The 121,606-nt window shown below is 42.0% G+C and overlaps 2 protein-coding genes and 1 pseudogene across 5 annotated transcripts; 1 reads left to right on the top strand and 2 right to left on the bottom strand.

Moving 5' to 3' along the window:
* The first annotated feature begins 23,723 nt into the window (after positions 1-23,723).
* Positions 23,724-40,714, top strand: LOC129853833 (rho GTPase-activating protein 22-like; annotated as a pseudogene).
* A 40-nt stretch (positions 40,715-40,754) lies between these two features.
* Positions 40,755-72,503, bottom strand: LOC129853839 (mitogen-activated protein kinase 8-like). 4 transcript variants are annotated; one of them, XM_055920302.1, is made up of 12 exons: positions 72,302-72,503; positions 60,458-60,636; positions 58,837-58,966; positions 58,363-58,421; positions 57,816-57,954; positions 56,681-56,846; positions 55,388-55,459; positions 54,490-54,672; positions 54,265-54,389; positions 54,002-54,065; positions 50,191-50,268; positions 40,755-46,232 (listed from the first exon to the last, which is right to left on the bottom strand). In XM_055920302.1, the coding sequence occupies exons 2-12, from the start codon at positions 60,583-60,585 to the stop codon at positions 46,066-46,068; spliced, it is 1,311 nt and encodes a 436-aa protein (XP_055776277.1). In that variant the 5' UTR covers positions 60,586-60,636; positions 72,302-72,503; the 3' UTR covers positions 40,755-46,065. The 4 variants fall into 4 exon arrangements, with proteins under 4 accessions (XP_055776277.1, XP_055776260.1, XP_055776251.1 ...); XM_055920285.1 differs by lacking the exons at positions 55,388-55,459; positions 72,302-72,503 and adding exons at positions 54,931-55,002; positions 61,563-63,960; XM_055920276.1 differs by lacking the exon at positions 72,302-72,503 and adding an exon at positions 61,563-63,950.
* Positions 72,504-89,075: 16,572 nt separating this feature from the next.
* On the bottom strand, positions 89,076-111,355 carry LOC129853828 (NLR family CARD domain-containing protein 3-like). The gene is made up of 11 exons (XM_055920254.1): positions 111,296-111,355; positions 110,332-110,430; positions 100,092-100,208; positions 99,683-99,767; positions 99,325-99,553; positions 97,129-98,920; positions 96,671-96,844; positions 93,199-93,372; positions 91,555-91,728; positions 91,335-91,381; positions 89,076-90,596 (listed from the first exon to the last, which is right to left on the bottom strand). The coding sequence occupies exons 2-11, from the start codon at positions 110,412-110,414 to the stop codon at positions 90,058-90,060; spliced, it is 3,414 nt and encodes a 1,137-aa protein (XP_055776229.1). The 5' UTR covers positions 110,415-110,430; positions 111,296-111,355; the 3' UTR covers positions 89,076-90,057.
* Between the last annotated feature and the right edge of the window lie 10,251 nt (positions 111,356-121,606).

Genomic DNA, 121,606 nt, shown 5'->3' with positions numbered 1-121,606 from the left:
ACCTCTCTGACCTGCTCCTTTATAGCAGAACCACATCTAGTCATCTTCCATTACTATCACTGATTTCCTCAATATCCCACAGGGACATACCATATTACTACTAGATTACAGAGGATGATGATTCAGTAGTCATCTAAGCCTGGTATGGTTGGGTAATGTATGTATCTGAGCGGTTTAGCCTTTTATGTCACATCATGTTATTGAATGTCCTCTATGGCCTGCTCTATATACAGGGTGTTTACGGTGGGAGAAAGCAGTCTGTACAGGTTGAGGAGGCCAGAAGACCTCTAACTCTCCATAACATCCATCCTGCCTCTGACAAGACATGTCCCTTTCTATTGCTGTATCGATCTCTCTCCCTCTTTATTTCTCATGCTCTCTTTTTTTCTCTTTTTTTATTTATTTATTTCACCTTTATTTAACTAGGTAGGCTAGTTGAGAACTAGTTCTCATTTGCAACTGCGACCTGGCCAAGATAAAGCAAAGCAGTGCGACACAAACAACAACACAGCGTTACACATGGAATAAACAAACATACAGTCAATAATACAATCGAGAGAGTTAATATACAGTGTGTGCAAATGAGGTAGGATAAGGGGGTGAGGCAATAAATAGGCCATAGTGGTGAAATTACTACAGTATGGCAAATTAAACATTGGGGTGATAGATGTGCAGAAGATGAGTGTGCAAATAGCGGTACTGGGGTGCAAAGGATCAAAATAAAATAAATAACAATATGGTGATGAGGTAGTTGGATGGGCTATTTACAGATTGGCTATGTACAGGTGCAATGATATGTGTGCTTAAAGCTAGTGAGGGAAATATGAGTCTCTTACACCCACTCTCTATCATTGTCGACCGCATTATCTACCAAGGGAATTCTCTTCGATCATAATCACAGCCGTATATATTCCCCCCCAAGCAGACACATCGATGGCCCTGAACGAACTTTATCTGACTCTTTGTAAACTGGAAACCACACACCCTGAGGCTGCATTCATCGTAGCTGGGGATTTTAACAAGGCTAATCTAAAAACAAAACTCCCTAAATTCTATCAGCATATCGATTGTGCTACCAGGGCTGGAAAAACCCTAGATCATTGTTATACTAATTTCCGCGACGCATATAAGGCCCTCCCCCGCCCCCCTTTCGGAAAAGCTGACCACGACTCCATTTTGTTGATTCCAGCCTACAAACAGAAACTAAAACAACAAGCTCCCGCGCTCAGGTCTGTTCAACGCTGGTCCGACCAATCTGATTCCACGCTTCAAGACTGCTTCGATCACGCGGATTGGAATATGTTCCGCATTGCGTCCAACAACAATATTGACGAATATGCTGATTCGGTGAGCGAGTTCATTAGGAAGTGCATTGACGATGTCGTACCCACAGCAACGATTAAAACATTCCCAAACCAGAAACCGTGGATTGACGGCAGCATTCGCGTGAAACTGAAAGCGCGAACCACAGCTTTTAACCAGGGCAAGGTGACCGGAAGCATGACCGAATACAAACAGTGTAGCTATTCTCTCCGCAAGGCAATCAAACAGGCTAAGTCCCAGTACAGAGACAAAATCGAGTCGCAATTCAACAGCTCAGACACAAGAGGTATGTGGCAGGGTCTACAGTCAATCACGGATTACAAAAAGAAAACCAGCCCCGTCGCGGACCAGGATGTCTTGCTCCCAGACAGGCTAAACAACTTTTTTGCCTGCTTTGAGGACAATACAGTGCCACTGACACGGCCCCCTACCAAAACCTGCGGGCTCTCCTTCACTGCAGCCGAGGTGAGTAAAACATTTAAACGTGTTAACCCTCGCAAGGCTGCAGGCCCAGACGGCATTCCCAGCCGCGTCCTCAGAGCATGCGCAGACCAGCTGGCTGGTGTGTTTACGGACATATTCAATCAATCCTTATCCCAGTCTGCTGTTCCCACATGCTTCAAGAGGGCCACCATTGTTCCTGTTCCCAAGAAAGCTAAGGTAACTGAGCTAAACGACTACCGCCTCGTAGCACTCACTTCCGTCATCATGAAGTGCTTTGAGAGACTAGTCAAGGACCATATCACCTCCACCCTACCGGACACCCTAGACCCACTCCAATTTGCTTACCGACCCAATAGGTCCACAGACGACGCAATCGCAACCACACTGCACACTGCCCTAACCCATCTGGACAAGAGGAATACCCATGTGAGAATGCTGTTCATCGATTACAGCTCAGCATTTAACACCATAGTACCCTCCAAACTCGTCATCAAGCTCGAGACCCTGGGTCTCGACCCCGCCCTGTGCAACTGGGTCCTGGACTTCCTGACGGGCCGCCCCCAGGTGGTGAGGGTAGGTAACAACATCTCCACCCCGCTGATCCTCAACACTGGGGCCCCACAAGGGTGCGTTCTGAGCCCTCTCCTGTACTCCCTGTTCACCCACGACTGCGTGGCCATGCACGCCTCCAACTCAATCATCAAGTTTGCGGATGACACTACAGTGGTAGGCTTGATTACCAACAACGACGAGACGACCTACAGGGAGGAGGTGAGGGCCCTCGGAGTGTGGTGTCAGGAAAATAACCTCACACTCAACGTCAACAAAACAAAGGAGATGATTGTGGACTTCAGGAAACAGCAGACGGAGCACCCCCCTATCCACATCGACGGGTCAGTAGTGGAGAAGGTGGAAAGTTTTAAGTTCCTCGGTGTACACATCACGGACAAACTGAATTGGTCCACCCACACAGACAGCGTCGTGAAGAAGGCGCAGCAGCGCCTCTTCAACCTCAGGAGGCTGAAGAAATTCGGCTTGTCACCAAAAGCACTCACAAACTTCTACAGATGCACAATCGAGAGCATCCTGTCGGGCTGTATCACCGCCTGGTACGGCAACTGCTCCGCCCACAACCGTAAGGCTCTCCAGAGGGTAGTGAGGTCTGCAGAACGCATCACCGGGGGCAAACTACCTGCCCTCCAGGACACCTACACCACCCGATGTCACAGGAAGGCCATAAAGATCATCAAGGACAACAACCACCCAAGCCACTGCCTGTTCACCCCGCTATCATCCAGAAGGCGAGGTCAGTACAGGTGCATCAAAGCAGGGACCGAGAGACTGAAAAACAGCTTCTATCTCAAGGCCATCAGACTGTTAAACAGCCACCACTAACATTTAGCAGCCGCTGCCAACATACTGACTCAACTCCAGCCACTTTAAAAATGGGAATTGATGGAAATTATGTAAAAATGTACCACTAGCCACTTTAAACAATGCCACTTAATATAATGTTTACATACCCTACATTACCCATCTCATATGTATATACTGTACTCTATATCATCTACTGCATCTTGCCATCTTTATGTAATACATGTACCACTAGCCACTTTAAACTATGCCACTTTATGTTTGCATACCCTACAGTACTCATCTCATATGTATATACCGTACTCTATACCATCTACTGCATCTTGCCTATGCCGTTCTGTACCACCACTCATTCATATATCTTTATGTACATATTCTTTATCCCTTTACACTTGTGTGTGTATAAGGTAGTAGTTGTGGAATTGTTAGGTTAGATTACTTGTTGGTTATTACTGCATTGTCGGAACTAGAAGCAGAAGCATTTCGCTACACTCGCATTAACATCTGCTAACCATGTGTATGTGACTAATAAAATTTGATTTGATTTGATTTATCTCCTCTCTCTGTCCCTCTCTTGCATACACACACAGTCCCTTCGTGTTCCTAGCATTCCATTCCAGCTGGTCCTTGTCCATTAGCAAATCAAATCATGTAATGTTAATTACCTCTGTGTTAATTGGTGAGCTGGTCTGGGAGTGTGTTGCCTGGAAAACAACCTCTCACTCATCGTCAACAAAACAAAGGAGATGATCGTGGACTTCAGAAAACAGCAGAGGGTGGACACCCATATCTACATCGACGGGACCGCAGTGGAGAAGGTGGAAAGCTTCAAGTTCCTTGGCATACACATAACTGACAAACTGAAATGGACCACCCACACAGACATTGTGTCAAAGAAGGCGCAACAGAGCCTCTTCAACCTCAGGAGGCGAAAGACATTTTGCTTGTCACCTAAAACCCTCACAAACGTTTATAGTTGCACAATTGAATGCATCCTGTCGGGCTGTATCACTGCCTGTTACAGCAACTGCACCGCCCGTAAGGACACCTACAGCACCCGATATCACAGTCAGACCTAAAAGATCATCAAGGATATCTATTCTATACTATTCTACGATATCTTAGTCATTTATTGTTTACATATCTGGCATTACTCATCTCATATTTATATACTGTATTCTACACTATTCTACTATATCTTAGTCCGCGTGTAACGTTCCTGACCTGTTTTATGTTGTTTTTGTATGTGTTTATGGTCAGGGCGTGTGTTTTGGGTGGGCAGTCTATGTTTTCTGTTTCTATGTTGGTTTTGGGTTGCCTGGTATGGCTCTTAATTAGAGGCAGGTGGTTTGCGTTTTCCTCTAATTAAGAGTCATATTTAGGTAGGGTGTTCTCACTGTTTGTTTGTGGGTGATTGTCTTCCGTATCTGTGTTATGTTTTGCACCATATGGGACTGTTTGGTTGTTCGTTCGTTTTCGATGTAGTCTGTTCCTGTCCGTGAGTTTTACGTTAGTTAGTTAACCTGTCTAGGATCAGCGTGGCGCTAGCGGCACACCCCCCCCCCCCCCCCCCACTGAAAAACCAGTGCCGCGAAATTCAAAAAAAATATTTTTTTTAAATATTTAACTTTCACACATTAAAGTCCAATACAGCTAATGAAAGACACAGATCTTGTAACAGTCCTGACCTGTTTTATGTTGTTTTTTATGTGTTTATGGTCAGGGCATGTGTTTTGGGTGGGCAGTCTATGTTATCTGTTTCTATGTTGGTTTCGGTTTGCCTGGTATGGCTCTTGATTAGAGGCAGGTGGTTTGCATTTTCCTCTAATCAAGAGTCATATTTAGGTAGGGCATTTTCACTGCTGGTTGGTGGGTGATTGTCTCCTGTGATGTTTTCGTGTTGTCGATGTATTCACTTTTGGAGCTGTTTGGCTGTTCGTTCTGTTTCGATGTACGTTCCTGTTCGTGAGTTTACGTTTGTCATGTGAGTTTATGTTCAGGTTCCGTTTTACGTCGTTTTGTTATTTTGTAGTTTTGAAAGTGTTTTGTTTAGTTTTCGTGTTGCCATCTGCATCGTTGTCAAACATATAATAAAGATGGCATATTTCCCTGAACCCGCATTTTGGTTAGAAGATCCTTCTCTCCTCACCTCTTCCGAGGATGAGGAGAGCGACAGCTATGACAGAATCACCCACCAAAATACAGAGACCAAGCGGTATGGGAATGCTCGACGGAGCAATAAGGATTTCTGGACTTGGGAGGAGATCTTGGACGGTAGAGGACCTTGGGCTCAACCAGGGGAATATCGCCGTCCTAAGGAGGAGAAGAGGGCAGCCACAGCCCAGGAGCGCTGGTATGAGGAGGCAGCGCGACGACGCGGTTGGGAGCCCGTGAGTAAGACCCAAAAATTTCTTGGGGGGGGCACACGAGGAGTGTGGCAAAGCCGGGTAGGATACCCGAGCCAACTCCCCGTGCTTACCGTGGAGGTAGAAGGCGTCGTACTGGTAAGACACCGTGTTATGCGGTAAAGCGCACGGTGTCCCCAGTACGCGTGCTTAGCCCAGTGCGGGCTATTCCACCTTGCCGCACTGGGAGGGCTAGGTTGGGCATCGAGCCGGGTGCCATGAAGCCGGCCCAACGTAGCTGGTCTCCAGTACGTCTCCTCGGGCCGGTGTACATGGCACCAGCCTTACAGGTGGTGTCCCCGGTTCGCCTGCATAGCCTAGTGCGGGCTATTCCACCTCGCCGCACTGGCAGGGCTACGGGGTTCATTCAACCTGGTAGGGTTGGGGAGGCTCGGTGCTCAAGAGCACGTGTCCTCCTTCACGGTCCGGTATATCCGGTGCCACCTCCATGTACCAGTCCTCCGGTGGCAGCCCCCCGTACCAGGCTGTCTCTCCGGGTTCTCTCTCCTGCTGTTTCCTCCTCTCCAGCGCAGCCGGTGCCTAGACCACGCACCAGGCTGTCTCTCCTTCTCCTCCCTACAGAGCTATCTGTCTCCCCAGCGCCATCTGAGCCATCCGTCTCCCCAGCGCCATCTGAGCCATCCGTCTCCCCAGCGCCATCTGAGCCATCCGTCTCCCCAGCGCCATCTGAGCCATCCGTCTCCCCAGCGCCATCTGAGCCATCCGTCTCCCCAGCGCCATCTGAGCCATCCGTCTCTCCAGCGCCGTCTGAGCCATCCGTCTGCCATGAGCCTGCAAAGCCGCCCGTCTGCCATGAGCCTGCAAAGCCGCCCGTCTGCCATGAGCCTACAGAGCCATCCGCCAGACAGGAGCCGCTAGAGCCGTCAGCCAGACAGGAGCCGCTAGAGCCGTCAGCCAGACAGGAGCCGCTAGAGCCGTCAGCCAGACAGGATCTGCCAGAGCCGCCAACCAGACAGGATCTGCCAGAGCCGCCAACCAGACAGGATCTGCCAGAGCCGCCAACCAGACAGGATCTGCCAGAGCCGCCAACCAGACAGGATCTGCCAGAGCCGCCAGCGAGCCATGAGCAGCCAGAGCCGTCAGAGAGCCATGAGCAGCCAGAGCCGTCAGAGAGCCATGAGCAGCCAGAGCCGTCAGAGAGCCATGAGCAGCCAGAGCCGTCAGAGAGCCATGAGCAGCCAGAGCCGTCAAAGAGCCATGAGCAGCCAGAGCCGTCAGTGAGCCATGAGCAGCCAGAGCCGTCAGTGAGCCATGAGCAGCCAGAGCCGTCAGAGAGCCATGAGCAGCCAGAGCCGTCAGAGCGCCATGAGCGTCGAGAGCCGTCAGCCTGCCATGAGCGTCGAGAGCCGTCAGCCTGCCATGAGCGTCGAGAGCCGTCAGCCTGCCATGAGCGTCGAGAGCCGTCAGCCTGCCATGAGCGTCGAGAGCCGTCAGCCTGCCATGAGCGTCGAGAGCCGTCAGCCTGCCATGAGCGTCGAGAGCCGTCAGCCTGCCATGAGCGTCGAGAGCCGTCAGCCTGCCATGAGCGTCGAGAGCCGTCAGCCTGCCATGAGCGTAGAGAGCCGTCAGTCTGCCATGAGCGTCGAGAGCCGTCAGCCTGCATGGACCTGCCAGAGCCGTCCAACCAGGACCTGCCAGAGTCCTTCAGCTGGGATCTGCCCCTTGTCCCGGTGTTGCCCCTTGTCCCGGTGTTGCCCCTTGTCCCGGTGCTGACCCTTGTCCCGGTGCTGACCCTTGTCCCGGTGCTGCCCCTTGTCCCGGTGCTGCCCCTTGTCCCGGTGCTGCCCCTTGTCCCGGTGCTGCCCCTTGTCCCGGTGCTGCCCCTTGTCCCGGTGCTGCCCCTTATTCCGGTGCTGCCCCTTATCCAGGTGCTGCCCCTTGTTCTAGTGCTGCCCCTTGTCCCGGTGCTACCCCTTGTCCCGGTGCTGCCCCTTGTCCCGGTGCTAGCTGTTTATTTAGGGGAGGGTAGTGTTAGGGTGGTCATTAGAGGGGGTAGACAGAAGAGGGGAGTGACTATGGTGGTATGGGGACAGCGTCCTGAGCCGGAACCACCACCGTGGTCAACTGCCCACCCGGACCCTCCCCTGGACTTTGTGCTTGTGCGCCCGGCGTGCGCATCTTGAGGGGGGGGTACTGTAACAGTCCTGACCTGTTTTATGTTGTTTTTTATGTGTTTATGGTCAGGGCATGTGTTTTGGGTGGGCAGTCTATGTTATCTGTTTCTATGTTGGTTTCGGTTTGCCTGGTATGGCTCTTGATTAGAGGCAGGTGGTTTGCATTTTCCTCTAATCAAGAGTCATATTTAGGTAGGGCATTTTCACTGCTGGTTGGTGGGTGATTGTCTCCTGTGATGTTTTCGTGTTGTCGATGTATTCACTTTTGGAGCTGTTTGGCTGTTCGTTCTGTTTCGATGTACGTTCCTGTTCGTGAGTTTACGTTTGTCATGTGAGTTTATGTTCAGGTTCCGTTTTACGTCGTTTTGTTATTTTGTAGTTTTGAAAGTGTTTTGTTTAGTTTTCGTGTTGCCATCTGCATCGTTGTCAAACATATAATAAAGATGGCATATTTCCCTGAACCCGCATTTTGGTTAGAAGATCCTTCTCTCCTCACCTCGTCCGAGGATGAGGAGAGCGACAGCTCTTACAGATCTTGTGAATCCAGTCAACATTTCCGATTTTTAAAATGTTTTACAGGGAAGACACAATATGTAAAGATGTACATCTATTACCTAAAAACACATTAGCATAATCCACCATCTTTTATTTGTCCACCAACACCAGTAGCCATCACCAATTCGGCTAAACTAAGATATTTATAGCCCCTAACCAACAAAAAAACTCATTAGATGACAGTCTGATAACATATTTATGGTATGGGATAGGTTTTGTTAGAAAAAAGTGCATATTTCAGGTAGATGGCATAGTTTACAATTGCACCCACCATCACAAATGGACTAGAATAATTACAATGAGCAACGTGTTTACCTAACTACTAATCATCAAACATTTCGTAAAAATACACAGCATACACGAATCGAAAGACACAGATCCTGTGAATACAGACAATATTTCAGATTTTCTAAGTGTCTTACAGCGAAAACACAATAAATCGTTATATTAGCTTAGCACATAGCAATTAGCAGCCCAGCATTGATTCTAGCCAAAGTGAGCGATAAAAGTCAACATCGCCAAAAGATATTAATTTTTTCACTAACCTTCTCAGAATTCTTCCGATGACACTCCTGTAACATCACATTACAACATGCATATACAGTTTGATCGAAAATGTTTATATTTAGCCACCAAAATCATGGTTAGACAATGTGAAATGTAGACAAGCTGGTAAAGAAAAAGTCCTTGCGCCACTTAGACAGTGATCTACTCTTATACATAAATACTCATAAACGTGACTAAAAAATATAGGGTGGACAGGGATTGATAGACAATTTAATTCTTAATACAATTGCGTTATTACATTTTTTAATTTATCCTTACTTTTCAATACAGTTTGCGCCAAGCGAAGCTACGTCAAAAAACATGGCGTCCTAAGCCACTAAAATGTTTCGACAGAAACACGATTTATCATAATAAAAATGTCCTACCTTGAGCTGTTCTTCCATCAGTATCTTGGGCAAAGGATCCTTTCTTGGGAGCAATCGTCTTTTGGTGGAAAGCTGTCCTCTTGCCATGTGGAAATGTCAACTGCGTTCGGGATGAACTGAAAAGCGTGCCCAACTTTTCACATCGTTGCAAAAATAAATGTCCCAAAATCGCACTAAACGGATATAAATTGCTATAAAACACTTTAAATTAACTACCTTATGATGTTTTTAACTCCTATAACGAGTGAAAAGATGACCGGAGAAATATAACAGGCTAAACTAACGCTTGGAACAGGTGCGCGCCGGTGTCCTCTAGGCTCATGACGCAGCTCCCAAAGAATGACTAGCTTCAGGGTTTTTTCATTTGTAGGGCCTGTGAACGTGCAATCGACCCCGTTGGAATCGTCATCACGTAAAGGCATCCAGGGGAAGACGTAAGAAGTGTCCGTATAGTCATAGCAACGACAGTGCCCTTTTAACTGACTTCAGAAGAGTGGCCAACATTTCTCAAATCTGACTCCATGTCAGGGAAATTGCTGTAGAATGGGCTCTGTTCCACTTAGAGACAAAATTTCAACTCCTATAGAAACTATAGACTGTTTTCTATCCAATAATAATAATAATATGCATATTGTACGATCAAGGATTTTGTGGGAAGCCGTTTAAAAAATTAGCCAAATTAGCATAAATAGTCTAAACAGCGCCCCCATCCCCAATTAAGTTCATGTTCAGGTTTCGTCTACGTCGTTTTCTTGTTTTGTAATTTTGTAAGTGTTTGTTTTCGTGTGCCGTCGTGTTAAATAAAAGATGGCTTATTTCCCTAATGCTGCATTTTGGTCTACTGATCCTTCTCTCCTCTCCTCATCCGAGGATGAGGAGAACGACAGCCCTTACAGAATCACCCACCACGCTAGGACCAAGCGGCAAGGGAAAACTCAACGGAGTAAGGAACAGGGCAACAAGGACTCTTGGACTTGGGACGAAATATTGGACGGGAGAGGTCCATGGGCTCAGCCGGGAGAATATCGCCGTCCCAAAGCTGAGCTGGAGGCACTGAGGAGAGCAGAGGCTACCGGAGAGAGGAACCGGAGTTATGAGGGAACGCGTCTGGCACGGAAGCCCAAAAAGCCCGTAAGTAACACCCAAAAATTTCTTGGGGGGGGCTAAGAGGTAGTGGGCCAAGGGCAGGTAGGAGACCTGCGCCCACTTCCCAGGCTTACCGTGGAGAGCGGGAGTACGGGCAGGCGCCGTGTTACGCAGTAGAGCGCACGGTGTCTCCTGTACGAGTGCATAGCCCAGTGCGGGTTATTCCACCTCCCCGCACTGGCAGGGCTAGATTGGGTATTGAGCCAGGTGTCATGAGGCCGGCTCAACGCGTCTGGTCTCCAGTGCGTCTCCTCGGGCCGGCATACATGGCACCTGCCTTACGCATGGTTTCCCCGGTTCGCCTACATAGGCCGGTGCGGGTTATTCCACCTCCCCGCACTGGTCGGGCGACCGGGAGCATTCAACCAGGTAAGGTTGGGCAGGCTCAATGCTCAAGAGTGCCAGTACGCCTCCACGGTCCGGTATTTCCGGCGCCACCTCCCCGCCCCAGCCTAGTACCTACAGTGCCTACACTACGCACTAGGCTACCAGTGCTTCTCCTGAGCCCAGTTCCTCCTCCACGCACTCTCTCTGTAGTGCGTGTATCCAGTTCGGTGCCTCCAGTTCCGGCACCACGCACTAAGCCTCCTGTGCGTCTCCAGAGCCCTGTACACACTGTATCTTCTCCCCCTACTAATCCTGATGTGCTTGTCCTCAGCCCGGTGTCACCAGTGCCGGTACCTCGCATCAGTTATAGAGTGGGCTTTGAGAGTACAGTGTGCCCTGTCCCTGCTCCCCGCACTAGTAGGAAGGTGCTTATCCTTAGCCCGGTGCCTCCAGTTCCGGCACCACGCACCAGGTCTACAGTGCGCCGTATCCGGCCAGAGCCATCCGTCTCACCAGCGCCATCTGAGCCATCCGTCTCCCCAGCGCCATCTGAGCCATCCGTCTCCCCAGCGCCATCTGAGCCATCCGTCTCCCCAGCGCCGTCTGAGCCGCCCGTCTGCCATGAGCCTACAGAGCCGTCTGCCAGACAGGAGCCGCTAGAGCCACACGCCAGACAGGAGCCGCTAGAGCCGCCCGCCAGACAGGATCTGCCAGAGCCGCCAACCAGACAGGATCTGCCAGAGCCGCCAACCAGACAGGATCTGCCAGAGCCGCCAACCAGACAGGATCTGCCAGAGCCGCCAACCAGACAGGATCTGCCAGAGCCGCCAACCAGACAGGATCTGCCAGAGCCGCCAGCGAGCCATGAGCAGCCAGAGCCGTCAGCCTGCCATGAGCGTCGAGAGCCGTCATCCTGCCATGAGCGTCGAGAGCCGTCAGCCTGCCATGAGCGTCGAGAGCCGTCAGCCAGCCATGAGCGTCGAGAGCCGTCAGCCAGCCATGAGCGTCGAGAGCCGTCAGCCAGCCATGAGCGTCGAGAGCCGTTCAGTCAGGATCTGCCTGAGTATATCAGCCGGGACCTGCCCTTTGTCCCGGTGCTGCCCCTTGTCCCGGTGCTGCCCCTTATCCCGGTGCTGCCCCTTGTACCGGTGCTGCCCCTTGTCCCGGTGCTGCCCCTTATCCCGGTGCTGCCCCTTATCCCGGTGCTGGTCCTTATCCCGGTGCTGGTCCTTATCCTGGTGCTGCCCCTTGTCCCGGTGCTGCCCCTTGTCCCGGTGCTACCCCTTGGCCCGGTGCTGCCCCTTGTCCCGGTGCTGCCCCTTCTCCCGGTGCTGGCCGTTCATTTAGGGGATGTTAGTTTTAGGGTGGTCATTGGGAGGGGAAGACAGAAGCGGGGAGTGACTATGGTGGTGTGGGGACAGCGTCCAGAGCCTGAGCCACCACCGTGGTCAACTGCCCACCCAGACCCTCCCCTGGACTTTGTGCTGGTGCGCCCGGCGTTCGCACCTTGAGGGGGGGGTTCTGTAACGTTCCTGACCTGTTTTATGTTGTTTTTGTATGTGTTTATGGTCAGGGCGTGTGTTTTGGGTGGGCAGTCTATGTTTTCTGTTTCTATGTTGGTTTTGGGTTGCCTGGTATGGCTCTTAATTAGAGGCAGGTGGTTTGCGTTTTCCTCTAATTAAGAGTCATATTTAGGTAGGGTGTTCTCACTGTTTGTTTGTGGGTGATTGTCTTCCGTATCTGTGTTATGTTTTGCACCATACGGGACTGTTTGGTTGTTCGTTCGTTTTCGATGTAGTCTGTTCCTGTCCGTGAGTTTTACGTTAGTTAGTTAAGTTCATGTTCAGGTTTCGTCTACGTCGTTTTCTTGTTTTGTAATTTTGTAAGTGTTTGTTTTCGTGTGCCGTCGTGTTAAATAAAAGATGGCTTATTTCCCTAATGCTGCATTTTGGTCTACTGATCCTTCTCTCCTCTCCTCATCCGAGGATGAGGAGAACGACAGCCCTTACACCGCGTTCCACTCTGACATCGCTCGTCCATATCGCTCCGTGTATATAGTCTCAATTTATTCCTACATAGATTTGTGTGTACTGGGTATATGTTGTGTAATTTGTTAGATATTACTGCACTGTCAGAGCAAGAAGCACAAGCATTTCGCTACACCCGCAATAACATCTGCTAATCACGTGCATGTGACCAATAACATTTTATTTTATTTTATTTGAGTTTCCAGGATCAGAGGGGATTAGAAAATTTGATGTGTCATGATGTGAATTTATTGTCTTGAAATAAATAGCCAGCTATTCTACTGTAGGATAAAACGTCTCAAGTTTAGCCTAATCATTATTGAATGTTTGTTTATGATACTTTCGTCCTCTGTAGTCTGTACACAGTGATTTGAATGATAACTTAATGATCTTAATAAAGTCAATCCTCCTCCTGGAGAGTGACGGTGTGTGCAAGTTTTTCTCCAATCCTGCTTTAACACACCTGATTCAGCTCATCCTGATGAGAAGGTGATTCGAATTAGGTGTAAGAGCAGGATTGGGCTCGGATCTAAATCCTGCCAACCCTGTAACTCTCCCAGGGGGAGAGGTTGGCCATCCCTGGCGTAGACTAAAATGTGAAAATGTGCATGTAAATGCTATGAATGTCAGTGTGCAAAGGAGACATTTGCATTCACATTACATTTTTCTGCAAGAATATCGGCAAATCTGTGTACTTGGACTCTGATTTAGCTTTTCCAGTATTAGTAGCCATATTATAAGTTCAACATATGCAAAACACCCAGTTATCTCAACTTCATAACTCTCCATATTCTTATAATTTTTGTCCAAAAGGAAAAGGCATGCTGTCGCACAAGGTTAGCAGCTACATTTTGCAACAGACACGGCGTTGCTGGATACTCCCCTAAAGCCCAGCTCATTGGCTATCTAGCTAGCTTTGTTTGACCCTGATTGGTGTTTATTTGACAAAGATACAGTCGATGAAGGGAAGACCGCCCGCGTCATCGGCGTGCCATGAAGGCGTCGCTCTCTGACCAAATTTGGTGTCCTATAGGATATACTACACCCCTAATGATATAGTGAAGTCTGGTTACCTTCTAGGATCTATGAGGAATAAACACAAACATGATTTGACTGGTTGAAACAACGTTTAGGGTTAGAGTTTCACAGATTCCTTTCTTTGCAAATTGAACGAGTGGAAATACAAAATCGAGCGTGCATGCTATATGGACCTTTTTAGTATATGAAAAAGGACTTTATCTAACAAAACGACACTTCATGTGGGACCCTTTGGATGATAAATCAGAGCAAGATTTCAGAATGTAAGTACACATTTCACCTTCAGAGGTGAATTTATCAAACCTATCATGGTGAAAAAAAGTGTTTTGAGGTTAGGAGCTCTCCTCAATCAATAGCATGGCATTTTTTTCACAGTAATAGCTACTGTAAATTGGACAGGGCAGTCCAGTGGACACAAGGCGGTCCATGATTTACAACTGTCCCGTTGACGGGACGCCTATCCTTAAGTTAAGGGAGACGTAGGAGACCACGTCTCAAACAACTTTTTAATAGATGCCTGGGATCAAATATCACTGATTCTTTACGCTGAGAAATTGACTACATTTGTGACAGAAAAAGTATTACATTTAGAGGGGTAACAGGAATAATCTAAGGTGAAACAGCTATTACCTATGTCGTTGGACATTGGTCCAGTAACAATACCAGGATAATTTTACATGGTTATGGAAAAGAGAGACCAGTCATATAATATAATATGGGAGTGAATCGTTAGACTCTGTGGCGAGATACATGTTGCCATGTCTAAGGGTAGCGCATGCTAAATTAAGGGCACATAAATGTTGGGGAAGATTAAAACAAACGATTCATGATTTGAGGGAGTATAGTGAACTTATCATTATCATGGTTTGTTTGTAGTTAATACCTTTGCATTGCTGATTAAGATATTAGTATAGTGAATGCTAAAGAAATTGACACTAGGGGTTTCATTATCTCCCCTTTGGAATGTTTCCCGAGGCTATGGTGTTTGGAGAGCAGTGAGTGAAATTCTGCAGTGTTGTTAGTATAAGGGTATCCGGACTGGGCCATAAGAGGATCTAGCAAATTAAATAAGGCCTGGACATTTTTGTTTGTTTTTGCCATATGGTTTGCAAATACCCACTCACAACACACTTGTTATGAATATTTGTTAGTGGTGTTAATATAGTTGAAGTCGGAAGTTTACATACACCTTAGCCAAATACATTTAAATTGTTTAACTTGGGTCAAACCTTTCAGGTACCCTTCTACAAGCTTCCCACAATAAATTGGGTGAATTTTGGCCCATTCCTCCTGACAGAGCTGGCGTAACTGAGTCAGGTTTGCAGGCCTCCTTGCTCGCACACGCTTTTTCAGTTCTGCCCACACATTTTATATAGGATTGAGGTCAGGGCTTTGTGATTGCCACTCCAATACCTTGACTTTGTTGTCCTTAAGCCATTTTGCCACAACTTTGGAAGTATGCTTGGGGTCATTGTCCATTTGGAAGACCCATTTGCGACCAAGCTTTAACTTCCTGACTGATATCTTGAGATGTTGCTTCAATATATCCACATAATTTCCCTCCTCATGATGCCATCTATTTTGTGAAGTGCACCAGTCCCTCCTGCAGCAAAGCACCCCCACAACATGATGCTGCCACCCCCTTGCATCATGGTTGGGATGGTGTTCTTCGGCTTGCAAGCCTCCCCCTTCTTTCCTCCAAACATAACGATGGTTATTATGGCCAAACAGTTCTATTTTTGTTTCATCAGACCAGAGGACATTTCTCCAAAAAGTACGATCTTTGTATCCATGTGCAGTTGCAAACTGTAGTCTGGCTTTTCTATGGCGGTTTTGGAGCAGTGGCTTCTTCCTTGCTGAGCGGCCTTTTAGGTTATGTCCATATAGGACTTGTTTTACTGTGGATATAGATACTTTTGTACCCGTTTCCTCCAGCATATTCACAAGGTCCTTTGCTGTTGTTCTGGGATTGATTTGCACTTTTCGCACCAAAGTACATTCATCTCTAGGAGACAGAATGCGTCTACTTCCTGAGCGGTATGACAGCTGCGTGGTCCCATGGTGTTTACACTTGTGTACTATTGTTCGTACAGGTGAACGTGGTACCTTCAGGTGTTCGGAAATTGCTCCCAAGGATGAACCAGACTTGTGGAGGTCTACAATTGTTTTCTGAGGTCTTGGCTGATTTCCTTTGAATTTCCCATGATGTCAAACAAAGAGGCACTGCGTTTGAAGGTAGGCCTTGAAGTACATAGTTAATTAGCCTATCAGAAGCTTCTAAAATCATGACATCATTTTCTGGAATTTTCCAAGCTGTTTCAAGGCACAGTCAACTTAGTGTATGTCAACTTCTCACCCACTGGAATTGTGATACAGTGAATTATAAGTGAAATAATCTGTCTGTAAACAATTGTTGGAAATATAACTTATGTCATGCACAACGTAGATGTCCTAACCGACTTGCCCAAACTATAGTTTGTTAACAAGAAGAAAAGAGAATCAATAGATTATATGAAAGCGATGTCAACAATAGAGCAACAACCGGGAAAAAGGAAACACTAATGAGGAACAAGAAAGAAAAGCAGAAGGGCTTCTTGAATGGCACAATTACGAACCTTTATCAGAATTTTAAGAGGGAATATTTAGAGATTAAAATGTCCTACTATGAATTCTGCAAAATACATTATTTTTGTGTTGTCAAGCCAACAGTCCAGGATAGGGACACATGTCTTTGCAAAACCCACGCCAACCTCCAGTCCATGGCCAGTCCATTAGTCCGTGGGTCAGGCGACACACAGAGGAGACAAGAGGCAGAGGCAGAACTGGTTTGCCAGAGAGTGATGGCCTCCACAGGCCATCAGGGCCTCTGGAGCAGCCTCTAGATTCCCATAAGGGGTGATTATGGGCATCCGCAACCTGGTGTTGGTCCAGATCAGTGATTTCAGGCGTATACGGGGAGGAAAGCATAACAGCATGAGTATGGCAGCGAGAAGCAGCATTCTTAGCAGCAGCATCAGCAGCTGCATTACCTAAACTAACGCTTTCAGTGTTGCCTGTGTGGGCACGGACATTAAGAATAGCCAACTTGGCAGGAAGCAACATAGCTTCAAGCAGGGCTTCTATCTGTAAACAGTGTTTAATACGGGTACCAGATGCGTTAACAAAGTTCCTACCTTTCCAAACCCCTATCCAAGACAGGCAAACGCCAATGCATATGCAGAATCAGAATAAATGTTAACCTTCAAACCACTACCTAATTTACATGCTTCAGTAAGTGCTAGAAGCTCAGTTTGTTGTGCTGAGCAATGTTCAGGCAAGGGCTGTTCAATCAACAATGACCTATGCAGTCAGACTATACCAAACCCGCTGAGGCGCGCTGTGTTAAGAAGCAGTACGGCTGGTTGGGTTGTGCTTCGGAGGACGCATGGCTTTCGACCTTCGTCTCTCCCGAGCCCGTACGGGAGTTGTAGCAATGAGACAAGGTAGTAATTACTAGCGATTGGATACCACGAAAATTGGGGAGAAAATGGGATAAAAAATTAAAAAAAAACAATAAAAAAAAAGAAAAAAAAAAAAAAGAGAGTTCATCATAAAGGTCAGGTCGGGCCTTTGAATCGCGTTGGACTTGGTCAGGAAAATGTCTCTACCCAGTAGGCTAACAGGAGTGGCTGGAGAGTTCAGAAAGGGAACCTTAATAGTATTACCTTATTAGTATTACCCCCAGGTCAATTGTTTTATCTTCAGTCCAGTACAGCTTTTGAGGTATCCCAGCGACTCCCATCATCCTCACTGACTTAGATGTGAGTCCCAGACCAAGGTGTTGGCCTGTGGAACCAATGCAGGAGGTGTGAGCTCCAGTGTATATTAAAAATAGTACCTCTTGATTGTTGACCTTCAGAGTAATGATTGGTTCTTTGGTACCATCCGGAAATATGTACTGGTGACACTGGAGAAGGGGGTCAGGGCATCCCTATTGTTGATAATTCTGCGGTGGGAACCACGCCTGGTTTGTCGCAGGAGGTTGTTGAGGCCATCCATATTGTCAACCATTCATTGGTTGAGTCTGGGCAAAAAAACAGCTTGAGGCTGTCCTGTAAAGGCCGATCTCCCGCCTCGTCCACCTTGGAAGTTCCCTCTGCCAGCATTCCCTCTCCAATGACCTCTCCCTCTCTGCTGCCAGGGTTGCTGCTGCTGCTGTGGTTGGTGAGGTCACATGTTTCTCATATTTCCTGCCACACCGCAGTACCAGCACACCAGCGGTTGTCTCAGTGTTGGTAGGTATGGTTGTGGGTTCCCATATGGTTGAGGAGGGAACTGAGTAGCAGGTGTTTGGGTAAACTGTGGAGAAGGTGGTGGAGGAGGCTGCTGCTGTATAGCAGCTGAGGTTACAGGCACCATTAGATTGTTGGTTTTCCCTTTGTCCAGCTGGGCCAGCTGGGCCTTCTTGAGCTGTGTGTCAAGTCCAGTCTTCCTCTCTTTTTCTTCAGTCTTCATATTTTTCCAGGCTCTGCAGTGGTGTCTAATGTGGTCCTCCTTATTAGGGCCTTCAAACCTGTCCCATCCCACAACAATCATCAGTTTATCTCTGACCCACTTGGGCAGATTTCTGCAGTCTATCATAAAAGAGGTTTTCAGTGGTGAAAGTGGAATCAAACCTCTCATTGGTTTCTCCTTGCCATTCTGTCTTCTTCTTATCCATCCAGTCGAGGATATCATCATCTCCAGTGAAGAGCAGTTCACCCAGTCTTGCAACATCTCTGGTGGTGGGAAACATTTCCCTCAACTGTCGGTAGAGTGCTTGTCTGAAATGGGTGAAGGGCAGTTCCACTCTTGTGTTCAGTGAATTATTCATGTTCTCTCTCCTCTCTCTTCTTCTCCTCCCACTGCCTCCTGTGTTGTTCAGTTTTCATTTTTTAATTAATATTCTGTTCCCAGTCGTATCAGTTCTTTTTCCTCTCTTCTGTTCTCACTGTGTGATTACCACTTAGCTCTTTATCTTCATTATTACGACCTCGTCTAATAACCTCAACAGCATTATCCATTTCTCTGTGCACCTTCATTTATTGAGCTGCCATGAGGTCCTTTGCCGTGGTAATGCTCGGATAGAGTGGTGTTGGTTGTGTGTTGGCATCATTCCATATTTCTCCAAGTTCTTGATACATTCTACCCGGTGCCTGAGGTGGAAAAGAATGATCGATGGAGCTACTAGTTTGTTTGGGAGTAGTGGATCAATTCCTTTAAACCTATCTCAGCAGTAGGGAGGGGGCAGTGGAACATATGGTGGGGCGCTACACTCCAAATGAAGCTTCTCTTTCTTAAGAGAGACAGGGTCTTTAGTCATTGCTAATTCTTAATTCAAACAGGTGGCTTTCTGTTTGGACCAGAATAGATCACCCTCAGTTTTTAGAATTGCCAAAGCAGTGACAGAGAACAGAGTGGATTTCTTCTTTCCCTTTGTCTTATCTTCATGTCTTCTTTTCACAATGTCCTGCATATGTTGATACTTGGTTTTATTAAGTGGCCCGTCCGTAGGCCATCTATATTCAGTGGCTTCCTTCGTCCAATCATGCCATTTCTTGAAAACCCAAGTTAAGTCCTTTTCCATAGTGGGGTATTTCCCAATTAAAAACAGTTTCATTGCAACCGGTCCCTCTGAGCTCCTGTCTGCCATATCTCAAAAATGTTTTTTTTTTCTTCATATATTTTTTCATTTAGGCTCTACCTGTAATGTGAATACAGAAAAATGAATGCAAAATAACCCTATATGTGTATAGTCTATCCCTTAACTCACATACGTTTATTTAAAGCAGGGTGATAAGTAAATGATAACAGAATACCATGTAATGTATGGGTGGTGTAAAATAATCTTCCTCTATGGAGCAACCACGAAATAGTAAAGGGTTCAAGATGATTTATAGCTGGTATAAACGTTGGTGTAACCTCCACAACAATCCTGGTATCTCTGTGATAATCTTCTCCTTCCAAGTGAGAAACGTTTACTTCAAAACTATTTTTTTTTTAAATAACATTGGTCAGTAACACACGGGCAGGTCTATTTCTTAATACAGCAATGGTGTATGCTTTAAGGTTTATACCCCTACAGGCAACTCTTTGAGCATCTGATCCGAATGTCCACACAGTAAATTCAAATACATGGGCATTATAATGTTTATAACTAACTCCTGATTTAATATCCCACCATCCAGTCATACCACACAGAAGACATGATACATAGAACAATGACAAAATACATAGAACAATTACAGACAACCTTATTACAATAATAACAATCAGCGTTTATACTTGGAATTTTGCCCTAAGTCTTATCACCAAGTCACACAATAATCATTACAATCGGCGTTTATACATGGAATTTCGCCCTAAACCTATCACCAAGTCTCACAATAATAAACATTTAACCCAGGAATGTATAACCTATTTCCACCTAGGTGGTCTGTGCTTCCTCCCACGGGTTGTGTAACAATAATTTCACACTTTCAATTATTCCACTATTACAAAGAAATGTAGGTTCATATCAATTTAACAGCGAGGCGCCACTTACTTGCCAGAATGACTCATTGCCCACAGCGTGATATACAAATTACAGACTTTAGATATAACAGGCGTCTGCTTACCCTGTAATTTTGTCGCGCTTGCACGTGGATCAATGGTCAGTCCAGCGAAGTGGTCACTCGCTCCTGGCAAGCTCTCCAAAATGTTGGTCAATTTCTTCAACAAATGTTCGTGTCTATATAATTATCAAACATACATTAGTCATGACAAGGTGAATGAGTGTAAGCATCTTCTGACAGGGGGCTGGTTTCACCAGGTCTGTGGCAGCTTTGTGTTCTCAGAAAACCAGATAACCACGGTGGGATCCAGACAGGAGGAGTCTGAATGTAGCTGCTTCTGATAGTGTCTGAAGGTCACAACACTCAACACAGGTGAGCGTGCAATTGGCATGCTGACTACAGGATTGTCCACCAGAGCTGTTGCCAGATAATCGAATGTTAATTTCTCTACCATAAGCCGCTTCCAACGTCATTTTAACACACACACAGAGGTCTCCTGAAGAGGAGACCTTACAGTTTATCATAACATAATTTATTAACCCTTTAAAAGTATAAGGCCTTGGTTTAACCTTCTTTATAAGAAACAATTACATGACTTACAGCATGGTCAAGCAAATTTACTAAACTACTGATTTAGAAGCACGGAGTTAATGTGAGTCAGCACAAAGACAACAGGAGAACTGCTATTACAGCACAGTTTCAATTTAAACATCATCAAATCACCTAGACTGTATATGTTTACGCAGGTCTGCATACCCACATCCATACCCACACATGCAGTCAAAGGCGGCCCTAGCCTTTTGGGGGCCGTAAACAAAATTCTAATTTTTAGAGTTCATTTTCTGCAAATCTACACATTTTGCCATAGGGTGGAAAGAAATGTTTGCAGTTTTTAATATGGTATCTGACTCCGAGTGACTAACAAAAATTAATGGGGGCCTCTATCTAGTTTAGATAGCTGGCCTCAAGACTAACTTACAATCTAAAACATATTAGCTGACATGGGCTAATTGAGTGACTGTCAGTGACTGACATAACATGAGAAAAACTGCGGCTGCACATCCAAATTTCGAAATTGCACAAATTTTTGTAGACCTACCACTCCTTTTTGGGGTCACAGATCAAAAAGTTTGAAAACCACTGGGATACATGATAGTGGCAACAAATGAAGTTGGGTTGGATATAGTAGGCCTAATCGTAGGCTACAGTATTTCTTACAATCTTCTATTTTGACTGGAATTGTGTTGGCCATTGTTAAAAAGTGTAGCATTTATTCCGGTTCAAAATAATTTTTTTGTGTCCCTGATTTTCCAGATAACTGCTATTTAAATATTATTTTACTTGAAAATGATTATGATCAGTGGTTATTTGTGGCTGGATATAGGTTATATGTGTTAATGTTCATCTCTCTCTCTCTCTCTCTCTCCCTCTCTCTCTCTCTCTCCAGCCTGCTCTATGAGCATGGTGTTGGGCCACCGCAGTCCTCCTCTAGGCCAGGAGTTGGCGCTGATTGCTGGCTGGCTGAAGAGACAGAGGAGCATCATGAGGAACTCGCAGCTACGGTGGTTCGTTCTAAGGACTGAAGCACTGTACTTCTATAAGGACCAGGATGAGACTTAACCTCAGGTATAATACACTAGTTTAATGCACATTTTCAGGTCATTCTACATATATTAGGACTGTATTATACTCTCTAAAAGAGTTAATAATATGTTCTCTAATATCAGAAACAGGACACTGACTCTGTTGTATCTCCATGTAAGTGTCTCCTCGGGCCAGTCGATCTGTTATCCCTCTCTGTATCTCTGGCTCCTCCAGTCTGGATTCTGTGTGCCTAGTTACCACAGTTACCACCGCTAACTTTTAATGTGGTAACTGGCTCCTCCATTCCAGCTCTGCAGGCTTTATAGTTGCTGGCTGTTTGACTGCTTATGTGGTAACTGGTTGGCCTCTGGCTAGGTTGGGCTATAAGTCAGAGACTTTAGTATCTGACCCCAGACCTGCCTATACTGGAGGGCATGGTAATGCAGAAGAGATGGAAGGGATAAATGGACGTAGAGATGTTTTCCTGAGTCATCCATCTCTCTGCCTTCAATACTCCTTCAGTTGGACACCTGCCAAGACTTAAGCAGATAATGGAGTCTGTCATGTTTGGGGAAGTTTCTGTAATGTTTCTCATGCACAACACGTCTCCCTCTGTGCTTTTTCAAACCGAGACATAAGTAATGTTTCTATTTTGTTTTACCAAACCACACAATGCTCCACCATTAATATTTTCTTCTCTCCTTCCTGTCCTCTGTCTTTCTGTCTCTGTCTCTCTCTCAGGGATGCATCCTTCTCCAGGGCAGTCAGGTCAGCAAGCTGTCGGCCAATCAGGATGGAGCTGGTTGCCACCTGTTTGAGATTGTTCCAGGTAAGTCACCATAGTGGTATCTAACCCTTCCCTCTGATGAGGTATTACTTGAACTTATCCATCAAGAAGCACTCATTTTTGTTTGCCGTTTCAAAATATATTGCTACTGTGTGCCCTATGCTGAACAAGACCCATGTAAAGCCTAAATTATGAAATGATAGAGTTTCTCAGGGAACTCTGGGTAGCAAAGCAGTTCATAGACTAGAAAGTTATCGGTCTTGGTTAATATTGTGCAGTGCATAATACACTCAATACTTTGAATGAAACATAACTTGCATAACATAAACAAGATGTCAGACATTCCAACAAGGGATCTATTTAATTTGGTTCTAAACATGGCAGCGTAGGCATGGTGGTATTTTGGAAATACACACACACACACACACACACACACACACACACACACACACACACACACACACACACACACACACACACACACACACACACACACACACACACACACACACACACACACACACACACACACACACACACACACACACACACACACACACACACACACACACACACACACACACACACACACACACACACACACACACACACACACACTCTCTCTCTCTCTCTCTGTGGTTGTGGTTTGATAAAGATTATTTTGTGCAAGCTATTTTGTCTGTGAGAAAGGAACAACAGTGTAATAGAGAGAAAGAGAGAGGTAGGAGATAGAAAGGGGGAGGAGGGGACATTTGGAAGAAAATAAGGGAAAAAAACAACAACTCCCTTTTTCTGAATGAATCAATGAATGCATGAATTGAATAAATTAAGAATACTTTTTGTATGACTTGTAAGTGTACTTGTAAGGAGATTTGAAACATGACTTGTAAGAGGACACATAAGGACTTTGTGGGCTTGTGTACTGTGCTACACTGGGCTGCTAACTCTCTCTGTCCTGTCATGCCCTGCTGGCACACAGGACCAGCCCTGCTTGGCACACACACCCTGGCTGCGTGTGGACTGTGGACTCTACCCCCTGCAAAGCCAGCCAGCTGATAACTGACATGGCACAGCTGTAGCCCCTCTCCCCTCGTCTTCTCTCCCCGTACAACCTCTCCACTTGCTCTGCTCTCGCTGCTCTGTGACTGTCACCCGGCTGGGTGTGCACTCTCTTGTTGGCTACCCTCGCCCTCTTTCCTTGCTCGTTTGCCCCGTTGTTACACTGTCGCCTGCCTGTCTGGCCCTGCTTCTCCAGAGCTAGTATGGGGCAAGACTGTTGCAAGCTCCACAAACCCCAGATGGTCTACACTGTGGGTAAGGGCACCTTGTGCGTGCGTGTCTGTTTGTCTTTCTGCCTGCCTGCCTGCCTCTGTGTGCTGTGTCTGTGCAGTGTTTAGGTGTAAACACCTTGGTGGTGAACAGGTTATTGAGGGTTATGTATATGTTCAGCGACGATCATGCAATGTGTGGCTATCTCAGTTGTAAATCACTGTGTGAAGCAGCGGGGCAACCAGAAGAGAAGCAACGGAACTCTAAACTGCTCGTATGTGTTCAGACACACACACACACACACACACACACACACACACACACACACACACACACACACACACACACACACACACACACACACACACACACACACACACACACACACACACACACACACACACACACACACACACACACACACACACACACACACACACACACACACTGACAGAACATTCAAGAATGCAGTATCATCACAATTAATACATGACAGAAAATCCAAATCAATCACTTTAATTTGGGCTCTTTCAACCTTCTCTGCTACTGTATTTACACAGACATTTGGCTTTGGTGTATGTATGTACTCTAGCTGACACTCCCTTCTTCCCTCCCTCCCTCCTTCCATCCGTCTGTTTGTCTGTCTGTTCCTCTGACTCAGGTGATAAATCTGAAAGAGAAAGTGTGTGTCTGTCTGTCCCTCTGTTCAGAGAAGGGAAAGTGCTAACCCTGTTGACCGGCATTCATGAACAGCCACTGGCAGCCTATATAAATCACATGAATGTCAATAACGTCAACACCCACTGGTTGCTAGACGACTAAGCTTGTGACTGCGTCATGCTGGAGAGAGAGAGAGAGAGAGAGAGAGAGAGAGAGAGAGAGAGAGAGAGAGAGAGAGCGAGAGAGAGAGAGCGAGAGAGAGAGAGAATCTGAATGATTACAGCATATTGGATGACTGTCATTCAGATTCCATTCACCCAACATTGATAGGTTTAACCTACTACATGATATTGAAATTTGCCTTATACCCATCATGAGGTTGCTATAACCTAGCTACAAATTAAAGTTTATAACGTAGGTGCACAGGTCGAGAGACAAATTGGAATAATCAAGGTGACAGACAGCGACACATTAAATACCGCCTTGCACACTCTTGCTTGCATCAATCTGATCTGGGGTGTAATCATTAGTCCAAGCAGTTGCAAAACGTTCCATTTTTCAACTAAAACAAGAGTTTCTATTGGACAAATTCAGGTAGGTCCCTCGCCATTTCATTTCATCAGTTTAACAAACATTTTGCAACAGAATTGGTGGAATGAATACACCCCTGATCACTCACAGTTCACATTCATAACAGCCACATACAGATTCATCACTTTGCTCATTGTATAATTCCTTCTCACATTTTGTGGACTTCAGTGCACAACACAATTGCTCTCTGTGACCAGTAGCAAAAGCTTCTCCAAGCCAAACCTTCATACCATAACCGCTAACCGCAACACAGCCCAGATCATTGTCAACATATTAACGTTATAGTCAACAAACTACACTGATCAAAAATATAAACGCAACATATAAAGTGTTGGTCCCATATTTCATGAGCTTTAATTAAATATCCCTAATATCCCCTTTCCATATGCACAAAAAGCTTATTTCTCTCAAATTTTGTGCACAAATGTGTTTACATCCCTGTTAATGAGCATTTCTCCTTTGCCAAGATAATCCATCCATCTGACAGGTGTGGCACATCAAGAAGCTGATTAAACAGCATGATCATTACACAGATGCAGTTTTGTCAAATGGTCTCAAATTTTGAGGGTGTGTGCAATAGGCATGCTGACTGTAAGGAATGTCTCCCAGAGCTGTTGCCAGAGAAATTAATGTTAATTTCTCTACCATAACCTGTCTAGGACACACGTCCCGCAAGCGGCACACCCCCCCCACCCCCACTGAAAAGGCAGAGCCGCGAAATTCAAAAAAAATATATTTTTTTAAATATTTAACTTTCACACATTGAAGTCCAATACAGCTAATGAAAGACACAGATCTTGTGAATCCAGCCAACATGTCCGATTTTTTTAATGTTTTACAGGGAAGACACAATATGTAAAGATGTAAATCTATTAGCTAAAAACACATTAGCATAATCCACCATCTTTACTTTGTCCACCAACAACAGTAGCTATCACCAATTCGGCTAAACTAAGATATTGATAGCCCCTAACCAAGAAAAAAACTCATCAGATGACAGTCTGATAACATATTTATGGTATAGGATAGGTTTTGTTAGAAAAATGTGCATATTTCAGGTAGATGGCATAGGTTACAATTGCACCCACCGTCACAAATGGACTAGAATAATTACAATGAGCAACGTGTTTACCTAACTACTAATCATCAAACATTTCGTAAAAATACACAGCATACACTAATCGAAAGACACAGATCCTGTGAATACAGACAATATTTCATATTTTCTAAGTGTCTTACAGCGAAACACAATAAATCGTTATATTAGCATAGCACATGTGCAAACATTACCCCAGCATTGATTCTAGCCAAAGAGAGCGATAACGTAAACATCGCCAAAATATATGAATTTTTTCACTAACCTTCTCAGAATTCTTCATATGACACTCCTGTAACATCACATTACAACATACATATACAGTTTGTTCGAAAATGTGCATATTTAGCCACCAAAATCATGGTTAGACAATGAGAAAAGTAGCCCAGCTGGTGAGAAAATGTTCGTGCGCCATATTAGACAGTGATCTAGTCGTATACATAAATACTCATAAACGTGACTAAAAAATATAGGGTGGACAGCGATTGATAGACAATTTAATTCTTAATACATTCGCGGAATTACATTTTTAAAATTATCCTTACTTTTCAATACAGTTTGCGCCAAGCGAAGCTAAGGCAAAAAAAATGGCGTCCTAAGCCACTAACATTTTTCGACAGAAACACGATTTATCATAATAAATTGTTCCTACTTTGAGCTGTTCTTCCATCAGAATCTTGGGCGAAGCATCCTTTCTTGGGTATAATCGTCTTTTGGTGGAAAGCTGTCCTCTTGCCATGTGGAAATGCCAACTGCGTTCGGCATGAACTGGAAGCGTGCCCAGAGATTCACAGCGTCTCAGAAATAAATGTCCCAAAATCGCACTAAACGGATATAAATTGCTATAAAACGCTTTAAATTAACTACCTTATGATGTTTTTAACTCCTATAACGAGTAGAAATATGACCGGAGAAATATAACTGGCTTCACTAGTGCTTGGAAAAACAGTGGGTCGGTATCCTCCGCGCGCATGACGCACCAAGAAAATAGCTCCTACATACAGGGTTTTTTCATTTATAGTGCCTGTGACTGTGCAATCGACACCATTCAAATCGTCATCACGTAAAGGTATCCAGGGGAAGACGTAAGCAGTGTCCATATACTCATAGGAATAACAGTGGCCTTAAAACTGACTCCAGAACAGAGGCCAAAATTTCTGAAATCTGACTCCATGTCAGGGAAATTGCTGTAGAATGAGTTCTGTTCCACTTAGAGACAAAATTTCAACTCCTATAGAAACTATAGACTGTTTTCTATCCAATAATAATAATAATATGCATATTGTACGATCAAGAATTTTGTAGGAAGCCGTTTCAAAAATTACACGATTACCATAAATAGTGACAACAGCACCCCCTAGCCTCAACAGGATAACGTTGTGTTAGAGGATTTGACAGTACGTCCAACCGGCCTCACTACCGCAGACCATGTTTAACCACACCCGCCCAGGACCTCCACATTCGGCTTCTTCACCTGCGGGATTGGCTGAGACCAGCCACCTGGACAGCTGATGAAACTGTGGGTTTGTACAACCGAAGAATTTCTGCACAAACTGTCAGAAACCATCTCAGACAAGCTCATCTACATGCTCGTCATCCCTACCAGGGTCTTGACCTGACTGCAGTTTGGTGTCGTAACTGACTTGATGGCCACTGGCATGCTGGAGAAGTGTACTAGTGTGCTCTTCATGGATAAATGCCGGTTTCAAATGTACCGGGCAGATGACATGGCATTGTGGGGGGAAGCGGTTTGCTGATGTCAACGTTGTGAATAGAGTGCCCAATTGGGGCTGTGGGTTTATGGTATGGGCAGGCATAAGCTACAGACAACGAACACAATTGTGTTTTATTGATGGCAATTTGAATGCACACAGATACCGTGACGAAATCCTTAGGCCCATTGTCGTGCAATTCATCCACCACCATCATCTCATCTTTCAGCATGATAATGCACAGCCCCATGTCACATGGATCAGTGCACGTGTCCGGGAAACTGAAAATGTCCCAGTTTTTCCATGGCCTGCATACTCACCAGACATGTCACCCATTGAGCAGGTTTCGGATGCACTGGATCGACGTGTACTACAGCGTGTTCCAGGTCCCGCCAATATCCACAAACGTTGCACAGCCATTGAAGAGGAGTGGGACAACATTCTACAGGTCACAATCAACAGCCTGATCAACTCTATGTGAAGGAGATGTGTTACGATCCATGAGGCAAATGCTGACTGGTTTATTAAGGTATCTGTGACCGACAGATGCATATCTTTATTCCCAGTCATGTGAAATCCATAGATTAGGGCCTCACTTGTTTATTTGACAGATTTTATTTTATGAACTATCTCAGTAAAATCTTTGAAATTGTTGCATCACGTTTATATTGTTGTTCAGTGTAGAACTAGTAAACCCACAATTCAATCCACGAGTACAATGACTTAGTACAGTGGACAGCAACAGTTTAGCAGTGTAATGCCCGGGGTGTAGTGGAGGAAGGAGTCAGACGCAGAAGACAGAGAGTTCAGAGTAGCGTAACTTTTATTCACCACAGAGGTGAACACGACGCCACTCCAACCAAATGCCCCAACACACAAGGGGAACAAAATAGTTCCGAAAATACAACGTACACGAACCGTGACATACAAGCATGTACAAACAGTACACAAAACAATCCCGCACACCCAGCAGGCGGGGCTGCTGGGTAATAAAGCCCCACTAATCACCCTAACCACAAACAGGTGTAACCAATAAACAAATAAGGAGGGGGAGGAAAAAGTCAGTGGCAGCTAGTAGGCCGGTGACGACGACCGCCGAGCGCCACCCAAACAGGAAGGGGAGCCACCTTCGGTAGGAGTCGTGACAAGCAGTTACACCGGTGGGCCCCGGTGGCAATAAATTAATAAAACCGACAGCTTACCTTGACTTGGACCAGCTAGCTAACATAAATAGCATTCTTGTCCATTTGAGTCAGGTTGTTGAGTAGACTAAATTAGCTGCATTTATCTCTAAGGTAAACTAAAAGGGGGGAAAAAATACAAAACACATCTATCTCTCTCTGTCTCTGGTGCTTCTCCTTACTTTTTTAAGAAATTGATTTGTTCAAAACTGTTCAACTATTCTTTCTCTCTCTTTGAGTCAACTACTCACCATACTTGATGCACTGCAGTGTCAGATAGCTGTCGCTCATGCTTTCAGTAGTAGATTCATTCTCTAATTCTATGATTGGTTGTACAACATGGAGGACGTCCTCTAGAAGTCGTCAAAGTAATTGTGTAATCTATGGAAGGGAGTGAGAACCATGAGCCTTTTAGGTTTTGTATTGAAATCAATGTACCCAGAGGACATAAAATAGCTATCCTCCGGCTACACCACAGTGCTACCCTAGAGGGTGCTGTTGAGGCTACTGTAGACATTTATTGCAAAACAGTGTGTTTTAATAAGTTATTTGGTGACGTGAATATATTTAGTTTTATCTCAAAAAAAGAATAACTTTTTAATGTTTCACTATTTTTATTTTTGAGTTGGATGGTCCACCCTTTCCTCCTGAGGAGCCTCCACTGATGTGTGTGTGTGTTTGTTTGCAGGAGGCAGTGGAAAGAAGGATCGTTCAGGTCTGAGCGAGTCTTTCCTGTTCATGGCTAACTCTCAGAGAGACATGGAGGAGTGGGTCAGAGCCATACGAAGAGCTATATGGGGCCCGCTAGGAGGAGGTAGCACTCTCTCTCTCTCTCACACACACACACACACACACACACACACACACACACACACACACACACACACACACACACACACACACACACACACACACACACACACACACACACACACACACACACACACACACACACACACACACACACACACACACACACACACACACACACACACACACACACAGACATACACACACACTCATAAATAAGTCATCAAATTTGATCTGATCTTCATAAGTCACAACAAAATACAAGTGCTTAAGCTTAGTGCTTAAACTAATAACACACGTTATTGTATTTTCTTGACTATATTGAATACAAAATTTAAACATTCACATTGTAGGTTGGAAAAAGTATGTGAACCCCTAGGCTAATGACCTCTCCAAAAGTTAATTGGAGTCAGGAGTCAGCTAATCTGGAGTCCAATCAATGAGACGAAATTGGAGATGTTGGTTATACAAAACACTCACAAAATGTGAGTTTGCTATTCACAAGAAGCATTGCCTGATGTGAACCATGCCTCGAACAAAAGAGATCTCAGAATACCTAAGACTAAGAACTATTGACTTACATAAAGCTAGAAAGAGTCTCTAAAAGCCTTGATGTTCATCAGTCCACAGTAAGACAAATTGTTTATAAACTGAGAAAGTTCAGCACTGTTGCTACTCTACCTAGGAGGGGCCATCCTGCAAAGATGGCTGCAAGAGCACAGCGCAGAATGCTCAATGAGTTTAGAAGAATCCTAGTGTGTCAGCTAAAGACTTACAGAAATCTCTGGAACATGCTAACATCTCTGTTGACAAGTCTACGACCCATAAAACACTAAACAAGAATGATGTTCATTGGAGGACACCATGGAAGAAGCCACTGCTGTCCAAAAAAAACATTGCTGCACGCCTGAAGTTTGCAAAAGGGCACCTGGATATTCCACAGTGCTATTGGCAAAATATTCTGGGGACAGACAACAGTTGAGTTGTTTGGAAGGAACACACAACACTATGTTTGGAAAGAAAAAGGCACATCAAAACCTCATCCCAACTGTAAAGTATGGTGGAGGGAGCATCATGGTTTGGGGCTGCTTTGCTGCCTTAGGGCCTGGACAGCTTGCTATCATCGACGGGAAAATTATTTCCCAAGTTTATCAAGACATTTTGCAGGAGAATGTTAGGCTATCTGTCTGCCAATTGAAGCTTGACAGAAGTTGGGTAATGCAACAGGACAACAAGCCAAAACACAGAAGTAAATCAACAACAGAAGGGCTTCAACAGAAGAAAAAACGCCTTCTGGAGTGACCCAGTCAGAGTCCTGACCTCAACCTGATTTAGATGCTGTGGTATGACATCAAGAGAGCAGTTCACACCAGACATCCCAAGATGATTGCTGAACTGAAACAGTTTTGTAAAGAGGAATGGTCCAAAATTCCTCCTGACCTTTGTGCAGGTCTGATCCGCAACTACAGAAAACGTTTGTTTGAGGTTATTGCTGCCAAAGGAGGGTCAACCAGTTATTAAATCCAAGGGTTCACATACTTTTCCCACCCTGCACTGTGAATGTTTACACGGTGTGTTCAATAAAGACATGAAAAGGATTAATTGTTTGTGTGTTATTAGTTTAAGCAGACTGTATTTGTCTATTGTTGTGACCTAGATGAAGATCAGATCAAATTGTATGACCAATTTATGCAGAAATCCAGGTATTTCTAAAGTTTTCACATACTTTGTCTTGCCACTGTACATGCACACATACCCTCACAAAACACACATACACACACACACACCAACATGTAACATACTGTAACAGCCAGTTTATTGTGTGTGTGTGTGTGTGTGTGTGTGTGTGTGTGTGTGTGTGTGTGTGTGTGTGTGTGTGTGTGTGTGTGTGTGTGTGTGTGTGTGTGTGTGTGTGTGTGTGTGTGTGTGTGTGTGTGTGTGTGTGTGTGTGTGTGTGCTTGGAATCTGGTTGCCATTGCTCTAGGTATCTTCGGGCAGCATCTGGAAGAGACAATTCTGTGTGAGAGTGGGTGTGGCAGCAGAAACAAGACTGTGGTGCCTCTGCTGGTGCACCAGTGTGTGTGTTTTATACACCAGCACGGCCTCACAGAGGAGGGGCTGTTTAGAATGCCTGGACAGACCAATCATGTACGAGAGCTGCAGGATGCCTTTGACTGCGGGGAGAAACCACTGTTTGACAGGTAGGAGAAGTACTTTACTTTCACATCAAATGACAGGTAACACAACATTATGTAACACCACACACAACACGGACAGGTAGATGGGCTGAGTTATAATGATGTTTGACAGATTATCTACAGATACGGAATATTTAAATATTATCATGTAAAGAGGAAAACACAATGTATGACCGTGAACTGTACTGACCTCTCACCCTGACCTGTCCTGATTTGAAAGTAACACTGATGTCCACACGGTGGCATCCCTGCTGAAGCTTTACCTCAGAGAGCTGCCGGAGCCTGTGGTGCCTTTCAACAAATACACAGAGTTCCTCTCCACCGCTCAGCTACTGACCAAGGACAAGGAGGAGGTGTGTGTGTGTGTGTGTGTGTGTGTGTGTGTGTGTGTGTGTGTGTGTGTGTGTGTGTGTGTGTGTGTGTGTGTGTGTGTGTGTGTGTGTGTGTGTGTGTTTGTGTGTGTGTGTGTGTGTGTGTGTGTGTGTGTGTGTGTGAGTGACACACGCGCCTCAAGTAGTAATGCTCTCATTTAAACCCTAATGAATAATGATAGTGACATTTGTTCTTTTGAAGGGGATCTTTGAGCTGGGCAGGCAGGTGAGGACTCTTCCTCAGGTCAACTACAACCTCCTGAAATACATCTGCAGGTAAACAGATTATAATTATGTCATCTATGAGAACTGAGTATTGCAGAGTCTCGCCTACAGTATCTCTCTCTAGTCTCCTCCATCTCTGTAAATATTATTAATAGATAATGACATCATCTCTATAGATACTGATGTAAATACATGTCTGGCTTCCATCTCTATGACTACTATCAATACATCTTCAATGACATCATCATTCTAGATATAAATCTTGAATGACATCACCTAATACTATAAATAGGTGTTTAATGACATCAGAAGGCAGCTGAGGCAGCAGAACAAGGCAGATCACACAGACGGTGCAAACAGCATGACTCACCACCACCTCTCATACTAAATCTGTCTCAGTCTGTATCATACTGAACATACAAGAAATGTGATATTCAGACAATCTTGGATGAAATAAAATGTCCTTCATGTTTTTTTTTTCCTATGTGTTTTACGCTTACCAGCCTTTATATATATATGTGTGTGTGTGTGTGTGTGTGTGTGTGTGTGTGTGTGTGTGTGTGTGTGTGTGTGTGTGTGTGTGTGTGTGTGTGTGTGTGTGTGTGTGTGTGTGTGTGTGTGTGTGTGTGTGTGTTTCTGTGTATTTGCACTATAGATTCCTAGATGAGGTCCAGTCTCACTCCAGTCAGAACAAGATGAGTGTTCAGAACCTGGCCACTGTGTTCGGACCCAACATCCTCCGACCCAAGATGGAGGATGCACAAACCATGATGGAGGGTAGATACCAACGCGTTTTCCTCTCGAATGACACACGCGCTATTTTTATTTTTTATTAACCAGGTAGGCTAGTTGAGAAAAAGTTCTCATTTACAACTGCGACCTGGCCAAGATAAAGCAAAGCAGTTCGACACATACAATAACACAAAGTTACACATGGAATAAACAAACATACAGTAGAAAAAAACTCTACATACATTGTGTGCAAATGAGGTAAGATAAGGGAGGTAAGGCAGTAAATAGGCCATGTTGGTGTCATGACGTTGGCCTGTGGGTAAGGTTTATGAACCTCCCATAAATACCTTTCTCCCGTCCCTCTCTCTTGACTCTACAGAGGGACTCTTGAATAGCCTTTGTTAAACAGAGATTCTGGGAACATCAGAAGGTGGGGGGAAATGAATCATATTTTGGTAATCCAACCAGTTGAACATATGCGTTGGTACTTAATGAATATGATGTCAGTTCGGTTGTCATCTGAGACATTCTCATCAATGATAGGATGACATAAACGGTACCGTGGAAAGTCTACACATTATAGTTATCAGATTCACATGGAATTGTTGTGCAATTTAAATGTTTGAATATAAAATTATTTGGGATGGGATGAAATGTAATTTTAGCTTCTAAAATGTGAGAATTGGGTTTTCATGGGTGAATTAGGCCCGACTCAGTGGCCAGCCCACGTGAAAAGACGTTGGTTTGAACTCTTGTTCACTACAGAAGTGATACCTCCTAGCTGTTGAGTTAGCAACAGCAGCTGCAAACGTGGGCTAGGAAAGAACAGACAGAGTATCCCGTCTACCACACAATGACGTTACTACAACGTATCCAATTTATCACCAGAGACATTCTTCAAAGGACTCTGTTGGGCAACATGGCCTTCCATCTACGACCAACCTACCGAAGCGCAGCTCAGAGTAAATATTTATTAAATTTTCCTTTTCCAAATGGCCGGTAATTTAGAATGCATAAGATTCTGTATTTACGATAGAGTAGCTGCCTACGGCCTGATAGAGACATCGCTTCTCCCTTTGTTCTTCAGTCTTCCCACTCTTTCACTCAAACCCAACCACCTTTTCTTTGTGTAACCAGCTGTCATCTTTTCCGTCCGCCAGGGACATTTTCCTTTATGACCTAATTTGTAATCAAGGTATGATTCATTCTGTGTATATGTAATTCTGTGTGATTAGTTAGGTATTTAGTAAATAAATCATTGAACCCAATTTTGTATTGCTGATTCAACTTGTTAGCCAGGGTTCGTGAAGATAACAAAGAATTTACAACTTTCAGATGAGACTGAAATAAGGTGACGATTAATATTGACTGCTATTGATATAAAATATTACTAGGTCTTTAAGAGTTCATTCGGAAGATAACAGCTCTATAAATATTATTTTGTGGGGCCCCGACTTTCTAGTTAATTACATTTACCTGATTAGCTCAATCAGGTAATATTAATTACAGAGAAAGGATTTTATAGAACAGCATGTCATATCACTTAATCCAGCATAGCCAAAGACACGACAGTGGCGAAGTAATTACAAAATAGCAATTAAACACTGGAATGGTAGATGTGCAGAAGATGACTGTGGAAGAAGAGATACTGGGATGCAAAGGAGAAAAAATAAAAAAAATACAGTATGGGGATGAGGTAGTTGGATGGGCTATTTACAGATGGGCTATGTACAGGTGCAGTGATCTGTGAGCTGATCTGACAGCTGGTGCTTAAAGCTAGTGAGGGAGATATGTGTCTCCAGCTTCAGTGATTTTTGCAGTTCGTTCCAGTCATTGGCAGCAGAGAACTGGAAGGAAAGGCGGCCAAAGGAGGAATTGGCTTTGGGGGTGACCAGTGAGATATACCTGTTGGAGCGCGTGCTACGGGTGGGTGCTGCTATGGTGACCAGTGAGCTGAGATAAGGCGGGGGTTTACCTAGCAAAGACTTGTTGATGACCTGGAGCCAGTGGTTTTGGCGACGAGTATGACGTGAGGGCCAGCCAACGAGAGTGTACAGGTCGCAGTGGTGGGTAGTATATGGGGCTTTGGTGACAAAACAGATGGCACTGTGATAGACTGCATCCAATTTGAGTAGAGTGTTGGAGGCTATTTTGTAAATGACATCGCCGAAGTTGAGGATCGGAAGGATGGTCAGTTTTAAGAGGGTATGTTTGGCAGCATGAGTGAAGGATTCTTTGTTGCGAAATAGGAAGCCAATTCTAAATTTCATTTTGGATTGGAGATGTATACAGAATGGTGTCATCTGCGTAGAGGTGGATCAGAGAATCACCAGCAGCAAGAGTGACATCATTGATGTATACAGAGAAAAGAGTCTTCCTGAGAATTGAACCCTGTGGCACCCCCATAGAGACTGCCAGAGGTCCCGACAACAGACCCTCCGATTTGACAGACTGAACTCCATCTGAGAAGTAGTTGGTGAACCAGGCGAGGCCGTCATTTGAGAAACCAAGGCTATTGAGTCTGCCGATATGAATGTGGTGAATCGAAAGCCTTGGCCAGGTCAATGAATACGGCTGCACAGTATTGTCTCTTATTCATGGCGGTTATGATATCGTTTAGGACCTTGAGCGTGGCTGAGGTGCACCCGTGACCAGCTCTGAAACCAGATTGCATAGCGGAGAAGGTACGGTGGGATTCGAAATGGTCGGTAATCTGTTTGTTAATTTGGCTTTCGAAGACCTTAGAAAGGCAGGGTAGGGTAGATATAGGTCTGTGGCAGTTTGGGTCTAGAGTGTCTCCCCCTTTGAAGAGGAGGATGACCGTGGCAGCTTTCCAATCTTTGGAAATATCAGACATACGAAAGGAGGTTGAACAGGCTAGTAATAGGGGTTGCAACAATTTCAGCAGATCATTTTAGAAAGAGAGGGTCCAGATTGTCTAGCCTGGCTGATTTGTAGAGGTCCAGATTTTGCAGCTCTTTCAGAACATCAGCAATCTGGATTTGGGTGAAGGAGAAATGGGGGAGGCTTGGGTGAGTTGCTGTGGGGAGTGCAGGGCTGTTGACCGGGGTAGGGGTAGCCAGGTGGAAAGCATGGCCAGCCGTATAAAAATGCTTATTGAAATTCTCAATTATTCATTGGTGGTGACAGTGTTTCCTAGCCTCAGTGCAGTGGGCAGCTGGGAGGAGGTGCTCTTATTCTCCATGGACTTTACAGTGTCCCAGAACCTTTTTGAGTTTGAGCTACAGGATGCAAATTTCTGATGCAGGCAATGAGGCAGTGGTCGCTGAGATCTTGGTTGATAATTTATGTGAAATTAAGGGCATCAAGCTTAGATTGTAGGATGGCCGGGGTGTTAAGCATGTCCCAGTTTAGGTCACCTAGCAGCACGAGCTAGATGGGGGGCAAAGATAGATGGTTCACATATGGTGTCCAGAGCACAACTGGGGGCAGAGGGTGGTCTATACCAAGCGGCAACGGTGAGAGACTTGTTTCTGGAAAGGTGTATTTTTAAAAGTAGAAGCTCGAATTGTTTAGGTACAGACCTGGTTATTAAGACAGAACTCTGCAGGCTAACTCTGCAGTAGATTGCAACACCGCCCCCCTTGGCATTTCTACCTTGTCGGGAAATGTTATAGTTAGGGATGGAAATTTCAGGGTTTTTGGTAGTCTTTCTAAGCCAGGATTCAGACATGGCTAGGACATCCGGGTTGGCAGAGTGTGCTAAAGCAGTGAATAAAACAAACTTAGGGAGGAGGCTTCTAATGTTAACATGCATGAAACCAAGGCTTTTACGGTTACAGAAGTCAACAAATGAGAGCACCTGGGGAATAGGAGTGGAGCCAGGCACTGCAGGGTCTGGATTAACCTCTACATCACCAGAGGAACAGAGGAGGAGTAGGATAAGGGTACGGCTAAAGGCTAAACGCTATAAGAACTGGTCGTCTAGTACGTCCGGAACAAAGAGTAAAAGGAACAGGTTTCTGGGCACGATTGAATAGATTCAAGGCATAATGTACAGACAAAGGTATGGTAGGATGTGGATACAATGGAGGTAAACCTAGGCATTGAGTGATGAGAGAGATATTGTCTCTAAAAACATAATTTAAACCAGGTGATGTCATCGCATGTGTGGGAGGTGGAACTAAAGGGTTGGATAATGTATATTGAGCAGGGCTAGAGGCTCTACAGTGAAATAAGACAATAATCCCTAACCAGAGCAAACTAACCATAACATTTCATGTGGGGATTTGTAAAATGATAAGAGGAAGCAAAATTTAAGTTCTATCTTTTCTTTTACAATGTCAATGAAAAGGAGGAATTGTTTAACCAGAGTTTAAAGCCAGTATACGTAATTTATTTCTCAGCTAATCGGCAACCCTGTCACTTTTTTTTGGATAATCTGAAGCATGGTGCTGGAGAAAGCATTTTCAGAATCTGTAAAAGCGCTATGTATAAATCCTATCAATAACGATTTTCTTTTTTTCTACCCTGCAGGTAGTTCCCAGGTGCAGCACCTGATAACCATATTGATCAGTGAACACTCTCGTCTGTACCAGGGAAAGGCAGAGACTCCCAGGGAGGACCAATTTGACCCTCCAACTCCCTATCCCCAGGCCCCCTCAATTCACCACTGCATGGTGGAGTGGCTCTCACAGCAGAGCCCCACCAACCCCACCCAGCCCTATCCCTCCCTGGGACAGACCCCTAACACCCCAAGTCAGGAACCACTTCAACCCATCCCAACCTCCAGTGGCTCCTCTCTCGATACTGACCACACTGTATCAACCACCCAGGGAAGAAAAGAGGGGTATTCTGAGGGAAAGAGTGACGGCAGAACAGAAGGAAAGATGAAGAGAAAGAGTGAAGGAAAGAACGAAAGAAAGCTTTCGGGTGGTAGTCGTGCAGCCTTCGGTCCCAGTAAACAGTCCAAAAGCCTGTCTTCATGGAGGTCCTCCTTGAAGGGCGGGTCTGGGTCAATAGGGGTGAGGGGGAAGATAGGAGGGTCAGCGGTTGACATGTCGACTGTCACCGGGGGCAACTGGGGGATGAACGGCTTGTCACCCTTCCACAGTCACCGACGGACCGCTTTGACCGACAAACGACTCAAAGAGTCCTCGCTTTCCCTGTCAGAAACACATAAAGACTCTCTGCCAGACTCCTATACTGGGTCCTCTTTGTCGATAAAATACTCTTCACACTCCCAAAGAAGCTCGCTAAAAGACTCATCTCCTTTACATATAGACTCTTCCAATTTTAGTATAGACTACTCCTTTTCCAATATAAAGCCCTCCATCTCTGTCAAAAACTCCTCCCATTCCAACAGGCTCTCGACCTATGACAACGTTACCATCACTTCCTGCAGTCTGAGCTTGCCCGGTGGAAGCCCCTCCCCCTGGACCTCCTGTGAAATCTCATTGGCTGAATCTACAGGAACTGATCGCACTACACTGAACTCTGGGTTAGGGTCTGGCAAGGCTGTGACGGGGTCCTCGGTGGCTGGGTTCAGTAGCTCTGCTCTGGAGCTGTGTGTGAGCAGTGCTGACTGCAGCAAGGGTGACCCTGGAGATGACATCACAGGTCTGAGGTCAGGGGTCAATGAGGGTCTGTTTAGCCTGGTGACAGATCTAAAGGAGGAGCTGAGGGCGCAGAAGTTCAGATATGAGACACAAATACGCAAGTAAAAACGAACTTCTTGTTGCAATGGTACAGTATGTTGTGTTATGTGTGCATGTGTGCACATAATATAATATATGTCATTTAGCAGACACTTTTATCCAAAGCGACTTACAGTTATGCATGCAAACATTTTACATTTAGGTGGTCCCATGAATCAAACCCACTATCCTAGCGATGCTCTACCAACTGAACTACAGAGGACTTATGTGTGTGTGTACACATCCATGTGTGTCTGCTGTACTCTCTAACCCTCTCCCTCTGCTCTCAGATTGGAGGAGTCATGTTCAGGTCTTCGTCTCCAGTCTGGTCGTTTAGAAGAGGATCTTAACCAGGAGAAGAAGAGGTTTCGCATGCTGGAGATCCAACTGGGGAACTCTAAACGTGCAAGGCAGGATGCAGAGACTTGGAATGTTCTTCTGCAGAAAGAGAAAAAGTTCTGGGAGACCTGACCACTGGCACACAAACCAGCTAGACCTGAGCTGACAGTGTCAGCCCACTGAGCTAAAGCCTAGGCATTCACTATGGGAGCGAACACAGGTCAGGTCTCAGGTGAGGTTAGCCATCAAATGAGTTTAACTCTGCTACACTCAGAAAAAAATGTAAGAAAAATAACACAGGTCTTGAATTAAACAGGAAAGTACTATCTGAGCTTTTTCATCAAGAAATGCTATATTTTGTGTTCCATTGCAAAATGTTTTGCTACTGTGTGCTCTAATGAACACAACCTAAGTGTCTCTCCGCCTGTGCATTAGGACTAGGCTTAATATGTGTCCATGAAACCGGACCCTGGAGTATTCATTCAGAGGTTGCTCTAGACTATTGTGATACAGAAGGTTTTTATTCTTATCTGAAGTCTACTGCTGTCTATTACTCCTAATGCATTGTCATTCTTGGTAACTGTGGGCCAGTTTCACAGAAACAGATAATGCCTAGTCCTGGAATATTAAGCACTTTCAATGGAGATGGCCCATTGAGTTTATTTCAGGACTAGGCTTACGCCAGGATTCAGTCAGATCGCGCTTTGTTAGCTATGCACCTCTTAAAGGTAATTTTCCTGCGTTTGTGGAGACCGCATTCATGGTAAATGCTACATGTGTTGGCTAAATCGGAAATTACCTTTAAATGTCAAGCGCATTATAAAACGGATCTCCTGCTGATAGGTTTGAATCCCTGACTTAATCTTTGTCTGGGAAACCACCTTTGTGTGTACTAGACTGTTATTGATCTCTTTAAAGATGAACCTCTAAATGGTTAAATGTGATACTTACTGAGCTAACACCGCACTGTTAAAAAAACAACCTCTCAGGTATTTCTAAATATTCTGGTCTGAGAGATGATGGTATCTCTATTCCTGTACTTGAATACTCTTCTGAAATAGACGACTTTTATCACGCCACGGTTTCACCACACTACAGAACATTTTGCTGACTTGTTTCTGATTTAAGGCCTTGTTTATCAGGTCCAGACTTTTGTACAGACTCAAACTGACCAGACTCTAGTGAAAGCCTCTGAGCATTTGTCATTATAAATGAATGTCCTTACGAGAAGTATGCGTTGAGAATAAAAACAATTCAAACAGAATCAAATTCAACCCTTTATTTGCAGAAGTTGAAGGTTGACATTGACCGGCCGTTTCCAGTGTGTACATTACTGTAGGTCTGTAGTAAGGCCTTGTCCAGATCAAAAGGCTAACATTTACACAACCGGCCTTTGTGGAAAACACCACGAAACCTGGGTTGCGTTCAAGAGTGTGAAACGTACTACATTGATTGCATGAATAAGAACTGAGATGCTTCCATATCTATTTGCACGTTCCACAATGTTGTACCCTCCTGGATGCAGCCTTGTTTCTGGTGTGCGATAGGCCTGACCACAGCCAGGGAATGGGTCCAGTTCCAAACATAAACAGGGCCTATAGGGATTGAACGGCGAGAAGCCATCAAATACATTTTAATCTAGAAAAAGGAAAAAATGTCGAGCAGCAAACCTTTTTCAATCCCCTGGAGAGCATCCATCTAACATACATATCAACCACTCATCACCTACAAATCATATTACAAAAAATAGATAAATGAATAGACATAGTACTTTTGAATTACATATACATTACATACAACTCTAGCAGTCTTCTAACATTGACAATGGTACATTTTCAAATAAAAAAAATAATTAAAAAAAATCACATTGTTTTTTTTAGACCATATGCTGTGGACTGTTATGTCATTCAGAAACTCATATCGGTGAGGTAGTTAATAAAAACCAAGTCCTCTGTTATCACAGAGAGAGGAGCTGATGCTAACTAAGCTAACTAAACACTGAGTGCCTCTACTCTAGAGACAAATATAAAGGGGTTGAAAACAGAACTCAGGGATTCTTATGAGATGGGACAATCTCAAATTTCTTTTCACAAATATTTTTCTTAATATTAACAACATTTGAAATATATATTTTCAAATACCGTCCTGACTGGTTGCATCAAGGCCTGGTATGGGAATTGCGCCGTCCACGACTGCAAGGCTCTCCAGCGGGTGGTGAGGGCGACCCAGTACATTACTGGGACCGTGCTGCCACCCATCCAGGACATCTACTCAAAACGGTGCCTGAGGAAGGCCCGCAGCATCATCCTCAAGGACCCCACACACCCCAGCCACGAGCTGTTCACTCCCTTACCGTCGGGCAGATGGTATCGGAGCATGATGTCTAATACCAAAAGGCTCAGAGACAGTTTCTATCTACAAGCCATCTGCTGACTGAACACTTGAACTGGACTGACCACCTTCACTGACTCTCCGCATTTCAGCACACATGCACTCATTCTTGCACACACACACACACACACACACACACACACACACACACACACACACACACACACACACACACACACACACACACACACACACACACACACACACACACACACACACACACACACACACACACACACACACACACACACACACACTGCTACCAGACTTAATATGATTAGTAAATACTTCACAATTTAAACACTTGATCCCGCAAAACAAATGTAAATATTGGACTATAAATTGTGCCATCCTGTTTTATATTTATGCTCAAATGTTTATTGTACTCTACTGAGACATTTACTTTATGTTCGTATTCTAATATTTTATTATTTCTAATTGTTGTTGCATTGTAAAGAAAAAACCTAAGCCTTTCATTGGATGGTGTATACCATGTGTATCCTGTACATATGGCTAATACAACTTTAAAGTATCAGCTATCACACCATGAAAAGGAAAAACCTCATAATTCAACAAAAGCAAAATCATAAAATGCAACTAACTGGATTGTCAACCCCGTCAGACACCATAAAAACCATTTCATTTTTACATGTATTGTCCAACAAGTGTTTAAAAGTATTGATTGTTTAATTCTAACAGTATAGTATAGAAATATGTCATTTAAACTTATTTCTTACTTATTTTATAGCACTATACTGTATAATGCTCCAGGGAAAATTTTGTTAGCATGTTTTTCTAGATTCAGAATATAAAACAACATTTAAAAAGTAAACATTGTCCCTTAGATCTAGCACAACAAATATCTCAATAGTTTAACCATATGTTGCAGAACAGTGATATATACAGTTGAAGTCGGAGGTTTACGTAGACTTAGGTTGGAGTCATTAAAACTCGTTTTACAACCACTCCACAAATTTCAAAGTCGGTTAGGACATCTACTTTGTGCATGACACAAGTTATTTTCCAACAATTATTTACAGACAGATTATTTCAATTATAATTCCCTGTATCACAATCCCAGTGGGTCAGAAGTTTAAATACACTAAGTTGACTGTGCCTTTATACAGCTTGGAAAAATCCAGAAAATTATGTTATGGCTTTAGAAGCTTCTGATAGGCTAATTGACATAATTTGAGTCAATTGGAGGTGTACCTATGGATGTATTTCAAGGCCTACCTTCAAACTCAGTGCCTCTTTGCTTGACATCATGGGAAAATCAAAAGAAATCAGCCAAAACATTTGTAGACCTCCACAAGTCTGATTCATCTTGGGAGCAATTTCCAAATGCCTGAAGGTACCACGTTCATCTGTACAAACAATAGTAAGCAAGTTTAAACACCATGGGACCACGCAGCCGTCATACCGCTCAGGAAGGAGATGTGTTCTGTCTCCTAGAGATGAAGGTACTTTGGTGCGAAAAGTGCAAATCAATCCCAGAGCAACAGCAAAAGACCCTGTGAAGATGCTGGAGGAAAAAAGTATCTCTATCCACAAAAGTATCTATATCCACAGTAAAACGAGTCCTATTTCGACATAACCTGAAAGGCCGCTCAGCAAAGAAGAAGCCACTGCTCCAAAACCGCCATGAAAAAGCCAGACAACGGTTTGGAACTGCACATGGGGACAAAGATCGTACTTTTTGGAGAAATGTCCTCTGGTCTGATGAAACAAAAATAGAACTGTTTGGCCATAATGACCATCGTTATGTTTGGAGGAAAAAGTGGGACGCTTGCAAGTCGAAGAACACCATCCCCCGTGAAGCACGTGGCAGTATCATGTTGTGGGGGTCCCTTTGCTGCAGGAGGGACTGGTGCACTTCACAAAACAGATGACATCATGAGGGAGGAAAATTGTGTGGATATATTGAAGCAACATCTCAAGACATCATTCAGGAAGTTAAAGCTTGTCAGGAGAAATGGGCCAAAATGCACCCAACTTATTATGGGAAGCTTGTGGAAGGCTACCCAAAACGTTTGATCATGTTAAACAATTTAAAAGCAATGCTACCAAATACTAATTGAGTGTATGTAAAACTTCTGACCCACTGGGAATGTGATGAAAGAAATAAAAGCTGAAATAAATAATTCTCTATACTATTATTATTCTGACATTCTTAAAATAAAGTGGTGATCCTAACTGACCTAAGAAAGGGAATTTTTACTAGGAGTAAATGTCAGGAATTGTGAAAAACTGAGTTTAAATGTATTTGGCCAAGGTGTATGTAAACTTCCGACTTCAGCTGTATATATTTTCAGAATATTGACAAAATATTGACCTTAAAAAGGGGTTAGCCATCAGTGACGGAGATGACAAGCCACTGACGGAGTTGACAACAAAACAGACATATTTTTGCTTCTAAAAATAAAACTTCAATACAAACATTTGTAAAATATAGAAAATGATTTATTTGAAAATTCCCAATAAAAATATAACCATTCTATCATATATTTCAGCACTCTGACGGAGTTGACGTTCAATATTGTTTCTTTAAATCTATCAAAAGTAGATCACTTTGCAGACCATGAGTGGTTTTGTTGCACTATATGTAATGAGGACATTAAGAAACGGTCCATGAGGTGTAGCTGACCCGGATCATTCTTGATTAATTTATGATTGTAGACAAATCTGACAGAGTTCATCAAATCTCCTGACTATTTTTTTAGGAATCACAGTTTTGAGAGAAATATTATTTTAAGTCAGAGGTCTAATGCAAGAAACTACCTAAGATCCATTTTCAGTTAATATTCATTATTGCCGTTTTAAGAATTTTAAACACTTTTTTGGAGTTTGAAATTGTCCACCTTGGCTCCGAACAAGGACATTTCCAGGCATAGAGCCAACATGGAAATGTGTAATATTGAAAATATTTAGAAAATTCCAAAAGCAAATCTTTCCCCTTATAAAATTCCCCTAAATGTAATTTTTAGGACCAAATAATGCAACAAAATAAACAATAAAAATAAAGTTTATCTGCCGGTCAAGGATTGTCCCAACTTTCAAGAATCCCTGAACTGTAAGAGCACTTAAATCAAATCAATGGGGCTGGGAGTTTTTCCTGGTCCTGTGACCTGAGGAAAGACTCCTGGCCCCGCCAATAAAACATAAGCAGCCTTCGTCGCCTTCCCCTTGGCCCCAACCCTTTGATGTTTGTAGACCTGCACAGGTGTTTATACCTATCCAAAACCTAAAGATCTGCAAACATTGAAGGGTTAGAGCCAAGATGGATGGGCCACTGGTTGAAGAAATAAAGCAACAAATATGGCTAAGTGACAAAGGTATTTGGGCCAGGTGATTTAATCCTTTAATTTAATGCAAAATAAATGTTTTGTCATACCCGTGGTATACGGTCTCATATACCAAAGCTGTCAGCCAATCAGCATTCAGGGCTCGAACCACCCAATTTATAATAGAAAATAAATATGTGTTTGTAAGAAAACACTTTCTAATAGGGAAAAGGGGAAAAAGTTCCAACCACTGTGAGATTTGAACCACTATCATTTACAGCATAGACATACACAGCTTGGAGGGACAGAAGCTGACAAGAAAATAAATAAATATAGTAATTTACAGCATGTACACAATCGGCAATGCCTGATATAGGGGACATAGCAAATAAAAGAAGCTGTACATTTAAAAAATAAATAATTTTATATAATTATTTTAAATAATAATTTTTATTTTACTACGGACCCTTAAAGGGGCAATCTGCAGTTCAAACGACAATAAAGCAGTCACCCCACCACTGTTTTTGGTAAGCAGCTTAGGGTGGGGCTAGAGAAATGTAATTGCTCTGAAATTCATAGACAAAGCTATGGATGCAAGGACTGACCATCCATGGTACAGTATCAAAAGTATAATTTTAACCATGTTTAGAGGTTATACACAGTGTTTGTTTACAATTACATTGTTTACAAACAATGGAGTAAACACAATGTAATCATGTTTTGAGGCTATACAGTGTTTGTTTACAAACAATGGAGTAAAAGCATTTATATATTATATTCTTCAAGAATCAATTGGTATATATCATTCAATGAAAAGGCAAAAAAGAAAATATGTAGCCATCGCAGATTTCCCCTTTAAGTGTTTTAAACTATATACCGTGACAGGGGTGTGTGTGTGTGTTATCTGCAGCAGGCCAGTGCTCCCAGAGAGGTGTGGCTGTCCAGGCTGCTGTCCGTGTCAGAGGTCATGGTGGGTTCACTAGGGTCACTGGGGTCAGTCGACATGGAGGATACGTCATTGGCTGAGGGCGAGGGGTGCTGAGGGGAGCTGTCAATCATTGCTGCACCTGTGCTGCGAAAAACACACAGGATGACTGATACACCTGTACTAGGACCTAGCATGCACATGCGCAAACAAACAAACACACACAGTCCTGCGACATACACACATAATAACTCACACACACCCTAGGGAGCTGGAAGAACACCTCTGAGTCTGAGGGGTGCAACGACCCCCCCAATAGAGCAACCTACTACATTATTCACCTCCCTCCTATGAGTCAGCTGTGCATGCTCTCTTTCAGCAACAGCAACTTTAGAAACTGTTCATTCTTATGATTATTCCACTGGAACCTCTTTAATCTAGAAACACCACTCAAACTATAAAACGTGTTTATGTGCTTCTACACCTGCATTGCTTGCTGTTTGGGGTTTTAGGCTTGGTTTCTGTACAGCACTTTGAGATATCAGCTGATGTACGAAGGGCTATATAAATAAATTTGATTTGAAATTTGAATTGAATAGTGTGCTTGCCTTGCATACCGATTTTTTATATATTTTTTGAACTATAAACGTTTTAATTGTGCATAAAATCTCCTTAGGCTTGAATGGGAAGTATTTGGATTCGCCACTGCTCTTGACCTGTTAAAGCTACCAACTATATAACAACTTTAAAACATGCAGACTGGGACTTGTACTGTCGCGTGATTTTGGTTTTATATACACTACTTATGCTTTTCACACTACAACCATATTTGCATAAATACCTATGCATTTCTGGGGCCATAGATTTGAATGGGAAAATTTCTGGTCGCTACGAGTCTTCAACTGTTTAAGCTTGAAATGCCATTCAAACTAAATTGTGCAGACCAGTCTGGAATAATGTGCTTGTATACAACTTTTTGATATCATTTATACTTTTTGAACTAGACCAACATTGAAATGTACAGACGGACTCAACTTCGATTGATTGTCAAAAGATTGTTGATGCTATTTGAACTATAACGGTTTAAAATTTGCATAAAAGCTTAACCTTTTACACTCGTGGTAATTGAGCTATATGGATAGGGATAAATTGAAATGAACCATGGTTACAATGGGAACCGTTTGGAGATTATGGGAAAATGATTAGACCAAAGGTAAGTACACAACAGTACACCTGACACAGACTAAATCCAAACATTTCACTTTTGATTTCATGTGGATTATGTATTTACTGTACTTTCACCACATTCTGTTGATAACGAAATCTGAAAATACTCTGGATGAATTCAGTAACATGATAAACATATTTTTAGAACATTTGGAGTAGGTGCAACGTAAGACAAAAAAATGACAATGGTTTGAGTGAAAGGTCTAATTGGCGTCTTCAAAGTGTGACTTGAATTTACTTCAGAATTAACTTCAATGCACTTTTATGACTCAAAGAAGAGTCTGTGCCGTCGAGGAACTAGAGCAAGCACACTTGTAGTTGTTTTGTTTGGAACACAGCCCTGCATCCGCGCCATCACACAATTATTGTTGTTGTTTAACGCAATCCAAAAACGGTCCATTATAAATCTAAATCTGGGTCAGGTCGTCATCATTTGAAAGCTTGTTATATTGCCAACATTACTAGCTAAATGATAAAATATGATCTTTCAGTGTTAGGCTTTTCACAAGGCAATTCAGAAAAGCAGAACGTAATATTGGTGCGCATAGAATGGCGTCATGTTCGCATTCAGATGCGTGTTCCATGGCAAATTTTCCTCACAATACAACAAACTCTGTTCAGGACAACCCAGGGTATGACGCAATGTCATCTTGTAACTGTACATCAAACATAATGATCATAAACACTGACACTGTATATGACATGAGTTTTATGATATGGAAATGTGAAGTGCACATTTGGACTCAAGGGTGTGTGGCTGCTTGTATGACATCAAAGCGGTATTTATTGTAATCCGCAACGTCTCATCTTTCAAAATACTATGAGTCCTCTTAATTCACAGTATTTGCCTCGCTCAGACAACAGAACATTTGCTAAAGTTGCCCAATTTCTGGGAGGAATGGGGGTAACTTCTTGTCGCGTGCAGTGCTCAAGTTCAGAACGTCTCTCAGTCAAAACCCATACAGACCTGTGAAGGAGAGACATTGAGCTCTGACATCATGTATAGCATGTTACTGTACAGTCACTCTGTTCCAATTTAGGTGCTTATCAGTGTCCAAATCTGCCATTTTCAACCTGTATATGGATACGACGGTGAAGGGCTACATAAAGAAAGTTTTGATTCACCAATGCTCTTGGTCAGTTTCAGCTACAAACACCACCCCAACATTGGCATGTGCAGAAGGACTCAACTTAAATGGCTTCAACACAGCTTTTTGCTATCATTCTTAAACTATAAACTATACAGCTTGTTGTATCCCCATTAATTTGGCTCCCGAGTGGCGCAGCTGTCTAAGGCACTGCATCTCAGTGCTAGAGGCGTCACTACAGACCCTGATTCGATTCCAGGCTGTATCACAACCGGCCGTGATTGGGAGTTCCATAGAGTGGCGAACAATTTGCCCAGCATCGTCCGGGATAGGGTAGGGCCGGGGTAGGCCGTCATTGTAAATAAGAATTTGTTCTTAACTGACTTGCCTAGTTAAATAAAGGTACAAAAATAAAATAAAAATTCAATGGGGATTGCAGGCTTAACCATTCTAAACAGTGCCACAAATCTTTCAGAATGTTCAAACTACAACATTTTGTGATCTTAAAAATGCATATGGCTTATGATGATATAGTACTGACCTACTATACTAGCCCAGTATAACCCACTATAATTATGCCACACCTACAAACCACCCCAAAATAGGTCAACATAACTAACACATTGTATTTGCAACCGCAGCATTCAAACGAGGCTGCAATGAAAACTAATGGGACTGTAGCGTTCTGTGTTGGCATCACAATCCGGGCTGTGAAATACGTTTTGATTCAGCGTTGACTGACATGGTAATGGTCCAATAGTATTCGAGAAAATATCTAAATATGGATTCCCTCTGATGCGGTACGTTACATCGCGACGTGTCACTACGTAACATACGGCACGCATTTGCAACTAATTTTGTGCCGTACAGCCTCTTTCCACCACGGGTAGCCCTTCTCTCGAAGATTAAAAACAAGAAAGGGACAGGGTAAGGGGTAAGAGGTATACCTAGTCAATTGTCCAACTGAATGCATACATTTTTTGCGTCAATACTGCAAGTTATCAAGACTCTCAAAAGCCGCGGCAGCCGCTGTTTACTTCTGAAGATAACTTTAGCGACGCCCTAAAAACCCAATTCAAATTCGACACAAACCTTCAAATAGGTATGTAATGACACATTATATAAACCCTTTATAGTGTTTTATTTACATTTTAGATGTGATAAGTTGGACAGATCGGGTGAAAAAAGCCATTTCCCTACACAACATATCTCCCAGTAGGATTCCCTTCCCCACCCGGCATTTTTAAAAAGACCCGACGGAGCTCATTGCCTTCTTCAATCATGCAGAGACAGGTAACATGAAGGTCTCGTCATTGATTTTGCTGGAAAGGGGAGAAATTGCGCTTTACAATGGTATTCATATTACAGTTGACCTGGAAGTATTACGTTTTTGGGGCACTAAAATAAGGTAAATTGTACAGAATAGCACAATGTACAAAGGGCGTTAGTTACTGTTACTTGTCATTTTCTTTGCTTTCTGGGGGGGTTGCATGGTTTTTTATTGGGCACAGGGGACAGTAGTGTGTTTTTTCCCTGGCTTGCTATCGGCCCGGCGGGCCATGGCATAAATATATATATTTCCCCCCTTAGCACACGGGATGGGTAATCAATAAACTCAGCACAGACCAGTCTGCGAGCCTGTCGCGCATCTCTGACTCCCTGAAGCATCTTTGTAAAAAATTTGATTAAAAAAAATCACACCCACAACACGAGCTGATTCGATGGACTTGACGTGAATATTCTGACAGTAGCCTCCTAAAACTAACATAAGCAAAATAAACTAACCTAAAAGAGGTTGTCCTTTGATCACGCCATTCTGCTTGGTCCACTCGTCCCACTCATACACCTCCTTCCAGATCAGGTCTACAACAGGGTGAATACAGGGAGCGAGAGAGAGAGAGAGAGAGAGAGAGAGAGAGAGAGAGAGAGAGAGAGAGAGAGAGAGAGAGAGAGAGAGAGAGAGAGAGAGAGACAGAGAGAGAGAGAGAGAGAGCGAGAGAGACAGAGACGGAGACACAGAAACACAAAGACAGAGACACAGAGAGAGCAAGAGGGAAAGAGGGGGAGATAAAGGGTGAAATGAGAGAAAAGACAAGGACAAGGAGAGAAAAGAAGAAAGGTGGAGAAAGGAGGGGAAAGAGACAGTTCAGAGAGGAGGGAAAGAAGGAGAGAGAAAAAATATGACATGTTTTAAGGACATTATCAACATACATATTTAACTTATTAATTGTCGTTTCAACATTATAATGGAATAATATGCATTTTAGCTAAGAAAATGTAGCCTATTTCTGAACCAAGTAGCAATTTTCATTCACTATAGAAATAAAAATGTAAATGCTCAATCCTAAAATGTGCGCATTCATTAACAAACATAACAAACATCTGGTAGCAGAGAGAACAGTCTGACTTGGGTAGCTGGAGACAATTAATTTTTAGGGCCTTCCTCTGACACCGCCTGAAACAGAGGTCATGTATGGCAGGGAGCTCGGCCGCAGTGATGTACAGGGCCGTACACACTACCCTCTGTAGAACCTTGTGGTCGGATGCCAAGCAGTTGCCATATCAAGCGGCGATGCAGCCAGTCAACAGGCTCTCAATGGTGCAGCTGTAGAACCTTTTGAGGATCTGAGGGCCCATGCCAAATCTTTTCAGCCTCCTGAGGGGGAAGAGATGTTATCATGCCCTCTTCACGGCTGTGTTGGTGTGTGTGGACCATGATAGATCCTCAGTCTTGATGACGTTGAGGGAGTGGTTGTTGTCCTGGCACCACACTGCCAGGTCTCTGACCTCCTCCCTTTATACTGTCTCATCGTCATCTTTCCTCAGGCCTACCACCGTCGTGTCGTCAGCAAACCTAATGATGATGTAGGAGTCATATGCGGCCACGCAGTTATGAGTGTACAGCGAGTGCAGGAGGGAACTAAGCACGCACCCCTGAGGGGCCCCCGTATTGAGGGTACGCGTGGCAGATTGTTGCCTACCTTCACCATCTCGGGGTGGCCCGTCGGGATGTGCAAGATCCAGTTGCAGAGGCAGGTGTTCAGTCCCAGGGTCCTTCGCTTAGTGATGAGCTTGGAGGGCACTATGGTATTGAATACTGAGCTGTAGTCAATGAACAGCATTCTCACATAGGTGTTCATTTTGTCTAGGTGGGAGAGGGCAGTGTGGAGTGTAATGGATATTGTGTCATCTGTGGATCTGTTGGGGTGGTATGTGAATTGGAGTGGGTCCAGGGTGTCTGGGATGATGGTTGTGCTGGGAGCCAGGACAAACCTTTCTAAGCATTTCATGGCTACAGATGTGAGGGCTACAGGGCGATAATCAATCAAACAGGTTACGTTGGCATTGTTGGGGACAGGGACTATGGTGGTCTGCTTGAAACATGTAGGTATTACAGACATGGTCAGGGAGGTTAAAATGCCAGCTGGTCAGCACATGCTCTGTACGCATTCTGGTAATCCGTCTGTGAATGTTAACCTGTTTAAAGGTCTTACTCATATCAGCTATGGAGAGCATGATCACACAGTCATCCGGAACAGCTGGTGCTCTCATGCATGGTTCAGTGTTGCTTGCCTCGAAGCGAGCATATAAGGCATTTAGCTCGTCTGGAGGCTTGCGTCACAGGGCAACTCACGACTGGGTCTCCCTTTGTAATCCGTGATAGTTCGCAAGCCACGCCACATCCGACGAGCATCAGAGCCGGCATAGTAGGATTCAATCTTAGTCCTGTATTGACGCTTTTCCTGTTTGATGGCTTGTCAGAGGTCGTAGCAGGATTTCTTATAAGCGTCCTGATTAGTGTCCTGCTCCTTGAAAGCGTCAGCTCCAGCCTTTAGCTCAGTGCGGATGTTGCCTGTAATCCATGGCTTCTGGTTGGGATATGTACATGCGGTTACTCCTCAATGCCATTGGATAAATTCCGGAACATATTCCAGTCTATGTTACCAAAACAGTCCTGTAGCTTAGCATCCACTTTGTCAGACCTTCCTGTTTTGAGTTTTTCCTGTTTTGAGTACTTCACTGGTACTTCCTGTTTGAGTTTTTACTTGTAACCAGGAATCAGGAGGATGGCGTTGTAGTCAGATTTGCCAAATAGAGGGCGAGGGAGAACTTTGTATGCATTTCTGTGTGTGGAATAAAGGTGATCTAGTTTTGTCTCTAGGTTGTACAGTTGACATGCTGGTAGAAATGATGTAAAACAGATTTCAGTTTCCTTGCATTAAAATCACCGGCTACTAGGAACCCCACCGCTGGATGCTTTTCTACACATTTTGCCATGAGGCTGAGAGAAAATGTTGCATTTTTAAAGCTAATTAATGCAAACAACTATAGGTGTGTTGACTGTTATAAAGGCACTGGATTATGAGCTGTTTTGTTTGCTAAATGAACAAATTAAGTATGCAGTGACATGGTGCATACAGCAATAGAAGCACAGGGACATATGCCTCAATGCGACCATATTTGTGGCTTATTGGCGTTGTGGCTTTTAGTTTGTTATTTTTGGCCAACCATCCCATGAAAGTGAATGTTATTCCAGTTCATCTGAATGTCATTCCAGTGCACTGCTTGCTAAGAATTCTAGCTGATGGTGTTTGGAAGTTTAGGTAAAAATACAAATAATACCCCTTTTGGAACACTGACGAGTAGAGAGCATAATACAGTGCATTCGGAAAGTATTCAGACCCCTTGACTTTTTCCACATTTTGTTACGTTACAGCCTTATTCTAAAATTGATTAAATAAAATCCTCATCAATCTACTCACAATACCCCATATGACGAAGCGCAAACAGGTTTATATTTTTTTTTTGCAAATGTATACAAAAACAAAAAACAGAAATGCCTTATTTACATATGTATTCAGACCCTTCGCTATGAGACTCGAAATTGAGCACATCTGTATCCTGTTTCAATTGATCAACCTTGAGATGTTTCTACAACTTGATTGGAGTCCACCTGTGGTAAATTCAATTGATTGGACATGATTTGGAAAGGCACACACCTGTCTATATTAGGTCCCACAGTTGACAGTGCATATCAAAGCAAAAACCAAGCCATGAGGTGGAATATACACACACACACACACACACACACACACACACACACACACACACACACACACACACACACACACACACACACACACACACACACACACACACACACACACACACACAATTATGCTCTCTACTGGTCAGTGTTCCAAACGTGACATTATTTGTATTTTTACCTAAACATGCAAACACCATCAGATATAATTCATAGCAAGCAATGCACTGGAATGACATTCAGATCAACTGGAATGACATTCACTTTCATGGGTTGGTTGGCCAAAAACTAAAAATGTATATATATATATATATAAATTGCACCATTTGATTGGGTGGGCCTGTAGGTGTACACATAGTGCTGTAATTTCTAAACGGTTCACCCGATATGGACCCTAAAATGAAAGCTGACAGTCTGCACTTCAACCTCATAGTCATTGTATTTCAAATCCAAAGTGCAGAGCCAAAACAACAAAACATATGTCACTGTGCCAATACTTTTGTAGCTCACTGCTCACTGAAAAGTGATAGCTGTAGTAACATCTTTAACCTTTCCACTCCTCCACCGTATGCTCTCGCTCATCCAGCTGCTTGTCTGTGATCTTCGGAGGGGGCTGAGACGAGAAAGAAAGCAAAAGAAAGAGAGGAAAAGAGCAGAAGAGAGCACAGGAAAAGGAGAAAAGAGGGAAGAAAGGTTCATCCCTACATCGAACCATCAACCGTAGTTCACTCTTCTGACTAAAAGTGTCAACCGTGTCGGTCCAATTTCCAAGTTCCCCCTCCAATAGATTGTACCATTTGTTAAACACTTACCGCCTCCACTTCTGCTGGGTCGTACCACACGTTGATATAGGGGTGTTTCAGGGCCTCGTCCACAGAGATCCTCTTAGACGAGTCGATCACCAACATCTTAGACAGCAGGTCTCTGGCCTGGCTCGCTGGAAGTGGAAAGTGAATATAATTCATACCAGCATGCACACACGCACACCACACACTCACCCTACCCACATACAAACACACACACTACATTTCCAGTACCTTTCAGTTTGTTGTGCTCTGAGTCTGCAGGGAAGAGGACGTCAGGGAAGAGTTTGTCAAAGCTGTATCCTGCGTAACGCGGCCTGTTCTCTACGTACGTCCTCACTGATTGGTTGAGCTTCATCAGGAACTCCTGGGGCGGAGTCCCAAGCTGCTCTATCACCTTGTTCCACTGGTCAATGTCTGAGCAGGGGGAGTTAGGGAAACACTACACACAGACATAGCCTTCTCCACAGATACACATAACTATGCTAGAGAAGTACTGTTCCAGAACTATTCCTGTTTTCTAGAACTATCTCTGTGTATTGGCAGAAGCTTAAGTGGTTATGGGGAGGGAGGATGGGAGTATGGGTGTACAGTACTTGGATATGGTGGATATGGTGATGGTGGTAAAAACACAGACATGGTGAAATGATAACACAGGAAAATAGGAAAGGATACGGTCAGAGCCTGGGAACAACACACTACCTCTGACCATCTCAGCCACAATACAACCCACTGACCACACGTCCACTGCAGGATGAATGGAGGGATGACATGCAAACACAGAGAGAAAAAAAATGAAGAAAAGATTAAGGAAATGAGAGAGGAATGTGAATGAATTACAAAAAATGTACAACACAAATAAATCAGACACGTGAAACTGAAATTGGAAAGAGGGATAAATCTGGTGAAATGAAGGAGAAAAAGGAAAGCGTGAACGATTAAATTGGGTGAACAAGAGTGAAAATGGATGCAGCATTCAGGGTCTGCCAGTCTCCAGGCACAGGAAGGGAAAGGAAGGAAATCAGGACGTGAAATAAATGGCCATCTCATAAACCGAGAGACTGAAGAGGAAGGATGCAAACTGTTTCATTTCGGGCAGGAGACAATTTACATCCAGAAGCACCAAGGATACAGTCCCTTCCTGGGAACAGGATTTTGTGGCGGATCATTTCTGCCAGAATACACCCCACAGACCATATGTCCACTGTTACAACATGGGCAGGAGAGGGGGGGGGGGGGGGGGGGGGTTAGCTTTTAGTAGTTAGTAAAGAGACCATTGTTTCTCATTGTGAACAACTTTCCCAGAGGCTTGAAGAGAAGTGGATGGCTAATGTACAAGCTGGCAACAAAAAAAAACAGTGTTGTTATTGATTTAATTTCCATGATTTATAAAAACATAAATGTAATGAAAACAGTGCTGTTGGCATTAGGTAGGTTCGAAAATAATCCGCATTAAAACAATATGAGCATTTTCCCACCAGAGATGTGTTTCCATCAAATTGACTTGTTGCGGATAAGAGTGATGACGTAGTGCACATAAAAATAACTTTTACCGGTTAAATTCCCATGTACCAAATAAAACATACAAGCTAATGGTATTCCATATATATGTGTGCATAAAGGCATTTCCACTTCCACTTTGTACGGAATACTCAGGGTGAACAAGTTGTAGAGTCACGTGCAAAGCGCAGCAGATGTTTATTAAGCCATCGCAGAAGGCAGGAATCGTGGTCACAGGCAGGCAATGGTCAAACAATACATCACAACCATACAAACAGAAAGAACTGAATTAAATAGGGAGCTGATGAGACCAGGTGGGAATCGATCACAGGTGAAATCAATTATCAAAAATGAAAGACAGGGCTACGTTCCAGAACCCCTTGGTTGACTAAGAAAATAATAGCAGAACCTTACACACTTCTCACATAATTAATGTTACAGACACAAAAATATCCCACCTTGTCTAGTATATTTTGCTGTGTCAACATTTGGAAAGTTTACTGAAAAATGTGCTGTTTCCAACAGGCCTTTCTTGACATTTTATTTCCGATGTACTTTACTGACATTTTTAAAATATTTTTATTTAACCAGGCAAGTCAGTTAAGAACACATTCTTATTTACAATGACAGCCTAGGAACAGTGGCAGAACTGCAGATTTTTACCTTGCCAGCTCAGGGATATCGATCTAGCAACCTTTCGGTTACTGGCCCAACGCTCTAACCACTAGGCTACCTGCCGCCCCAAAAAGGTTGGATGGAAACTTGATTATAGCTGTGATTTGCAATGTGTCATTATAAACATAATTAATATTTACAAGAGTAAAACAACATTAAAACAATGTCATGAAAGAATCTGCAGTGGTGGTTAAGGCATAAAATCAGTATGGTGAATGAATATTTGCTTGATTGATTGACAGGTACTGACCGTTGGCCTGGTAGCCCATCCCCAGTATGACCTCTGGTGCTCTGTAGTATCTGGTCACTACGTAGGGGGTCATCAGCAGACCTGTAGCCGCCGTCCGAGCTAAGCCAAAGTCCAAGATCTTCAACGTACAGTCTGACTTCACCACAACGTTACTGGGCTTTAGATCCTAGAGAAGGGACAAGGAGAGAACATCATCATTGTCATGATCTTTGTCGTCGTCATCATCGTCATCATCATCAATAGCAGCAGCATATTTTAAAGCCCAGACACAGCGAAAATTGTCTATACCCTGCGCAATGTGTCCCAGAGCATTTTTTACTAAAAGATTATGGCAGACAATCCCGTCAGAGAGCACTATTTGCCGCCTTGGCAGATTGTTTTAGCTATTATAGTAAGTGAACAACATGCTCCCCAAAAAACGAGAGAGGCAGATGGGGGACATCAGTGAAGCTATGTAGGAGTATAGGAATGTTGTCATCATAATATTATAAAACAGGGCAGCATTCATAATCATCACCATCTTAACGACAGTAATGAGTCACTCCATTTTACACTTACTGAGTAGTGAGTCATCTTTCACAGATTTGCATGTAGATAAACGGCATGGTAGGATGACATAGAAACCAGTTACATTATTCTAGAATCTAGATTCATCTCAGAATGATCTCGGTAGTTATTTGTTTTTTCCCATCCTTGAATCAACTTTACATGCTCCATTGGGCCAAGCATGTATCCCAAATGGCCCTCTATCACTCCCTATACATTACATTTATTTGACCAGAGCCCAGGAATAGGGTGACATTTCAGACGCAATACTCTGAATGAGTATTTAGATCATTAGCATGTTCCTCCTGCTCTCCTGTGGATATCGCCAACATCACAGCTCTGACATGGAGGAGTTACTGTAAATCTGGGCTTTTAGCTTAGTATAATCTTTGGAAATACAACAATCCCCCATTATTAGTTTAGTGTTACCCAGTATGAGCCATACCCTGTGTCTACCTGTCAGCTTATTGTTATTGGTGTGAACTATACCCTGTGTCTACCTGTTAGCTTAGAGTTAGCATGCATGAGCCATACCCAGTGTCTACCTGTTAGCTTAGCATTAGTGTGTATGAGCAAGTATGAGCTGTACCCTGTGTATGATGCCGGCAGCGTGGAGGTGTTTGATGCCACACAGCATCTGGTAGAGCAGGTAGGACAACCTCTCATGATCCAGCTCCATCTGAATCACCTGGCACAAGTTGGCATCCATCAGCTCCATCACAATGTATCTACACAGGTGGGAAGTGAGATGAAAATACACACACACACACACACACTTGTGTGTACACATAGGCGTACACACAGACACAGACACACACACAAACCGAGCAGGCGCACACACCCCACATCTGTGGAGCCAGCTCGAAGGCTTAAACTGAGAGGGATACAGTATGCAGAGAGATTTCAGATAGTTATTCTGGTAATAGCTGAGTAATTGTTTAATTGATGACAGACAGGCCCTATTAAAATATAATTCTATGATCCTTCTATGTCTTAATTCCTAACAGCATGTAATCATTTTACACTGTCAAAGGTTTATCATGTTATTATACATCAAATGAAGGTGCATTTCGACGGAGGATTTCCCCCCAGTGTTTTACGCAAAAGGCTCAAGACTTTTCTTATAATGTACTTACACATCTGCAAATTCTTCTAATGATTTTTGTGGGCTGAATACGTTTAATAGGCCAATGATCTGTAACAACATGAACACACATGAGTCATACACAATGCTTGCTAAATTAGTTTCCTCAATATAAGGAAAACAGTCCTTCATCATAACACGTTTGTAATCAAGTAATTTTCAATGGTATTATGCAATATAACAATAAAAAAATATAAAAACGGGTAACTGCAGTTCTGGATGCTGGTTGAATGAATCTGCATTTTAGCTGTGTGTATATTAACTATATGGGCTACCAAAGTAAATGCCTGTTTACTGTTCCTTCTAAAGTACCATTATGCATTCATACAATAATATTCTTAGAGTTTCTCTCTATGTCCAGCCAGGCCATTCATAACCATAATTGAGGATAATTGTCAGAGTCATACCTAAAATATAATAAAACAGCAGGAAGAAGTCATTGACCAGTGTTGGTAGGCAGACTTACATTTTTGTGATTGACACATTTCATTAACACCAGTTCTCTGTACGCTCTCTTGGCATGCGTCTGGTTCTGGAACGGCCGACTTAACTTCTTAATAGCCACATTTCTCTCAAGGTTGTGGTCATACGCTGAACTGAAAAAGCAAGACCAAGAGCATGGCAATACATGAACACATCCCTAACAACAGGGTGATACAGACTGTAGGAAATAGGAATTTAAATGGATATCTGATTTGTGTTTCTTTCCATTGGATGTTTTACGTTTTTCATGTGACCTTGAAACATTCCATGGTCCATTGTGCCATTGATGGACCAGCTTTGGCATCAACCACCCTCCATTGATTAAGCAACACAGTATTTAGACAAATTCAAACTGGGGTACTTTGGTATGTAGCTTTTAATTTAATGTTGCCTTGTAAACTAATTGAATCTGAAAAAAATTTATCTCATGGGGCAACAAAAAAAAGACGAAAACCTCAAGCAAAAAGGATTTGAAAACAATACATGGTGATACTTTGTTTTGTATCCTGTTGTTTACTGGTAATTACCTAGTACAACCTGCTGTTAAAACAGTAATTACCTAGTATATGACAGGCAGAAAAAACTAAAAGGGTATGAAGGACACCACTTAGTTAATGAAAAATGTAGAAACATTTATCGTGGGGTTGACTTTTGCCCATCAAGGCAAACGGAGGGATGAACTTATTTTCTGGGCATTTATTTTCCTGGGCATTTCGTTAGAAATAGTTAAAAACGGCCTCTTGAGTAGCACTATGGTCTAAGGCACTGCATCACAGTGCTTTAGGTGTCACTACAGACCCGGGTTCAATCCCGGGCTGTGTCACAACCGGCCGTGACCGGGAGTCCCATAGGGCGGCGCACAATTGGCCCAGCGTCGTCCGGGTTAGGGGAAGGTTTGGCCGGGGGGGCTTTACTTGGCTCATCGCGTCTTATCGACTCCTTATGTTGGGCCGGGTGCCTGTTGAACGACTTGGTCGGCAGTTGAACAGTGTTTCCTCTGACACATTGGTGTGACTGGCTTAAGGAGCGCGGGTTGGCGGGTCATGTTTCAGAGGACGCATGACTTGACCTTTGGCTTTCCCGCAGCAATAAGACAAGATCATAATTGATTCGCAAATGGATATCACGAAATTGGGGTGAAATTCACAACAGAATCAAAAAATAAATAGTTAAAAACATGACAAACAAACTCCAACGCATTTTGGCATTGTGTCAGCCTTCATCAAGGCATAAAGATTTGAGTGTCCACATGGGAGCTCTATAAATCACCTTTGGATAACCAATAAGAAAACATGTCACATAAACGAAATAACAACATATGAAAATGAAACAGGGATGTGAACCTAGAGTAAATTATTTATGAATAATAAAAGTAGCAACATAAATGTAAAAGATAGCATAAACAATAAAAAATATATAGACAAAAATGACTATGCCAATCCAACAATTTTAATTTACTAAGAGGTGACCTCTTCTGACAGTCATAGACTACCCTTTTCAAAAAGTACCTTGTACCAAGTCTCTATGGCCTTATAGTTTTTTTTTAAACCAGCACATTGTTTTTTCTTCTCAGTAACTAGTAATTGCATAGTGATTACACTTACCAGACGATTCCCTGTGCTCCTGAGCCGATGGGCCTTAGATTCTGGTAGCATTTCAGAACAGTGAAGGTGGAATCTCCGACATCTAAACTGTAGAGCTCCCTCTCTTCTCCTCGCTTGTTTTTATTCATGATGAAACCTTGAGGAGCTGCTTTCTGGGCATCCAAACTATGCTCTCTGGACTATTGACCCGCATGCACACACACACACACACACACACACACACACACACACACACACACACACACACACACACACACACACACACACACACACACACACACACACACACACACACACACACAGAAAGAGAAAGAGAATAACATATTTTTAGGATACAGAACACAGGTAGCTACGGTATGTTCTGAAGTGCATTTGTTTTTAGCTTTGAAGATCAAATCTGCATTAGGGGAAACAGACCCACGGTTCGCCCCAGTGCCTTTGTTTTGTTATGGTAATCATATTGCAGATACTTTGGAAAACAAATGTATGATTACTTGTAGGATTACCTTTACCTTTAAATTCAAAAAGGATTTTTGGGCCTTATCTATATTTTCAAGTCCTATTCTTGAATATCAAGGGGTATTAAATTCATTGGAATGACTGACTGGAAATCTGACAGACTTTGATTTTGTAAAGATATAGCCGAATCATATTATTATCTGTATTAAAGTAGAAAGCAATGGGTTAGAATAAGCCTAGTTAACCAACCCAACTAAACCATTTATGGCCAGCTATGTAAAATCTACCATTGCTTTATCCTGCAATAGAAGTCGTTCAAATGGTAAAATTAATTTATGTATTCTTCTAATGTGAAAGTAATCTAAAAGTAACTGAGTTTGTGTAATCCAAAAGTTCCGTTACTGATAAAAAAAGTTGGACAGATAACTAGTAACTGTAATGGATTATATTTCAAATTTAACCTACCCAACCCTGCTGGTGACATCACCAGGCAGTAAATTAGTTAATAGACCAATAAGAGAGTTCCAAACCTCTATGCCAATAACAGATCATTTCCAGTTTTCTCCTCACCACTCAAACCACTCAGTCCTATCAAAATTACTGCTCACGGGTCATTACACTCCAAAATCAGATGATATTTTCAAACCTCAAAAGCGATCTTCTCTTCAGATAAGTCCACATCCCAGGCATTCTGTTTTGTAGAAGGAGCTACAGTGTAAATGCACAATCCAAAATGAATAGAGAAGATACGCATAATGCAATTTACAGATCTGCAGTGCTAATCTTTACCATTCATTTTTTTGGGTGATGTCACGCCCTGGCCATAGAGAGGCTTTTATTCTCTATTTTGGTTAGGCCAGGGTGTGACTAGGGTGGGCATTCTAGTTTCTTTAATTCTATGTTTTCTATTTCTTTGTTTTTGGCCGAGTGTGGTTCCCAATCAGAGGCAGCTGTCTATCGTTGTCTCTGATTGGGAATCATACTTAGGCAGCCTTTTTCCCACCTGTGTTTGTGGGTAGTTAGTTTCTGTTTAGTGTCTGCACCTGACAGAACTGTTTCAGTTTTTCACTTTGTTATTTTGTATGAGTGTTTTTGAGAAATAAAATATAATGAACACTTACCACGCTGCGCTTTGGTCCATGCCTTCCGACGAGAGACGTTACAGAACTACCCACCACCAAAGGACCAAGCAGCGTGGTAAAAAGGACGAGTGGACATGGGAGGAGATCCTGGACGGAAAAGGACCCTGGACGCAGGTCGGGGAGTATCGCCGTCCGAAGGAGGAGATAGAAGCAGCAAAAGCGTAACGGCGACATTACGAGGAGTTGGAGCAACGAGGCAAGAACGAGAGGCAGCCTATTCAGCCTACTGCGAACAGTCTGAGCACTGATGGAAGGATTGTGCGTTCCTGGTGTAACTCAGGCAGTTGTTGTTGTAATTCTGTACCTGTCCAGCAGGTGGGATGTTCGGATGTACCGATCCTGTGCATCTGTTGTTACACATGGTCTGCCACTGTGAGGACGATCGGCTGTCCGCCCTGTCTCCCTGTAGTGCTGTCTTAGTCATCTCACAGTACGGACATTGCAATTTATTGCCCTGGCCACATCTGCAGTCCTCATGCCTCCTTGCAACATGCCTAAGGCACGTTCACGCAGATGAGCAGGGACCCTGGCTATCTTTCTTTTGGTGTATTTCAGAGTCAGTAGAAAGGCCTCTTTAGTGTCCTAAGTTTTCATAACTGTGAACTTAATTGGCTACCATCTGTCAGCTGTTAGTGTCTTAACGACCGTTCCACAGGTGCATGTTCATTAATTGTTTATGGTTCATTGAATAAGCATGGGAAACAGTGGTTAAACCCTTTACAATGAAGATCTGCGAAGTTCTTAGGATTTTTACGAATTATCTTTGAACGACAGGGTCCTGAAAAAGGGACATTTCTTTTTTTGCTGAGTTTATTTTCAAGAATTGTGGTGTCAGCATATAGGTATGCCTGTCACAGGCAGGGACTGGGGAGTTTTGTCAGGCCCAAAATAAATATGAAAGGGGCAAAGCTCATGTAAAAACTTTGAGGAAAACCTGCCTCAGTCTTTTGAAGACCCAACACGGTGGTAGTTTTATTTATCAGTGGGACGATTACACACATTTTAACACTTAGGACACTTTAGAATGACTTTCTAATAGATGTTGAGTGTTCCTGAGCGGTCCAGTCTTAGTCCTGACATAAATCTGTTTGAAAATCTGAGAAAAGACTTGAATATTGCTGTCCGTCAATGATCCCCAACCAAATTGACCGCTTCAGCAATTTTTCCAAACACAAAAGATATGTATTGCTACAAGATATGTGCAAAGTTAGTGAAATCTTATTCAACATGATTCACAGCTTTAATTATTTCTGCCAAAGGTGACTCAAACAAGTAACTCTGGGGTGTGAAGACATACGCAATCAAGAATTTTAGAAAATCTCACATTTTTCTTTCACTTTGAAAATGTGGAGTAGGTTGTGTAAATCAGGAGGGGGAAAAATCTTTTCATCCCTTTTTAAATTTACAGTTGAAATCAGAAGTTTACATACACTAAGGTTGGAGTCATTAAAACTCGTTTTTCAACCACTCCACAAATTTCTTGTTAACAAACTGTAGTTTTTGCAAGTTGGACAGGACATCTGCTTTGTGCATGACACAAGTAATTTTTCCAACAATTGTTTACAGACAGATTATTTCACTTATTATTCACTATATCAGAATCCCAGTGGGTCAGAAGTTTACATACACTAAGTTGACTGTGCCTTTAAACAGCTTGGAAAAATCCAGAAAATTATGTCATGGCTTTAGAATCTTCTGATAGGCTAATACATAATTTGAGTCAATTGGAGGTGTACCTGTGGATGTATTGCAAGGTCTACCTTCAAGCTCAGTGCCTCTTTGCTTGACATCATGGGAAAATCTAAAGAAATCAGCCAAGACCTCAGAAAGAAAATTGTGGACCTCCACAAGTCTGGTTCATCCTTGGGAGCAATTTAAAAACGTCTGAAGGTACCACGTTCATCTGTACAAACAATAGTACACAAGTATAAACACCATGGGACCACGCAGCTGTCATACCGCTCAGGAAGGACACACGTTCTGTCTCCTAGAGATTCACGTACTTTGGTGCGAAAAGTGCAAATCAATCCCTGAGCAACAGCAAAGGAATTTGTGAAGATACTGGAGGAAACAGGTACAAAAGTATCTATATCCACAGTAAAACGAGTCCTATATCGACATAACCCGAAAGGCAGCAAGGAAGAAGCCACTGCTCCAAACCCGCCATAAAAAAAGCCAGACTACGGTTTGCAACTGTATATGGGGACAAAGATCGTACTTTGTGGAGAAATGTCCTCTGGTCTGATGAAACAAAAATAGAACTGTTGGCCATAATGACCATCGTTATGTTTGGAGCAAAAAGTGGGATGCTTGCAAGCCGAAGAACACCATCCCATCCGTGAAGCACGGGGGTGGCAGCATCATGTTGTAGGGGTGCTTTGCTGCAGGAGGGACTGGTGCACTTCACAAAATACATGGCATCATGAGGGAAGAAAAGTATGTGGATATATTGAAGCAACATCTCAAGACATCAGTCAGGAAGTTAAAGCTTGGTCGCAAACGGGTCTTCCAAATGGACAATGACCCCAAGCATACTTCCAAAGTTGTGGCAAAATGTCTTAAGGACAACAAAGTCAAGGTATTGGAGTGGCCATCACAAAGCCCTGACCTAAATCCCATAGAACACTTGTGAGCAGAACTGAATAAGCGTGTGCGAGCAAGGAGGCCTACAAACCTGACTCAGTTACACCAGCTCTGTCAGGAGGAATGGGCCAAAATTCACCCAACTTATTGTGGGAAGCTTGTGGAAGGCTTCCAAAGTTAAACAATTTAAAGGCAATGCTACCAGATACTAATTGAGTGTATGTAAACTGACCCACTGGGAATGTGATGAAGAAATAAAAGCTGAAAAAAATAATTATCTCTCATATTATTCTGACATTTCACATTCTTAAAACAACGTGGTGATCGTAACTGACCTAAGACAGGGAATTTTTACTTGGATTAAATGTCAGGAATTGTAAAAAACTGAGTTTAAATGTATTTGAAAAACTGAGTTTAAATGTTTAAGGTGTATGTAAACTTCCGACTTCAACTGTAAGTATAATGAGGCAGCAAAATGTGACACCTATGCAAGGGGTGTGAAAACTTACTAGGCACTGTAGCTGGATTTAAACGGATGGCATGGGATGTAGATTCGTCTTGACATAAGAGTACTTTTGTGGTCTGAAACGCCTGACAAAATGTGAATTTTGAGTGTAATGTCCCCTTAACTATACAAACATGAGGTGGGAGAATATAATATAATCAGAAGCTACTGGACTGAGTGTGAACCATACACTCAGAAAAAAAAGTGCTATCTAGAATGTAAAAGGGTTCTTTGGCTGTCCTTTAGGAGAACCCTTTGAATAACCTTTTTTGGTTCCAAGTACAACCCTTTTGGTTGTAGGTAGAACCCGTTTGGGTTCCATGTAAAACCATTTCCACAGAGGGTTGTACATGGAACCCAAAAGGGTTCTTTCTAGCTGGAACCCAAAAGGGTTCTTTCTACCTGAACACAAAAGGGTTCTCCTATAGGGACAGCCAAATAACCCATTTGACACCCTTTTTTCTAAGAGTGTAGGTGGTTTACATCTCTCACCACATTAGTATATGAACCATCAGCCTAGGAATATATTTTTCAGGGCTCAGGGTCCAATCGGATGAGGTCACACTGATACTGACCTCCCAATGGGTGTTTATGATCACCTGTGGTGATTTCTGTATTTTGTTACTTCTCATGGGGGGAATTGTTATGAGATGTCAGACGGGTGACATGCAATCTTCTCTTCTTTCCATCTCCTTGAGTAATTAGAGAGAGATATGCTGTATATTTTCCCTCTGCAGTCTCTTTCTCCTTCTCGCTTATTGTCTTTCTTTCTCTCATTTCCCCCTCTACCGTCCTGTCTCTGATCTAAGTATTCATTCCTGTCTTTAAAGCCCAGTCTGGAGTGGACTAAATCCCAGAAACATTGGCCCGATTTGACTACATTGAAAATACGTATTTCAATGGATAGTTAACAGCAGGGGTCCACTATATATCTTTCACCTATTGTAACATGTCAAATCAGCGATTTCCATCCATTTTGAAATACATCCTTCCTTACCATTGAAGGTAACAGCCATTAAGGATTCCACTAGCTTTCACCTATCTTGTCAAAACTGTGATTTCCCCAAGGAAGGTAAGACGGAAACATGCATTGTGATTAGTCCATCATTAAAAGGGCTAAATATGATTCAGCCCGTTAGGTTTCCTCTGACATCCCGTCTGTCTCACTAAAGTTTCATTTGTGCAAAGTAAACACACTCAAAATGCACACCGACTCAAACATTGGTCTTAAATACATCTAAAACTAAAAGCATTGTATTTGGTTCGAAACATTCTCTAAGACCTAAACCTCAGCTGGAGGATTGTATAAAGGGGGTGACCCTTGAGCAAGTTGAGGAAGCTAAACTCCTAGGTATAACATTGGGTGACGAAGTTGTTGTGAAGATGGGAAGGGGTATGTCTGTTATAAAAACAAAAATCAACTGTACCAGTTGCTCAGGCTCTGGTCTTGTCCCATATTGATTACTGTGTGGTCATATGGTCAAGTGCAGCAAAGGAAGACCTAGAAAAGCTGCAGCTGTCTCAAAACAGAGCAGCAGGCCCTTAACTGCACATACAGAACTAACATCAACAACATGCGTGCCAGTCTTTCCTAGTTGAGGGTTGACGAGAGACTAGCTGTGTGCTTCTCTTCTTGTTTTAATGAGAAGTATTACTGTCATGAAAATGTCCGATTTTCTACGTAATCAAATAACATTAATCTCGGACACCCATACATACCCCACAAGACATACGCATACATACCCCACAAGATATACCACAAGGAGTCTCTTCACAGTCCCCAAGTCCAAAATGAATTCACGGCAACGCACAGTATTATACAGAGCCAAAATCGCATGGAACTCCCTTCCATCTCCAATTACTCAAGCAAACAGCAAAATGACCTTCAAAATTATTAAACAACATTTCATAGAACGGCAGGGACTGTAAGGGTGACACACACAAACACATGCACACAGACACAATAACATACACATTATTTTTGTTGTTGTATTGTATTATTATTATTAAATTGTTTTATTGTCTGTATATTGCGGTATTTTACATGTGTGTGATTGTCCTTGTCTATCAGTGTATCAGTGTTTTTTTATTTGTCATGTTTTGTGTTTTTTGTGGACCCCAGGAAGAATAGCTGCTGCTTTGGCAAAAGCTAACGGGGATCCGAAAAAAAGGATAAACTACACACACACACACACACACACACACACACACACACACACACACACACACACACACACACACACACACACACACACACACACACACACACACACACCGTGTCACAGTATAATCACACCATTCCTCATATCAATCATCAGACAGAAGCCAGGCAGTCATAAGATCATTGTTCAGATGGATTAACTGGGTGGATGGAGTGTGGTGATTAGCTTTACTGCTTTTAGTTGTAGGTTATATGCCTGCATGGGTCAAATACAGTTACTAACATGCATATATAGTGTAAGTCTGAGTGAATAAATGAACAATTGCTGTATAATGATTTACAAACACACAATGGTTAATGAATGAAGCATAACCTTGTGTCGCCAACATTAAGCTAAAGTGCTTAGTTCTTGGGTGTTGTCAGTTACTGTGAGTTGCAGTCACCAGTAAACAGTAACCCCTGCTCATGTTTTACAGTGACTGTTTATTGTGAGTAATCAGTATGAGACAAAAGGATGAATACTGGCTATAACTGCAGTATCTTAGCTTTCCATTTCAGTCAGTGACTGGCTGCACCAAGAACAGCTCTCTTGCGCTCTCCCTCTCTCTCCATCTCCACTCTGCAGTCAGAAGGCTTGGGTAGTCTATCAAGGGGCCTGTGAGTTAGGACAGCTGATACACTTCTACAGCCCTGCAATTACAGTAAGCGACCCTCCATTTCAGCCTCCACTCCATTGTAATGACTGATGAACTGTGTTCATAATGAACATGATAAACAGCTCCTCAACACTGGCAGTCCCACCCATAGGAACTGACTATAGCTTACATCTGGCAAAACATCCACAATCATTAATCTCATCTGAAACTATTAATACAGTATAACTGAGCATTGAATAACAATGGAACTTACACAGTAAGCATCTGATTTAATTCCTAAATAGAAAATTCCTTCTGCATTTAATATAGAATAATACATTGTTTACAAGTGGCATGACCTACAGTTGAAGTCGGAAGTTTACCTTAGCCAAATACATTTAAACTCAGTTTTTCACAATTCCTGACATTTAATCCTAGTAAAAATACCCTGTTTTAGGTCAGTAAGGATCACCACTTTATTTTAAGAATGTGAAATGTCAGAATAATAGTAGAGAGAATTAAATATTTCAGCTTTTATTTCTTTCATCACATTCCCAGTGGGTCAGAAGTTTACATACACTCAATTAATATTTGGTAGCATTGCCTTTAAATTGTTTAACTTGGGTCAAATATTTCAGGTAGCCTTCCAAAAGCTTCCCAAAATAAATTGGGTGATCCTGACAGAGCTGGTGTAACTGAGTCAGGTTTGTAGGCCTCTTGCTCGCACACGCTTTTTCATTTCTGTCCAGAAATGTTCTATGGGATTGAGGTCAGGGCTTTGTGATGGCCACTCCAATACCTTGACATTGTTGTCCTTAAGACATTTTGCCACAACTTTGGAAGTATGCTTGGGGTCATTGACCATTTGGAAGACCCATTTGCGACCAAGCTTTAACTTCCTGACTGATGTCTTGAGATGTTGCTTCAATATATCAACATAATTTTCCCTCATCATGATGCCATGTATTTTGTGAAGTGCACCAGTCCATCCTGCAGCAAAGCACCCCCACAACATGATGCTGCCACCCCCGTACTTCACGGTTGGGATGGTGTTCTTCGGCTTGCAAGCCTCCCCCTTTTTCCTCCTAACATAATAATGGTCATTATGGCCAAACAGTTCTGTTTTTGTTTCATCAGACCAGAAGACATTTCTCCAAAAAAGTACGATCTTCGTCCCCATGTGCAATTGCAAACAGTAGTCTGGCTTTTTTATGGCGGTTTTGGAGCAGTGGCTTCTTCCTTGCTGAGCGGCCTTTCAGGTTATGTCGATATAGGACTCGTTTTAATGTGGATATAGATGCTTTTGTACCCGTTTCCTCTAGCATCTTCACAAGGTCCTTTGCTGTTGTTCTGGGATTGTTTTGCTTTTTTCACACCTAAGTACGTTCATCTCTAGGAGACAGAACGCGTCTCCTTCCTGAGCGGTATGACAGCTGCGTGGTCCCATGGTGTTTATACTTGCGTACTATTGTTTGTACAGATGAACGTGGTACCTTCAGGCGTTAGGACATTTCTCCCAAGGATGAACCAGACTTGTGGAGGTCTAGAATTTTTTTTCTGAGGTCTTGGCTGATTTCTTTTGATTTTCCCATGATGTCAAGCAAAGAGGCACTGCGTTTGAAGGTAGGCCTTGAAATACATCACAGGTACACCTCCAATTGACTAAAATGACTGTCCATTAGCCTATCAGAAGATTCTAAAGCCATTACATAATTTTCTGAAATTTTCCAAGCTGTATAAAGGCACAGTAAACTTAGTGTATGTAAACTTCTGACCCACTGGAATTGTGATACAGTGAATTATAAGTGAAATAATCTGTCTGTAAACAATTGTTGGAAAAATTATGCACAAAGTAGATGTCCTAACCGACTTGCAAAATCTATAGTTTGATCACAAGAGATTTGTGGAGTGGTTGAAAAATGAGTTTTAATGACTCCAACCTATGTATATGTAAAATTCTGACTTTAACTGTACATAGGGCTAAGTATTAAAAATGTTCTTGAAATGTTAATATTATACATGGAATAGATCATAAAATGCTATGTGCCTATTTTGGCTATATTTTGGCTCCAGTTAGTGCTAAACATGGCTGCTAGAATCTTGACTAGAACCAAAACATTTGATCATATTACTCCAGTGCTAGCCTCTCTACACTGGCTTCCTGTTAAGGCAAGGGCTGATTTCAAGGTTTTACTCCTAACCTACAAAACATTACATGGGCTTGCTCCTACCTATCTTTCCGATTTGGTCCTGCTGTACATACCTACACGTACGCTACGGTCACAAGACGCAGGCCTCCTAACAGTCCCTAGAATTTCTAAGCAAACAGCTGGAGGCAGGGCTTTCTCCTATAGAGCTCCATTTTTATGGAAAGGTCTGCCTACCCATGTGAGAGACGCAGACTCGGTCTCAACCTTTAAGTCTTTATGGAAGACTAATCTCTTCAGTAGATCCTATGATTGAGTGTAGTCTAGCCCAGGAGTGTGAAGGTGAACGGAAAGGCACTGGAGCAATGAACCGCCCTTGCTGTCTCTGCCTGGACGGTTCCCCTCTCTCCACGGGGATTCTCTGCCTCTAACCCTATTACAGGGGCTGAGTCACTGGCTTACTGGTGCTCTTCCATGCCGTCCCTAGGAGGGGTACGTCACTTGAGTGGGTTGAGTCACTGACGTGATCTTCCTGTCTGGGTTGGCCCCCCCCCTTGGGTTGTGCCGTGGCGGAGATCTTTGTGGGCTATACTCGGCCTTGTCTCAGGATGGTAAGTTGGTGGTTGAAGGTATCCCTATAGTGGTGTGGGGCTGTGCTTTGGCAAAGTGGGTGGGGTTATATCCTGCCTGTTTGGCCCTGTCCGTGGGTATCGTCGGATGGGGCCACAGTGTCTCCTGGCCCCTCCTGTCTCAGCCGCCAGTATTTATGCTGCAGCACTTTATGTGTCGGGGGGCTAGGGTTAGTCTGTTATATCTGGAGTATTTCTCCTGTGTCTTGTGTGAATTTAAGTATGCTCTCTCTAATTCGCTCTCTCTTTCTCTCTTTCTCTCTCTCAGAGGACCTGAGCCCTAGCACCATGCCTCAGGACTACCGGGCATGATGACTCATTGCTGTCCCCAGTCCACCTGGCCATGCTGCTGCTCCAGTTTCAACTGTTCTGCCTGCGGCTATGGAACCCTGACCTGTTCACCGGACATGCTCCCTGTCCCAGACCTGCTGTTTTCAACTCTCTAAAGACAGCAGGAACGGTAGAGATGCTCTGAATGATCGGCTATGAAAAGCCAACTGACATTTACTTCTGAGGTGCTGACCTGTTGCACCCTTGACAACCAATGTGATTATTATTTTTATTTTTTTACCCTGCTGGTCATCTATGAACATTTGAACATCTTGGCCATGTTCTGTTATAATCTCCACCCGGCACAGCCAGAAGAGGACTCGCCACACCTCATAGCCTGGTTCCTCTCTAGGTTTCTTCCTAGGTTCTGGCCTTTCTAGGAAGTTTTTCCTAGCCACCGTGCTTCTACCCCTGCATTGCTTGCTGTTTGGGGTTTTAGGCTGGGTTTCTGTACAGCACTTTGAGATATCAGCTGATGTAAGAAGGGCTTTATAAATAAATTTGATTTGATATGTAAATACTAGTCCTACACTATGCAACGGTTATTGTACCCTAAATATATCCCAGGCATAGCTGTCTTTATCACCTAATTGACTGTACACTGAATGAACAATGTTGTAGTCATGGTGTTGTCAAGACTTCAAGAGTGGCAGAGGGAAGATTCTAAGGCTTAGGCTATACATTGACCATTCAGATGTTGACCATTCAGATTGTTTAAAACCAATAGTGATCAATTGCTATAAATGGCCCTGACAAGCCACAGTGTTTAAATACCGTCATAATAACCTTGGCCAGCCGACCTTTCACCATTATACGCCCCTTACGGTGGCTGTGGCTGCCAGGTAAAACAAAACACCGGCGCCTTGACAATATGATGATGATATGACGATAACCAACCTCGCTAAAAATGTAGCAAGTATGTCTATAATTCCCAAGCAGGCATTTTGGTAATAGCCTGCTTTTTACAGCCTGTATGTAGTCTATGCGATACGTTATTAACCTACACATAGCGGGATAGCCTATTTTGAGCACTATCCTATGCCAATCCAACAATCGAGTATATTGTGGTAGCCTTCCTTGTTACATTGAATCATGGACAAGTAGGCTATTAGGTGAATATGATAGAATACATTGACCCATTATAATATATTGACAACAAACCGCATCTGTAGTTGCGTGCAATTCGCCGCTAACGACCCTCCCCCACAGCTAAACAATACCATGGACAGCGGCGCAAAAACGTAAGCGCTTACCTCAGTCAACAAAATACAGAATGATCACTCCTCGATTCTCCACAATAGTCCGCGTTCTTGACGATGAATTCAGTTTATTTATAAGGATAATACAAATTTCGCTATTATGTTGTCCAGCTACAAACATGACCTCACCGAATGCACTACGCTCTCTGCATTGCCAGGCTGTGCGCGCACTGCAGAAGACATGCGTACAACGTCACTCAAGCCCTACGCGGCCGTAAAAGCAGAGCTACCAAGAGGAAGAGGTGAAGCGAGAAGTTTCACTCCGACCAAAATCGGTCCACGAAAGAGAAAGTGTCGAATTTGGTCAGCAAAAAATGTAATTGATCATTTGCACATTAGGCTTATTTGATAGAATTTACATTTCGTAATGGTTAGATTGTTAGTTCTGAATGCACTGATATAAGTGGACGTACTGGCATTTCGGCAACTTACCGAAAAACGACTTTATATCGGAGTGCCTGTTGTCATAAAAATAGATAGAGGACTTCTCATGGATATAACGCCTTTTAGTATCGACACTGCCCTTGAGGGCTTCCACCATTTGAAATTAGTTAACTGGGTGGTGAGTCCTATGAGTTGGAAGCAATCAGCCAATGAAGAAGAAAATTGACAAATTTACATTTAAGATAGCATGGGCAGCACCACTGAGGCTGTCAAAGACGCTATAAAGGCACAGATACAAAAATGAGTCCTTTATCTATCTCTATGGCCGGTTGTTCGCACATGTATCTGCCCTTTCATTGACCAGAATGGTTACACTTGATCTCGACTCCTCCCGCCTGCCTTCCATCTTTGAGGACGTGCATTGCCATTGTTAGAATGGCCAGTCGAATATCTTATCAATATAATAGACAACATTTGGAGGTTCTTCTTCTTCTACGTTATAATGGTGGTCCACCAACAAACGTTTAAGGTGCATGCAGCCACCTACTGTGCTGGAGTTTGTGATCAATCATGATTTGCCTAATTCTGTACTATAAAGAAAACGTTTAATAACAATAAACATATAAATCCCTACTAACATCTAACAAACTGTCCCTTATCCCCAAAACCATTCCAACCCCCCCAACCTCTTCAAACGTTCCCTCTTTCATGCTGAATCAATCCATCTTTAGGATTATATTGAGAATAACATCTGTTACCCCTAATAACTCTGTAGCTGTATCCACAAGAATCTTCAACCTGGCATTTCTGCTTTCCATAATCTGAGTTGTATTGATGACCTTTCCAATGAAAGCTATAAAAAGTACATTCCGGTTTTGGTGGCATGCATTGCGTGGCCTTTTCGTTGCTTTCTTTTGCAAATTACTATGAATTAGCAGATGTATTTCCTAAAACTTGTCAAGGCTAAAAATCCGATTGCCCAAGGCAGGTTAATAATGTATTTCATAGACTACATACTATTATTATGTAATTATGTTATTATGTAGTATGTAGAAATCGAAATCGAATAAGCATAATACAAAAATACCAATAAGAATGTGCCAGTTTGAGCTAGAGATATGTTTTTTTGCATTGGATGAGTCTCAATCCGCTGCATCCGCCTATGTTGCACTTCCACATTCCACATTCAGCCCTTTCTGAATCCCTTAACTCAATGCTCTCGGAGTTTGTGCTATTAGTACAAATAAACATAACTGCTAATTTGGACATAGCTAGCTATTTTACTGTAAAAGTGAGGTCAATTATTGGATAAGAAATTAACAACAATCTAGTATTTGATGTATTTCGACCCGCATAATTCTAGACTATTATTTTATCTTAATCAGTTTTGTGTATTGCTTTATCATATTGTATGCTGGAAGGGATTTGTATTCGCTCTGGCCAACGTTGTTGTTGTTGTATACTAACATTAACCTTAGCTTGTTGGTTCCTGTGAGAGTGTAGGCCTTTTAGCTAGCTGTTTAAAAATCTACTCGCTGTTGTTATCATTTATGTAAAAAGACAATCAATGATATCAATCGTGTACGCACATGGAAATACTTTTCAGCAAATGATTGATTTATTTCAGACTCATGACTTAAGTGGCAGGCTGTGATTGATGGACTGTGAATCTCAATCTCCCTTGATTCCGTAGTACCGGAATTGACCGTGTTGTCATTTGTAATATAATTACTCTGCAGATAATGTATAATAATAGAAGTAACAATTGTATTTAGCATTTTATTTAGATCTGTGATAGTGTAGCTAGTTTACTGGTATGTCCTTAAATATTACTGGTATGTCCTGTCTGCATAACCATTAAAGTGATTAGAGAGAAAAAATGAGAATATTTGAGCCTTAGTAGTTGCTCAAGGAAACCTTGCTGACAGTATATTGCGATGTTAGTCACAGTAGACTCAGAAAAAAGAGTGCTTTGGAGCACCATTTGTGCCTGTAGTGGAACCTTCTAAAAATAGGTTCCAGATTGAACCGGTTAAGATCAGATAAAACTCTTTCTGAGAGTGTTGGTTGTTCACTGTCACACAGCTCACTGTCTTTATTGATGGTCAGGTAAAACACAGAATGACTGTTGTAGCCTAACGGTGTGCACTGGGACAGCATCGACGGCAGCATCAGTGGACTAGACTGTGAAGGCTTACTGTCCAAGTCTACAGGGGCAACAGGGATGTGACCAGACAATAGTGCAACCAATAACACTATATGACTTCGGCAAGACTGCCCTACAAAGGCAAAACGCAGTAACTTCAAATTTGGTCAAACATATTTGATCTGTTGTAATGGTTTCCTGACAATAACAAGCCATTTGATCAGAATGTATCATGGATTATCAGATATCGCTGTCTGTCTAGATTTTGCAGTGAAAAGAATTGCGTAGTTCCAGCGTTTTAACTTTTTAGGGTAGACGTGGGAGCCTAATAATCATATCTTACTATGAATATATAGCAACTATACAATAAAATATAGGCCTACAACATTTTACAAACATGGAGGAACCCAGTCTAAGTAGGCTATCCGTCAAGTATAGTCTTTAAATAAAACAGACCTCCTAAATCTTTCTGTTGAGCACTTTGGCATTACAAGCCATTTACTAAAAGTACTCATAGAGTCATTGGAAGTACTATACAGATATTCAGTTTCTGTCTGGTTCTCTGCCAATAACTAACTCCAATAACTGAATCAGCCTTCTTAATCAGTTTATTGATCTTGTTCCTGACGTGGACAACTTAATATCCAAAATAACCCTTTGCGTACTACCTCATTCTGGAATTATGATTCACATAATATGACATGATGGTATGAGTATGATATTAAACTATTAGCCTTTTGTGTTGATATTGATAGATTATAAAGATGCACATTGTCCTCAATTTCAGAAATTCCGTGGTCAACCAAAAAGACGTGTCCAAGCTGTGCCCAAACCCTTGGGTAGGACCCCACAGCACTACAAAATAACAAATAGAGGCTTGAAAAAATACTGAGGGAAAAAATCTAACAACGTTGAATTTGTCAGACTATGTATAATGCATACCTCCATGTGAGTGAAAATATTGTCGTCACAAGCACATCTGTTGATATTTTGTTTGTTGAGGCAGACTGGAAAATATACACTGAGTGTGCAAAACATGATGAACACCTGCTCTTTCCATGACATAGATTGTCCAGGTGAAAGCTATGATCCCTCATTTATGTATACCGGCTATTCCCAAACTGGGGTACGCGCAAAGCTGTCACGCCAAATAAAAATGTGATTCACATATACATTTTAAATGTGCAAAAGTACTATCTCACAACTCGATAAAACCTTCACTCTTGCTCAGACATTTAGAAACGAAACATGCCAATTTGAAAAATAAGCCGCAGAAGATTTTTGATGGGCTAGAAGCTTCTTATATGGTGAGCTGTAGGGGACTTATTTCTTCCAGGATATTTTGTAAGTACTGGACAGCTTTGTGACATCAAATGGACTCAAGATATGTTGGTATCTGTACTGATGGTCAAAAGCCATGACAGGGAGACATAGTGGAGTGATATGCAAGCAAGCAGTTGCTCCCGACGCCACTTGGGTACACTGCAGCATCCACCGAGAGGCTCTAGCTGCCACGATCCTCAAATGCAATTCTTGAGGTGGAGTAATTCTGCAAGATCACAGTCGAACCAGGGGCTGAACCTGTTTTTAATTCTCATTTTCTTTATGGGGGAGTGTTTGTTAACAATACCACTGAAAATATAAAAAAAGAAGGCACAAGCATCTTTGACAGAGGGGATCTGGCCTATGTACTGTTTTACATAGGCCAGTTCATGAAGGAAGGCTTGCTCATTAAAGTTTTTTAGCAAGCATCTATGACAAATCAGGACAGGTTGTTTCATTGAGCAGCCATTACGAACACAGGCTGTAAAACAGTGATCACTAAGGTCATAACAGAAAGCACCAAACTGATACCTATCAGGATTATTTATGAGGATAACATTGAGGAGAGTAGCCTTTTCTGGATGTTTGGGGTCATACCTTGTGTAATTGGTAATAATCTGAGAAAGATTTAGGGAGTCCCATTGCTTTAGGACTTCGTCAGGTGGTTTAAGCATGTCCCAGTTTAGGTCACCTAGCAGGACAACTTCAGACTTAGTGTAAGGGGCCAGGAGAGAGCTTAAGGCAGGTAGGGTACAGGCCGGTGCTGATGGAGGACGATAGCACCCAGCAACAGTCAACAAAGAGCTATTTGAAAGTTTAATACTTAAAACCAGCAAATCAAGTTGTTTGGGGACAGATGGGCCAGGGTGTACATGTACATTTCCAGATATCATCAACAGTAATACAATCACGGCACGGGATAGGACAGAGAGAGCTCTGCAGTGCTGATTTATGACATCTGAATGTGCATCAGATGCAACAAGATCATATTGTACAGCAACTTCATCATGTAACATGAATACAAAGGTGGTTAGAATAGGATGGGAGGCCAAAAGTCAGTGTAACCAATAGAGAGTCAGAGTCCCGAGTGTGGTGGTGTGTGCCTTCTTAAAAGTTAATTTGTGGAATTTCTTTCCTTCTTAATGCATTTGAGTCAATAAGTTGTGTTGTGACAAGGTAGGGGGGTATACAGAAGATAGCCCTATTTGGTAAGACCAAGTCCATATTATGGCAAGAACAGCTCAAATAAGCAAAGAGTAACAACAGTCCATCATTACTTTAAGACATGAAGGCCAGTCAATACGGAAAATTTCAAGAACTTTGAAAGTTTCTTCAAGAGCAGGCACAAAAACCATCAAGCGCTGTGATGAAACTGGCTCTCATGAGGACTGCCACAGGAATGGAAGACCCAGAGTTACATCTGCTGCAAAGGATGAGTTCTTTAGAGTTACTAGCCTCAGAAATTGCAGCCCCCAACATTTTTTCACAGGGTTCAAGTAACAGACACATCTCAACATCAACTGTTCAGAGGAGACTGTGTGAATCAGGCCTTCATGGTCGAATTGCTGCAAAGAAACCACTACTAAAGGACACCATTGATTGGTCCAAGAAACCCGAGTAATGGACATTAGACCGGTGGAAATCTGTCCTTTGGTCTGTCGAGTCCAAATTTTAGATTTTTATTTCCAATCACTGTGTTATTGTGAGACGCAGAGTAAGTGGACAGATGATCTCCACATATGTGTTACCCACTGTGAAGCATGGAGGAGGAGGTGTGATGATGTGGGGGTGCTTTGTTGGTGACACTGTCAGTGATTTATTTAGAATTCAAGGCACACTTAACTTGCATGGCTTCCACAGCATTCTGCAGCAGTACGCCATCCCATCTGGTTCCCGCGTAGTGGGACTATCGTTTGTTTTTCAAAAGGACAATGACCCAACACACATCCAGGCTGTGTAAGGGCTATTTGACCAAGACGGAGAGGGATGGAATGCTTCATCAGATGACCTGGCCTCCATAATCACCCGACCTCAATCCAATTGAGATGGTTTGGGATGAGTTGGACCGCAGAGTGAAGGATAAACAGCCAACAAGTGCTCAGCATATGTGGGAACTCCTTGAAGATGTTGGAAAAGCATTCCAGGTGAAGCTGGTTGAGAGAATGCCAAGAGTGTGCAAATCTGTCATCAAGGCAAAGGGTGAGTACTTTGAAGAATCTAAAATCTAAAATCTATTTTGATTTGTTTAACACTTTTTTGGTTACTACATGATTATCTTATGTGCTATTCCATAGTTTTGATGTATTCTTTGATGTCTTAGAAAATAGTAAAAATAAAGAAAAAACCTTGAATGAGTAGGTGAGTCCAAACTTTTGACTGGTACTGTATATAAATATATATTCACAAAAATATATATAGGGGATTGGAAATTATGCAGACAAGTACTTTGATGGAAGCTACAATCTATCTGCAATATATATGAAAAAATGAATAATAATACTGTAAGCACCAGGAGAGTGCCGGAATCTCCATCTACATTTATCGACCTGTGTTTGTCATTTTCGGCTTTTTATTTTTCCCAGATTCCCACAGTGGCATGACTAGTAATTATAATTCTTACGATGTATGTATATTTTCTATGATGTAGGCATGTAGCCAATCACATTTACAACCACATTATTTTACTGTAACTGGTTGTACACAGACTTTTGTGGTCATATGTGGTTAATGAAAATTTGTAGCCTAATAAGTCTCTCCATGTCCCCAGTCACATTTGGAACCAAATCATTTGAACCATTCAAAATACAGTTGTACATGTCATTTCAATTATTTTGGTAAATTAAATATGACACTTGTTTCCACCACAAAGTGTATTAAATGCATGCTTTTCAGTATCGGCTTGTGAGCCAGCCAACCAGGTGAATGTGGTCACCATGGAGGAGGCAGTTGAGGAGGGCCCCGTGGTAATGGAGAAGGCGGAGCAGGTGACCGTGGTCACCATGGAGGAGGAAGTTGAGGAGGGGCCCGTGGTAATGGAGGAGGCAGAGCAGGTGATCGTGGTCACCATTGAGGAGGCAGTTGAGGAGGGGCCCGTGGTAATGGAGGAGGCGGTGCAGGTGGCCGTGGTCACCATGGAGGAGGCAGTTGATGAGGGGCCCGTAGTCACCATGGAGGAGGGAACTGATCCCAATCAGGGCAGGTAAGCCAGAAAGCTGAGTATTAAGCAGAAATAACACAGGGGACTCTGTCATCCACGTGTGACAGCAGTAAGCGTTCATTCACATAGACAGCGTAGTGTATGCCGGTGTAATTGTCAGGAAAAGCTATTATAAGGAGTTGTATTCTCTTTTGAAATCTGAGTTACCTCATTCCTTAAGTTTTCCAGCCGTAACCTAGGCTACATGCCCATGATCTAAATATCAGTAGTAACTGGTGGATTTTTTTCAAATAGGTAGCCTATTTGTCTGATAAACCATTGCTCAGAGCTCAAATGTATTTTTTAACCTTTACTTAGCAATGTAGGGAAAACCATAACAATTCCTTGAATTCTCTTTCCACAAACAACCCACTCAATCTCTAAACCAGATGTGATTAATTTGAACCACTTTGTTTGAACTATGCAATCAACTCGGCTATAAGCAACAACGGTGATGAGGTCAAGAAAATGACATTGGCAATGTGATATATCATTCAAAACACAATCCAGTTTATAAATGTAGAATAACATTGCATTCATACATTGCTAAATTGTTTTCATAAGATCTAGTCTATATATATTGGCTTGCAGTTACATGTATTTACACTAAATTGACACTTTTTAACTCAACTTCACAAGCATGTTGACATTTATTGTCATCAGTCTTGTCCTGGAGGCAGAACTGAGTGACTACTCTGCAGAACTGCCTGCAGAACAAGATTCATGATGAAAAACATTGCACTTCACAATTCCAGACTTGGTAACAATGCACATATAGTCTATTTCCAGAGAATTTATCAGCATTGAGCCGTGAGAACATTTGTATTCCAATTTGGCGTTCTATATATTTGTGATGCCGTTGACGCTCACAGCAGGTCGGTTTTCTCTTATTGACTCCCATGCATTCTATTTCAAGCATAGACATGCTCATTTACGCACGTATAAAAAAGGCTTTACTCATAGTGATTCAGCCGTTCCCAGTTCACTCCCTAACTCTTTTCCCTTCCGATGGTTCTTCCTTTAAAAGTTGCATCATACTGCAGCACAGCTTGCGGGGTGCTGCAGAATTCTATGGCATATTAGAATGAATGACATATTATTTTACTGTCAGCCATTGTTGCCATTAATATTAGTTTGACCACCAGAGGGCATCTTTGACAAGTTATTGAAATGACATGGAGTTGTAAGCCGAAGAGTCCTGTTTGCTGTAGCTGTTTTAGCGTAACTTACTGTACTTATTGGCATAAAGGCTTAATTTATAGGTCTACATAAATCATACAACTCATCCATGTTTTTAGATACAGTCAAGCATTTTAGTTATAAAATTAGATAACAAAAGGGAGCCTTAAATAATTAAACAACGAATAAACCGCAACGTGTCGGCAAAAGCGATTGAATTTGACCGTTTTTTTATTGGCTGTCCTAGAGACTTTAAAACTTTTTTTTGTTAGAACAGACTGAATTGGATTGATTATAATTTGTTTTAAAATGTATATAGTATTTGTTTGGTCAACATTTACAGTATTTGTTGTGCTGTTTATACTGTTAGAAATTTTGCTTAATTAAATTGATTAATGTTATGGTGTTTCTATTCCAAGAAAAATGGAAACGCATTTTACAGCAGCCTCAGGGTTTCCGTTAGGAAAATATGGCACTGTACAATGTAGTTGAGATGTAGTTGAAATAAACATCTGCATTTTGAAATAGTATTTTATTAACGAAAGCATAAAGACGTTGATGAACAAATACTGTATATGCATCTATATGTGTGATACATGGTCCAGTTACAGCTTCTTCTGAGAAAGTAGGAAAAAAAGTGTCTTTTTTTTGTGTGAAGTTGCTTTGTCCAACATTTTGCAGTTGCATGAGGCTTGGTGATCACAGAATCAGTAGGATATTAATCTAACACTCAAATAGGCAACATAAGCAGGAACAGCAATGGGCTGACTGACTCACTCATTCCTGACTTCAATTCAAAATAGGTTATATTATTAAAACGGAGTCTTGTGCTCTCTAATGTGTGGAAAGGCCACTGGGAGTAAACAGATACCGGACTGCACTCTGGTCAAAGAGTGATGACAGACACAGAAACCCAGTCTAGGAGTTTAATGATGAAACAGAGTATACATGTGGTCTGTGTACAGAGGGAAACAGGATAAAATAAATAGACAATTACTACAATTTAAATCCAATATACAATATTACATTAAACAGCAATGTCAACAATCTCTACACCCAATTGACAATGAAATAACGCACCATAATTCCTCTCAAGGGAATTAACGTTGGTCACTCTGCATAATGGCGCAGGAATACGTAATTTTTTTATTTTATTTCTCCACCCAAAATAAAGTATGTCATGAAAACGACAGGGACAAAGCCAAAAACAAACATTTAAACTCAGCAAAAAAAGAAACGTACCTATTTCAGGACCCTGTCTTTCAAAGATAATTCGTAAAAATCCAAATAATTTCACAGATCTTCATTGTAAAGGGTTTTAAAAAGTATGGGAAACACTGTTTCCCATACTTGTTCAATGAACCATAAACAATTAATGAACATGCACCCGTGGAATGGTCGTAAAGACAATAACAGCTTACAGACGGTAGGTAATTAAGATCACAGTTATGAAAACAGGACACTAAAGAGATCTTTCTACCGGCTTTGAAAAGCACCAAAAGAAAGATGCCCAGGGTCCCTGCTCATCTGCGTGAATGTGCCTTAGGCATGCTGCAAGGAGGCACGAGGACTGCAGATGTGGCCAGGACAACAAATTGCAATGTCCATACTGCGAGACGCCTAAGACAGCGCTACAGGGAGACAGGACGGACAGCTGATCGTCCTCGCAGTGGCAGACCACGTGTAACAATATGGAAGAATTTGACCTTGGCATCCCGTAATCCAAACCAACAATTTATACATTTGAAGTTTGTTCACAGACTGTATTGAACAACAAGGAAATGTTTTACAATGAAATAGGCCCCAACTCCCCTAAATTTCCCCTAAATCAGGAAGGCACATTCCTCCATATGATATGGGAGTGCCCTGCAGTTAAATGCTTCTGGGGCAAAGTTACATTTATTTCGAAGTGAATGAATGTAAATATTCAACACTTTGCATCTATTATGGTATTTAACAATGATAGTTTCTTGAATCTCTCAATCAATAAGAGAGGATTACTGCTGGCAGGAAGCACTGCCACTCTTGAAAGGCTATCACCTCACTCTCTGGAAATTCGCCAGTGGATAGTTACTATTAAAAGTTATAACATTAGAATTATCGACAGTGAGAATGAATGGTGTTATACTCTATAAAGAATAATCTCAGCTAAAGCCCAACACATACAAATAATCAATCCATAAAGCCCAACACATACAGTGGCTTGCGAAGGTATTCACCCCCCTTGGAATTTTTCCTATTTTGTTGCCTTACAACCTGGAATTAAAATGGATTTTGGGGGGGTTTGTATCATTTCATTTACCCAACATGCCTACCACTTTGAAGATGCAAAATATCTTTTATTGTGAAATAAGACAAAAAAACAGAGCTTGAACTTGAGTGTTCATAACTATTCACCCCCCCCCCAAAAGTCAATACTTTGTAGAGTCACCTTTTGCAGCAATTACAGCTGTAAGTCTCTTGGGGTATGTCTGTAAAAGCTTGGCACATCTAGCCACGGATTTTTGCACATTCTTCAAGGCAAAACTGTCCAGCTCCTTCAAGTTGGATGGGTTCTGCTGGTGAACAGCAATATTTAAGTCATACCACAGATTCTCAATTGGACTGAGGTCTGGGCTTTGACTAGGCCATTCCAAGACATTTAAATGTTTCCCCTTAAACCACTCAAGTGTTGCTTTAGCAGTATGCTTAGTGTCATTGTCTTGCTGGAAGGTGAACTTCCGTCTCAGTCTCAAATCTCTGGAAGACTGAAACAGGTTTCTCTCAAGAATTTCCCTGTATTTAGCGCCATCCATAATTCCTTCAATTCTGACTAGTTTCCCAGTCCCTGCCGATGAAAAACATACCCACAGCATGATGCTGTCACCACCATGCTTCACTGTGGGGGTGGTGTTCTCGGGAAGATGAGAAGTGTTGGGTTCGCAGCAGACATAGCGTTTTCCTTGATGGCCAAAAAGCTCATTTTTAGTCTCATCTGACCAGACTACCTTCTTCCATATATTTGGGGAGTCTCCCACATGCCTCTTAGCGAACACCAAACGTGTTTGCCTATTTTTTTCTTGAGGCAATGGCTTTTTTCTGACCACTCTTCCGTAAAGCCCAGCTCTGTGGAGTGTACGGCTTAAAGCAGTCCTGTGGACATATACTCCAATCTCCGCTGTGGAGCTTCTGCTCCTTCTGGGTTATCTTTGGTCTCTTTGTTGCATCTCTGATTAATTAATGTCCTCCATGCCTGGTCCGTGAGTTTTGGTGGGCGGCCCTCTCTTGGCAGGTTTGTTGTGCTGCCATATTCTTTCCATTTTTTTTATAACAGACTTAATGGTGCCCCATAGGATGTTCAAAGTTTTTTATATTTTTTTATAACCCAACCCTGATCTGTACTTCTCCACAACTTTGTCCCTGAACTGTTTGGAGAGCTCCTTGGACTTCATGGTGCCGCTTGCTTGGTGGTGCCCCTTGCTTAGTGGTATTGCAGACTATGGGGCCTTTCAGACAGGTGTATATATACTGAGATCATGTGACACTTAGATTGCACACAGGTGGACTTTATTTATCTAATTATGTGACTTCCGAAGGTAAGTGGTTGCACCAGATCTTATTTAGGGGTTTCATAGCAAAGGCGGTGAATACATATGAATGCACCACTTTTACGTTTTTAATTTATTTAATTTTTTGAAACAAGTAATTTTTTGCATTTCACTTCACCAATTTGGACTATTTTGTGTATGTCTATTACATGAAATCCAAATGAACATCCATTTAAATTACAGGTTGTAATGCAATAAAATAGCATCTGCCAGACGTGGGGGTTATCTTCTACCTTTACTCAGTATAGCCGTGTCCTTCATCACCAGGCTTATTGCTGCCAGACGTGGGGGTTATCTTCTACCTTTACTCAGTATAGTGTCCTTCATCACCAGCCTTATTGCTGCCAGACGTGGGGGTTATCTTCTATCTTTACTCAGTATAGTGTCCTTCATCACCAATCTTATTGTGACCAGGCGTGGGGGTTATCTTCTACCTTTACTCAGGATAGATGTGTCCTTCATCACCAGCCTTATTGTGACCAGACATGGGGGGTATCTTCTACCTTTACTCAGTATAGCCGTGTCCTTCATCACCAGCCTTATTTCTGCCAGACGTGGGGGTTATCTTCTACCTTTACTCTGTATAGTGCCCTTCATCACCAGTTCTATTGCTGCCAGACGTGGGGGTTATCTTCTACCTTTACTCTGTATAGTGCCCTTCATCACCAGCCTTATTGCTGCCAGACGTGGGGGTTATCTTCTACCTTTACTCTGTATAGTGCCCTTCATCACCAGTTCTATTGCTGCCAGACGTGGGGGTTATCTTCTAACTTTACTCAGTATAGGGTTCTTCATCACCAGCCTTATTGCTGCCAGACGTGGGGGTTATCGTCTACCTTCACTCAGTATAGTGTCCTTCATCACCAGTCTTTTTGCTGTCAGGCGTGGGGGTTATCTTCCACCTTTACTCAGTATAGTGTCCTTCTTCACCAGCCTTATTGCTGCCAGGCGTGGGGGTTATCTTCTACCTTTACTCAGTATAGGGTTCTTCATCACCAGTCTTATTGCTGTCAGGCGTGGGGGTTATCTTCCACCTTTACTCAGTATAGTGTCCTTCATCACCAGCCTTATTGCTGCCAGGCGTGGGGGTTATCTTCTACCTTTACTCAGTATGGTGTCCTTCATCACCAGCCTTATTGCTGCCAGGCGTGGGGGTTATCTTCTACCTTTACTCAGTATAGCCGTGTCCTTCTTCACCAGCCTTATTGCTGCCAGACGTGGGGGTTATCTTCTATCTTAATTCAGTATAGCCGTGCCCTTCATCACCAGCCTTATTGCTGCCAGACGTCGGGGTTACCTTCTACCTTTACTCATTATAGTGCCCTTCATCACCAGCCTTTTTGCTGCCAGACGTGGGGGTTTTCTTCTACCTTTACTCAGTATATTTCCCTTCATCACCAGCCTTATTGCTGCCAGACGTGGGGGTTGAACACAGAGTGTGATGGCCAATAACATGTACTTAGTGCCTCAACAAGAGTTGGATAGACTTAAACAAATACCAGACAAAGTGGAAAATGTTTTATTTATGTCCATGAAGGATATTTTGAACAAAAAAGGTTTGAATCCAAAAATACACAAACCTCTTCCAAAGGTATTTCACATTGGTAAAACAAGGTAAGAGAGAGACCAACCGTTTATCGCTTTCCTTACCGGGACCCTTAAAGGATGAAGATCAGAGAGAGAGAGCAACCATATATCGCTTTCCTTACTGGAACCCTTAAAGGATGAAGATCAGAGAGAGAGCAACCATTTATCGCTTTCCTTACTGGAACCCTTAAAGGATGAAGATCAGAGAGAGAGAAACCATTTATCGTTTTCCTTACTGGAACCCTTAAAGGATGAAGATCAGAGAGAGAGAGAGACCAACCATTTATCGCTTTCCTTACTGGAACCCTTAAAGGATGAAGAGCATATGGAGAGGCCTGCCCCTGTAATGTCTTACAGGTTGAAAATCAAAGAGAGAGAGAGAGACCTTCCCCTGTAATACCCGGACCAGAGACCTTACAGGTTGAAGATCAGAGAGAGAGCCCTGCCCTCTGTAATGCCTTGACCAGAGACCTTACAGGTTGAAGATCAGAGATAGAGCCCTGACCCTGTAATACCTGGACCAGAGACCTTAGAGGTTGAATATCATAGAGAGACAGAGCCCTGCCTTGGTAATGCCTGAACTGGAGATCTTAACGGTTGAAGATCAGAGAGAGAGAGCCTTTTCTCGGTAATGCCTGGACCGGAGATCTGTTTGTTTTCAGCTGTTTTTTCAAGTCATAAGCATGCATGTGTGCTGAAATATTTAATTAATTCCCCTCATTAAATGAATGTATTTAAGTTGCGCAGTTTTTTATCGCCCTTTCTTACCCAAATACCATTTTCCGGGCGAAAAATAAGAAAAATGTGAAATAAATTAGACTATTTCTTTTTTTTGAAAGCAACGGACGTTTGTTTTGTTTGTGGAGGTGCGGTTTGTAGTTATTTTGGCTAGGTTTTGCTCCGTTGTGCACGTACAAGAGTGAAACACCACAACAGGAATAAGGATTGTGGAAAGTGTAAAATTTGGTAGGACTGTTTTGAATGAGTTTACTGGGGATGGTTGAATCGTTATCATATCCTATTGCCTAATTTGCACATGACTAATATAATTTTATTGTATCCTTAGATGTCAGACACCGAGGCTCCCAGTCCCTCTGAGGCTCCCAGTCCCTCTGAGGCTGCCAGTCCCTCTGAGGCTGCCAGTCCCTCTGAGGCTGCCAGTCCCTCTGAGGCTCCCAGTCCCTCTGAGGCTCCCAGTCCCTCTGAGGCTCCCAGTCCCTCTGAGGCTCCCAGTCCCTCTGAGGCTGCCAGTCCCTCTGAGGCTCCCAGTCCCTCTTCAGACGAAGAGGAGGAAATCTGCCGTTACAGAATCACCCACCAAACAAGGACCAAGCAGCGTGGTAAAGGACAGCAGCAGCAGCGGCAAAATACACAGGACTCCTGCACATGGGAAGAAATTCTGGACGATAAGGGACCCTGGGTTCAAGCTGGAGAATATCGCCGCCCTCGTGAAGAGCTGGAGGCAGCTAAAGCCGAGAGGCGGTGGTATGAGGAGGCAGCATGGAAGCACGCATGGAAGCACGGCTGGAAGCCAGAGAGGCAGCCCCAAAAATTTCTTGGGGGGGGCTCTCGGGGAGTGTGGCGAAGTCAGGTAGGAGACCTGCGCCAACTCCCCGTGCTTACCGTGGAGAGCGAGAGTACGGGCAGACACTGTGTTATGCGGAAGAGCGCACGGTGTCTCCTGTACGTGTGCATAGCCCGGTGTGGTACATCCCAGCTCCTCGTATCGGCCGGGCTAGAGTGGGCATCGAGCCAGGTGCCATGAAGCCGGCTCAACGCATTTGGTCTCCAGTGCGTCTCCTCGGGCCGGTGTACATGGCACCAGTCTTAGGCATGGTGTCCCCGGTTCGCCAGCACAGCCCAGTGCGGGCTATTCCACCTCGCCGCACTGGCCGGAATAAGGGCAACCAGGTAAGGTTGGGCAGGCTCGGTGCTCAAGAGCTCCAGTACGCCTTCACGGTCCGGTATATCCGGTGCCACCTTCTCGCTCCAGCCCGGTACCACCAGTTCCGGCACCATGCACCAAGCCTCCTGTGCGTCTCCAGAGCCCTGTACGCCCTGTTGCTGCTCCCCGCACTAGCCTTGAGGTGCGTGTCCTTAGCCCGGTACCACCCGTTCCGGCACCACGCACCAGGCCTACTGTGCGCCTCAGCAGGCCAGAGTCTGCCATCTGCCCAGCACCGCCTGCGCTACCCGTCTGCCCAGCGCCATCAGAGCCGCCCGTCTGTCCTGAGCCGTCAAAGCCGCCCTTCTGTCCTGAGCCGCTAGAGCCGTCTGTCAGTCAGGAGCCGCCAGAGCCGCCCGCCAGTCAGGAGCCGCCAGAGCCGCCCGCCAGTCAGGAGCCGCCAGAGCCGCCCGCCAGTCAGGAGCCGCCAGAGCCGCCCGCCAGTCCGGAGCTACCCCTCAGTCCAGTGGGGTTATTTTGGAGGGTCGCCGTTCCGAGGAGGCCACGGAAGCGGGGATTGACTATGGTGGAGTGGGGACCACGTCCAGCGCCAGAGCCGCCACCGTGGACAGATGCCCACCCAGACCCTCCCCTATAGGTTCAGGTTTTGCGGCCGGAGCCCGCAACTTGGGGGGGGGGGGGGGGGGGGGGGGGTACTGTCACGTTCCTGACCTTACTTTCCTTTGTTTAGCCTTTATTTAGTTGGTCAGGACGTGAGCTGGGTGGGTATAGTCTATGCTCTGTGTTTCATGGACATTTACTACACTGCATCTTGGTCCGATCTGATAAAATCTGCCGTTACATCTATACCTTACATACACATATACCTATTCTTAACTACAATGTCCTGTTGGAAAATGACATGTTTTCCACTGATGTTTTCCAGGAGAGAAAATTGGCCAAACAGCCAATGACCAAGGGAAAGCTGGGACAAGAGAGAGGCTCACACGGTTAGCATGTTTCCTGCTGCCTTCAGTCAGTGCATTTTCACACTGTAGTATCAACTTATGGTACTGTGCTGGTCCAGATCAATCCTGTCTTCATCAGTTAGTGTATTTCAAACCATGCCAGCACAGAGCGGTTCAGTTTGTATTGTACACAAGTCAAGACGTTAGATCTGAACTAGTGTGTCAGGATAGATGATAACACAGAACGGTTCAGTTTGGATTGGACACAAGTCAAGACATTAGATCTGGAACTAGTGTGTCAGGATAGATGATAACACAGAACGGTTCAGTTTGGATTGGACACAAGTCAAGACGTTAGATCTGAACTAGTGTGTCAGGATAGATGATAACACAGAACGGATCAGTTTGGACACAAGTCAAGACATTAGATCTGGAACTAGTGTGTCAGGACAGATGATAACACAGAAGGATTACCACACTTTACATTGTTTTACCTGGAGGGAGGGAACTTGATTTAAAAGGTATTGCTTTTATTAGAAGGTTTACATTGCAAACAGATTGTTGGGCTTAGATTCCATACAGATTGAGTCTGCCTTGATGTCAGCATTGCACATTCTTCTCTCACATCCTTGTCTATTTAGTTATTTAGTTGGGATTGTTAGTTAAACCTCAACACACTCTGCAGATACAGCTGTAACCTGTAGAGTTAATACAGAGATGTTCAAGCACTGTATTGTAGTCAGCCTTTATAGAATGTAGTCATTCACAGTGTCATCTCTTTCCAAAGGTGCCAAAGGAACAAAAAGGTATTGGTCGACAATAGAGGTGGATGCAGTTGAAGATTTCTCGATGAATTTATCCGAATGGGAAAAACGCCTGGAAAACAAGACTGTGAGAAATGCATTGCTGCTTCTCCCCAAGTGCTAGTAAACAGGGACTGGAGAGCAGTAAAGTTCTATGTACACAACAGAATAGTACAGTTCTATGTACACAACAGAATAGTTGCAGATCAGAGACAATAAGTGTATGAGATACTTCTGGCTATCTTGGTGTACCTCTGAATATTTAATGGGACACACTTGACTTAAGCTCATAGGCAGATGACGAATGTCCTCCATCTCGTTCTGTTCGGGGGAAGTTTTCCCAGGTGGGTTGTTCACTTTTGGAGTGACTAAGGTCCTCAAAATACAAAGGCTGCTGGAGTCTTATGGAAAGACTGCATGTTGTTTTGGGAGTATTGAGTGACGTGTGTGTGTGTGTCCAGTGTGTGTGTGTGTGTGTGTGTGTGTGTGTGTGTGTGTGTGTGTGTGTGTGTGTGTGTGTGTGTGTGTGTGTGTGTGTGTGTGTGTGTGTGTGTGTGTGTGTGTGTGTGTGTGTGTGTGTCCAGTGTGTGTAAGTGTGTGTCCTGTGTGTGTGTGTGTGTGTGTGTGTGTCCAGTGTGTGTAAGTGTGTGTCCTGTGTGTGTGTGTGTGTGTGTGTGTGTCCAGTGTGTGTGTCAGGTTATTATTAACAGGGACACTGAGGAGTCAACATCATAAACCCTAAACCCTGGATAGAGGGGTTCAGTGAATATGGAGGTGAATGTGATCAGGTGGGTCAGTGTGTCAGAGGAGGCTCTATAGAAGGACAGAGTGCCAGCTGGCCAGTCCAGATACACTCCTACTCTGTGGGAGCTAGAGGGGCAGACGTCTATGCTAATGGAATTATTATTGTGACAGGCTCTGTAATTGATGTCAGAGCAGAACAGACTCCAGGACTTGTCATTGTATCCAAGATAACAGTCATTAAACTCTCCTCTCCTGTTGGTTCCTTTATATGTCACTCCTATAACAACCTCTCTCCCACTCCACTCTATCTCCCAGTAACAGCGCCCAGTCAGACCCTCTCTACACAGCACCTGCTGCCAGTCCTCAAATCTCTCTGGGTGTTCTGGATACGGCTGCAGCTGTCTCCTCCATGTCACCTTTCTGTTCTCCTCAGATAGAGAGAGGAGTCTGTTTACTGTGTTTAGGTCCAGTGTGAGATCACAGACATCTGATGGATGAAACCAGACACAATATTAGAAATCATCATCATTCACATTAGAATGTTAACTCACTTTTCACTAATTCATTTAATGTAGATGTTTCTAGGTATCAAAAGGAGAAGTTAAGGTAACTTGAGACTTGTTGAATGATCATATGTTATACTGTATGGTAATATAAAACACACTTATACCCATTAATTACACACACACACACACACACATCATGACCACGAACACACATTTCACAAACAAACACTTCTTATATAACACAAGCGCGCCACACACACATTCACCTGTATGCATCATGAACACAAACAAACACTACTAACAGAACACACACACACGTACACACACACATACATCCCCACACACACACACACACACACACACACACACACACACACACACACACACACACACACACACACACACACACACACACACACACACACACACACACACACACACACACACACACACACACACACACACACTGGACACACACACACCTGTAATCATGAACAAAAACACACATTTCTTATGTAACACAAACATGCCACACACACACAGACACACACATTGTCAAAGCAAAGTTTGTAAACTTTGGTGTCCCTGATTTCTACTTCTGTGGAACTACAGCTGATATTTAATATGACCAAGTAAGTATTGATGGTGGTCTTTGACTTTGACTTAACTTGAAATAAGACTTATTCTTAGTCATATTCCTCACAGCAGTCAACACTCACATTTTCTCAGCCCAGGTTTCATTGTGTACTCTCCACCATGTTCCACACTGTAGCGGTAAGCAGAAGAACAGTAGGTCATTGAGTGATACACCTTAACTCTCACACACACACACACAGTCAGCATATAACTTTGTCCAAGTGGTGGTAAGAATGTTCGTCTTAACTAGCCTGATAAGTCAAACATGTCTAATATGAACATTGATATAAACCCTCAACATACTTGAGTTTCTCCAGTCTGCAGTGTGGATCCTCCAGTCCAGCAGAGAGCAGTCTGACTCCTGAGTCTCCTGGGTGATTGTAGCTCAGATCCAGCTCTCTCAGGTGTGAGGGGTTTGAACTCAGAGCTGAGGCCAGAGAAGCACAGCCTTCCTTGGAGACTAGACAGCCTGACAGCCTGCAAAGAGTCACGTCATATTAAAACCACACTGCTATTCCTTGGTGGTGAAAATAGTGGCAGAATATTTTTACAACATATTCAGATATATCAGTGTTATGAAACCTGCCATATCTATTCAGATATTAATGTATCATTATTAGAAATGACAAATGATCAAAGTATTGCCTGCAGATAGAAAAATGTATAGTACAAATATTTGAGTAGACTGACCATACCAGTTTAAAAAGCATCAGTCAAAAGACAGACAGTGAGGTATCAGATTTAGATTGTATTGAGTATACAGTCCACACCATTTCTATTTTGACAGTGATGCTCACATTTTAAATGTGTCTCTATACTCCAGCATTTTGGAATTCATATCAAATGTTTCATATGAAGTGAGAGTATTTTACTAATTTCACCTTTTATTTGAGGGTATTTTCATACATATCTGTTTCACCATTGAGAAAAATAAAAGCACTTTATGCATCTAGTCCCCCCATTTGAAGAAGTCATAAGAATTCTGACCAATTCACTTACAGTGTACGAAAGTAGTCAAAAGTTTAGTATTTGGTCGCATATTCTTTGAATGCAATGACTACATCAAGACTGTGACTGCCATGATTGAGAAAGATCATGAATGAATCATAAATAATAATGAGTGAGAAAGTTACCTCTCACCATTACCAATAACAGAGACTACAACATAACATGCTAACTTCTCACCATTACCAATAACAGAGGCTACAACAAAACATGCTAACCTCTCACCAGTACCAATGACAGAGGCTACAACAAAACATGCTAACCTCTCACCATTACCAATAACAGAGGCTACTGTCACGTTCTGACCTTAGTTCCTTTGTGTTGTCTTTTGTTTTAGTTGGTCAGGGCGTGAGTTGGGTGGGTAATCTATGTTTTCTATTTCTGTGTTGGTTTTCTGTGTTTTGCCTGATATGGTTCTCAATCAGAGACAGCTGTCTATCGTTGTCCCTGATTGGGAACCATATTTAGGTAGCCTGTTTTCTGTTGGGTTTTGTGGGTGGTTGTTTTCAGTCTTTGTGTGTCTGCACCAGATAGAACTGTTTCGGTTTTCACTTTGTTGTTTTGTAATTTGTAGTGTTCAGTTTTTTGATTATCATTAAATTAAGATGAACACTAACCACGCTGTGCTTTGGTCCTCTCCTTCTTCCACCGACGAAAGCCGTTACAGCTACAACAAAACATGCTAACTTCTCACCATTACCAATAACAGAGACTACAACAAAGCATGCTAACCTCTAACCATTAACCACAAATAAAAGGTGACATTCTGTACTGTCACATATGAAACATTCTATCTCAAGTCCAAAATGCTGGAGCATAGCACCAAATTTAAAACTGTAAGCTTCACTGTCCAAACACATTGTGTGGACTATGTGTGTCTGATAAACACATGTGGATCTTGTGAACAGTTGTCACTATTAGACCAACTACAGGAATACTGACCTCAGAGTCTCCAGTTTACAGTGGGGATTCGCCAGTCCAGCAGATAGCAGCTTCACTCTTGAATCGTTCAGGTCATTGTTACTCAGATCCAGCTCTCTCAGGTGTGAGGGGTTTGAACTGAGAACTGAGGCCAACACTTTACAGGATGTGTCTGTGAGTTTACATCCACTGAGTCTGCCAAAACAGAAGAAATACAATAACAGACAGGTTGTATTGAAATGTTACGCTTAGCTTTTCCTGTTTACGCTATTACTCGTTTACAAATAATGTGTTGGGTTTGACCACAGAGCTGAGACCAGAGAAGCACAGCCTTCCTTTGTGACTAGACAGCCTGACATCCTGCAAAAGTTAAATCATATTAAAATCACACTGCTATTCTTTGGTGGTGAAAAAAGTGGCAGTATATTTTTTCAACATATTCAGATATATCAGTGTCCTGAAACCTGCCATATCTAATCAGAAATTAATGTATCATTTTTAGAAATGACAAATTATGAAAGTATTGCCTGCAGATAGAAACATGTATAGTACAAATATTTGAGTAGACTGTCCAGACCAATTTAAAAAGCAGTATCAGTCCAAAGACAGACAGTGAGGTATCAGATTTAGATTGTATTGAGTATACAGTCCACATCATATCTATTTTGACAGTGAAGCTAACATTTTAAATGTGGCTCTATACTCCAGCCTTTTGGATTTGAGATCAAATGTTTCATATGAGGTGACAGTGTCACGCACTGACCTTAGTTCCTTTTTTATGTCTATATTTTGGTTTGGTCAGGGCGTGAGTTGGGGTGGGCATTCTATGTTTTTTTTTCTATGTTTTCTTTTCTATGTGTTTGGCCTGGTATGGTTCCCAATCAGAGGCAGCTGTCTATCGTTGTCTCTGATTGAGAACCATACTTAGGTAGCCTTTTCCCACCTGGTGTTTGTGGGTAGTTGTTTTGTGTTGTGTCATCTTTCAGGACTGTTTCGATTTTCGTTGTTTCATTTTGTATTTCGTGTTCAGTTATATTAAATTAACATGGACACTTACCACTCTGCGTTTTGGTCCCATCTTTCCTGTTCCTCAGATGAAGAAGATCGTTACAGACAGTATATAATGTCCCCTTTTATTTGAGGGTATTTTAATACATATCTGATTCACCGTTTTGAAATTAAATGACTTTATGTATCTAGTCCCCTTATTTGAAGAAGTCATAAGTATTCTGACCAATTCACTTATAGTGGTTTAAAGTTGAGTATATGAAAATATTAAGTTGAGTATTTGATCCGATATTCCTTGAACGCAGCGACTACATAAAGCTTGTGACTCAAACTCGTTGATTGCATTTTCAGTTTGTTTTGGTTGTGTTTTGGGTTATGTTTTGCCTATTATTAAAATAATGGATAATGTGTAACGTCTGCTTCCAACTCACACTCTGTCACGCCCTGGCCTTAGTATTATTTGTTTTCTTTATTATTTTAGTTAGGTCAGGGTGTGACATGGGGTATGTGTGTGTTTGGGGGTATTTATATGGTAGAGGTGGTGTTGGTGGTAGTGTATGGGTTTGTGTTGAGTGTATGTATCTAGCTGTGTCTATGGGTGTGTAGTTTTCTAGGAAAGTCTATGGTTGCCTGAATGGGTTCTCAATTAGAGACAGCTGGTTTCGGTTGTCTCTAATTGGGAACCATATTTAAGGCTGCCATAGGCTTTAGCTGTTTGTGGGTCATTGTATATGTATATGTCGACGTAAGTAGTTTGTGTGTGCACTTGCGTCTGAAGTTTCACGATCGTTTGTTGTTTTGTTAGTTTGAATAAGTGTTTCGTGTTCATCTTCGTCGTTGTAAATAAAGAAGATGTATTCATATCATGTTGCGCCTTGGTCCTCTCATTCATGTCAACACGATCGTGACACACTCTCAAACACCTAGATCCCCTGAACGCAGCTCACTCTCCAGATCCCAATCACCTGAATTCTGATTACCTGTTCACACACCTGTATGTCATTATCAGTATTTAGTTCAGTTCTTTGCACCCCATCACTGTGAGTTAATGTTTGTTTTGTGAAACACTTCTATTCGGGAATGCTGTACGTCGTGTAATTTACTCCTCCCGTGGATGATAGTGTTTACCTGCCTCACTAATGACGCCTTTTGCCTTTTCCCTGCCTGTACCTATTGTATTTCCTGTTATCAACCTATTGCCTGATCTCCCGGACTACGTTACTAGCCTTTTCCCTGTCTGTACTGTTGCCTTTTTGGACCTCCTGTATATGACGTTGTGCCTGCCCCTGGACCCAGCTACCTGCCTCCTCCTGTGGTCCTCTACTAATAAAAACCTGCTGCACCCTGCACTTGAAACCAGCTCTCTGTCTCCCATCGTATTAATTAAAGATGGTGACTGGAGTATTTTTATTTACAAGTGAGTAGATAACATGTTTCTAAACACTACTAAATTAATCCTGATGATGCCATGATTAAGAAAAATCACGAATGAATCAAGAATAATAATGAGGGAGTTACAGAGGCTACACCAAAACATGCTAACATCTCACCATTACCAATAACAAAGGCTACACCAAAACATGCTAATCTCTCACCATTACCAATAACAGAGGCTACAACAAACCATACTAACCTCTCACCATTACCAATAACAGAGGCTATAACAAAACATGCTAACCTCACCATTACCAATAACAGGGGATACACCAAAACATGCTAACCTCTCACCATTACCAATAACAGAGGCTACAAAAAACATGCTAACCTCTCACCATTACCAATAACAGAGGCTACAAGAAAACATGCTAACCTCTCACCATTACCAATAACAGAGGATACAGCAAAACATGCTAACCTCTAACCATTACCAATAATAGGAGAGGTTAGCATTTATTCTGATCTTTGTGCCACAAACTTTGTTATTCATCATTATTCATGATTCATTCATGCATCCACATGAATGTAGAAGTGTTCAGAAACATCTATTCTTACTGACAATACAAGTGAAGTGACTCCAAAATGACAGGAAATTATTCACCATTCAGTTTCTATTGGGAAAAACATAATCCAAAACACAACCAAAAAAACTTGTAAATGCATTCAACAAGTTAGTAGAATCACAAGCTTGATGTTATCACTGCAGGCATGGAATATGGGACCAAATACTAAACTTTTGATTGAATGTATTTGTCCAAATAATTAAGACTTCTTCAAATTGGAGAACTACATACTGTATATAAAGTGCTTTCATTTCTAAATGGTAAAATATATGTATGAAAATATCTTTAAATAAAACGTGACATTCTGTACTGTCACCTAATATGAAACTTTGTATCTCAAATCCAAAATGCTGGAGCATAGCACCACATTTAAAACTATAAGCTTCACTGTCCAAACACATATGGTGTGGACTATGTCTGTCTGGTAAACACATGTGAATCTGGTGAACAGTTATCACTTGTTGACCAACTACAGGAATACTGACCTCAGAGTCTCCAGTTTACAGTGGGGATTCCCCAGTACAGCAGAGAGCAGCTTCACTCCTGAATCCTTCAGGTCATTGTAGCTCAGATCCAGCTCTCTCAGGTGTGAGGGGTTTGACTCCAGAGCTGAGACCAGAGAAGCACAGCCTTTCTCTGTGACTCCACAGCCTGACAACCTGACAAAGAGATCATCATGATTTCACAAACACACTGTTATATTAATGAGTAGTGTAGAAGGACAATGGCAGATGCATTTGGTTTATTCTCTCAAACAACATATAGATTAATCTTCCGTCTCCTAGAATTGTATGGTTGTAATGTTACACTAATGTGAAAATCAATGCATTTATTCAATATGTTATTCAATATAACATTATATACATGTTATAATACATATTTTTCTCTGAACTGAATATTGCTTCCTGATGATTAGTTCTTATATTTAATTTTATGTACTCACAGAACAGCTCTGGAGGCTTTGACCACTGGCAGCAGCCTCAGAAGACCTTCCTCTGATCTGGAGTATTTCTTCAGGTCGAACACATCCAGCTCCTTTTCTGAAGTCAGCAACACAAAGACCAGAGCTGACCACTGTGCAGGGGACAGGTTGGGTTTTGAGAGACTTCCTGATCTCAGGTATCTTTGGATCTCCTGCACTAGAGACTGGTCATTCAGTTCATTCAGACAGTGGAAGAGATTGATGCTCCTCTCTGGAGAGGGATTCTCCCTGATCTTCTCCTTGATGTACTTGATTGTTTCTTCATGGCTCTGTGAGCTGCTTCTTGTCTTTGTCAGTAGACCTCGTAAGTGCTTCTGATTGGACTCCAGTGAGAGGCCCAGAAGGAAGCGGAGGAAAAGGTCCAGGTTTCCCGTCTCACTTAGTAAGGCTTTATCCACAGCACTCTTGTAGAAAGTAACTTTACGCCTTTGTTTGATCCTCACAGAAAAGTTCCAGGACGTTGATTGCGGTTCGGCCATTAGATTCTCATTGTTGTTGATGAATGAGAGGAACACATATACAGCAGCCAGAAATTCCTGAATGCTCAGATGAACAAAGCAGTACACCTTGTCCTGGTACAGCCCACTTTCCTCTTTAAAGAGCTGTGTGCACAATCCTGAGTACACTGAGGCTTCATTGACATCAATGCCAGCCTCTTTCAGGTCTTCTTCATAGAATATCAGATTGCCATTCACAAGCTGTTGAAAAGCCAGTTTTCCCAGTGACAGAATGCTCTCTTTATTCCAGTGTGGACCTGTCTCTTCTTTCCTAAGATACTTTTCATTCTTCTGTTTGGTATGAAACACCACAAGGTGTGTGTACATCTCAGTTAGAGTCTTGGGCATCTCTTCTCTCTTATGTTCCAGCATGTGTTCAAGGACTGTTGCAGAAATCCAACAGAAGACTGGAATGTGGCACATGATGTGAAGGCTCCTTGATGTCTTTATGTGTGAGATGATTCTGTTGGCCAGGTCCTCATCACTGAATCTCTTCCTGAAGTACTCCTCCTTCTGTGGGTCATTGAACCCTCGTACCTCTGTTAGCTGGTCAACACACCCTGAAGGGATCTTATTGGCTGCTGCAGGTCGGGTAGTTATCCAGAGGAGAGCAGAGGGAAGCAGATTTCCCTTGATGAAATTTGTCAGCAGAACATCCACTGAGGTTGACTCTGTGACGTCACAACAGATCTTGTTCTTCTGGAAGTCTAGGGGCAGTCGGCACTCATCCAGACCATCAAAGATGAAGAGAACTTTGTACTTGTCGAAGTTGGAGATTCTTGATTGTTTGGTTTCCATTGAGAAGTGATTGAGAAGTTCAATGAAAGTGTGTTGGTCCCCTTTCATCAAATTCAGCTCCCGAAAAGGGAATGAAAATACAAATTGGACATCCTGATTTGCTTTTCCTTCAGCCCAGTCCAGAATGAACTTCTGCACAGAGACTGTTTTTCCAATGCCAGCAACTCCCTTTGTCAGCACAGTTCTGATAAGTTTGTCTTGTCCAGTTAAGGGTTTGAAGATGTCATTACATTTGATTGGCGTCTCTGGTCTTGTTTGTTTCCTGGTTGTTGTCTCAATCTGTCTCAGCTCATGTTCATTGTTGACCTCTCCTGTTCCCCCCTCTGTGATGTAGAGCTCTGTGTAGATCTTATTGAGAAGTGTTGGGTTTCCATGTTTAGCGATCCCCTCAAATACACATTGAAACTTCTTCTTTAGATTAGATTTGAGTTCACGTTGGCAAACCACAGCAAGCTCATCTGAATGAAGAATTAACACAGAGGATATTAATATTACGTCTGTTTTAATGGCTACAGTATTGTAGGACGGTTATGATATATTATATATATATTATATATATAAATATTATCATTTATTCTCTTAACTAACTGTATAAATGTGTAAATATTTTCATAATGCAATACAGACTGGTATGACTGATTACATTATTATTGGTATTATTGATGGTATTATTAATGTTGTCTCTCTCTCTCGCTCTAAATTAATCACCACAACACATCCCTGCTGCTACTTGATGAGGTCACTAGGTGTTGTGTTAAGGCTGCTACAATTTCATTGGGTTACACAGCTACTTTAGCTGTACTTTAACTACAGCTTTTAAATGTTATAAAACATAATTCAACATGAGGCAGACAGGTCTTACTTTTCTCCAGTGTGTCAGCAAGCTCCTTCTGGTTCATTTTCCTCAGGACGTGCAGTGTGATCTTAAGAGCCCCCTCTCTGGCACTAATCTCCTGCTTCTCATCTTCAGTGTCCACCACTTCCTTATCCTGCTTCTGACTCTCAAAGCCTTCTGGGAGTTCTGGACTAAGAATCCTCTTGAACATCTTCAGCTCGTTCTTCACAAATGTCATAATATTCTCTTCAAGGATCTGAAATAAATAAAGTAAATAAGTTAAGCAAGAGAATAAATGCTTTCTCATTAACACATTAATGAATGATTAACATATCAACTTTACTTGAGGTAAACAAAAACAAATGTTCATAACAGGACCACATACACTGAATATGGAGGCCAGGTCTGTTTGATGACTCTGGGAAGACTGATCACTGAGAATCTCTGACTCTGATCTCTCCTGTTGGTTTCTGTGGACAAAATATGAGATTACATCTCCTCATCCAGGGAGTACACACACACACACACACACACACACACACACACACACACACACACACACACACACACACACACACACACACACACACACACACACACACACACACACACACACACACACACACACACGGAATGTTGTGTTTGTTTAGTATTGTTTTAGGACTATGAAAATGGACAAAAGGATTAGCCTATGGATTATGAAAACAGCAAAAGAAATGGGAAAATGGGAGAGAAGAAATGACTAGAGACAGTGTTGTTTAACTCATTGACCATGACCCATGAGTTCTTCTTACCTTTGTTCAGTAGAAAAGTCTCCCTCTCTAAACAATATAGGTTGTTGCATAGAACAGTCACTCTTCATGGACACACAGCTGGGTACAGGGGAGGCTGGTCTCTCCTTCTTGATTGCACTTCAACACAACAGAGACAAACATTACATCTCTCATTTACTCTGAGCTCAGTTGGGGAAACACAAGAGTTTCATTCTAAAGCGCTACATATCACTTTTCATAAATGTTCGTAAATGAGCTTTTATTGTTTAAAAAAATTATGAAAGAGATTGGTGTATTTTTCACTAGCTAATCAGACATGTGATTGTTCAATGACAGACATGTATTTGTTTAAAAATGACTTGATTTTTTCATTTCAGAGAGACAAATAGTCATGCTTTTTTTGCTAAATGCTATATACTGTATATGCCTCACTCTCAGAGAAATCAGTAGTACTGCTAGGTTTTACACAGTAATAGTATATATCTGCCTCACTCTCAGAGAAATCAGTAGTACTGCTAGGTTTTACACAGTAATAATATATACCTTCCTCACTCTCAGTGAAATCAGTAGTACTGCTGGGTTTTACACGGTCAAATGTGACCGACCGGCTCGATTCGGTCTCATGTCGCAAAATTTGAAATGTTGTTATTTTCATTGGATAATAGTAGAGACTCAGAGCTAGAAAATAGTATATCATACGCTACAGTTTAGGAACAATGGGAAAGTAATTCTGCTTCGAAAGATGATAAACTTGTAACTTCACTTTTGAGAAAATGTCCTTTGAATGTTTTGGTACCTACTGGAGAGCTCTTCTTTGTCTACAGGGCTGTTACTTTGGCAGATGTCACCCATCTAAATAAATAGTTAATTATATATATATATATATACAGTGGGGAGAACAAGTATTTGATACACTGACGATTTTCCTACTTACAAAGCATGTAAAGGTCTGTAATTTTTTAGCATAGGTACACTTCAACTGTAAGAGACGGAATCTAAAACAAAAATCCAGAAAATCACATTGTATGATTTTTAAGTAATTAATTTGCATTTTATTGCATGACATAAGTATTTGATACATCAGAAAAGCAGAACTTAATATTTGGTACAGAAACCTTTGTTTGCAATTACAGAGATCATACGTTTCCTGTAGTTCTTGACCAGGTTTGCACACATTGCAGCAAGGATTTTGGCCCACTCCTCCATACAGACCTTCTCCAGATCCTTTAGGTTTCGGGGCTGTCGCTGGGCAATACGGACTTTCAGCTCCCTCCAAAGATATTCTATTTGGTTCAGGTCTGGAGACTGGCTAGGCCACTCCAGGACCTTGAGACGCTTCTTATGGATTCACTCCTTAGTTGCCCTGGCTGTGTGTTTCGGGTCGTTGTCATGCTGGAAGACCCCGCCACGACCCATCTTCAATGCTCTTACTGAGGGAAGGAGGTTGTTGGCCAAGATCTCGCGATACATGGCCCTATCCATCCTCCCCTCAACACGGTGCAGTCGTCCTGTACCCTTTGCAGAAAAGCATCCCCAAAGAATGATGTTTCCACCTCCATGCTTCACGGTTGGGATGGTGTTCTTGGGGTTGTACTCATCCTTCTTCTTCCTCCAAACACGGCGAGTGGTTTAGACCAAAAAGCTCTATTTTCGTCTCATCAGACCACATGACCTTCTCCCATTCCTCCTCTGGATCATCCAGATGGTCATTGGCAAACTTCAGACGGGCCTGGACATGCACTGGCTTGAGCAGGGGGACTTGCTTGTGCTGCAGGATTTTAATCCATGACGGCGTAGTGTGTTACCAATGCTTTTCTTTGAGACTGTGGTCCCAGCTCTCTTCAGGTCATTGACCAGGTCCTGCCGTGCAGTTCTGGGCTGATCCCTCACCTTCCTCATGATCATTGATGCCCCACGAGGTGAGATCTTGCATGGAGCCCCAGACCGAGGGTGATTGACCGTCCTCTTGAACTTCTTCCATTTTCTAATAGTCGTGCCTTCTCACCAAGCTGCTTGCCTATGGTCCTGTAGCCCATCCCAGCCTTGTGCAGGTCTACAATTTTATCCCTGATGTCTTTACACAGCTCTCTGGTCTTGGCCATTGTGGAGAGGTTGGAGTCTGTTTGATTGAGTGTGTGGACAGGTGTCTTTTATACAGGTAACGAGTTCAAACAGGTGCAGTTAATACAGGTAATGAGTAGAGAACAGGAGGGCTTCTTAAAGAAAACCTAACAGGTCTGTGAGAGCCGGAATTCTTACTGGTTAGTAGGTGATCAAATACTTATGTCATGCAATAAAATGCAAATGTATTACTTAAAAATCATACATTTTCTGGATTTTTGTTTTAGATTCCGTCTCTCACAGTTGAAGTGTACCTATGATAAAAATTACAGACCTCTACATGCTTTGTAAGTAGGAAAACCTGCAAAATCAGCAGTGTATCAAATACTTGTTCTCCGCACTGTAAATATAATTAACAGAATGTTAACAAATTAACAAAATGTTTGGGGTTTTTGGTTTATGTCAGTTTCATTGTTTTTTATGCTATAAATTGTTATTTTATGGTTGTAAGTGGTAAAATGAACTGGAAAATGTTATATTTTGCTATTCTGAGTAATTAATGCTTTAGTAAGGAATTAAACATTATTCAGTACTACTGCAGTTGCTACATAATTCCAATAGATGGCAGCATAAGACCACAAATGACATTTCAGAAGATTAGTTTAGTTTTCCCCCTGGATACACCACCACTACCCTTTTTTCTGTCCCTTTCCACACTGCTAACGCAAGAGGAAGGACTGAAAAAGCATTTAACAGATTACTAGGAAGTAATATAATGATGATTCATGTTTATTATTATCTGTTTTTATGCTCATGTTTTGAAATTATTCTTCATTTACTATAACGATTATCAATAAGCCTGAACATTAATTCAGTCCACTCTGGTCGAGAAAAACAGATTTTCCTTGAACATTTATTGTCAAATTCATCAACCAGCATCGACCCGCTCTGCCTTCTCTCGCTAGTAGTCAACTCTGCCCCGCTTTAAAGCTTGCAATATCACAATATCAGATATTAAGATGATTTTTCATAATACAGGTATAGTGAGGTTGAGGTTCTGACTAGTGATTATTTACCCAGGGTTCAATACCTGCTAGTCACTATTTTTTGCTCTCCCAATAGCAACACAGCCCTAATACGAGATATATAGCTAACGAAAGTAATGAGTGACCATTTTAGAAAATCATGGGACATATAGTCTGTGATTGCATGCTATTTTATGTTAATCATATTGCTGCTTGTAGCCTATAACTGATGCTTCGTGGTCTTATGCTGCCATCTTTTGTAAATATTTAGCAAATAAAGTTATTAATTCACTTACAGACATTGGTGAGGCTGAATGTAAAAAAAATATGTGTTCAACCTACTTGAGGCGCCCCGAAAATAATATTCAAAAGGTTGGTCCATGGACACAGAGCATATTATTAGTAGATTTGGATAGAAAACACTCTGAAGTTTCTAAAACGGGTTGAATGATGTCTGTGAGTATAACAGAACTCATTTGGCAGGCAAAAACCTGAGAAAAATCCAACCAGGAAGTGGGAAATCGGAGGTTTGTAGTTTTTCAACTCATTGCCTATCGAATATACAGTGTCTATGAGCTCGTATTGCACATCCTAAGGCTTCCAATATATGTCAACAGTCTTTAGAACCTTGTTTGAGGCTTCTAATGTGAAGTGGGGGCTAGTAAGAGCTGTTTGAGTCGGGTGTCTGGCAGAGTTCCATGAGCTGATCACGCGTGCACACGTGAGAGCGACCTGCGTTCCATTGCATTTCTAAAGACAAAGGAATTGTCCGGTTAATTAAAAACTTCTTATGGCTGCAATCCCGTCACCGGGATGATATGACAACAGCCAGTGACAGTGCAGGGCGCCAAATTCAAAAAACAGAAATCTCATAAATAAAATTCCTCAGACTTTCATGTGTCTTATATCATTTTAAATGTAATCTTGTTGTTAATCCCAGCAAAGTGTCCGATTTCAAATATGCTTTTCAGCGAAAGCACTACAAACGATTATGTTAGGTCACCACAAAACCACAATAAGCACAGCCATTTTTCCAGCGAAAGATAGCTTTCACAAAAAGCAGAAATAGAGATAAAATTAATCACTAACCTTTGATTATCTTCATCAGATGACACTCATAGGACTTCATGTTACACAATACACGCATGTTTTGTTTGATAAAGTTCATATTTATAACAAAAAATATGAGTTTACATTGGCGCGTTACATTCACTAGTTCCAAAAGCATCAAGTGATTTTGCATAGCCACATCGTTTCAACAGAAATACTCATCATAAATGTAGATGATAATGCAAGTTATACACATGGAATTATAGATATACCTCTCCTTAATGCAGCCGCTGTGTCAGATTTCAAAAAAACTTTACGGAAAAAGCAAATCATGCAATAATCTGAGACGGAGCTCAGAACAATAGCCAAATTAGTTGCCATGTTGGGGTCAACAGAAACCAGAAAATACATGATAAATGTTTCCTTACCTTTGATAAACTACATCAGAATGCAGTCCTAGGAATCCCAGGTCCACAATAAATGCTTGATTTGTTTGATAATGTCCGTTATTTATGTCCAATTAGCTACTTTGGTTAGCGCCTTTGGTAAACAATTCCAAAGTCACAAAGCGCATCCACTATAACGTGACGAAATGTCCAAAAGTTCCATAACAGTCAGTAGAAACATGTCAAACGATGTACTGAATCAATCTTTAGAATGCTGTTCCTGTTGGGGATGGGGGCGCTGTTTAGACTATTTATGCTAATGTGGCTAATTTTTTAAACGGCTTCCCACAAAATCCTTGATCGTACAATATGCATATTATTATTATTATTGGATAGAAAACAGTCTATAGTTTCTATAGGAGTTGAAATTTTGTCTCTAAGTGGAACAGAGCCCATTCTACAGCAATTTCCCTGACATGGAGTCAGATTTGAGAAACGTTGGCCACTTTTCTGAAGTCATTTAAAAGGGCTCTGTCGTTGCTATGACAATACGGACACTTCTTACGTCTTCCCCTGGATGCCTTTACGTGATGACGATTCCAACGGGCTCGATTGCTCGTTCACAGGCCCTACAAATGAAAAAAACCTTTAGCTAGCAAGTCTTTTCTTGCTGCGTAACGCGCGTGGAAGACACCGACCCTCTCCTGTTCCAAGCGTTAGTTTAGCCTGTTATATTTCTCCGGTCATCTTTTCACTCGTTATAGGAGTTACAAACATCACAAAGTAGTTAATTTAAAGCGTTTTATAGCAATTTATATCCGTTTAGTGCGATTTTGGGACATTTATTTTTGCAACGATGTGAAAAGTTGGGCACGCTTTTCAGTTCATCCCGAACGTAGTTGACATTTCCACATGGCAAGAGGACAGCTTTCCACCAAAAGACGATTTCTCCCAAGAAAGGATCCTTTGCCCAAGATACTGATGGAAGAACAGCTCAAGGTAGGACATTTTTATTATGATAAATCGTGTTTCTGTCGAAACATTTTAGTGGCTTAGGACGCCATGTTTTTTGACGTAGCTTCGCTTGGCGCAAACTGTATTGAAAAGTAAGGATAAATTAAAAAATGTAATAACGCAATTGTATTAAGAATTAAATTGTCTATCAATCCCTGTCCACCCTATATTTTTTAGTCACGTTTATGAGTATTTATGTATAAGAGTAGATCACTGTCTAAGTGGCGCAAGGACGTTTTCTTTACCAGCTTGTCTACATTTCACATTGTCTAACCATGATTTTGGTGGCTAAATATAAACATTTTCGATCAAACTGTATATGCATGTTGTAATGTGATGTTACAGGAGTGTCATCGGAAGAATTCTGAGAAGGTTAGTGAAAAAATTAATATCTTTTGGCGATGTTGACTTTTATCGCTCACTTTGGCTAGAATCAATGCTGGGCTGCTAATTGCTATGTGCTAAGCTAATATAACGATTTATTGTGTTTTCGCTGTAAGACACTTAGAAAATCTGAAATATTGTCTGTATTCACAGGATCTGTGTCTTTCGATTCGTGTATGCTGTGTATTTTTACGAAATGTTTGATGATTAGTAGTTAGGTAAACACGTTGCTCATTGTAATTATTCTAGTCCATTTGTGATGGTGGGTGCAATTGTAAACTATGCCATATACCTGAAATATGCACTTTTTTCTAACAAAACCTATCCCATACCATAAATATGTTATCAGACTGTCATCTAATGAGTTTTTTTGTTGGTTAGGGGCTATAAATATCTTAGTTTAGCCGAATTGGTGATGGCTACTGGTGTTGGTGGACAAATAAAAGATGGTGGATTATGCTAATGTGTTTTTAGGTAATAGATGTACATCTTTACATATTGTGTCTTCCCTGTAAAACATTTTAAAAATCGGAAATGTTGACTGGATTCATAAGATCTGTGTCTTTCATTAGCTGTATTGGACTTTAATGTGTGAAAGTTAAATATTTTAAAAAAATATTTTTTTTGAATTTCGCGGCACTGGTTTTTCAGTGGGGGGGTGCCGCTAGCGCCACGCTGATCCTAGACAGGTTAACATACATCTTGAATAACGTTCCAACCGGAGAATTAGATTGACTTCAGAAGAGCGGTGGAACGAACATCCTCCTCATGTGAAGAAGCATGGTGAATGCGTGATCAGCTCGTGGCAGTGATTACTCCTTCCTGTCTCCTTCGGCCCCCCTTCACATTAGAGTCATCAGACAAAGTTCTGTTGACTGTTGACATCTAGTGGAAGCCGTAGGAAGTGAAAACGCATCCATATCTCGCTGTAATTTCATTGAGAGCTTGGTTGAAAATCTGCCACCTCAGAAACAATTCAAACAGGAAATGGAACTTCTCAGGTTTTTGCCTGCCATATGAGTTCTGTTATACTCAGAGACATATTTCAAACCGTTTTAGAAACTTCAGAGTGTTTTCTATCCAATACTGTTAACCTGTCTAGGATCAGCGTGGCGCTAGCGGCACACCCCCCCCCCCCCCACTGAAAAACCAGTGCCGCGAAATTCAAAAAAAATATTTTTTTAAAATATTTAACTTTCACACATTAAAGTCCAATACAGCTAATGAAAGACACAGATCTTATGAATCCAGTCAACATTTCCGATTTTTAAAATGTTTTACAGGGAAGACACAATATGTAAAGATGTACATCTATTACCTAAAAACACATTAGCATAATCCACCATCTTTTATTTGTCCACCAACACCAGTAGCCATCACCAATTCGGCTAAACTAAGATATTTATAGCCCCTAACCAACAAAAAAACTCATTAGATGACAGTCTGATAACATATTTATGGTATGGGATAGGTTTTGTTAGAAAAAAGTGCATATTTCAGGTATATGGCATAGTTTACAATTGCACCCACCATCACAAATGGACTAGAATAATTACAATGAGCAACGTGTTTACCTAACTACTAATCATCAAACATTTCGTAAAAATACACAGCATACACGAATCGAAAGACACAGATCCTGTGAATACAGACAATATTTCAGATTTTCTAAGTGTCTTACAGCGAAAACACAATAAATCGTTATATTAGCTTAGCACATAGCAATTAGCAGCCCAGCATTGATTCTAGCCAAAGTGAGCGATAAAAGTCAACATCGCCAAAAGATATTAATTTTTTCACTAACCTTCTCAGAATCCTTCCGATGACACTCCTGTAACATCACATTACAACATGCATATACAGTTTGATCGAAAATGTTTATATTTAGCCACCAAAATCATGGTTAGACAATGTGAAATGTAGACAAGCTGGTAAAGAAAACGTCCTTGCGCCACTTAGACAGTGATCTACTCTTATACATAAATACTCATAAACGTGACTAAAAAATATAGGGTGGACAGGGATTGATAGACAATTTAATTCTTAATACAATTGCGTTATTACATTTTTTAATTTATCCTTACTTTTCAATACAGTTTGCGCCAAGCGAAGCTACGTCAAAAAACATGGCGTCCTAAGCCACTAAAATGTTTCGACAGAAACACGATTTATCATAATAAAAATGTCCTACCTTGAGCTGTTCTTCCATCAGTATCTTGGGCAAAGGATCCTTTCTTGGGAGAAATCGTCTTTTGGTGGAAAGCTGTCCTCTTGCCATGTGGAAATGTCAACTACGTTCGGGATGAACTGAAAAGCGTTCCCAACTTTTCACATCGTTGCAAAAATAAATGTCCCAAAATCGCACTAAACGGATATAAATTGCTATAAAACGCTTTAAATTAACTACTTTGTGATGTTTGTAACTCCTATAACGAGTGAAAAGATGACCGGAGAAATATAACAGGCTAAACTAACGCTTGGAACAGGAGAGGGTCGGTGTCTTCCACGCGCGTTACGCAGCAAGAAAAGACTTGCTAGCTAAAGGTTTTTTTCATTTGTAGGGCCTGTGAACGAGCAATCGAGCCCGTTGGAATCGTCATCACGTAAAGGCATCCAGGGGAAGACGTAAGAAGTGTCCGTATAGTCATAGCAACGACAGTGCCCGTTTAAATGACTTCAGAAAAGTGGCCAACGTTTCTCAAATCTGACTCCATGTCAGGGAAATTGCTGTAGAATGGGCTCTGTTCCACTTAGAGACAAAATTTCAACTCCTATAGAAACTATAGACTGTTTTCTATCCAATAATAATAATAATATGCATATTGTACGATCAAGGATTTTGTGGGAAGCCGTTTAAAAAATTAGCCACATTAGCATAAATAGTCTAAACAGCGCCCCCATCCCCAACAGGTTAATAATATGCATGTATTAGCAACTGGGACTGAGGAGCAGGCCGTTTAATATGGGCACCTCTGTGCACCTTTCATCCAAGCTACTCAATACTGCCCCTGCAGCCATAAGAAGTTAAAAGATAATCCTAAATTGGGCATGGTGCATCAAAGCAGGGACCGAGAGACTGAAAAACAGCTTCTATCTCAAGGCCATCAGACTGTTAAACAGCCACCACTAACATCGAGTGGCTGCTGCCAACATACTGACTCAACTCCATCTCACTTAACAATAATGGAAATTGATAATAATGGAAATTGATGGAAATTGATCAAACATGTATCACTAGCCACTTTAAACAATGCCACTTAATATAATGTGTATGTAAATACTGTACTCTATATCATCTACTGCATCTTGCCATCTTTATGTAATACATGTAACACTAGCCACTTTAAACTATGCACTTTTATGTTTCCCTACCCTTCATTACTCATCTCATATGTATATACTGTACTCGATACCATGTACTGCATCTTGCCTATGCCGTTCTGTAACATCACTCATCCATATATCTTTATGTACAAATTCTTTATTCCTTTACACTTGTGTGTATAAGGTAGTAGTTGTGGAATTGTTAGGTTAGATTACTCGTTGGTTATTACTGCATTGTCGGAACTAGAAGCACAAGCATTTCGCTACACTCGCATTAACATCTGCTAACCATGTGTATGTGACAAATAAACATTTATTTGATTTGATTTGGCTATAAATTGGGCAATTGAAGGCATCTAGGGCATAATATGTGTTCGATGAAAATGAACATTGTATGCAACGTTGTAGGCAACATTATTGGCAAGAGACTTGATGCCTACTGTGCCAAAGCTATTTAGAGTTGTTAAACAGGTGTGAAGAGTGTATTGATATAACGATAATATTGTAAACATTCTGCTTGTAACAACAATCAGAATTTGTAAAAAAATATCCATTCCATTATATTAGGCAATAATTAAGAGTAGGCAAAGTTGTCTTGTCAAATGAAAATTCTATCAAATGTCTAACATTGCAACGAGTACAGTCAGGGTGCCGCGGAACCCCTGCAGTACCTCCACAGACCCCGGATCGAGAACCCCTGATTTAGCAGATGCTCTTATCCAGAGTGATTTACAGTAAGTGCATTCATTTTACGATAGCTAGGTGGGACAACCATACATCAGAGTCAAATATACAGGATGCAAACATTCCCTTCCAGCTAAACAATGGACATATAGCGTTTTGCAATAAAACATTTTTTTTACACACATCTAAAAACTATTAATAAAAAATCTGAGAACAGTAATATGGAAGGTACCCATAAGCAACAATTTTTGATTAAAAAACAAATGTGAACATTTTGGGAAATAGCGTTTTGGAAATAATCTCAATAATTCTTAAACAAAATTGTCATCTCACCTCTTAGCTTTGGTGTCATGTTCCCCAGAGAGTTTAATTTTAGAGGCAGGGCCCCCCTCCTCTCTCTCCCCAGAGAGACTCATTTTAGAGTACTGACCCCTAAACAGAGATCCAGCATGTTGATTGTGGTTAAGTAATTCTTGTCAATTAATATAATTTATTAATTATCTCTTATAAAACATTTACTAACAGACATAGAAACAGTCAGGTGATTTAATGCAATCACATGAATATGTAGTTGTGAAATGTCGTCTCCATGGTAACTGTCAATAGTAATAATAATAATAAGTCACTGTTTGTTAAGGTAGTTATAGACAGTACAGCAACAATAACAATAATAATAAGTCACTGTTTGTTAAGGTAGTTATAGACAGTACAGCAACAATAATAATAATAATAATAATAATAAGTCACTGTTTGTTAAGGTAGTTCTAGACAGTGCAGCAACACAAAGCCATGTCTCACAATAATTTTTATTCGTTAAAAGTAGGCTATTTATTGTCTTTCAATCTGTTCCTTTCTAAATGTATCTGAGAATGTAAACAGAAGGGCTAAAACGGACATGATTGATCTGAGGGTGAAATCATTGATCCATTCAAAGTTTATTTGTAATAAGTAAGAGATTTTATATTATGTGAAGTAGGCTAGGTTATAATGTATAGTAGCGGTTTGTCAGTAATATGCAGATCGAGGTCTATACCTCGGCTATAGCCTACATATCATAGATGACCAGCGTAAACCTGTTCAGATCAGTTCAAAGAGAACATCAGGTTTGTCAGTGATCATAGCCTTATAATAGTTTGTAGGTAGCCTAGACCTACGAGAGTCTGCCCGTCTTTCTTACATACCAACACATTTATTTAATGTTACCGAGAAATATGTGTCACAGTTTTAACAGCCATTTTGTAACTGCGTAGGCTACAAACATGTTTTTAATTTCATATGAGGAAATCACATAACTTACAGTCACTGGTGCTTTCTTGCAGATGAAGTAGCTTTCACAGGCAACTCATTCAACCAGCCTAAACAACAGTAAATAAAAGGTCAAAAGGGAATCCTGATATAGTCATATACATTAGAGAGACGTATAGTGCTACAGATGTTGGATCTTAATTTGAGCCAGTTTTCTACAGCAGGAAAATAATCCTGCAGAAACAGGACATTTGAATTATTTGATTATAATTAATGAACAATTTTAAAATGGAAAAGTGGAATTTATCACCTTCAGAAACCCTTTTAAAGCTTAAATACACTCAAATACAGTACACGTTTCAGTTTCCCTGTAACAGGGTGATCAACTTCAGATCCTACATCTGTACAGAGATGATAAATAAGGCAATTATTAGCAATGAAGTTGCAACTGTCAGCTGCTGTGATTAGATGTTATAGACCCCCATATGAACAGTTTCTTTCCCCTTGCTGTGGCCCTCACCAACTGAGCATCTGGCCCATAGAGACTAAAGGACTATGCTGTGACCTCACCAACTGGCCACCTGGCCCATAGAGACTAAAGGACTATGCTGTGGCCCTCACCAACTGGTCACCTGGCCCATAGAGACTAAAGGACTGTGCACTCTATGCTGCACACCACATCAAGCCATCTCTGAACTGAACACTAAATAACTGAACTATACTGCATTAGCTCTCTGTTCATCTCTCTTAGAATTATTTATACTGATAATGTAAATGTGGACATCCACTGTGTATCAACTGTATAGCCACTGTACTGTATATCATCTGTATATCCACTGTGATGTATATCAACTGTATATCCACTGTATATCAACTGTATAGCCACTGTACTGTATATCCACTGTACTGTATATCAACTGTATAACCACTGTACTGTATATCAACTGTATATCCACGGTACTGTTTATCAACTGTATAGCCACTGTATATCAACTGTATAGCCACTGTACTGCATATCAACTGTATATCCACTGTACTGTATATCCACTGTACTGTATATCAACTGTACTGCATATCAACTGTATATCCACTGTACTGTTTATCAACTGTATTTCCACTGTACTGTTTATCAACTGTATATCCACTGTACTGTTTATCAACTGTATAGCCACTGTATATCAACTGTATAGCCACTGTACTGTATATCCACTGTACTGTTTATCAACTGTATAGCCACTGTATATCAACTGTATAGCCACTGTACTGTATCTCCACTGTACTGTATATCAACTGTATATCCACTGTACTGTATATCAACTGTATAGCCACTGTACTGTATATCCACTGTACTGTATATCAACTGTATATCCACTGCACTGTATATCAACTGTATATCCACTGTACTGTATATCAACTGTATATCCACTGTACTGTTTATCAACTGTATAGCCACTGTACTGTATATCAACTGTATAGCCACTGTACTGTATATCAACTGTATATCCACTGTACTGTATATCAACTGTATAGCCACTGTATATCAACTGTATAGCCACTGTACTGTATCTCCACTGTACTGTATATCAACTGTATATCCACTGTACTGTATATCAACTGTATATCCATTGTACTGTATATCCACTGTACTGTATATCAACTGTACTGCATATCAACTGTATATCAACGGTACTGTTTATCAACTGTATAGCCACTGTATATCAACTGTATAGCCACTGTACTGTATCTCCACTGTACTGTATATCAACTGTATATCCACTGCACTGTATATCAACTGTATATCCACTGTACTGTATATCCACTGTACTGTATATCAACTGTACTGCATATCAACTGTATATCAACGGTACTGTTTATCAACTGTATAGCCACTGTATATCAACTGTATAGCCACTGTACTGCATATCAACTGTATATCCACTGTACTGTATATCCACTGTACTGTATATCAACTGTACTGCATATCAACTGTATATCCACTGTACTGTTTATCAACTGTATTTCCACTGTACTGTTTATCAACTGTATATCCACTGTACTGTTTATCAACTGTATAGCCACTGTATATCAACTGTATAGCCACTGTACTGTATATCCACTGTACTGTTTATCAACTGTATAGCCACTGTATATCAACTGTATAGCCACTGTACTGTATCTCCACTGTACTGTATATCAACTGTATATCCACTGTACTGTATATCAACTGTATAGCCACTGTACTGTATATCCACTGTACTGTATATCAACTGTATATCCACTGCACTGTATATCAACTGTATATCCACTGTACTGTATATCAACTGTATATCCACTGTACTGTTTATCAACTGTATAGCCACTGTACTGTATATCAACTGTATAGCCACTGTACTGTATATCAACTGTATATCCACTGTACTGTATATCAACTGTATAGCCACTGTATATCAACTGTATAGCCACTGTACTGTATCTCCACTGTACTGTATATCAACTGTATATCCACTGTACTGTATATCAACTGTATAGCCACTGTACTGTATATCCACTGTACTGTATATCAACTGTATATCCACTGCACTGTATATCAACTGTATATCCACTGTACTGTATATCAACTGTATATCCACTGTACTGTTTATCAACTGTATAGCCACTGTACTGTATATCAACTGCATAGCCACTGTACTGTATATCAACTGTATAGCCACTGTACTGTATATCAACTGTATATCCACTGTACTGTATATCAACTGTATATCCACTGTACTGTTTATCAACTGTATAGCCACTGTACTGTATATCAACTGTATAGCCACTGTACTGTATATGTGTATATCCACTGTTCATTCTCTTATAGCTCTATGCTCACTCTATCTAGTTGTGTATAATGATGTATGGAAACTTTGTGTAAACTCTTCTGTCTTTATTCCTTCTCTAAATGTTTTCTATCACTAGCAGCACCATATCACCATGTAAAATAATATGCACAGATGTAGGATCTTAATTTGATAACCCCCCACTGCAGAAGAAAACTTGTTGTGTATTTGAGGTTTAAAAAGGCACACAACCAAACACGTCAAGTCTTTGAGATATTTTCAATTCTGCTGAGAGAGGATTCTCACCTTGTAGTCTGAATTCACAACCAGAACATGTCAAGTCATTGAGATATTTTCCATTCTGCTGAGAGAGCGCCTTCCTCATGACTAGCGCTCTGTATATTCTTATGGATGAGGCCTGAGCTGGAATGTGAAGCTAACTGAAGCTGGCTAACTTTAGAAAACCAGTATATCTAGATTGCATCATTGTATACCCCTCAGGCTACAATCAGGTTTCAGCATCAGGCAGGTATAAACAGCCAAGTCGTAGGTTACAACATGGGTTGTATTCATTAGTTTACTCCACAGCCAACAGTTTTAAAATGTTGCATTAACAGTTTACTCCAAACACTGTACAACGTGGACCAAACGGTTTCTGTTGCAAAACGTTTTGCTACGGTGGGCGCTAATGAATACACACAACTTGTTTTGAGGAAGTGTAATTTGTTTTTAGGCTTTCCACAATATTTATTTGTCTCTCCTTCACACAACTGAGTGAAAAGCATAAAACGTAGATTAGAAAGAGAAAATGTTTGTTTGTTGCTTGTTGTGTTTTAAACCTGTTTTGAGAAGAAAAGTCTATAGGCCTATGATACAGTACACTCTTAGAATCAAGGGTTCCAAACGAGTCCTCCGGCTGTCCCCATAGGAGAACGCTTTTGGGTTTCAGGTAGAACCCGTCTGGCTTCCATGTCGAACCCTCTGTGGAAAGGGTTCTGTATGGAACCCAAAAGGGTTCTACCTAGTACCAAAAAGGGTTCTACAATGGGTTCTCCTATGGGGACAGCCAAAGATTCTAGACAGTGTAGGAGCGATCACCCTGGGGCACACAGATTGGCACAGAACAAATTCACCCCACGCATCTAATTTATATCGAAAACATTTTAAGGAGAGTAGGCCTATTATAACACTGTCCACGAAAAATATCCTCAACTATATGAATACACATAACAATATCATCAACTATATGAATACACATAACAATATCATCAACTATATGAATACACATAACAATATCATCAACTATATGAATACACATAACAATATCATCAACTATATCAAAACACATAACAATATCATCAACTATATGAATACACATAACAATATCATCAACTATATTAATACACATAACAATATCATCAACTATATTAATACACATAACAATATCATCAACTATATGAATACACATAACCATATCATCAACTATATGAATACACATAACAATATCATCAACTATATGAATACACATAACAATATCTTCAACAATATGAATACACATTACAATATCTTCAACTATATTAATACACATAACAATCGTCGTCTTACCTTTTATCTCTCAATAGAAACCGAGTCTGAAATAATCATTCAGTCGTGGAAAGTTACTTTTGTTCGCTCAACTCATCAACATATCAGGTTCTGCCTGTTCTCTCACCCACTCCCACTCTCTCTCAAACACACACACACACACACACACACACACACACACACACACACACACACACACACACACACACACACACACACACACACACACACACACACACACACACACACAACCAATGGAACAAATAACAAAATGGACTAAATAAAACAGAAATGTACAGTAACACATCATTGGCTCAAAAGTTACAACAAATGTTATATTTTAGTACCAACTGAATTATCAATGAAACTTTCATTTGAGGCATTAGAATGTATGTAAGCGACATGATTGTCAGGTTTTGGCCAGGACTGTTCTGGTTTGTCACTAGATGTCCCCATTGCACCTTTTTTGAACCTTTTGTTTTTTCCTTGCTCTATTATTGTTTGCACCTGTGTGTTCCTTGTTAGTGTTTAAACCCTGTGTGTTCCTCAGTTCTTTGCTCAGTGTTTGTACGTTAGCACCCAGCCCCAGCCCTGCTGTTAACTTTTTCTCTTGTTGGAGTTTCCAGAGGTTCTCTGGTATTGTTCTTGTTTATTTTGGATTAGTCTTTTGAGGTTTGTTTTTTCCCTTGCTGTTCTTACCACTTTGTGGATTTTCTTTGTATTTTGGAAGATATCTATTTTTGTCTCTTGGCTTTTGTTTTGGACGTTGTGGATTTATATTTTTGCCGGAAGATCTTTCCTTTGATTAAACCACCGTCTCTAGTACTGCTGTGTCTGCCTCATCTTCTGGGTTCTGCCGATTTATTAGTGACTTTCTCACACCGGGTCCTGACAATGATTGTATGAAATCTATGTCAATGTAGACCAGCATAAAGTACAACAACAGATCTATGTCAATGTAGACCAGCATAAAGTACAACAACAGATCTATGTCAATGTAGACCAGCATAAAGTACAACAACAGATGGATTGCAGTGATGAGTAACATGGTTTTGCGTGCGAGGGAGAGAGAGGACTCTCGTTCCAAGGCTCTTTCTTCAGACAATGAAATTCTCCGGTTGGATCCTTATTGATGATTAATGTAAAACACATACTAAATATGGATTGCAAACATCATTTGACCTGTTTCTATGACCTGTAACGAAGCTTTTTGAGTTTTTGTCTGGATTGTTCGTGCGTCATGAAAATGGATTCCTGGGCTGAACATGCTAACAACAAGTGGCTAAATGATGGGCTTTATGGAACTTTTCAGTCATTTATTGTCGATCTGGGAATCCTGGGAGTGCCTTCTGATGAAGTTATTCGAAGGTAAGTGCATATTTATAGTGTTTTTGTAGCTTTTGTTGACGCCAAAATGGCGACTATTTCTTTGGCTGGATTGTGCTCTAAACGCCGTTCTCAGATTAATCTTTTCCGTAAAGTTTATTTTGAAATCTGACACAGCGGTTGCATAGATGATAAGTTTATCTTTAATTATGTGAATAACACTTGCATCTTTTATCAATGGTTATTATGAGTATTTCTGCAAAATCACCAGATGTTTTGGAATCAAAACATTACTGCATGTAATGCGCCAATGTAAACTGAGATTTTTTTTAATGTATTGTGTAACATGATGTTATATGACTCATCTGATGAAGAATTTCAAAGGTTAGTGATTAATTCTATCTCTATTTGGGGGTTTTGTGCATGCTACCTGTGCTGTGAAAGAAATGTCTGTGCTTTTTTGTATTTGGTGGTGAGCTAACATAAAAATACGTGGTGTTTTCGCTGTAAAACATTTAAAAAATCGGACATGTTGGCTGGATTCACAAGATGTTTATCTTTCAATTGCTGTATTGGACTTGTTAATGTGTGAAAGTTAAATATTTAAAAAATATATTTTTGACGTGTGTCCTAGACAGGATAAAGTACACCAACAGATCTACGTCAATGAACACCAGCATAAAGTACAACAACAGATCTATGTCAATGTAGACCAGCATAAAGTACAACAACAGATGGATTGCAGTGATGAGTAACATACACCTACAGGTAACTGCCAAAATAAAGGAAACACCAACATAGTGTCTTACCGTTTTAAGTGTTTACCTGTACTTATGATACTTTTACTAAACTCTTAACACAGCAACACACCTACATCACACAATTAGCCAAATAGTTACTTTTCTGCTCAAACCATATTTTGTTCATTAAATACCAACTCTACATTTCAAAATGCTAAAAAACTTTCTCTACATACACTAACTCTATTAAAACACGGCAAACCCGACTCATTATCTAAAACATGGCAAACCCGACTCAATATCTAATCCTTCTGTCAAAACTCTATCACATGTTTTCTATCCAAGAGGAACATACACTGCTCAAAAAAAAGGGAACACTAAAATAACACATCCTAGATCTGAATGAATGAAATATTCTTATTAAATACTTTTTTCTTTACGTAGTTGAATGTGCTGACAACAAAATCACACAAAAATTATCAATGGAAATCACATTTATCAACCCATGGAGGTCTGGATTTGGAGTCACACTCAAAATTAAAGTGGAAAAGCACACTACAGGCTGATCCAACTTTGATGTAATGTCCTTAAAACAAGTCAAAATGAGGCTCAGGAGTGTGTGTGGCCTCCACGTGCCTGTATGACCTCCCTACAACGCCTGGGCATGCTCCTGATGAGGTGGCGGATGGTCTCCTGAGGCATCTCCTCCCAGACCTGGACTAAAGCATCCGCCAACTCCTGGACAGTCTGTGGTGCAACGTGGTGTTGGTGGATGGAGCGAGACATGATGTCCCAGATGTGCTCAATTGGATTCAGGTCTGGGGAATGGGCGGGCGAGTCCATAGCATCAATTCATTCCTCTTGCAGGAAGTGCTGATACACTCCAGCCACATGAGGTCTAGCATTGTCTTGCATTAGGAGGAACCCAGGGCCAACCGCACCAGCATATGGTCTCACAAGGGGTCTGAGGATCTCATCTCGGTACCTAATCGCAGTCAGGCTACCTCTGGCGAGCACATGGAGGGCTGTGCGGCCCCCCAAAGAAATGCCACACCATACCATGACTGACCCACCACCAAACCGATCATGCTGGAGGATGTTGCAGGCAGCAGAACGTTCTCCACGGCGTCTCCCGACTGTCAAGTCTGTCACGTGCTCAGCGTGAACCTGCTTTCATCTGTGAAGAGCACAGGTCGCCAGTGGCGAATTTGCCAATCTTGGTGTTCTCTGGCAAATGCCAAACGTCCTGCACGGTGTTGGGCTGTAAGCACAACCCCCACCTGTGGATGTCGGGCCCTCATACCACCCTCATGGAGTCTGTTTCTGACCGTTTGAGCAGACACATGCACATTTGTGGCCTGCTGGAGGTCATTTTGCAGGGCTCTGGCAGTGCTCCTCCTGCTACTCCTTGCACAAAGGCGGAGGTAGCGGTCCTGCTGCTGGGTTGTTGCCCTCCTACGGCCTCCTCCACGTCTCCTGATGTACTGGCCTGTCTCCTGGTAGCGCCTCCATGCTCTGGACACTACGCTGACAGACACAGCAAACCTTCTTGCCACAGCTCGCATTGTTGTGCCATCCTGGATGAGCTGCACTACCTGAGCCACTTGTGTGGGTTGTAGACTCCGTCGCATGCTACCACTAGAGTGAAAGCACCGCCAGCATTCAAAAGTGACCAAAACATCACCCAGAAAGCATAGGAACTGAGAAGTGGTCTGTGGTCACCACCTGCAGAACCACTCCTTTATTGGGGGTGTCTTGCTAATTGCCTACAATTTCCACCTGTTGTCTATTCCATTTGCACAACAGCATGTGGAATTTATTGTCAATCAGTGTTGCTTCCTAAGTGGAGAGTTTGATTTCACAGAAGAGGGATTGACTTGGAGTTACATTGTGTTGCATAAGTGTTCCCTTTATTTTTTTGAGCGGTGTATAATCAATCATTGCACACTAACTTTCAAAATACTTTCAAAAGTATTTCAACTTTCAAAATACTTTCAAAATACTTTCAAAATACTAAATATTCAAAATACTAATAATGTTTACATGTAGGGTAGCATAGTGCCCTGCTGTATGTACTGTAACCCATATTTACATGTAGAGTAGCATAGTTTCCTACTGTATGTACTGTAACCCATGTTTACATGTAGAGTAGCATAGTGTCCAACTGTATGTACTGTAACCCATGTTTAGATGTAGAGAAGCATAGTGTCCTACTGTATGTATTGTAACCCATATTTACATGTAGAGTATTATAGTGTCCTACTGTATGTACTGTAACCCATGTTTACATGTAGAGTAGCATAGTGTCCTACTGTATGTACTGTAACCCATGTAGCATGGTGTCCTACTGTATGTACTGTAATCCATGTTTACATGTACAGTAGCATAGTGTCCTACTGTATGTACTGTAACCCATGTTTACATGTAGAGTAGCATAGTGTCCTACTGTATGTACTGTAACCCATGTAGCATGGTGTTCTACTGTATGTACTGTAGCCCATGTTTACATGTAGAGTAGCATAGTGTCCTACTGTATGTACTGTAACCCATGTAGCATGGTGTTCTACTGTATGTACTGTAGCCCATGTTTACATGTAGAGTAGCATAGTGTCCTACTGTATGTACTGTAACACATGTTGACATGTAGAGTAGCATAATGTCCTACTGTATATACTGTAACCCATGTAGCATAGTGTCCTACTGTATGTACTGTAGCCCATGTTTACTTGTAGAGTAGGATAGTGTCCTACTGTATGTACTGTAACACATGTTAACATGTAGAGTAGCATAGTGTCCTACTGTATGTACTGTAACCCATGTAGCATGGTGTTCTACTGTATGTACTGTAGCCCATGTTTACATGTAGAGTAGCATAGTGTCCTACTGTATGTACTGTAACCCATGTAGCATAGTGTTCTACTGTATGTACTGTAGCCCATGTTTACATGTATAGTAGCATAGTGTCCTACTGTATGTACTGTAACACATGTTGACATGTAGAGTAGCATAGTGTCCTACTGTTTGTAGTGTAACCCATGGTTACATGTAGAGTAGCATAGTGTCCTACTGTATGTACTGTAGGCCATGTTTACATGTAGAGGAGCATAGTATGTACTGTAACCCATGTAAACATGTAGAGTAGCATATTTTCTACTGTATGTACTGTAACTCATTTTTACATGTAGATTAGCATCGTGTCCGACTGTATGTACTGTAACCCATGTAGCATAGTGTCCTACTGTATGTACTGTAGCCCATGTTTACATGTAGAGTAGCATAGTGTCCTACTGGATGCACTGTAACCCATGTTTACATGTAGAGTAGCATAGTGTCCTACTGTATGTACTGTAACCCATGTAGCATAGTGTCCTACTGTATGTACTGTAGCCCATGTTTACATGAGAGTAGCATAGTGTCCTACTGTATGTACTGTAGCCCATGTAGAATAGTGTTCTACTGTATGTACTGTAGCCCATGTTGACCTGTAGAGTAGCATAGTGTCCTACTGTATGTACTGTAACCCATGTAGAATAGTGTTCTACTGTATGTACTGTAGCCCATGTTGACCTGTAGAGTAGCATAGTGTCCTACTGTATGTACTGTAACCCATGTTTACATGTAGAGTAGCATAGTGTCCTACTGTATGTACTGTAACCTATGTAGCATAGAGTCCTACTGCATGTACTGTAAACCATGTTTACATGTAGAGTAGCATAGTTTCTTATTGTATGTACTGTAACCAATGTTTACATGTAGAGTAGTATAGCGACATACTGTATGTACTGTAAACCATGTTAACATTTAGAGTAGCATATTTTCCTACTTTATGTACTGTAACCCAAGTTTACATGTAGAGTAGAATAGTGTCCTACTGTATGTACTGTAACCCATGTT

Source organism: Salvelinus fontinalis, chromosome 1 (assembly GCF_029448725.1).
Source record: "Salvelinus fontinalis isolate EN_2023a chromosome 1, ASM2944872v1, whole genome shotgun sequence".
Lineage (NCBI taxonomy): Eukaryota > Metazoa > Chordata > Actinopteri > Salmoniformes > Salmonidae > Salvelinus > Salvelinus fontinalis.
This window is presented reverse-complemented; position numbering and strand designations above follow the sequence as displayed.

Coding starts and splice junctions, on each gene's coding strand:
- LOC129853839 (XM_055920285.1), bottom strand. CDS start 61,670: ATGCGTATCTTCTCTATTCATTTTGGATTGTGCATTTACACTGTAGCT. Junction 57,955..58,362: donor TTAGAAGAATTTGCAGATGT/GTAAGTACATTA, acceptor CCACCTGTGTAG/ATACATTGTGATGGAGCTGA. Junction 54,066..54,264: donor ACCCAGCAGAAGTGGAGGCG/GTAAGTGTTTAA, acceptor TTCTCGTCTCAG/CCCCCTCCGAAGATCACAGA.
- LOC129853828 (XM_055920254.1), bottom strand. CDS start 110,414: ATGAGTCTCTCTGGGGAGAGAGAGGAGGGGGGCCCTGCCTCTAAAATT. Junction 96,845..97,128: donor AAAGCCTCCAGAGCTGTTCT/GTGAGTACATAA, acceptor TCTCTTTGTCAG/GTTGTCAGGCTGTGGAGTCA. Junction 91,382..91,554: donor TGCAGACTGGAGAAACTCAA/GTATGTTGAGGG, acceptor TTACCGCTACAG/TGTGGAACATGGTGGAGAGT.